A 144179-nucleotide genomic window follows, 5' to 3' on the forward strand; every position below is an offset into this window, starting at 1 on the left:
GAAGTTTCCTCTCTCAGCATTTTCTGTTGCTTGCTCTGAGCAACTGGAGTTTGTTCTGTGGGAGTAGACACAACCTGCTCATCTGCTTCTTGAAGAGTCCCATCAATCCATGTTTCTTGATTCATAAATTTTTCAATTTATAGCCTTGGAGTATAGTTATAAGGATTCATTTTGAAACTAAACCTTAAAGCAGAAATGATGCCAAAATGATCATAGGACCAAGTGAAACTAGGCCGAAAATTCATCTTCTTCAATAATGCATCTGCCTCAACACCAACTGATCTGGTGTTGCAAATAAGTAACCCAATCTATGATTTAAGCTTGAACTGAGACTTTCTTTTACCTGATACAAAATGTAGCTCATCCATGTGAATCATCTACCTGATATATTCTAGAGAAAATATCCTGAAAGGAACATATTTGGGCAGCTTGTATGGTGCAAGCTCACAACCATATATTCTTATCTCAGTGTATAAATACTAGTCACCAGTTTTGCTTTGTTCACTTAGGTGTAGGATCCTCTTAATTTCATTCCTAATCCTAGGTTTTGTTTGACTGTTAAGGAGTTGTACCACTTGATGTACAAATGCATCCATAAATGCTTCAAATGATGAGGTGGTATAAGTTTCCCTGACCATTTTTGTCCAGTGAATCATTGATTGATTCACTTCTTGTTCATCCTTCTTGCTAAGTTTGATTGGTAACAAATCACCTTGTTTAAAAAGAAGCATCTGGGCAATTACAGAGTTGTAATTAAACACTCCCTGCACAATGAAGTTTGTGAATTTCTCATGTATATTATCAACCAAGAATTGGCTGTAATTATACATGAATGTTGGTTGTTGGTCTTTATTAAAGATAGATAAGAAACCAAGGATAACCTCATCAACGGACTCGCCATCATGGTATCATACTAGATAGGAAAGTAAGGAAATGTAATGTCTAGAGGCTTCAAGAAATATGGCAGATGAATAAGGTGGATTTCTTTTGGGCAATTCTACATCTTCAAGAAAAAAGATTTCAAATATTTAGACTCTCTATGGGAAAGTTAACTTATGGTACAAATCCATAAGTGTTGTTGGTGAAAAATGAGTCAAGGAGTGAATTTGAGGAACTAAAAGCATTTCATTTATGGTTTGAGTAGAAATGGTTATCAGAATGTCTCCATTCTAAGCCATGGCTACCCTTTTCATAGGATCATACTTGGCTTGACACTAGGAAATAAGGTCAAGGAGTTCATGTGTCTTTGGGAAACTATAAAAAGGTAACATGGATCCCCAAAACCTAATGGGATATTGTTGGTCAAGATAGTTCTGTTTAAGCCACAAGTGTAGTTCATAAAAATCAAACTCACACTTGGCCTCTGCAACTTTGAACAGTGAATCTACAATCTGAATATGGTCAAGGTCATGCTGGGTCGGGGTGACAATACTTTCCTTTGTAGTTTGCTTCTTGGATTTTACTTTTGGGGCCATGGTGGTAGACATGAAGAAAAATGGTTATAAGTGACAGACTGAGCAGTAGACAAGAAGTTCTACGACATTGTAAACCTGCAAACAATTGAAAATGGTCAGAAGAAAGTGACAAAGAGGTTGGTTTTGTTTTATTTATAATATTCTGGAAGGGGTAGCGGTTTTGTTAATAACTGTAACAACTTTAAATACAAGGGAGAGGGACTGCAACGGATGGATACAACGAGTATGCCGAATGGGGGGATAAGTGTGTAAGGAGGTAATAGATGGAAGGAATAAGTGACAGATAAGTGACGTGTCAATTAGGGATTAGTGGAGAGATAACAGCTTTGGCAGGTTGAAAGAGTTGTTGGCAGAGAAAACCATGAGTGGTTTGTGAGGGGGGTTAGGGAGTTGTTTGTGGTTTTGTGTAAGGGTGCAGAGTGATGTGGGGTTGAAACGTAAGGTTGGGGAGTCCGCCATGGAAACCACTTTGCGGACCACCACCACCCCCCATCGTGTTAACGTGAAACAGTGGAGGAGGGTGTGAAATCTCTCCTCGCCGTTGATCTGGGCAGGGAGTGGATCAACCATCGAATCATGTGCCTTCATTATTCGAAACCGACAAGACTTTTTGTCATGTATTAATTTGTGTCAAATCAAAATTGTGCGTTATAATATAATTGAAATGCCAAAGTTTATAATCAAAGATTAATCTTGATTAAGTAATTAATCATACATTTACACAATTTGACATTTTTATGATGTGGCGCATTTGGACTAGCAGCCTTTGCATTTATAATAATATGAAATTGAAGCCTTTCTTTTCTTTTTTCTTCCCTAACATTTTATTTTTCTTTTGCCTTCTTTATTTAGGGTAGCTAACTCCTATCATTTTATTGATATGGATGCCTATAAAATATTAAATTGTCCTAACATTTTAATTTTTCTTTTTTTTGCATCCATTTCCTAGCTTATCATTTTAAAATTGTTTTTTTACTAATATACTAACTTATCAAAACCAAATTATGTTACAACATCGGCTCCAGCTGGGGACTGCTTCCCCGTGAGGGATGCAGAGAACAAGCAGGTCCAAGTGCCTTCTCCTCGGGCTATGGAGTCTTTGCTAAAACATATACTCACTTGCAAATTTTCAAAAATAAAATGAACTCTCGGGATATTTACAGATGATGAATGAATGGTTGAAAAATTAATACTGAATGTAATATTTCAAGTATTTCCCATTGACTGGCAATGAGGAATACTCTCCTTCCAAATTTTGTAGGATGAATGTATTGTTCCCTTTGACTCCTGGAATGCTAAATGGACCAAACTAAAGGTTTTCAAATTTTTCATGCTTGCCTTTATCTTCTCTCCTTATATCCCATCTAAGCACTAGGTCACCTTTCTTGAAATTCCTTTCTCTAGCCTTTCTGTCATACAGTTCCTTCATCTTATTCTGGTATTTCCTTAGCTTGTACTGAATTTCATCCATGTCTTCATTCAACTCAATGATTTGATTAATCCTTCTTGAGAAATCATCTTTTTCTTCATAGGATTCTTGAAGGAATCTCATAACAGGTAAAGCTAAATGAGTAAGAAAAACAGCTTCCTTGCCATAAACTAATTGGAAAGGAGACTTGCCTATCGATCTCTTAGGAGAAACTTTGTTTGCTCAAATTTCATGGATTAGGTGGTTGTCCCAACTCTTTTTATGGTCTTCAAGAGTCTTATTAATGACCTTAACTAATCTCTTGTTGGAGGACTCTACTAGCCCATTACCTATGGATATTATGGTGTAGAATGGTATAATATGATTAAATACTTTTGACAGAACTCAATCATTTTAACACCACTGAAAGCTGCTGCATTATCTGTAACAATCTGTTGAGGACATCCAAATATTGATAAAATATTTTGTTCTAGTAATTTAATCACAATAGTGTCAGTTGCATGTTTAACATGTACGACCTCTACCCATTTGGTGAAATAGTTTGTAGCAATTAAAATCCATCTATGTTGATTACTCGATTGTGGATGAATTTCCCCTATAAAGTTCAACCCCCATTGTAGAAAAGGAGCATGAACCAATACTGGAACCAAAGGAAGTGTTGACAGTTTATGTTTCCCTACAAATAATTGGCATGGTATGCAACTTCTTACTCTTGCTCCAACTTCTTTAAAAGGAGTGGGCCAGTAGAAACCTGCTTTTAAAATTTTGTAGGTTGTTGCTCTCCAGGCACAGTGTCCACCACAAAACACTGCATGGAACTGATCTATAGTTCCCTTTGTTTCATTTTCAGTTCAACAGAGAAGAAGGATATTAAGAGGGTCTTTCCAGTATAGATTAGCATTGATAATGCAGTATTTTACTGCTTTAAGATTCATGGCTTTGCACTGCTTCAAGTCAAGATCAGCTGGACATTGAAAATCCCTAAGAAACTGCACAATATCAGAGTACCAATTAGAGAGTAGATATTTCTGATCTATATGGACAAGAATGTCTTGATCTGAAGAAAGAGGTTCTTTTGGTTTCTCCCCTTCTGTAAGAGGAGGAGGTTCTTGTGGATTCTCCCCAGATGAAATTGAGGAAGGTTCTTGTGGATTCTCCCCAGATGAAATTTCAGAAACTAGATTTATCCCCAATACTTTGCAATTGGATTCAGCTAACAATTTGGCCAGGCCTTGGCCCTTTACTAGCTTTGTGGTCTTAATTTCAAGGTCAAATTCAAGGATTTTAGCAATCCATCTCCCTCTTCTTCCATAAGTACCAGGCCGGGTCAAAACAGTTTTAATAGAATGATTAGGGACATAAATTGTAATGTGTGAATGCAAGACATAGGTTCTAAAGGCTTTCAAGGCTTGGATTAAGGCACAAGATTGTTTTTCAATAATATCATACCTAATTTCAACATCCCTTATGACTTTAGAAAAGAAGTCTATACGCTGGTCATCACCATTTGTGTTCTTCTATAAAAGTACAGTAGCTAAGGTTGTCTCAGATGCAAAAGAAAATATGCTAAAAGGTGAAGAATAATCAGGACTGGCTAATGTAGGGGCCTCAGATATAGCCTTTTTGATCTGATCAAAAGCATATCTAGCAGAAACTGTCCATTTCACTTCGTTGTTTTTCTTTAGCATATCTGCTATATCCTTTACTATCTTTGCATAATTAGGGATGAACCTTCTAAGAAAAATTATTTTCCCAAGGAAAGTTTGTATCTCTTTCTTATTCCTTGGTAGAGATAGGGTCTGAATAGTTGAAACTCTCTTTGGGTCAATTATAAATCCCTCCTTGGAAATTATATGCCCTAGTAATTTCCCTTCCTTTACAACAAATAAAGATTTCTTTAGATTGATGGATATGCCAAATTTCCTACATCTGTCAAAAACCTTGCTCAAGTGTTTTAAATGATTTTCATCAAAATTAGAGAAAACAGTTAAATCATCTAAATAAATGATAGTAAATTCAGATGTTTTACCTACAAATGCTAGATCCGTGGTTCTTTGGAAAGTGGCTCCAGTATTTGTCAACCCAAATGGCATCCTAGCATACGTAAATGTACCCCAAGGAGTGGTGAAAGCAATTTTGTCTTGGTCAGCTTGACTTACCATGATCTCATTATAAACAGAAAATCCATCTAGCATAGAAATCCTATTTGCACTTGAAACTTTCTGAACTAGATGATCCATTTTGGGCAATGGATAGTTATCCTTTAAAGATGATTTGTTAAGATTTCAGAAATCTACACATAGCCTAATCTCACCATTTTTCTTTCTGACAGGAACTAGGTTGGCTACCCTGTCAGAATACCTTAAAGGTAATATGGTATGAGCATCAAGCAACTTTTTAAGCTCTTTCTCAATAGTTGGAAGTAGTATGGGATTGATTCTTCTTAGTTTTTGTTGAAAGGGTTTTGCTTCTAATTTCAAAGGAATCTTATGCTCAATCAAAGATGTATCATAAGTTTTTAACTCATTATAAGACAAGGCAAAAATATATTTGTAATTTTTAAGAAGATTCAAGTATTTGATTTTTACATCCAAAGGCAAGGTTTATTATAATTTAACATTTCTCACATGATTCAAAGTCCCAATATTGCATTCTTCGATTTCTTCTTCAGGTGAGTTAAACAAGGGGTTTTTAGATACATCATTGTTATCAAATAATTTTTCCAATGGAACTAATCCTTTAGGAATAAAATTATTAGATAATTGGATGATATCATGATCAAGAATTTTCAGATTGAATGAATTTTCCAGACTTTGGTGATTTGATTCCTAAACATATTTTTGATATGCTTCAATTTGCATATTTGAAAATTCATCAATGATTTGAAGGAAAGATTTCAATTATTCATCATCCTCAAAAATCTGCCAGTGTTTTAAGTGTTGCAATGTGGCAACAAGAATATTCCAATTTTAATGTCCTTGAATTAAAATAAAATTTAGTCTTAACAGCTACTTGGAAATAATTAATTAAGTTATTTTGACTTAATTAGTTGGAGAAATTCAAGTTAGAAGTCTTTCTGAATTCATGCAAGAGTTATCCCTTAAATTAAGGAGATAAGCCTTAAATTAAGGAGATAAGATTGAGTTATATTTGAGTTGTAATTAGTTAACTCAGTTTACTAAGTTAAGTCCAGTTAAATTAGTTCCAAATTGTTTGAGGAACTAATGGTGGGATAATAGTCAGTTGATGCATGCATGCACTCAACTGGTGTACTCCAGTTAACTGAAGATTCCCTCATCAAAAACTCATGCATGTCTATTCTGAGAAAGACCCAGTTGATCTAAAATAAAAGAACAATGTACTATCAGTTGCATGTGTTTTCTTATAAAGAAAACTCATGCATGCAGAAGGAATCATATTCCTTGAGGATTGCGCAGTTATGACGGTGTGTGAGATCAAGAGATCATCCATTCGGTAAATCAAGTTTTTCCACTTGGTTGAAGGAGATCATCCCAGAGGAATAGTGCAAGGAAATAGGAGCTTGGAGGGCAGAGAGGAAGGCTTGAGAGAAGCCAGGATTTCCTGTGAGCATCTGTGAGGATTGTACTGAGAGCTAGCTAGCTGTGAGAGTTAAGGCTTCATATAATTCCTATGTATTTCCACCTTTTATGATAATACAGATAGTGGGGTTTTTAGCTGAGGATTTCCCCAAAGTATTTTCATGTGTATTGTGTATCGATTATTTTACTTTTGGTTATATTGTTCAGCTCAATCTTTAAGCTTCTGCAAATTGATAGTAGAAGTAGGTTATAGTATTTTTCTTTGATTTATATTGCATTATCAAGTTAACCTACAACATATTTTCTACATGGTATCAGAGCTAGCTGATTTGTAGAGAATTTCAACATGGTATCGAAGCCAAGTTTATCAGAGTTGTGAATAGTATACTGGGAAGAGAATTCAAAGTTTGAAGTTTGGGGTTGCACGTGAAAATCGAATTCATATCATACTTCAAGGTTGGCCAATGGTGTTCTATGGCTTGAGACTTGAGTATCCCTTGGAAGGTAGCTCGAATTACATAGCATGGAAAGATAGAATGGAGGATGTATTAGAAGACAATGGCTTGAAGGAATTCATTGATCAAGAAATCCCAAAGCAAGCTTCAACTAATGCACAACAGTTGGCTGAGTGGAAGACGTGTGTGGTGAAGGCGAGACGGATCATCCTTGAGGGAGTTCAAGACCATATTTTCTTGAGTCTCCATGGGAAGGATACTCCATTTTCAATGTGGAAGACATTGAAGGACCTCTACCAGAACAGTAGTGACCAGAGGAAATTGGCGCTTAAGGATAAGCTTTGAAGAATCAAGATGGAAAAGGGTGATACTATTTCCACATATCTAAACATGCTCACCACCTACAGAGATGAGCTTAGAAATGTGGGAATAACTATTGTCGATGATGATATGGTGAGCCTCACTCTCCTTGGCCTTCCAAAGAGTTGGAATAGCTACCAAGACTCTGTGAATGGAAGAGAGAAACTGTTAGATTGGGAACGACCGTGGTCGGATCTTATGCAGGAGGAGCACATGAAATGGTTCTTCATCCAAGGATGATGATGAAGAAAATCTGGCCTTAGAATGTAAGGCAAGGAAAGGGAAGGGGAAGGCTTCCCATTCCAAATTGAATTATTCTCATGGAGGGAAGAAGGGTGACAAGTCTAAAGTGAGATGATTTAACTATCACGAGATGGGAAATTAAGCGACTAATTACCCATCAAAGAAGTCCAAGAAGGGATCCTCGGAAGGATCAGAAGGTGAGGCATTAGCCTCTTAGTTCGAAATGGAATTTACCCTCATCGCATGCATGGTGTCATCAATGATGGGTTGTGTCTGGTATATTGACAGTGGAGACTCATTCCACATGACCAGTGATAAAAGCTTATTCAGTGCCTTTGAGGAGAAAGACCTCAAGATGTGCATAGAGATGGGTGACAATGGAAATTATAGTGTTTTAGGAGTGGGCACGGTTACTTTTTAGAGGGAGCATGGAACTCCTGTCACCTTGACAGATGTGAATTATGTGTCTCGACTTAAGAAGAACTTGGTATCGGTCACGATGTTGGATGACAAAGGCTACAATGTTGTCTTTAGTAAAGGAAAGGTGTTCCTAAGACACATAGCCATAGGTCAGACTAAGAGGATAGGGATTTGGGTGAAGAATCTTTATAAACTAGAGGTAGATGATTGTGCAGCATTGAGTACGAAAGAAGAATTGGTGCAAAGCCAAGACATTGGCGAGTTGTGGCATAGGCGGTTGGGCCATTTTTATCATGGGGCTTTGAAGATAATGTAGAACATATCTACAGGACTTCCCAAAGGTAAACTTAAGCAAGTTGACATATGCAAAGGTTGTACCTTGGGAAAGTACACCAAGTCTTCGTTTCATGATCGAGACAGTCGAGCGAAGGCTATCTTAGAGTGAGTTCATACTGATGTGTGTGGACCATTATCGACGGAATCCATAATGAAGAAAAGGTATTATGTGAGTTTCATTGATGATTATTCTCATAAATGCTGGATTTATTTTATGCAGAAGAAGGACCAAACCTTCACAAAGTTTTGTGAGTTCAAAGCTTTGGTCGAGAAAGAGTCGGGGAAGAAGATCAAGGCCTTAAGAAGTGATAGCGATGGAGAATATGTCTCTCAATAGTTGAAGGACTTCTATGCAGTGGAAGGAATTAAACGAGAGTTGACAACACCTCATAACCCACAGCAGAATGGGGTGGCCGAGAGGAAGAACATAACTATTGTAGGGGAAGCACGGGCGATGTTGCATGACCAAGGCCTACCACTTCACTTGTGGGCTGAGGCATGCAACACAACGGTCTATTTTCATAATAGAATCCCGCATTGCATACTTGGGATGAAAACACCAAAGGAAGCTTTCTCCAGTAAGAGACCAGATGTGGGTCACTTCAGGATCTTTGGCTCATCGGTATATTGCCATGTGAAAAAGGATGCATAGAAGAAGCTTGAGCTGACAGCAGAGATGGGGATACTTGTGGGGTACACTAATACACCTCACAACTATCGGGTGTACTTGCCTACCAGTCGAAGGACAGTGGTTCGCAAAGATCTCAAGTTTGATGAGCAGAAGGCCATGCGAGTTTCCCTTGAGAGGGAGCTCCAACTATAGGTTGTGGAGGAACTATTGGTTCCTAAGGAGGAGGAGCCTCAGACTAATTCAGAGCAGCCACATTTAGAGGCTCCAGGAGTGGAGACATTCACTCAGGCAGAGTCTTCCAGAGATGGACAGAAGCACACAAGAGAAGCTGACTGATTGTTGTAGGATGCAAGAGAGAATGTGGGAGTACCATTTTCTCAGCGCAGATAGAGGAGGTCACCTAAGAGGTACACTGGATACATGGCCCTTGTTTGGGAATGTGTTGAGACTGAGCCATCTTTCTTTGAGGAAGCAGTGCAACAGTTGATTTGGGTTGATGCTATGGTGGAAGAGTATGACTCCATAGTTCGTAACAGTGTTTGGGATGTGGTTCCGAGACCGGAGAACAAGTTAGTTGTGAGTTTCTTTTAGCTTTACAAGGTAAAGAAAACTGTTGATGATGGGAGGATCATGTTGCTACAGTATATTTCGACAAAGGAGCAAGATGCTGACATTTTGACAAAGGCATTGTCAAAGTGTAAATTCAAGTTCCATGGAGACAAGACCAGGGTGGCAGATAATCCCTTTCTTGTTGAGAGGGAGTGTTGAAATGTGGCAACAAGAATATTCCAATTTTAATTTCTCCTTGAATCAAAATTGTGAATTTTGAAGTTAATCTTAACAACTACTTGGAAATAATTAATTAAGTTATTTTGACTTAATTAGTTGGAGAAATTCAAGTTAGAAGTCTTTCTAAAGTCATGCAAGAGTTATCCCTTAAATTAAGGAGATAAGATTGAGTTATATTTGAGTTGTAATTAGTTAACTTAGTTTACTGAGCTAAGTTCAATTAAATTAGTTCAAACTATTTGAGGAACTAATGGTGAGATAACAATTAGTTGATGCATGTGTGCACTCAACTAGGGTACTCCAGTTAACTGAAGATTCCTTCATCAGAAACTCATGCATGCCTATTCTGAGAAAGACCCAGTTGAGCTAAAAGACAAGGATAGTGTACTATCAGTTGCATGTGTTTTATTATAAAGAAAACTCATGTATGCAGAAGGAATCATATTCCTTGAGAATTGCACAGTTCTGACAATGTGTGAGATCAGGAGATCATCCACTTGGTAAATCGAGTTTTTTCACTTGGTTGAAGGAGATCATCCCAGAGGAACAACGTAAGGAAATGGGAGCTTGGAGGGCTGAGGAAGGCTTGAGAGAAGCCATGATTTCTTGTGAGCATCTGCGAGGATTGTACTAAGAGCTGGCTAGCTGTGAGAGCTAAGGCTTTGTATAATTCCTATGTATTTCCATCTAGTATGATAATACAAATAGTGGGGTTTTTAGCTGAGGCTTTCCCCAAAGTATTTTCATGTGTATTATGTATTGATTCTTCTGCTTCAGGTTATATTGTTCAGCTCGATCTTTAAGCTTCCGCAAATTGATAGTAGAAGTAGGTTATAGTATTTTTTATTTTATTTATATTGCATTATTGGGTTAACCTACAACAGATTTTCTACATTAGGTTATTAGGAATCGATGATCTATACTTGACTTGAATCTGGTACTCTAACAACACTGGCTCAGGGATTTTGAAAGAGCTTGCTGAGACAGCTAGTGAGTTAACATGCATATTTTCATCTCTAGGTATAGCAGTTATGTTAAATCCTTGGAAGAAATTTTCAATTGTATCCCAAGCCTCATTTCTATAGGACCTAAGTCTTGGGTGTTTTGTTTGACACAAATTTCTAACCTGCTTCACTATTAGCTCAGAATCAGAAAATACACTCAAGTTTTGAACCTTTAGACTCTTAGCTAGCTCAAGACCAAGAAGAAAAGCCTCATACTCAGCCACATTATTGGTGACCTCAAATTCAAGTTTACATGACTGAGTTATGTTTTCTTTATTTGGTGAAATTAGAACAATTCCTGCTCCTGCTCCTTCCTTTGAGAAAGATCCATCAAAATAAAGTTTCCATATATCTGATTCTACAATTTTAGGTTTGGAAACTATATTTTCAATAGCAAGTTGAGTGTTTTATGAATTTTGGAAAGATAACTGAAAGCAGCCAAAATCCTGATCTGTTGCATAGATAGGGTGATTTTTTGCTTGATCAGACCTAAAAACAATATGAAGGAATCTGACTTCCCTATATAACCTTAAATGTTCACCTCCATAGATTGGAATAGTAGCAAAAGACATGTCCATCTGAAGTGATCCTCAAAGTTTAGCACAACATGATCTGGATAGGAGCATGCCAAACTTTGTAGGAATATCAGTGACAACTATGTCTAAAACTATACTCTTGACAGGTATTTGGGCTAAGGTCACAACTAGGTCTTTGATCAATCCTAGGCATGGTACTTTCTTTGAATCAAAGGTGTAAAGATCATGATAAGAACGAGTAACTTGTAACTGAAGTTGGTCCATAATTACCTTTGGCATAAGGTTATGAGAAGCTCCAGAGTCCAGCATGCAGTTATACAAAATAAAGTCATGGACTTTTAGAGTTACATAAAATGGTGGAACAATTTCATCAATCATATCAGAACTAGGGCCAAACACTACTGAGGGATTTTCATCCTACAAACTAATAACATCTCCCTCAACATCTACACTAGAGGATTGTATCCATTTAGACACTTGATTTTTATAACCAGGGTTTTTGGAAAGTTCAGCTAAAGGGATAGGAATCTTGACCCTTTCCAATTCCTTTTCAATATTGAAAGTTGTCAAAATGGTCTTGTCAGATGAAAAGGTTTCAGTGGATGACTCTGTAGTCTGAGGTGTTGGAGTTTGTGTTTGAATAGATTTTATTGCAGGTTCAATTATAGTGGTAGATTTTGAAGGTCTACCTGGACCTGATCTAGGTCTTAGATCATACCTCTTATTTAATTTTGCAATCATAAATTTAGAGAATGCTTGGTATTTTGAAAGTTGAGCATCTCCTTGTTCTTGTTCAAAAGATTGAGGGGAAGATGAAGGAACTATTTCCATTTGTACTGTTGAAGAATCAATATTATTGATATCTTCAATGATTAAAGGCATGTATCTTGTGGTTGTTGATCATCAATCAAAAATGGTGGTTGAACGTTTTGATCAGAACCTGGTCTCTGAAGAATCTACATTTGAGTTCTTCGGAATTGAGTTTGAGCTTGAGGTCTCACAATAGTTTGCTAAGTAGTTCTAGGTTTTGTTTCAATTTTAGAAATCCTATTAGAAAGGTTTATAAGTAAATATGTAATTTCATCAATTTTCTTATCTTCAAGTTTAGATTTGGAAGAAGATGAGTCATCAATCCTAGCTTTTAATTTTATTTCTTCTCTCTGCCTTAGATTTAAGTTTGCCCGAAGCACACCTATTAGCTTCTACCTCTATAGCATTTGTCTGCACATGTTCCAATGTGTTAGATACCCTTTCTCTTAGCATGACTGCAAAGTCATCTTCAAATGATTTGAAAAATCTGACTTTTGTAGCTACTACTGGTGGTTTACAATCAGCAGGCATTTTATGATAGAGTTTATTAAATCTCTTGATGAATTTAGCAACTAGTTCACCAGGGTTTCTCTTCAATTCTTCAAATTCAGTGAGAAAGTAATCATGATCCTTCTTTACCCCCATTGATTTTTAAAGATAGTTATGAGCTCATTCCATGTTGTAATAGAGTCAGCTCTAAGTTGCTCGAACCATATCCTAACATTTCCTTCTAGTTTGCACAGATAATCTCATATAAACATCTTCCTGTTCTATGTTCATATTATCAACAAAATCTAGGAAAGCTGATACATGATCCTTTGTTGAGGAACATGTTTCTCCATTAAATATTGGTAAATGCTTTAGATATCCATCAGGAAAATTTTCCAAGTTTGCAGGGAGAACTAGAGCAGCATACCTTGCTTGCACAATGGGTCGAAAAGCCATATTGGGAGGAGGAGTCTGAGGCGAGTGAGTGGATGATGATGAGGAAGAGGAATATGATGAAGATGAAGGTGATGAAGAGGGATCGGTAGGGGTATTAGTATGTGCAGGAGAAAAAGAGGGAGGAGACCTCCTTGAGGATTTCAAAGGGGTTTTAATAACCAACTTCTGAAATCCTAGTGGAAAGTCTTCCTTATTATCAAACAAAGGATTTGAATAGACAAAGAATGTCTCTTCAAGATTAGTAGAAGTTGATGGAACAAAATAAGGAGTTGGAGAAATGAAGTCTATAGGTTTGAATTCAGGTAAATGTAAACCCAATTCTTCTTCAGATGAAGGTGACTTTATAGGAATGGATGGGACTTGATATGACTCAAGTGATTGTATTAAAAAGGCTAATGGAAGATCTACTCCTCTTGAATGGAGTTCAGAAACCCTAGGAGGTAGTTCAGTCCAATCAGGATTAGATGGCACAAATGAAAAAGGATCTATAGATGATATGTCTTCAGGGTGTAAAGCTGAAGAAGAAGAAGGGGTTCTATGTCTTCTCCTTGAAGAGGCTCCCCTAATAAATCTTTTTGGGTCTGGTAGAGGGTTAATAATCTCAGAATCAGAACATGATCTAGTATGCTTAAAAGGAGCCAGCTTGGACCAGTGGAATCGTTAGGTGAAATATTTTGACCTATATCTTATCCTTTATTCACCTTAAAGGAAAAGGAAAAATCGTTGCCCCAGGGAAAATTTAACTTTCAATCCTTCGCTCCTTGGCAACGACGCCAATCTAATGTTGTCCTTTGAGATAACCTAATGCCAAATAATCAATAGTGTTTTGTTTTTTTAAATGATTGGATGACTAGTGAACTATTTTATAAACAGGTGCTTTAAACTTAGACAAATTTTTGATAAAATGAAAGGTTGTTCTTTAACTACACATGGTTAGTTTAATTTAAATGGGATGGAAAAGTAGAGTGTGAAAAGGTATAATTGATTTAATATTCAAACTAAGTATTTAACCATTTACAAGAAGAAATTAAGAAAACAGTGTTTTCTTAATAACAAAATATAATCAAACTGTTACAGAGACCTAGTGCAATTTATGTTCAAAGAGGAATTTACAATAACAGATAGTTCTTTAAATTATTCTCTTATTTAAATTTAAACTTCACAGGGGGTTCAAAATGAAACTGATATTCAATTAAATTTTAAATCGGATAACTACAAAAGGATTAATTTATATGAAGAAAACATAATGAATAGACAAGATGAAATACAACTCACTGAGAGATAGGCCATATGAGGAAAATCCACAATAATTTATTATTTCAAAAATGCTCTAGCTTAGTACAATTCTGCTTGATAACTTGTTCAAGGGTTCAACCCATAATAACTCAAAGAAGGAGTTATTTATACAAAACTTTACAAAAGATCTACAATCGGTTTGGAATATAATACCAAAATAGTACAAAATTACAAAAATAGAACAATATAATAGGAACCGAAAAAATGCTGAAGAGGTGGCTCTAAGCTTTGGGAATCTGTTGATAATATGGCCTAAAAACACTGATGAGCTGTCCTAAAAACACTGATGAGTTGTTCTGCTGTCAAAATGAGGAATTATTCAATTGTTTCACACAATTGATCCCATCTATGTTCACTTGGGATTTCTACATTTACCATCTTCCTGAATGTTTCATCCACCTCTGTATATCTTTCGAAATTAGGCTTGGTGAGAAATAAGTGCTTGATTTCATGTAAGATGATTAAATAAAATTCCAAGGCTTCTAGAAAATCCCTCCCTATTATTTGTCCTTTAACTCCTGCAAATTTGGCTCTATCTATTGCAATAGCATATAACTCCTTGCAATAATCATCTAATCTAATCAACTTATCATTCAAACCTACTAACCTTGGCAATCCTTTCTAATTTAAAACATTAAATTTTGAATGAAATCTCTTGACAGAAATGTCCAGGGTTTGACACTTAGTTTCTAATTGATTGATCAAATTCCTTTTCTTTAAAACCTTTTTGATCTCCAAGATGGTAGTTGTTCTGTCAGAGATGTTAATTTCTTCTAATTCCTCTTTGGTCTTTGAATTTAAAACCTCGATCATATCTATGGCTTCTTCTAGCTTGGTCTTCAAGGCTGCTTTTTGTTCTTTAATCACTGCTCAGCACCTAGTAATGAGTTCCTGCTACTCAAAAATAATTTGTATGGATGGCCATACATTTGTCATGGATTAAGTGATTTTTGTCCAAATATTTTCCTTGGCATGAGCCAAAGTGTCTGCCATCAGAGACTAACTCTACAACTTCTAGATTTTAATTTCCAATTTGTGAGTCTTTCGCATTTCTTCTAGATACTTAGAATCATTTTTCACTTTCTGCAATTCTACACTTTGGAATTTATGAAGTAGTTTCTAGTTTTCATGCTTTTGAATTGATAGTTCTTGTGCTAATATGGTTGGGTCAACTGCTGTTGATGTAGACTCATTGGATGTAGATGATGAACTAGGTTCTGTACCTACAACTGCTATTGGGACTATTGTAATGGGTACCATGGCAAGTTGTGTTGTTTCCTTCTCCTTCAATAGCTCTTCAATATGCTCTTCCATTTTCTTCAACTGTATATTTTTCTCAATGGTAAGCTTGAGCATATCCTCCTTTTGTTGTTCACTTTCTACCATATCGTTGGTCAGAGGATCTTCTATTGAAGGTAACTTCAGTTGTTTCTTCAATGTAGCAATGTCTACATCTTTCTTCTTAAGAAGTAGTTCTACAGCTTTTACATCCTTGGGATCGTATCCCACTTTAATCACAAAATCCTCTAGTGATTTTATTATGTTGTCTTTATCTAGAGAGGAGATCTTTTATAACTTAAGTTGGGACTAAACATTTGATAGAGCAATCCTAAGTTTATAAAGAGACATGGATGTGGTTGTGATAGTAGAAAATAACATCTCGCTAGTTTGTCTGTGCATGTCCATCTGGTCAATTGGATGGATTTGAATAGTGTCAAATGAAAACACAGTCTTCTTGTAATCATATGGTGATTTAGGGAATGGAATCTAGGCTTGTAAGAAAGCCATTTGCATTCTGCCCTTCTCACTGTCAAAAGCAGAAAGGAGCCTATGTTGGGAGGTGGAAGTTTTCTTCCAAAACTAACTGTACACATTGGAATTTAAAACCTCATTTTTCTGCTTAATTTCCAGGAACCTTGAAAATATGTTTTGGTCATCCGAAGTGTTGGTTCCTGTTGACTGAATAATTTCTAGAGGCTCTCTAGAAGGTGAAGTTGTAGGAGGAGTAGTTGAAGCACTAATTGTGGGAGGAGTGGTTGAAGTACTAACTCCTGCTGATGTAGACACTTATGGATCTCCAAGATCAATGATCACTGGTGGAGTCTCTTCTGTTGATGTGACCAAGATGACTTTAGGATTCTTTTGCTGAAAAATGAACCCTTTCAGAACATCTTCAGTGGATGAAGTTTCCTCTCTCAGCCTTTTCTATTGCTTTCTCTGAGCAACTAGAGTTTGTTTTGTGGGAGTAGACACAACCTGCTCATCTACTTCTTGAAGAGTCCCATCAATCCATGTTTCTTGATTCATAAATTTTTCAATTTCTGGCCTTGGAGTATGGTTATAAGGAGTCATCTTGAAACTAACCCTTAAAGCAGAAATGATGCCAAAAGGATCATAGGACCAGGTGAAACTAGGTTGGAGATTCATCTTCTTCAATAATGCATCTGCCTCAACACCAGCTGATCTGGTGTTGCAAATAAATGACCCAATATGTGCTTTAAGCTTGAATTGAGACTTTCTTTTACCTGACACAAAATGTAGCTCATCCATGTGAATCATCTACCTAATATATTCTAGAGAAAATATCCTCAAAGGAACATATTTGGGCAACTTGTATGGTGCAAGCTCACAACCATATATTCTTATCTCAGTGTAGTTCTGGTATAAATACCAGTCACCAGTTTTGGTTTGTTCACTTAGGTGTAGGATCCTCTTAATTTCATTCCCAATCCTGGGCTCTGTTTGACTATTAAGGAGCTGTACCACTGGATGTATAAATGCATCCACAAATTCTACAAATGATGAGGTGGTAGAAGTTGCCATGACCATTTCTGTCCAGTGAATCATTGATTGATTCACTTCTTGTTCATCATGTTTGCTAAGTTTGATTGGTAACAGATCACCTTGTTGAAAAAGAAGCATGTGGACAATTACAGAGCTGTAATTGAACACTCCCTGCACAGTGAAGTTCATGAATTGTTCATGTATATTATCAGCCAAGAATTGGCTGTAATTATACATGAATGTTGGTTGTTGGTATTTATTAAAGATAGATAAGAAACCAAGGATAACCTCATCAATAGACTAGTCATCAGGGTATCCTAATAGATAGGAAAGTAAGGAAATGCAATGTCTAGAGGCTTCAGGAAACATGGCAGATGAGTAAGGTGGATTTCTTTTAGGCAATTTTGCATCCTCAAGTAAAAAGATTTCGAATATTTGGGCTCTTTGTGGGAAAGTTAACTTATGGTACAAATACATAAGTGTTGCTGGTGAAAATTGAGTCAAGGAGTCAATTTGAGGAACTAAAAGCATTTCATTTATGGTTTGAGTAGAAATGGTGATCAAAATGTCTCCATTCTGAGCCATGACTGCCCTTTTCATAGGATCATACTTGGCTTGACACTAAGAAATAAGGTTTGGGAATTCATGTGTCTTTGGGAAACTATAAAAAGGTAACAAGGATTCCCAAAACCTAATGGGATCTTGCTGGTCAAGATAGTTATGTTTAAGCCACAAGTGTAGTTCATAAAAATCAAACTCACACTTGGCCTCTACAACTTTGAATAGTGAATCTACAATAAGAATATGGTCAAGGTCAAGTTGGGTTGAGGTGACAATACTTTCCTCTGTAGTTTTCTTCTTGGATTTTACTTTTAGGGCCATGGTCACAGACATGAAGAAAAATGGTTATAAGTGATAGATTGAGTAGTAGACCAGAAGTTCTACGACACTGTAAACCTACAAACAATTGAAAATGGTCAAAAGAAAGTGACAAAGAGGCCGATTTCATTTTATTTATAAGATGCGGGAAGGGGTAACGGTTTTGTTAATAACTGTAATAGCTTTAAATGCAAGGGAGTGGGACTGCAACGGATGGATACAACTGGTATGCTGAACAAGGGGATAAGCATGTGAGGAGGTAACCAATGGGAGGAGTAAGCAATGGATAGGTGAGGTGTTAGTTAGGGATTAGTGGAGAGATAACGGCTTTGGCTGGAGTGAAAGCACCGTTGGCAGAGAAAACCACGAGTGGTTTGCAAGGGGGGGGTAGGGAGTTGTTTGTGGTTTTGTGCGGGGCGGGTGCGGAGTGATGTGGCAGCAACACGTAAGGTTGGGGAATCCGCCATGGAAACCACTTTGTAGAACCCCCCCCCCTCCACGGTCGCATTAACGTGAAACAATGGAGGGGGATATGAAATCTCTCCTCGTCATTGATCTGGGCGAGGAGTGGATCAATTGTCGGATCATGCACCTTCGTTATTCGAAACCAACAAGACTTTTTGTCATTTATTGATGTGGGTCAAATCAAACTTGTGTGTTATAATATAATTGAAATGTCAAAGTTTATAATCAAAGAATTAATCTCAATTAAGTAATTAATCATGAATTTACACAATTTGACATTTTTCTGATGTGGCGCATTTGGACTAGCAGCCTTTGCGTTTATAATAATATGAAATTGAAACCGTTCTTTTCTTTTTGCTTCCCTAACATTTTATTTTTTCTTTTCCTTCTTTATTTAGGGAAGCTAACTCCCATCATTTTATTGATATGGATGCCCATAAAATATCAAATTGTCCTAACATTTTAAATTTTTTTTCTTTTGCATCCATATCCAAGCTTATCATTTTTTTTTTTTTTTAACTAATATACTAACTTATCAAAACCAAATTATGTTACAACAGGTTTCATCATGCCCCACTTTGGAACAATGTTGGCATATAGTTTTCTCCCCTTCTTTCTTCACACTTGCATTCTTCTTTCCTTTCCATTTTCCACCCTTCTCTTTCTCCTTACCCTTGAATGGCTTCTTCTTACTACCCTCTTCCTAAATGTTCTTTCCTCTTGCTTCAAGGTGCGTGGCTTGCACACATACCTCATCTAAATTGCTTGGATTGAACATAAGGATAGTATGTTTTAAGTAGGAATGTAAACCCCCAATATATTTCAACAGTGTATCTTGGGAATTCAAGTTTACTCCTAACAACAAAGCCCTTTTCCTAAACTCCTGGGTATAGTCTTGAACTGTTTGGCCCTTGAGTTGCCTAAAATTTTTCCAACTCATAATGGATTTTTGCATATAGGCTAAAGGATAAAACTGTCTTTTAATTGCAGAAACAAATTCAACCCAAGAAATGGATATCTTACCATGAATTCACATTTCCTCTTGAGTCTTTGCTTCCCACCAAACTAGTGCTGCTCCTTCTAGCCTTAATGAAACAATTGGATCTTTATGTCATCTTCTTGAAAGTTCTGAATTCTGCAATAAACCCCCAAATTTCAAATCCAATTGTCTAACTTTTCTGCATTCACCTCACCATTGTACATGGGAAGTTCAAACTTAATGTTGAATTTGAGTAAGGGATTTTTTTCCTTTGGGGTTTTTGAATGATTATGAACAGTTTTTGTAGTGGAAGTGGATGATGTTGTTTGAGATGATGAGGATGATGAAGATGATGAGGAAGATGAATATGGTGGATATGGAGGAGGCTTTCCTCCATTTCCATTTGAATCCTTCTTCCCATATTTTTTTATCTCCTGAGCTTCCCTCTCCATGTGGGGACTTACAACTCTCTCTGGCCATTCTAGTATTCCTCTCTTCATAGAGGACTCTAACCATGTCAGTAAGTCATATAAAGCTTTCTTGGATGCTTCCTCTTCTGAAATACCTTCACTCTCTCCTACTCCAGACTTGATGGCTTTGGATTCAAGCTCAGCTTTTGGTACTACTTGTACCTCCTCAATCACAATTGAAGGTAAAAATTGAGGTGCTTCAGGTGCAGCTGGGATTGGAACTTTGGGTGGAGATTGTGGCCTTGTGTTAGTCTTTCTTCTAGGCATTACCTCAGGAGTTGCAACCAATAGTTTCCCTTCTCCTCTCTACAACTTTAACCTTGTAAGCATCACTAATTTGCAACCATTAAAACCCTACTTGCACAAAACTCAAGAAATCAAGAAAATAACCTTTCCTTTGATACCAAATTGATATGTTGTTGAGTTTTAGTTTTGTTGTGCTAATTTCAACTTCAGAATTAAAAACATATGCTTATCATTTGCTTCATGTGCACAGGTTTCCTTTATAGTGTTTGTGAATGAACAGGTAAATTTATCTCAAGATTTATGTTGAATTCATGAGAAAAATAGCATGAAAGTAAAGTGTTGAACAATAGAAAACAAACATATAGAAAACCATCAAAATAAACACTTAACACAATGTTTTGATGAAGGAGTTCACCCCTCTTGGGCTACATCTCCTTGGTCCAGCTTCCATGGCTTGGGCTTCTATATTAGCTAAAAAAGGAAAAAAAGTGTTGTTTACAATGCTCTATCTCTCCTGAAACCTACTTCAATGTGCTCAGAACATGAAAATAATCTAAGAATGCCTTTTCCTGATCCCAATTTGGTCGAATTTTGCAAAATTTATGGCCAAAACAGTTTCTCCTAGTAAAACTCCACTAAAACTAGAAGAACTCCAGTTAGTCCTGCTAATTTTGGAGAAAATTCCGAATTTGTTGGACCACCAGAAGTTTTGCCAAGATAATTGCGCATTAATTAAGTGATAATCTATGTTTAATTATGGTTAACTGTGATTAGTGCTAATTACGCAGTTCAACTAACTATTAGCCACTTGGGTTAGTATGGTGTGGTCACATATGAGGTTTAGGTTGGAAGTAATGCCAATAGTTTATGGTTTGCGCTGGTGGTTATATGTTACTGGTCACATGGGAGGGGGATGGCCCACGGGCTGGCTCCCTCCTCCCCCCAACCGCAAAGGGTTTACACACCAAATATGCATTGAAACCATATACTTGTAAGAACTACCAGTGTGGCCTAACAGTAAGACTTGGAGTTTGTTTGGGCGAGGTCGTGGGTTCGACTCCACCGACCTGCCCATAAATTTTCTTGCCACTGCGCACTGATATATGCCTGACCTTTGGGGAGGGACACGTGGCAGCATTTGGGCTTTCCACTTGTCCCCCTCTCATTGGTCCATCCTCCGACCAATAATATGAAGACAAATCACCACACCATTAACCAACCACAATGCACCACTTGGCGAGTCCTTACTGGAAATTGGCCATCCCTTTGACCTGCCCAATCTATTTCCACGTCAGTAGTACGAACTGCTTACTATGTAGTGACTGTACCTTTTTTTTCAAAAATTCCTTTGGTTGGCAAAGCAGTCAGAACATGATATCTTCCTCATACAAGATTTGTTTTGCATGAAACGAGTTGCATTGGGATCGTATCGCCGAGACGGACGAGGTTGTTCAATGTTTGAGAAATTCTTATCACTTTTATTTTTGAGCTAAATATTGATCACCTGATCAATGGCAAAGGACAATGAGCAATAAGAGGTAGCAATGCAAGTAGCAACAACAAGGCAAGGAGAAACAACAATGTAAGGAGCAACAAAAAGGCAAGGAGCAGTAGCAATGCAAGAAGCATCAAGGAAAGGAGAAGCAACAAAGCAAAGAAGGAAAGATATTTCTTAATGAAGACTTTTTTGAGATGTAAAATTGTTGATTGAGCTGAACTATTGTGATGCAAAGGAAAGACTCCAAGGCAAAGGCAAAGATTATTGTGATGCATTAATGAGAAAGAGACTGGTATTTGATGTTGGCATTAGGTTGATTCATTTAATGATTACGTGTGACTAAAATGAATATTGAATGAATTATTTATTTTTTGTTCTAATATTAAAGATATGAAGAGTTTGGAAATGAATGAGTGGAATGCAAAGAGTCAAGTCTATTCACTTCATATTCCTATGTGGGATAGGAACAACCAGAAAATTATATTTATAAAATATGTGATTTTGGAAGGAATAAGTGAGGTTAGATAATGGATGAATGTGGGGGAGCTGATTGAACTATTATGCATTAGTTACTTGGCACTTATGACGCTGATGTGAAGCACATTTGAAGGGAAGAAGATGTAGAAATGAAGATAGAGATATGTAAAGTTTATGATGAGGTAAACTAGTACATTGTTATTTCGTGTTTGCATAAGGGGATGATAATCTCCTTTCAAGTTGAAGCTTGAAAAATATATAGTTGGAGCTAGTTGAGGTAGGAGCCCACTTTGGCTTTTAGCCTACATAAAACATATGGGAGTTGGAGCTTCCTTGCATGTTGCAGCTTACAGAAAATGGAGGTAGCAGCTTCCTGTAGGTTGGGGCCTACAAAAAATCATATGTAATAAGGAGGAGGAACTTGCCTTTGCATCACAACAATAATAAAATCATGGTTTTCTCCCTTTATGGGTTTCCACGTATATCTAGTGTCAATGTGTGATGTTATTATGTGTTCATGTATCTGGTTTGGTTTTCTTATTACTTGTTGATCACATATTCATATGTTGGTTATTATTTGTTAAGCTGCTCATATTATGTATCAGTTAATGATATTAATGAAAAGAAAATGAATGTCCATGAATATACTAAACTGATTCACCCCCCTCTCAGTATACTCAAGTTTTCAACAGATCTTTACCGCTAAAATTAAATATTTAATTTACTTTTAATTGCGTTATTCATTAAAGGATGTTTAATCCTTTGAATTTGTTAAAAGAAAATTATGCCTTATATCCATTTTCTAATAGGATTAGTTGGAATATATATTTTAATTGTGAAATGTGTAAAATTAAATATTTAATGTACTTTTAATTGTGTTATTGATCAAGGGATGTTTAATCCTTTGAATTTGTTAAAAATAAATTATGTCTAATATCTATTTTCTAATAGGATTAGTTGGAATATATATTTGAATTGTGAAATGTGTATAATTTTATTGTGGTATGAATATTTTTTAATATTAAATTTATTTATGTATTGAAAATATATTTTAAATAATGAAAAAAAACTTATAAAATTTATAAAAAAAATATGAAAAGGTTAAATTTCTTTAGCAAGTTTTTTTCTAATCATAAATTCAAAATTAAAAGAGACAGTATACCATGATTAATCTGGATAAATTCAAAATCAAGAGAAATAGATTTGATAGAGTGTAGGTGATTATTAACACTAGCAATTGCACCAGATGTTGCAAAGGAAACCCCGTAAGGAAGAGCATAGATGAAGACAAATATGTAAGTGTAAACCAATTTGAGTAAAATAAAAATTGTTGATATGAATATATATAACATGGTTATGATATTTAAGACTATCGTTCTGATAGAATGCAAGCTGACTCATTACCATTATTCAAGGAAAACCATGCCACTTGGAATGACCTTGTTGGTCGTGTGTCATTCCAAGTGGCGTCTTCTAAATGCCTCTGAGTTTTGAGTTGTTAACTTATTTCCTTATGTTCAAGCTCTTAACCAAGAAGAAACAATTTTAGGACACACTCCAAACCCAATTTCATACATAAATTAATATTTAACTATAATGTTGAAAATTAAGTAGTTATTATTATTATAATATGTAGATAAATAGTTTCCATGCCTATTCCACATAGAACATTCTATCAACTTCTTCAATTGTTTTTCTAATGTAAGGCAGTGCATGCTAGCAGAGTTTGATTTTCTTTCACTCTTTGTATTCTATTCCAGATTTTGGGCTGCGAATGCTACCAAAGTTTGAGTTTATTTTCTTCTTTGTATTTTATTTCAAATTTTGGATGCATTTCTTCCAAATCTATTCTTAGTTATTAAAGTTAGCATTAGCTAAGAACAATACCTCATTTTCTCTGGATATCTACTAAAAACTTAATAGCAATAGCCAAAACAAGAATATGTGCATTATAACTTAACCATAGATTCATGCTTCTCAATTTTTGTTCCTTTGCATTAAAAGATAAAGTAAGCTACTACTGTACTAGATTGTACTAGACTTGACTATCTTTTTGTTATTACTAATTGCAAAACAATAACAATTAGAAAATTTAACTTAAAAAAATACAAAATTTTAAATTATTTTATTTAAGAAATCATACAATTAATCATTATTCTCTTTTTTAATTTTCATTATCCAATTTTAAACTCATACAAAAATTAACCATATTAATAATTCTATAACCACTTCCAATTGAGCTACCCCAAACAAACAATTCTTATAACTATATACATATTTACACTTTAATTTTATTTAAATTTATGTAAATAATTATATAAATTATAATGAAACATAATTTTTGTTAAATATATTTCTATGGAATATACCTTGGAAATTTTTGTTAAGTTGATAAACGATATCTTTGAAACTTTACAATAACACCAACAAAACAAATCGAATGCATAAGATTAGTCATTCACAATAACTCCAACAAATCGAATGGATGAGATTCGTCGTTTTTAAAGTCCCATAGAAAAATATTTGGAACTCCATAATAAGACGTTATTATGCATTCTAGCAAGGTGGGAAGGAAGAAAAAAATAACAAAAGTGGAAGTTATTATGCATTAGAATAATTAAAAAAAAAACATAAAAACAAAAGTCGAAAACTAAAGTGTAAGTGTATATGTGGAAAATTGCAAATTCCAAAAATACTTTTAAATATGAAAAAAAATTAAAAAATTCAGACCATTCTTCTAACCATCAAATTTAAAATTATAATTAAAATGTTTGAAAACTTGGTTTTTCTCATTTTGATTTCTTTTAATAATATTGGGATGAGTAACCCTGATTCATGCTATGAGATTCTCCCCGTTATTAATTTGACCATTTCAGTTCATTAAAAAAAATAATAAATTCAAAACAGAAGATGTAAATTTGTTATTTTCATGTATATACGTTTTCGTAAATTTAAAATTCTATAACAATTTAAGAAATGAAAACTTAGCCCTCTTGGTAGTGTTTGAGCGTTGGCTATAGGGGAGGCTCGTCCTAACTTTCATCATATGTCAACACATCTCTTTCACAAAATGCGCTTAACAAACCGTCATCAATTAAATTGAAATGTTTGGCCTTGGTATAAATGTTCACAAATTCTAAAATAAAATCTGAACATTCAGGGGAGACTTTTAAACAACAAACTATGCGACAAACTGACAACAAATATTAGCATGCAAGAGACGTTTATAAACTGAATATATACGGAGAGGGCATATGGAGTAGATCCATAAAAAAAAGTATATGGGCAACAAAGACTTCACTTTCTGGTATAGAAAAGGCACAATAGGGTCCTCCCATGGCTTTGTTATCTGGGAAAGTTTTCGTAAAATAGAGCCTTTTTTTCTACAAAATCTCTCATGGAGTTTACAGAATGGGAACTGTAAGTACATCGACTTAGACCTTATTTCTGGAACAGGGAAGGATTACTTTATTCCTCAACAAATTACTAATGCCTTTCATCGAACATGCATCTTCGTTTAGGGATAGGTCATTGCAGGCTGGCAGGGACCTTTGCCCATATGGAAAGAAGCTCAAGGGTTGGGTCTTCAAGGACATTTGGCTTTCTAATGGAACAAGACTCTGGTGATCTTAAAAAATATTGGTATTTGCAGCACAGAATCACATGACTTTCTCACTTGGAGGGGAAAAGGGGGAAGGAAAATATAAGTGTTGCTGAAACCTATTTAACCTTATCCAATAACCAACCTTCCCAAACAGGGCGTCAATTCCCTTCATCATTATGGAAAACAAGAATCCCAAGCAAAATCATTATTTTTTCCTGTCTAGTTTACCATAATAAAAATCTCACTTGGGACAATCTGCAAAAGAGACAATGGAAAGGGCCGGGTATATGCTTAATTTGCAACGTTGAAGCAGAAAATAATGATCATATCTTCCTTCATTGCAGTCTCACCTCTCAGATATGGAGAAAACTATCATTTTTTCTTGGCTTCAATTTTACTATGCACTCTTCATTAAAAGACTCACTTGAATGGTGGAGTTTTCAGAAAGCTCCTTGGAGATCCTTCCCACCAATTGTTATATGGACAATCTGGAAGTGGAGGAACAATGTTCTGTTCCAAAACAAATAGGGATATTTTCAACAAATATTCCACAAGGTCATCTCTCTCTACAACTACCACATGCCTCAGCTCAAACAATATAAAAATAAAATTAGTGGATAGTAAAACATTTTGTTGGAATACCCAAGGGGATTATTTGACGGGGTAGCACAAAACAAAATATGTGCCTGTGGTATCTACATCTCCATGAACGAACATCAAAAACTCAACATTAACTGGAATGGAGGAAAAGGCACCAATAACAAAGCAGAAGCAATGGCACTATCGAGTCTCTTATGTTTCAGTAAATTCCTAAACATTCATGATATGCATATTTATGGGGACTCTAAAATCATAATTGACCATGTCTTAGGGAAATTTTCCATAAAAAATCCCCTCCTTATCGGTTGGATGAAAAGAATTGAGTTTTTCTGGCATGCACAAAAGGATTACTCTATTCAACATGTGGATAGATCACAAAATGTACAAGCTGACAGTTTATCAAAGAAAGGGCTATCACTTGAGCCGGGTAAATGGCACATGGATATACTTCTGGGAAATATCACATATAACATGGAGGAATTTATCCTCCCAGGAACATAAATCTGAATCCTTTTTCCTATTTCTCCCTATTGTTTTTTTTTCTCTTTGCTTGGCCACTGGGCTTCTCACAGTGTCCTCTGTGAAGCGAGTTTTCTCCTTTATAGATGGTGTTTTTTCCTACAACAGGGATTGCTTCATTTTGTTAACTAGTATCGCACTGTATTACTATCTATAACGATAGTATCAAACACAATATCTACATCTGTTTCATACTTTTTATCATTGGGGGTGATGTCTCATGAAGAAACATTCTGCATATTTGTTACTGTCAATGTCTATCTCTGGCATGAGTTTTGCTAGACAATGTGTTGTTTTTGTAGTCTCATCTGATAGTAATATAAACTATGCTTTTTTGTGCTGGAAAAAACATTTAAGATGGAAAAACCACAAGAGCTCTGGCAGAGGAGAACAAAATGAGAGAAAAATAAGCAAATTATCTAGTTTTGAACCTCTACACGTCTTAGTTGAACCTGCAATCCATTGCAATTAAATTATTAATTCACTTACTTGATACATAATGTATGGGTTTATTTTGAAAAATCTTATCCACTTCTGAATCTTAAATCTTAGCCACATATATTAATTATACTGAACCAACCCCATTTTTAATGCATAATTCTTTTTAGTAATAAAAAATGCATAATTTTCCCTAGTAATGAAATTTATTAACAAAAAGAGAATGTACATATCCAGTTTTTTTAAGATTCCAAAATTTTCAAAATAGTTCAAAATCAACCATTAAAATGACTTAACACTTGGATAAAAATCCAAAATTTTTCTTAGTATTTGTATGCAATTTTTCCAAAAATCAATCTATACAAATGATGTAAATTCTAAACACAATTTTCATTTCCATTCTTAAGTCATAAATTCTGCTTAGTAATGAAATTTGTTATTAGAAAGAAAATATACATATCTAGTTTTTTAAAGACTCCAAAATTTCCAACGTCCACCATTTGATCCTGGCCATTCGAGTTTAAGAGCACCCAATGTCTCAACGTGTTCTTTATCACAAACTAACTTAGTCTACAAAATGTAGCAACTAACATATTTTAACTAACTAAACTCGCGTATGTTTTTTGGTTGGTAATTCTCGGTGGATTCTCTTCAAATTGATTCATAGAACAATGCAAACTTTGAAATGGGAATTGATACGATTACCTATTTAGTGGAACTACCAAAAAAGTCAATCGATTTTGAAAAGTGGTGATGCAAAATACATTTTTTTCTTCAAATTGACTCATAGAACAACCTAAACTTTGAAACAGGAACTGATACGATTACCCATTTAGTTGAAGTACCGAAAAAGTCAACCGATTTTGAAAAGTGGTTATTCAAAATACACTCTTTCTTTTCGGAGCATATTTTTTACACTTTAAATTTTCTTATGTATAATTTTTTTTAAATGTTACATTTTTTGACATTTTAAATTTTTATGTCCAGTTGTTTTTTAAATCATGATTACTTTTTCTAGTTGTCTTATTTCTCTTTTTTTAAATATTGGATACTTAAAAAAATAAATATAAAAACATATATAAAAAGACAAAAAAATATAAAAAATGTAAAAAAAAAAAATTATTTCGTAAATGATAAAAAAAAATGGTAAAAAGAAAAAAAAAAATTATAAAATATATATATATATATATATATATATAATTGGGTAAATAAAAATACAAAAATTAAAAAACCATTAAGGAAAAACTTATTAAAAAAAAATTAAAAACAAGCTATATTAAAAAAAAAAAAAAAAAAAACTAGAAAATTAACTTAAAAAACAAATTAAAACACCTAAAAAATTAAAAAACAAAATTAAAAATAGCTAATGGAAAATCTAAAAGATACTAAAATTAAATTAAAAACATTTAAAATACTATCTATATATATATAAACCTTTAAAAAAAAACCAGACTTAAATAAAAAAAAAATTAGGCAGAGTTGTTGCATCTTCACTGCCCATGGCCGTGAGCAGCTGAGGGCCTCTAGGGGGGCAATTTTTTTTTGTAAGTTTGAATTTTTTTTATTTTTTTTAATAATTATAATGGTTTTTTGTTTTTTTTTTTTAATTTGATTTTTTTTTAGGTTTATTATAATTTTTTTGTGTTTTTTTAAATGTTTTAATTTAAGTTTAGTAATTTTTGTTTGTTTGTTTTTCAATTTTGTTTTTAAATTATTTAAAAAGTTTTAATTTTTTTTGGTTAATTTTCTGTATTTTTTAAAATCTAGTTTGTTTTTAATTTTAATTTTTTTTTTGCTAATTGTTTTTTTATTGAATTTAGGCTTTTGTGATCCATATCAATTTTGAGAAGATTCTTCGGCGAAAATCACATAGAGGTACTTTTGTCGACGCTTTTCGAACCAACTAGTGTGGTTCATTGGACAAGTTGAATGAGCAGATCTTGCTTCGCATATTAAATAGATAGGGCAAAATGTCCAATGACCAACTTTCTAGACAAGGTAAGGGCTAAATTGACAACAACGAGATTTGACCGAGAAACAACTAGTTTAACTATGATGAGGGGTATAAACTTTATTAAATAAGTTAATTCGATTATTAATATTCTTATTAAAATAAACGTAAATGGACCATTTTATAATTATAAATATATAATAGAATAAGTAAGTTAATATATTATAATAAGTAAATCATAAAATAAATTAATTTCACATTGTTACATATCAAAGTTATTATATATAAATAGAGTATTCTATAAATAGTTAATTATATTTTAAATAAAATATAAGTCAAAGGGACATATATTTATAAATATATATTAAAATAAATTAATTTAAAATTGTTAGAATAAGTAAATAAATAAATTAATTAATTTAAAATCAAAGTTATTATATAAATATTAATTAGTTATAAAAGTTAAAAATAGAGTAATCTATAAATAGTTAATTATATTTTAAAATATAAGTTAAAGGGACATATATTTACAAATATATATTAAAATAATTAAATTAGTTTTCAAAGAGTTTTCAGATATATAAATATTAGAGAATTCAAGTGTTAGAAAAATATTACAATATTTGAAAATTGATTAATAGTTTATTAAGGGTAAAAAATAGTATATTAGTTTTAAATTAATTAATTTTAAATTAATTATATAAATTAATTATAAAATAAATTAATTTTAAATTAATAGTCAAAGAGTTTAAATATATAAATATTAGAGAATTCAAGTGTTAGAAAAATATTACAATATTTTAAAAATTAATTACTAGATTATTTAAGGGAGGGGAAGAAAGGAAGAAAACGACTAGGAGGAGAGGGCTGGGACCCAGCAACTACTGATCTTCCAACCATCCTCTCTATTGAGATTGTTCGGCCTTTTTTCAATCTCAAGGGCTTCCCTAAATTTCCGGTGATGGAATTGCCACACTCTAACAATCACACTAGCTTACCCCATTCATGTCCTTGCGGTCAATAGGATCCTTCACATATTTGAGGGACTTACGAATGGTGTTAAGAGGTCTAAAGGTTGCGGAGACATTATGCTTCTTAAGAATCCTCACAATCCTATCTATGGTCCCTTGAACAAATAGAAGATGGACGCTAGGAATCTGCTCTTTAGGTCCTCTTACTAATGGTGTTAAGAGGTCTAAAGGTTGCGGAGACATTATGCTTCTTAAGAATCCTCGCAATACTATCTATGGTCCCTTGAACAAATAGAAGATGGACAATAGGAATCTGCTCTTTAGGTCCTCTTTTGGTTAACGAATTCTTGGCTGCTTTGAGGAAAGCCTTTTGTCCCAAGTGTCTACTATAACCATTCTCAATAAAGACATTAAGGAGATGAGACTTCTCCTCCTTGAAGCTCTTTTCATCAAAGATCCTTAGGGCATGAGTCGCAAGGGTGTTGAGAACCCCCAACTATTTTCGCCGAAGAATCCTCTCAAAATTGTTTTTTTATCTTTGTATTTTTATTTACTTAATTTTATAGTTTTTTTTTCCAATTATTTGAATCATAATTTTTTTTTTTACATTTTTTTATTTTTATTTTTTTAAATATGTTTTTGTTATTATTTATTTCTTTATATATTTTTTTTTTTAGATTTTTGAAATTTATTAGTGAATTTTGTTTTTGCTTTTTTAAGGTTTTAATGATCGATTTTTTTTGTTAATTAATTAATTTATTTTTTTATGTTTAATTTTTTTTTTGTCTTTTTTATATTTTTGATTTTTTTTTGTCTTTTTTATTTTATTTTATGTTTTGTTTTTAATATATTTTTTTATTTACGACCTTTTTTTTTTTTTAACTTTTCTTTTTTCATTGTTATAATTTTTAAATTTATGTTTTTAGTATTTTTTTGAAATTTTAAATGTTTTTTGGAGTCGTGATAAAATCTTTTACGTCATTATTTCAAAATGTTGATTCCTAAAAAAAATGTCATTCCAACATCAACATTTTTCGTTTTTAGGGTGTTTTTCACAACTTTTGCATAAAAAATTGGTTTTCACTGCCATTTTTAAAACATGTTGAAAATTTACTCTAAAAAAAATAAATGTTATTTGAGCATCAACATTTTTCGTTTTTAACATTGTTTTTCATGTTTTTTGTTTTGGTTTTTTTGCTAAAGTTTCACTTTTGAGTTTATAGTTCCTATTTCAAAGTTTACATTGTTATAAGTTGTACATCATTACAAACTCTGATTATTTAGCTTGCTATGAAGCCATAAATACTAACGAACTTTGAAACCCAATTCACAAAATGCATACAAATCACACCACAAGAAAAACACAACTTGCCTAAAAAAAACCACAGATTCTCAATAACCACCAGTGAAGCCACCATCCCTCGAAGCGAGTCAAAAAGAAAAATCGCCCAAAATAAGTGAGAGCAAAGAAAGTGGTATACAATTTTTTCCATAAGTGGTTGTCTATATTTTCCAGTCTTAACTATTATTATTTTTAAGTTTTTTAACTATTAGTTTATTACTAATTATTAATCCAATAATGTACAAATTTTCAATAGTCTAACATTTAATCTGATAGTACAAACATGTACAAAATAAAAACTAAGAAAGTTATTTCTTAAAATATAAATATAATATATTATTTTAATATAATATAGTATATTATTTAATATATCTTTAATGCTACAATACAATATAATATATCATATCCTTTATAATAGATTTTATTTTTTTATTTATGTTTATGGTAGATTTGTGTCTCAAATGATGATGAGAGAGTAAAGTCATATTTATTAAATAGCAAATTTCTTACTTATAAACTTCTTTATATAAATTTCTTATTTATTTTTTAAAAATTATTAGTTTTACAATAATATAATTATTATTTTTATTTAATTCTAAAATGTTATTAAAATTGATGCTATTAATTATATCAATTAATTAATATCAATTATATTTACTAATACGATTTAGCATATAATTTATATTGACTTATATTGATTATCTCAATTACTTGATTTATTAAGTAATTCATATAGAGTTATAAAGTTTATATCAACTACATTTATTAAAAATGAAATTGTAAACACTCACCCATTTATGAAAAAGTTGAAGAGAGGCTGCTAGTCTTGCGTCCACGCACTTTCTCCCACTCATGATCTCAAGAACCACGATCCCATAACTATAAACGTCAGCTTTTTCAGTTAACTGGCCATGAAGAGCGTATTTTGGTGCAGTGTAGCCTCTGCCTTGTACCAAATCCGTGAAAAGCACACATTAATGTAATAGATGAATGATTGAACTTACATTGTTCCTCCGACTCTCGTAGAAACATTTTTCAGAAAGAAAAGCTTTTATATTATATTGAGGCCATATACACAGCAACTCTCGTAGAAATATGTGTTTGGCTTTCTGGGAAAAATCTGGGTAATCCAAAATCTGCAATTTTAGGATGAAGGGAAAAATCTCAATAATCCAAAATTGCAATTTTAGGATGAAGTATGTCATCGAGAAGTATATTTTTGCATTTGATGTCTTGTATAATGCGAACGTTGGATTCCCCGTGTAGATATGAAAGGCCTCAAGTTGTGCCCGCTATGATGTTTAAAATGATTTCCCTCTTTTGTGAGTATTAGTGGGCCATTAAAAGATCTTTACAGGGGAGAGTGAAATGGGCTAAGTGTTTTTTATCATTTTCAGTGACATAAAGAAATTGTGCAAACTTGAGGGGTAGTAGTTAATTTTTTTTCAAAACTGGGTTAGGAGTGTGTTTATTTAGGGTTATAATAATAATTGTGAAAATGAATCTCTAAAGTGAAAAATAAAATAAAATAAATGAAACGAAAGTAAAGTTATAATATTTAGAAATTTGTGAAATAAAATTATATAAATAATTTTAATTAGTTTAAAATAAATAATTATTTAATAAAATTTCATGATAAAGGTATAGTAGGATAATTTCAATATTTGGAGTATGCTTTAAAACTGCTTTTGATTGGCTAAGAGTTCATTTTCTTAAGGCATAAAGAAAAACATGTTAACCACCTAAAATAGACATCTCATAGGAGTAAATGTTATCCGTTATGGACCACCACCAACAAATAATTCCAAAACAATAATATATCAGCCTGCATTAGTGAATTGCAGCGAGAGATAACCCTCCACACTACCAGTTAATAACTAAATTATGATAAATTTTCATATTAATTTAATAACTAAATTATAATAAATTATTCTATTATCTAACATTAATAATAAGACAATTTAAAAAATAATCCTAGGAAATTTCGGTCAACAACATTGCCAAAGTCATTGACCTTGAGGGGAATAAGGCCAGAGATAAAATCTCATCCCTGGCCTTTCAAAATTTTTGGCAAGGGATAAGGTGGACGACTTCTAAAAAGTAAGGAATAAGCGCCTATCCCTAGCCTTTACATCATTTATCATGAAGAGATAATTATCAATATAGATGCTATATTTGATATAAAATATGGACGAATATATTGAAGATACATAGATTAATCCAAGTCATTTTTGACATTTTCCCTTGTCTAGTTAGCCGACATTAAATATTTTACAACATACTCCTTTAAGCAGATACAATGATATATAATTTCTCTATACTCTAGAAACCAAATGCAAATGATTTATATATCTTCTATATGATAGACCATTCATAATAAAACGTCCGTGGAAGGCAATCGACAAGACGATTTATTTATTGACCTTTTTCATATGGTTACATTTCAGCATAATTGCCAGGTGGGTCATAGTCGCACACAATGAAATTACAATAGTCGATACATTGAATTTCAGAGCAACCGAGCCTCCGTGTATTACTCCACACAACCTGAGTATAGTGCCCACACACTTTTCCTTCAACATAGGAAAGCAATGAAAGAAAAGAAGAAGGAAAGGAGGAAGGGCGATATACAGTTTTTTCCATAACTAATTGTATACAATTTTTTTCATAAGTGGTTATATACAGTTTTCAATCTTAACTATTATTAGTTTTAAGCCTTTTAATTATTAGTTTTTGTTTTAATTACTAATTAATAATCCAATGGTTTACAAAGTTTCAATCGTTTAACATTTGATCTAATGGTGTAGACATGTACAGAGTGGCAATTGGGGGAGTTGTTTTCAAAGGGAATGGCTTATGGAATAATTAATCCATTGTAATAAAGATTCCATTGAAATCTATTAGAAAATGAATTGTAATTTACGAGAGTACACATAAGAACTAGTGGATATGACAACAACTAATGGATATGGATATATTTTGATTCTTTGGCAAAGGTGTCCAACCTATGTAATCCCTCACACATTAAATTTGAACTCTACCATTTGGCTCTAGGGGACAGACAACATGTATAATGACATATTCAAGACGTTATTGGAAATTCATTACATAAAAAATTTACATGTGTAAATGTATACCTTATAAAAGATGTTATAACCAACTCAAATCATAGCTATGTCCTCTTTTCTTAGGAATCACGAGAGGTCAACATTCCTTCCTATAGGGAAATCCAAGATATTCAATTCAATTATTGCATCACCGCCCTGGCTCTGCTAGAAAGGGGTTGTACTGAGTATGTAAAAGATGAGGAAGAGAATGGCTTCCCATCCAACTGGAATCCAATAAGAGAAGATAATGATAATTGGAGAGTCCCATGATCAACAACTTCTCCTCTACTCACTCTTGACCAAGAGCATGCGATCCACTCTCAACTTGGGACACCAACCTCATTGTCTGCCCATCGGACTCTGTAGAGAAATTAACAAATGTAGACTTCACCTCTGCAATCTTCATCTCCACATCTTTTCCCCCATCCAAAAAGAGATTCCCTTTTTCATTCTCTCTCGTAGACTAGAATCCCAGTGGAAACACAATAATCAAAGTAAAAGGGGTCATCCTGACCGTCATAGTGATCCTCCCCCCTCTTTTCGTGGGCAGAATCATGCCCTCACATACATGAACATTAATGGTATCCATGGGAGACTTCCCACTCAATTTCACAACCATGGTCATATAATTGAGGTTATACCAGCTTTCCTTTGGGAAATAAGCATTCACCGATGTGATGTTGTTGAAGAGCACTGAGGAAATTAAAACCCTAGACCAAGAAGAAACTGCTTGCTTAGAGTGTAGGTTTCCGAGTTGTTATACAACCATCTGACATATAGATAGATCAACGACTTAAAAATTATCCTCTTCGAGGGGGAAATCTCCTTTACACTACATAAATGAACAATTCTTAGACGATACAAATGACAATACCTCCTTTGTATATATAGGAGTTTATGGGGTCCCAATATAATCAAAGCATATATAACAATAATAATGTAAGGGCACAACAATAATAATGATGGACTTCTATGGAACACAATAATAACAATATGGGGGCTACACGGGCACAACAATAACAATAAGAGGGCTACACTAGTATTATAGGAACCTAAAATGCCCCTCTCCTTCAAAAAGGTGTTGTCCTCAATGCTTGAGTAGTTTTGGATGCTCCTGTATAAAATTCTCATCCTCCATGTGGAATCTTCAGCATTCTTCCACTTAGTGAGATATTTTGAAATTGATCGATTCCGTAGCTGTCACGTTCTTGTTTCCGTGACTGCTTTAGGCTCAAATATGATTTTTCCTTCTTTGTCAAGTTCTGGAAACGTTATTTGAACTGGAATTTTGTCACTGATAACCTTCTTTAAGAATGAAACAAGGAAAACTGGGTGTACTCAAGAAGATGTAGGCAACTTCAATTTGTATGCCATAGTACCAATATTTTGCAACACCTTGTAAGGATTGTAGTACTTGGGTGATAATTTATTATTCTTCTTATTTTATTTGAGGGAAATTTGCTTGTATGGTTGTAGCCATAAAAATACCCAGTGGCCTACTTTCACTACGATGTTGATTTGCCTATTGTTTCATTTGATTTTGTGCCAAAGTGAGGTTATCTTTAAGAGTTGAAAAACTCTTTGTTGATGCTTGATGTGATATTCCACTCCTTTAACCTTAGAAGTTTCTCTTAAATATGATGTGATGGATGGTGGATGATATCCATAAAGTGCCATAAATGAGATATTTTTTGCTGCAGTATGGAAGGAAGTATTATATCCCCATTCTGCTAGAGGTAACCACTTGACCCACTGTGTTTTTCTATCAATTACAAAGTAATGAAGATATCATTCCAAACATTTTTTCACTATCTCAATTTTCGCGTAAGATTGAGGATAATAAAATGAGTTATGAACTAGTTGAGTACCAAGACAAGAAAATAATTCCGACCAAAAATTTATAGTGAAAATGGGATCTCTGTCACTTACAATCATCTTTGGTTTTCCATGTAGCTTTTGAATTGTTTCCATAAATGTAGTAGAAATTGTATAGGATTTAAAAGAATGAGATAATGCAAAAAAGTGTGCATACTTGGTACTTCTATCAAGTACCATCGTGATGACACTCTTTACTTCAGACTTTGGTAATCCTGTGATAAAATCCATTGAGACATCCTCCCAACACCGACTTTGAATGGCTAAAGGTTGTAACATACCCAGGGTCTTAATTTTCTCAATAGTATTTTGTTGGAAAACCAAACATTCTGTTACAAACCTCTGAATATCATATTTAAGGCCATCACAAAAAAATCCTTCTTGACCTTGGTGTAAGACTTTAAAAATCATGAGTGCCCTCCTAAAGGGGAGGTGTGAAATTTCAAAAGAATATTTTTCTTGAGTTGGGAATTCTTACAAAGATATAAGCAATATTTGTACAATAATGAATAATTTTTCCAGCTAAATGTATCAGATGTACTAGGATCTTGTTGCAACTTTTGAATGAGTTCCCACACCTCTTGATCATTCTCCATTAATCCCTTGCTTTATTTATCTAGTCTAGTTGGATAATAGAAATGACACAAAGCAATGCTTCCACATCCTCATTCTTTTTTGAGAGTGCACCTGCAACAACATTTTTCTTCCCTTTTTTGTAGATGATTTCAAGGTCATAACCCAACATATTTGTGACCCATTTTTGCTTCTCTTCTAAAGATAATCTTTGTTCCAATAAGTATTTAAGACTATCATTATCTATTTTTCACTTAAAGTGTCTTCCCATTAGGTAAGGTCTCCATTGCTTAGTGCATGTAGTATTTCCAACATTTCCTTCTCATAAATAGGTTTGTGTAAATACTTTCCTTTGGTTGGATGAATTTCAAAAGAAATGGGTCTTTATTCTTGCATTAAAACAACACCAATTCCATTTCCTAAGGCATCACATTCCATAATAAAGGTTTTTATGAAGTCGGGCGTAGCTAAGACTGGTGCTTGGCACATTACCTCTTTAAGATGTTCAAAGGCCTTAGTTGCTTCTAGAGTCCAAGAAAATGCATCCTTCTTCAGTAATGTTGTTAGAGGTGCTGTTATTCTCCCATATTTCTTAACAAACTTGCGATAATAACCTGTCAACCTGAGAAATCCTCGAATATGATTTATTGTTGTGGGGATTTTCCATTCCTTAATGACTTCAATTTTGTTAGGGTCTACCTTAAAACCCTCATGAGATACAATATGACCCAAATATTCCACCTCTTGTACTTTAAAGAAACATTTTGAGGTTTTTTCATATAATTTTTTTTCATCCAATAGTTTGAGCACCCTGTCAACATGTTGAACATGATCATTCCAAGACTTGTTGTAGATTAGTATATCATCAAAAAATACTAACACAAATTTTCTAAGGGAAGGTTTGAAAATAGAATTCATCAAACCTTGAAATGTCAAAGGCGCATTAGTAAGGCCAAAAGGAAAGACCAAAAATTCGTAATGACCTTTATGAGTTTTGAATGTTGTTTTTTGAATGTCTTCAGTCTTCATTCTAATTTGATGATATCCTGGATGAAGACCCAATCGTTGAAGTAAATTGCTCCATGTAATTCATCCAACAATTCATCAATGACAGGAATGGGAAATTTATATTTAACAGTGAGCTTGTTGAGCTCCCTATAATCTTGACACGTATGCCATGATACATCCTTCTTGTGCACCAATACTACTAGATCAAATAAATAACTTTGATCAGGTTGAATTATATCAGCCTCTAACATTTCTGCAACCATACATTCAATTTCACTCTTTTGGACATAAGGATATCTGTAAGGTCTAATGTTTAGAGGAACACTTCCTGGAATCAAATGAATAGCATTTTCATGATCATGGATAGGTGGGAGGCCTCTTGGAGTCTCAAATACCTTGGAATGATTGTCCAAGTCTTTTTGGAGGTCTAGAGAAATAAAGAATTTTGATGTTTGAACATCTAGTGAGCATGATCGTGCAATTACAACCCATTTTTCTTTCTTCAAAATCTTTGTCATGCCGTTAGACTTTATTATATTTCTTGGTTTCCCTGTGATACTCCTTAATTCAACTTCCTTTCCTTCCCAAAAAGGATTCAAGAAAAGTTATTAAAAATTAAAATATGTTGTCCCCAAAGACTGTAACCATTAGACTCCTAATACAACATCAACACAACCCATTGGAATGGAAAGAATTGGATTATTCATTAAATATTCCACCATGGTTAGCTTGATATTATGGCACTTTCCATAGCAAATTATAGTTCCTCCATTTTCAATGATCACTTGACACTATGGTGCTAGATATATGAAGAAATTCAATTCCTTGGCTATCTTACAATGAATAAAATTATGAGTACTACCTGAATCAATCAACACTTTTACCTTTTTCTTCTTGACATATTCTTCTATCTTAAGAGTTTGAGGAGTGGTAATTCTTTCCAATGCATTGTAAGATATGGCCAGATTCATTTCTTCTTTCTTTGGGTTGTTTCCTAGTGTATATCCTCCTCTTTTGATGGTTCTTCTTCTGTTTCTTCCTCCTCTTCACAATCTATGTAGAATAATTTATTCTCATCAAACTTATGACCTTTATTTTATTTTCTATCACAGTTGTAACAAAGTCCTTTTTCTCTTTTTTCCTCTGATTGTTGTGGCGTCAACCTTGTAGGTTGTGGAAGCCTAGGAGTAGAAACATTTCCATATTTATAGTTGTTAGTGGTAGACTTCCTTGCAACCATAATTTTTCTTTCAACTTTTTGTTCCACCCTCAATGCCTTCTCCAATGAATTAGGTTCCCAAAGGAAAACCTCATGTTGGGCACTATCCTTCAAAGTACCTACAAATACATGAATCTTATTCTCTTATATAATCTTAGTTACCATGATATTCATTTTTTGGAAGTCCTCAATGTGCTCTGCCATTGAACCCTTTTGTTTGAGATTTATCAATTGGCTAAAGAAGGTGTTTCTCTTTGCATCCTCATAATGTGTTATCATTTTCTCCATAAAAATTAACTAAGTGAAAAGTGGTTTATGAGAACAAAACCATTGATACCATACAAACTGATTGCATTCTAAATATAAAGATTCAATGCATACCTTTTGTGTGTGATGCACATCTTGGAGATCAAAATATTGCTCCATCTATAGTATCCATGTTACCAGATCCTTGTTGTTAAACTTCCTCATATCTATCTTTGGAATGTGGTGGTTCTTAAACCCAACATTGGAGTCTCTAAAATCACAATTCATATTCATTTTTTCCTCATCATGATTTTCATGGATTATCTTGTCACCATTGGGAAGCCTTTCTTCTAGCAATTTTGTCAAACCTTCCTTCAATCCCTCTATCTTAACATTCATCATTGCTTCCATGTATTTTTTTAAACCATCATTCAAAAATCCCATGTCCATTTTTATACCATCTATCTTAACATTCATCATGGCTTCCAATTCATTTTTTGTTACTCTTTTCGAGAGAAAAATTTGTTACACTTGGCCTTGTAAATTTGATATACTATGTTGCATTTGTTCCTCTTCTTCATGTGTCATATAAGATATTTATGGTTTCTTACTAGGTGTCTCCATTTCTTTTGTTTTGACACATTTTAGAATCAAACAATGATATCTATGTTTCACTATGATTTTTGAATAACTTCAAACTGATTTTTCAAACAAAAGTTATGCAAAATTTAAAACAATACACACCTTTTTTTTTTTAGGAGCTTGATATTGAAACTGTTGTATCTCTCTAGTTTCGGATCTCCAAGATGTTAAATTTTGTCATATGGTATCCCTCTGATTCTTCTTTGTGACCCCACAAGTCATACCAAGATTGAATTCTTCAAGAAAGAGTTATGCCCAATCTTGTACGATGACTTGATTATAGACTTGTTTGGTATAACGAACTTGTATGGAGTGGCACGTGTCAATGTTTCAACCTTCAGCCCTTAAAATAATACCCAAAAAACTAAATTTTGTGCACTTTCAATTGCTTTTTACAAAATTCAATTTTGATGCTCAGGGAGAAAGTTATGACTATTCCCAAGCTCACCTGTTTGATATGGAATTTTGGAGCCTGCAAAAACCCTAACTTCCTTGGATCATATCTCCAATAGTGAACTAAGATTTGAAATTCATACTAGAAGTTCACCAATATATTTTTGTCCACATGCTTGCAATTTTAGCTTCCAAATCCTCATAGAAAGAAAGTTATAGGGAAAATTCTAAGATGGCCATTTTGAAGAAGTGAAACCATAGAATCCAATGCTATGATACCAAATGTTATGAAACAAGCACACAAAACAGAAGAAAATATAGATCAACTACTTAAAAAGTATCCTCTTCGAGGTGGAAACCTCCTTTACATTACATAAATGAGAAATTATTGGATCATACAAATGATAATACCTCCTTGGTATATATAGGAGTCTAAGGGGTCATAATATAATCATAGGACACATAACAATAATAATGTAAGGGCACAACAATAAAAATAGTGGTATTCTATGGGGCACAACAATTAAACAACATGGTGGATATGTGGCACAACAATAACAATAGGGAGATACATTAACAATAAAAATAAGGGGAATACATTAGTATCAGAGGGACCTAACATCAAGTTTGGAAACCATTATCACTAAAGATACCTAGAAAGGATACCATTCTAGAAGTTGAGGACATGGAAAATCATGAGACTATTATTGTGGAAGTTACCTCGAAAGGATAACAGATCCATCGTATATGTGGAGGAAACTCTCATATAATGATGGAAAAGAAATCAGGGTCCTCAGTAGTAAAAGGAATAAACAATAAACCTTATAATATAGGTTATCTCCTACTAAATACACTCATGAATACTTGTCAATGTATACCATTACTTTGAATGCTCTTGAATTTTGAGTCTTGTGTAAATTCTTAAGAGAGTCTTGGGTAACATACTCTAGGGTGGACCCCAAGGATTTCTCAAAATAGTAGCATTCTCTAAATAAGCATATGCTTGTTGACATGAACACAAGCACAATCTAGAGTATGGCAAGGTTTCTCATTAAGATGTGAAATATTTTTCTTATTGATATATGTCACTAGTGAGTAGTAACAAAGGACTAGTACTAGTAAAATATCTATGAAATCATTGAGGTCACTATCCTAATCAGTAATGTGTACAAGTATGTTTTAAATTAGAGAACATATATTTAAACTCTTCATATGAAAAAATTATACTAACCCAGAAGTCGTTTATATATTTGGGACACAAGTTCATAAGATTCATGTATTTACATCCTCTCTCTTTCTCTCTCTTTGTGATCCATTTGATTTTATTATTATTTATCTTGTGGTTGTGGTTGTGTGTGTGAGTATCAATTCCCATCCTAGTATGTTCTACTGTGGAATGCTAGGATATATCTAACCACCTTAAAATTATTCAACTCTGACACCATTCTATATGTAGTACTATTTTTTCATTTTTTTGGATTGGTGAGTATGGCACATTTGAAAATCAATGATATTAATGTGTTTATTATCATTGAGAGGGCTTCCCTTAATCTTGCATATAAACATATGTATAAAATCCCTAAGAAGACCCCATGCTTGTTAGATATATTTGACCATGATTTGATTGGTTTATCATTGAAGTTACCTCTGGTAGTCAATGTGGTTGTATATTCCCTCCTCATGCACACAGTTGTAATAGACAAAGGAACCATAATACTAATCAATGTCCCTAGTGATTCAGTCAATGATTATATAGCCTTGTCAGATATAAAGTTAAAGCCTACCCTCAGGGCCTAGTTTCATATGAAGGATGAATTTGTTTTACCATTTAATGTAATCCCTATAATTAACACTCTAGAGTTTAGGGACAAGATAGCTAGAAAGGTGTGTATTGATTTGATGATCAAGATTCCAAATGAAAAAGAAAAACTTGCAAATACAAAGAGATTAACTTGTTTGGGAGATTTCACAAATGGAACAACGATAGTGGGGGAGTTCAAGGGTATGAAATTTCAATAATAAAAACCTCTAATCAGGAAAAAAATGTTTGGAGACAAGGGAGACAATCATGTATAGGGAATCTGCGAAAAAAGGTAACCTCTAGTTCAAGTGTTGAATGTGTAAAGCCCTTACCGACCAATGGTGCATAACTTATGGTGAACCTGAGTGGAAAGAAAAGGCAACAGAGTTTTTGACTAAGATGGAGTTGTATTATGATGAGGCTAGGCATGGATTTGAGCATATATTAAGTTGGCTTAATCAATGGGCTTGTTTTATATCATTTGGCCTTGGAACAAGAATTCAATGGGATGGACAACTTCTCATTGAGTCATTATTAAATTTGAAAATAGATATGGCCTATTACACAGTTTCCCACATTTTGAAAAACAGGGACATTATTGTAGGAATGTTTCTCTAATCAATCCATAGAAAATGATAGTTGAGGTTTGGTATTATATATTCCTTGAGGGACCCACAATTATAAATTCCCTTATATCTCTTGAAACATGTGAAGAAAGAGTTTGAATATTAGTATCCTTTTGATTTTCTAGTATCTAGGAAGGATTTAATTTTGAACTATTTAATATTTTGTATTTATAATCACACTGCCATATTCCCTAAGGATAAATGGCCCTGTTCATTTAGATGTAATGGAAACTTATTGTTGAATTCAGGAAAAAATGTTAGTCTATATGAAATTTCAAAACGTTACATGAGGAAATAGAAGACTTATCTTCAGATGCCACTCAGTTTTCTTTGGCTGATGTAGGAGATGGCATGGATGATGCCAATTTTTTTTTATGATAGTGCCAATGTTTTGATTCTTTGTTTAAAAAAATATATATTGCATGGATAGAGGATATTTTGGCTGCAAAGTCATCCTTAAGGCAAGGCCCCCTTCAACTTTTGCAGATCGGTATTTTCTAATGAAATAAAAATTTTTCTCAAGTTAAATAAATGAAACTACAATTCAATGATATTCATGGAGGCCTTGAAGATACATTTCTATGATCTTTAGGTAGTTCGAGACGAGTGCAGATTGTACTATGCTTTAACGGGCATAAATATAGACTTACTATGGAGATTCATGGATGTCCAAACAAGGTTAATCACTCCCATATGCCCTAATTATGCAGAACATGTTTAGAAAGAGGTTTTGAAGAAGGATGGATTTGTATTCAAATTAGGGTGGTCAACTATAGATCTCCCTGATCTTACCTTTCAATGAACCAATAAATATTTATAAGATACAATTATTTCCATGAGGAAGCTTGTTTAGAAGTAGACATTTTCTCCAAAGAAGTTCAAGAAAGGTTGAAAAAACACTGCAACAATAGTTGAAGAGTAAAATCCAACCATAAGATTACTCTATGTTGCAGAAAGTATGAAGTTTGGAAAGAAGAATCCTTGAATATTCATTAAACAAAGTATGATAACGGTACCTACTATGACCAAGGCATATCAGCTGCTTTGAAAGAAATTCCTATTGGATAACTTGTCAATGATTGTAAAATCATTATTAAACAATGCATGCCATTCTTTAGGCTCAAAAGGATGAAAAAATTGTTGTTGGGCCTGAAGGCCTAGATGTAAAGCTACCTTTTGATGAGATGCAAGTGTTGCAACAAATTTTTGACTTAATCAAAAGTAAAATACGACTTAAAAAGTTAGATATAATCAAATAATAAAATAAACAATAAAATGAATTAAAATTTTTTTTATCATTAAATAATAATTAAAAATACTTGAGTGCATGAGTACCTAAATGAGCTCCTCTTGGTTTCTAGAATAATTTCTTGGAGTAGTCTAATCTTGGAGAAAACCTATCTTGATTTGATGGAGAAACAACAAAGTCAACATTGACTTTGTTGTTGCTATGTTGGATCGGGGGAGGTTTGTTCGAAGGTTATCCGATGATGATGTGATGGATTGTGGATGATATCCATAAAGTGCCATAAATGGGGTCATTTTTTCTATAGTATGGAAGTGTTATACCACCATTCATACAGAGTAACCACTTGACCCATTGTGTTTGTGTATCAGATACAAATAAACGAAGATATCCTTCCAAACATTTGTTCATTATGTCAGTTTTCCCATCAGATTGAGAATGATAAGATGAGTTATGATCTAATTGAGTACCAAGATAAGAAAATAATTTTGTCCAAACATTTCCAGTGAAAATGAGATCTGTGTCACTTATAATAATCTTTGGGTTTCCATGAAGCTTTTGAATTGGTTCCCTACATGCAGTAGCAAATGTACTTGCTTTAAAAGGATGAGATAATGCACAAAAGTGTGTATACTTGGTATGTCTATCAACTACCACCATGATAACACTCTTTCCTTCAGACTTGGGTAAACATGTGATAAAATCCATTAAGACCTCCTCGCAACGCTAACTTGGAATGAATAAAGGTTGTAGTAGACTCGGGGCCTTAATTGTATCAACTTTATTTTGTTGGCAAACCAAACATTCTACCATAGACTTTTCAATATAAAGTTTAAGGCCATCCCAAAAAAAAAGCTTTTTGACCCTATGGTAAGTTTTTAAAAATCCTAAGTTCCCTCGTAAGCGATAGGGGTGCAATTCCAAAAGAATATTTTTTTTGAGTTGGGAATTGTTACAAAGATATAGGCGATATTTGTACCATAATGAATCATTTTTCAAGCTAAATGTATCAGATGTACTAGGATATTGGTGCAATTTTTGAACGAGTATCCATGCCTCTTCATCATTCTTCCATTCATCCCTTGCTCCTATTATCCACTCAATTTGGATAATAGAAATGGAACAAATAAATGCTTCCACATCCTCATCATTTCTTGAGAGTGCATCTGCAAAAACATTTTGCTTCCCTTTTTTGTAGCTGATTTCAAAGTCATAACCCAACATCTTTGTGACCCATTTTTTCTACTCTTCTTAAGATAATCTTTGTTCCAAAAAGTATTTAAGACTATGATGATCTGTTTTACCTTGAAGTGTTTTCCCATTAGGTAAGGTCGCCATTGCTTTAGTGCATGTAGTATTGCCAACATTTCCTTCTTATAAATATGTTTTTGTAAATACTTTCCTTTCATAGGACAAATTTCAAAAGAAATGGGTCTTCCTTCTTGCATTAAAATAACACAAATTCCATTTCTTGAGGCATCACATTCCACAATAAAGGTTTTTGTGAAGTCTGGTGTAGCTAAGACTAGTGCTTAGCACATTGCCTCTTTAAGATATTCAAAAGCCTTATTTATTTATGGAGTCCAAGAAAATGCATCTTTCTTTAATAATGATGTTAGAGGTGTTGTTATTGTCCCATAATTCTTAATAAACTTGTGATAATACCCTATCAACCTGAGAAATCCTCGAAGATGCTTTATGGTTGTGTGGATTATCCATTCCTTAATGGATTTAATTTTGTTAGGGTCTACATTAACACCCTCACGAGATACAATATAACCCCAATATTCTACCTCATGTACTTCAAAGAACCATTTGGAGGTTTTTTTCATATAATTGTTTCTCCACCGACAGTTTGAGCACCTAGTCAACACGTTGAACATGATCCTTCCAAGACTTGTTGTAGATTAGTGTATCATCAAAAAATACTAACAAAAATTTTCTAAGGAAGGGTTTGAAAATGGAATTCTTCAAACCTTGAAATGTTGAAGGTGCATTAGTAAGGCCAAAAGGCATGAACACAAATTCATAATGACCCTCATGAGTTTTGAATGTTGTTTTCAGAATGTATTCATTATTCATTCTAATTTGATGATATCCTGAACAAAGATCCAACTTGGTGAAGCAAATTGCTCCATGTAATTCATCCAACAATTCATCAACAACAGGAATGGGAAATTTATCTTTAATGGTAAGCTTTTTGAGATCCCTATAATTTGAACACATGTGCCATGATCCATCCTTCTTGTGCACCAATACTACTGGAGTAGAGAAAGAACTTTGACTAGGTTGAATTATACTAGCCTATAGCATTTCTACAACCATATGTTCAATTTCACTCTTTTGGGAATAGGGATATTTGTAAGGCCTGATGTTTGGAGGAACACTTCTTGGAATCAAATGAATAGCATGATCATGATCACAAATAAGTGGGAGACCTTTAGGAGTTTCGAATACCTTGGAATAATTGTCAAAGAACTTTTGGAGATATAGAGAAATAGATGATTTAGATGTTTGAACATCTAGTGAGCATAATTGTGAAATTATGCCTCATTGTTATTTCTTTACAAGAATTTTCATGCCATTAGAGTTGATTATCTTTCCTGGTTTCCATGCAATATCCCTTAATTCAACTTCCTTTCCTTCTCAGAATTTTTTTATAGGTTTTAACCCTATACAAAAATTACCTGTATACGAATACTAAAACCAGAAAATAAATACTGGTGAGAACATAAAACATAAAATAGATATACATAGAGGTTTTCCCCTGGATACCAAAACTGGGAATTCCAGATTGATTTTTCATTATATTCCTTTCAATGTTACAATATGTATATTTATACATTCCAAAGCATCCATAAACTCCAAACCATTAGCCCTGGATTAGAACATAACCATAGTTCCCTTGACAGGATCTACAAGATACCATGGGCAGAAAACCATCATGCCCAAAATCATGTGCAAAACTAATGCAAAAAACCATAAGTAGGTCTGCCCACCTAATGGGGCTAGTCACAACATTCTTCCACTTGTTGTTTTCTTTCCCACATAGGGTGTCATAGGAGAGCTTAGTCATTGTTCCAGACCTGTAATGCCCATTGTTTCTCTACACCAAGAAAACTTCTCAGTACTCACATACTTCGTCAATGCACCTGCAGTATTCTTCAAAGTGTCCAACTTTACCAGCAACACATTTTTTTCCTCAACCATGTCCCTCACAAAGTGATATTGAACATCAATTTGCTTTGTCTTTGAATGATAAGCAGGGTCCTTTTCCAAGAAAATTGCACTTTGGATGTCACAATCTATCCTTATAGCTTGTTGTACTAACCCCATACTTCAACACAATATCTATAACTAAGCTGATCCCTGCTTGCATGTGTGGATGCCATGTATTCTGCCTCTATAGTTGAAAGTGACACTACATATTGTCTCTTGCTCATCCAATTGAATGCAGCTACAAATAGATTAAACATATACCCACTTGTAGATCTTCTCTGATCCAAATCTCTAGCCTAATCTGCATCAACAAAGATGCATATGTCCAAAACTTTGTCCAATCTTGGTCTACCTTGGTAGCACAAACCATAATCATTAGTGCCATGCAAATACCTTAAAACCTGCTTCACTATTGTCCAATTCTCCTTTCCTAGTTTTGACATAAACCTGCTCAATACTCCCACTGCATGTGCAATTTTTGGTCTAGTAAAGACCATTGCATATATCAGGCTACCGGCTGCACTTATGTATGGAACATAGGAAATGTCCTCTTCCCCATCTTGTGTCTTGGGACATTGTTCAACAAATAAATTTACACCTACAGGAATAGGAACCTTCACCAGTTTACTATCTTGCATATTAAACCTCTGCAGTATTGTCTCGACATACTTCCTCTCAATTAACCATAGCTTCCTCTTTGCCCAATCTTGTTTAATTTCCATGCCCAATATATATTTTGCAGCACCGAGATCCTTCATGTCGAATTTGGAGGAAAATTAGGTCTTCAAATCCTCGATAATTTCTTTGTCATTTCCAATCAGCAAAATATCATCCACATACAAGACGAGACAAATAACACAGTCACCAATTAATTTAAAATACACACAGTGATCCGCTTTGCTTCTGGTGAAGCCAAGTCCCCATATAAATGTATCAAAATTCTGATACCACATCCTTGGTGACTATTTTAACCCATACATAGACTTTTTTAACTTGCATACCAATTCTTTCTTACCCTTCACCACAAAGCCTTCGGGTTGCTTCATATAGATCTCTTCTTCCAGATCCCCGTGAAGAAATTTTGTCTTCACATCCATTTTTTCTACCTCAAAATCAAAAGCATCAATAATAGATAAAAGTAATCTAATCAAAGCTACCTTGGCAACAGGAGAAAAAATATCACCAAAATCAATTCCCAGCACCTGGAAATAACCTTTTGCTACCAACCGAGATTTGTATTTCTCCACCTTGCCTTCTGCATTCATATTCTTCTTAAACACCCATTTTCTACCAATGGGTTTCCTTCCATCCATAAACTCCACTAGATCCCAAGCCTCATTTTTGTGCAAAGATGTCATTTCATCAACCATGGCCTCTTTCCAGAGTTTTCCATCCTTTGAATCTACTGCTTCCTTGACAGATCTGGGATCATCATCAATAATACATAAAGAAAAATTTGAACAAAAAATAAATGGACTATACCTTTCTAGTTTCCCTCTTTCTCGAACTAATCTTCTCACAACTAGAGTTTGTGGCTCTTCATCTCCTGATTCCTCTTCTACTGTAGAGTTTGATTCATCCTCCTTTAGCTCAAACTCCATCTTCCCAAGTTCCTTTGGTAGGACTTCATGTTTAATAACATATTTCACTTCAATAAACACCACACCTTGGTTGGACACAACCTTCCTTGTTCCTGGGTTCCAAAGCTTATAACCTTTTAAACTATCTATATACCCAATAAAGATGCACATTTCAAATTTACTATCCAACTTTGTTCTTTTCTCCTTTGGAACATGTACATATGCATCACATCCAAATACTCTCATATGTGAAAGAGAGGGTTTGTTACTAGTCCATACCTCTTGTGGAGACTTATCCCTCAATGCTAATGAGGTGATCTATTAACTAGGTAACAAGAAATCTCCATCGCCTTGACCAGAATTATTGACCTAACCTCGCACCACTGAGCATGCTTATTGCCCTTTCCATCAACGTCTTGTTCATTCTGTCTGCAACTCCTTTTTGCTGAGATGTGTATGGGTTAGTATTTTGTCGTTCCATACCACACTTCTTAAAAAATTCTTCAAAATACTTCTTGCATAACTCTACACCATTATTTTTCCTCGACACCTTTATCTTCTTCTCTATATAGTTTTCCACTAGAGCCTTAAATTCTTTAAACCTGTCAAAGAATTTAGATGTATTCCTAAGGAAATATATCCATGTATTCATTGATATTTCATCTATAAATGATACATAATACACAAAATTTCCTAGTGATGGAACAGACATAGGTCCAAACACATCTCTGTGCACAAGCTCTAATATCTCTTTCGCCCTCTTAGCACCAGAGGGGAAACTCACCTGATTCTGCTTCCCATATACACAATGTTCACAGAAATCGAAATACAGAGAGAAATTAGACATACCTTCCACCATACCATCACCATGAAGTATTCAAAGGCCCTTCTCTCCAATATGTCCAAGCCTTTGATGCCATAGAATGGTCTTTTCTTCAGAGACCACTAGATTTTCTACTCCAGTTTCAGGAACTACAGAACTGTTGCACCCATCAATAACAGTGATACCCATAAGTTTGTACAGAATTCCAATCCGAACTCCTTGCATCAATACCAGTGCTACCTAATCCATCTTGCTTACAAAAATCATATTTCTAGCCAATGCAAGAATATGCAGAACACCTGAAAGTGTTCTAATACTTCCACCTTGCAACTTCAGCTTCAATTTTTCATGTCCGATGATTCTAGCCTTCCTGTCATCCCCTAAGAAGACATCACCACCATCATATTTATCATACTCGCAGAACCAATCCCTATGGCGAGTGAAGTGAAAGGATGCACCTGATTTAATCAACCATGCCTCTTGATCTACATGTGTACTTGAAGAAGAATCCAAGTACACATCCCCACCTTCATCTGAGGTTGTTTTCGCCTCTGAAGAAGGAGAATAATCAGATCTCTTTCCTTTCTCAGGAGCTTTAGATTTACAAACCTTTTTTAAGTGCACTTCCTTTCCGCATTTCCAGTACACATTTATAGGTTTTCTTGGAGAATTAGATCTCCCTCTAGATTTAGATCTCCCACTCAAGGACTTATTTTTATTTCTATTCTGGGACTGTCCTCATATAGACAAGGCATCTCCATTATTTCCCTACATACTTTTCTGTCTCATCCCACGAATCTGGTAGAGAACACATTAAACTAATGCACTTATATTCATCTAAAATTTAATATATACAAATAACAAATAACTTACCATAGTATTAAAGGCGTTCAGATGCTTTGTCACCCAGTCTCCATCCTTCATCCTCATGTTATACATCTTTTTCTGTAGGAACAGTTTGTTCACTAGAGACTTATATTGGTACAAATTCCCTAATTTGTCCCACAAAGCCTTTGTCATAGCTTCCCCTATTACATTCAACAATACTGAATCTGAGATATACGATAGTATTGTGCTCTTTTCTTTCCAATCCAACTTTAGCCAGTATTCATTTGACGTTGACGTTGGTTTAGTACCTGGACCTACTACGATCCACTAATATTTATCCACCAGCAAATCCTGCATCTTCAGTTTCCACAACTCAAAACTCTGACCCCTAAGTTTCTTGATCTCTATATTTCCACTGCTCACCATCTTCTTTCACCATAAGAATGGATCCCATAGATCTCTCACTGAACAGGGTCTACCATTGGCCCGAGAAAAACCTCTCAACAGAAAAGGAATCCCCTTGAAGTCAAAACAACTCTAATACCATATGTAGGGTTTAACCCTGTACATAAATTACCTGCATACAAATTCTAAAAACAAAAGATAAACAATGGAGAGAGTATAAAACATAAAATAGATATACACAGAGATTTTCCCCTGGATCCCAAAACCGGGGCTACCAGATTGATTTTTCATTATATTCCTTTCAATGTTACAATACATATATATACATGTTGAAGGATCCATAAACCCCAATCCATTAACCATGGATTAGACCATAAATGTAATTCCCTTGACCGGATCTATAAGATACCATGGACAAAAAACCATCATACCCAAAACCATGTGAAAAACCCATGCACAAAACAATAGGTAGGTCCCCCACCTAATGGGGCTAGTCGTGGAAAGAATATAACACACACCCAACAAATTTCAAGAAAAGTTATTGAAAATTAAAAGTTATCGTCCCCATAGATTGTAACCATTGGACTCCTAGTACAACAACAACACCACCCATTGGAATGGAAAGCATTGGACTATTCAATATATATTCCCCCATGGATAGCTCGATATTATGATTCGTTCCAGAGAAATTTATAGTTTCTCCATTTGCAACCATTACTAGACACTTTGGTGTTGGATATAGAAAGAAATTCAATTCCTTGGCTATCTTACAATGAATAAAATTATGGGTACTGCCCAAATCAATAAGTGCTATTACCTTATTCTTCTTGATATGTCCTTCTATATTGAGAGTTTGAGGAGTGGTAATTCTAGCCAATACATTACAAGATCTGGTCAGATTCATTTCTTCTTTCTCCGAGGTTGCTTCTTGGTGTGTATCATCTTCTATTGACATTTCTTGATCCTTTTCTCCCTCCTCTTTATAATCTATGTAAAATAATTTCTTCTCATCCCACTTATGACCTTTAGTGTATTTACTATCACAACTGTAACAAATCTCTTTTTCTCTTTTTCCCTCCAATTGTTGCGGTGTCAACCTTATAGGTTGCAAAAAGCTAGGAGTAGCAACACTTCCATCTTTATATTTGTGAGTGGTAGACTTCCTTGTTGCCATAATTTTTCTTTCACTTTTCTTGCCACCCTGAATGCCTTCTCCAATGAATCAGGTTCCCAAAGGCAAACCTCATGTTGGATGTTATCCTTTAAAGTCCCTATGAATACATCAATCCTATGCTCCTCTGGAATATTATTTACTCTGATATTCAATTTTTGGAAGTCCTCAATGTGCTCCGCCATTGAACCCTTTTGTTTGAGATTTATCAATTGACTAAAGAAGGTGTTGCTCTTTGTATCCTCATAATGTGCTATAATTTCTTTTGTAAACATTGACCAAGTGACAAGAGGTTTATGATAACAAATCCATTGATACCATACAAACTGATTGTATTCTAAATATAAAGATGCAATGTGTACCTTTTGTGTGTGTTACGCATTATGGAGATCAAAATATTGCTCCATCTGTAGTATCCATGTTACCGGATCCTTGCCATCAAACTTCCTCAAATCGATATGTGGAATATGGTGGGTCTTAAATCCAAAGTTAGAGTCTATGAAATCATGATTAACATTATTTTTATTCTCATCACGAATTTCATCTAATACATTTTCGCCATTAGGAAGCATTTCTTGTAGCAACTTTGTCAAACCTTCCTCCAAACCTTCCATCTTTGCTTTTAAACCATTCTTCAAATCTTCCATGTTGCCTTTCATTTTTGCTTCTATGAAATCTTTAAAACCTTCCATGTCCGATTTTAAACCATTCTTCAAACCATCCATGTTAGCTTCCATTTCATTCTTGGTTACTTTTTGTGCGAGCGAAATTTGTTGCACTTGGTCTAGTAATTTTGATATATCATGTTGCATTTCTTCCTCTTCTTTATGTGTCATAGAATAGCTTTCGAGTTGCTTACTAGGTGTGTCCATTTTTTTGTTTCAAGGAATTTTGAAATCAACCAATGATATCTATGCTTCACTATGCCCTTTGAAACACTTCAAACTGATTTTTCAAGAAAAAGTTATGAAAATTTTAAAAAATACACACCTTTTTCTTCCTTTTCAGGAGCTAGATATTGCAATTGTTGTATCTCTATAATTGTAAATATATAAGAACTGAAATTTCGTCCTATAGTAGCCCTCTAAGTCTTCTTTCCAACCCAACAAGTCAGACCAAGATTGGATTCTTCATAAAGAGTTATGCCCAATATCCCACGATGACCTGATTATAGAATTGTTCAGTAGAGAGAACTTGTAAAGAGTGTCACATGTCATTGTTTCAACCTTCAGCCTTGAAAATGATACCCAAAAACTTACATTCTATCCTCTTTTTTTCTATTTTTACGAAATTCAAATCCGATGCTCAGAGAGAAATTTATGACAATTTTCCCTAGGTCACCTGTTTGAGATAGAATTATGAAGCTTGCAAAAACCCTAACTTCTTCGGATCATATCTCTGAAAATATAGTGAGATAAGATATGAAATTTGTACAAAAAGTTCACCATATTTCTTCTTCATGTGGTTACAATTTCAGCTTCTGAAACTTCGTAGAAAAAACTTTATAGCAACAATTCCACGATAGTCTGTTTGAAGTAGCGAAACCCTAGAATCCAAAGCTCTGATACAAAATTTTATGCAACTGGCTCACAAATAGATAGATCAACAACTTAAAAATTATCCTCTTTGAGGGGGAAACCTCATTTACATTAAATATATGAAAAAAATTGGATGATACAAGTGAAATTACCTCCTTTTTATATATAGGAGTCTAAGGGGTCACAATATAATTAGAGCCTACATAACAGTAATAATGTAAGGGCACAACAATAACAATAATGAATTTCTATGGGACACATCAATAACAATATGGGGGATAAATGGGCACAACAATAACAATAAGGGGCTACACTAACAATAACAATAAGGGGGTTACACTAGTATTATAGGACCTAACACAGGTCCTGTGGGAACGAGAAAAACAAAGGGCAGACAATGGGAGCTCCAATAGTATGGGCATCATAGTTCAATGTATAAATATAAGGAAAAAGGTGGTAACATAGCCCTAAATATTTTCTTGTTGATTTCAATGGAATCCCAGAGATAAAGCTCCCAACATGTGGTGGTAAAATCAGAATGGTTTCTGCTAAAGGGATAAAAGGTCCCCACTTGAATCCACCACCCGCAGAGCTCCTCCGTGGTGTCGAAACTGAAGTCGCAGATATTAGTGCCCACCGTGGGCATCCCAAACATGCCAAGGTTGAGTATGGTGGAGATAGAGTAGCCTAGATCCTCCCAGATGGCTTGTTTCCTCCTGCCTAGTGTGAAGCATATGACCCTGAGCCAATAAAGGGGAAGCATGTGAGAACAAATGGGCACTTGTTCAACACATTCTGGAGCACCTTATGCATGGTGATGGCTTGTGATAAGCCATAGAGGCTATGGGCGTCGTATTCGGTGATGATCTTGAGCCCCAATGAGACTTGGCCACCCAAGGCATTGATCTTTTATGGTGGCATGTCCCATCGGGTAGTAGTGATGTTTGTGCAGTCAAGGCCACACACTCACGACAAACTTGTGCCCAGGCAGCTCCTGTTTGTGGGGATGGAGCACGTTCCACTGCAGATGATCTGAATCGGATCCATAAACGATTGTCAAAGAACCGTGACTAAATCAAGTCGAACAAATCCTTGAAGAATCCAAAACAGCAATCGAAAACACCCTGAACCAGTGGCCATGGCAGCCGACATGGAGACGACGAGGACCTCTATCAAAGCGCGCTAACCGAAGCTCATGGAGACTGCGCAGGAGGTCAAAATAGCCCCTGGGAGCCTCGAAATGGGAAAAGGAGCTGATTTTCGATGCACGTTAGCGCTAACGCGCATCGTTGGGAAAACAGGGCTGAAATGGTAGAGCTTAAGCACTCGGTAACATTGGGAGCCAGAGGACTGTGGGCAGAAAAAGGGTAAAGCGCCATCGTACGAAGGTGGGACCCACAACCTGGAAACGGGCGATTTGATCGGGGCGCCCTTGAACGGTAAGCGGTTTTGGAGAAAGCGGAGCGATCACACTCAGCGATCGACGCATGGCAGTGGAGGTGAGAGAAAAACCGCTATGATCGCGCGTTATAGGTTGAGCAAGTCAACCGCGCTCGACGTGCGAATGATGTTGGATCTGGAGTAGCCCAGATCGGATGGCTAAGATTGCACCTGATAGACAGAGCGGAACTAACAGGGAATTAAGCCAAGTTCTAAAGAGATCTGGAGTCCGTTGACCGCCACGATGGAGAAAGAAACGAATCGACAAATAGGCTAGTGCTATTCCGATGGGGACACGTGGCTACTTCTCGAGCATTCATGCTGACGCGGAACAAGGAATTCCAAGCACGCAGGCAACAGGCGAATCGACGCAGGCGGGAGAGGAAACGAACAGGCATGGAGGTCGAGTGACTAAAGCCATGAACAGAGACAGTGAATGGGAATTCAGAGAGAGAGATCGAAGAGGCCAAGCGACCAAGAGAGACAGTGAACAGTGAACCCTGAGAGGAGGACTGAACACAGAGAGCAGTAAAGCCAAGCAGAGGAGACAGAGGGTCGAGTTGACCACTGGCAGCATCGAGCACCAGAGAGCTTGAGGAATCATGCCTTCCCATAGAGGAATCTGTCTGGATTGAGCATCAAAGTTGGATCTTTCCACTATAGACTGAGGGTCACAGAGCTGGTAGGAAGAACGAGAGTCTGTGTACTCCAAGTGGCTTGGGGAGTCCAAGAACCACCCTGCCAAGCAAAATCTGCTTCAGGAGAACTCATATTGAGTCCCTGTATTATAATTTCTCTGCTCAAAGACATAACAAAACAAGGCCACCACTGAAGCTGGACCAGAGACGTAGCCTTGGAGAATAGGGTGAACTCCTTATTAAAAAGTGTTTGTGTCTTTGTGTTGCTTACTGTATTTCTCTGTTGTCTTTCCATTTACTTTTGTGTATTGGCAATCTGATCGATCTGTTGTTTCAGTAACACAAAACACACAACATCACATGGGTCTGTAATACCTTTTTGTTTAATAAATCTTCAACTAAGGTCACTCATAGGGTGATTATCAGATCAGAAGAAATTGGAGACTTCGTTCACGTTGATCTGGAGACTATCCATGGGGACCATCTGGTAGAAGCCATAGATCTCATCCGCCCAGAAATTCAACATCTCTAGGTTCAGGAATTCCGAAAAGTATAAAACACCAGGCCACACCTACTCAGAAATGGGCTCGTGTCGTGCTTTATGAAAATTATGTCTCCCTAACTTGGAAAATATAATTCCTACTTGTCTTAGGTGTGATTCTTTCTATGTAAAGGAATTTGTTCCTATTCTCTAGGAGTTGTTTAAATCTAGTTGTTTCCTAGATTGGTGTGTGGTTGAGATATTCTCTCAACCAACTGATTGTGTGTCCAAGACAATTTCCCTATCTTGAGATAACACTTCATGTATATATGTAATATTATTTTATTAATGTAATAGGGTGTGCATTATCAAAATTTGTAGAAATTTATGTGTAGATTCTAAACTGCTCATCAAAATTTATAAATCACAACACTAGAAGCTACTCTACTGATATGCGGAAGGAAATTCACGATCAAGAACACAAATCATTAACATGCATCAAGATTCAGCACACATGTACAGATATTTATCTAGGGGAAAGAAACTGATCAAAATCTCTTACTATCTATATTACATTAGTCAAAGAATCTAGATGAATACAATATGCTCTGATCAAGCTTGAGATCAACCTATACTTGTATCTTCTATCCTCTGCCTGACTGATTGAGCTTAGCCAATACTTAGCCAAAATTTTGAGCCTCCAAGCTCCTATTTCCTTGCATTGTTCCCTTAAAAAATTCCCATATTATTTAGGAATTTCACACCAAGGAATTACACAATTACCATAGGGAAATCCTTTGACTACATGCACCACCTGTACAACTTGGATTAGTTTAAAATTGATATTACCCTGCCCTTGAACTCTGATCTCAATTGGGTAACTCAAATTATTTGCGTGCAACAATTATTTTGGGTTGATTGATCAGTTAACTAGATGATCAATCAGTGTGGAAAAAGTTACACATCCACAACTTGACCTCCACTAGTTCTTCTGACAGTGAGAACTAGTTAAACTGACAATAACTCAAAGTAACTTAAATAGATTGCTACAAATTAGCAATCAATCATGTAGAAATGAACTCAAATGTATCCATCTCGAATTTACTGAGTTCACTAAGTGAAAAGTTCCATGTCACCTCAGTTAACTACCTCCAAGTATTCTGCTAAAATTGAAATTGAAATTTTAATCTAGTTTGACCAAGGAAAAGTCAAAACTAGATTTTCTTGTCGTCTTTTCAACACTCCCTCTCTCAGTAATAAAGGGATAATCAGATACCAAAATATTTCTGTTATGGAACTCAATTTTCCTCTTCACAAGGTCTTTGTCAAAATATCTACATCTTGTTCCTCTGTCAAAATGTACTACAACAATATAATCTGCCTTTGCACACAATCTCGTAGATGGTGATACCTGTAACAACCTTGGTTAAAAATTCATGTAAAAAATATAAGACCATGGTCATGGGACACATATTCCAAGCTGAATGGTGGGAAAAAACATCATAGTGGGGTGTCACTTTGGTTTATTATGGCTAAGGAAATTGGCAAAGGCAAAGGCTTTGGAAAGGCATGATGCATTGATTAACATTTTATTTATGAAAATAATGGAAATTAGGAGAAAAGGAAGGTGAAAGGTTGCAGGTTGCATGTGAGAAGGAAAATGAAGGAAAATAATGGAAAATGAAGAAAATACAAGCCTCATTGATAAAAAGGTTTATGAGGATCAGTTGGCAAGATTTTTCTCAAGCTTGATCAGTGTATATTTTTGTCAGTTTAATTTTTGGAGCTCTCGTTCTATTCTCTCTCTCATACTCTTGGACACTTAGAGTTTTCTTGGAGCACTCTTGGGGAGTGTGGCATACTTGGATTCTTAGATCAAGAAGGAAAAGGAAGAGAAGGAAAGTGAAAGTGAAGTGGGTTCCATTCTCATTGGGCGATGTCTGGTTTCCATTATTTTTGGGTGATATATGATACCACATAGTGGTATCAAAGTGGGTTTTGTTCTCTTTGGGTGGTGTCTGGTTTCCATTATTTTTGGGTTATATATGATACCACAGAGTGGTATCAAAGCATGGTTCAACCCTTGGACTAGATGGGCAGTGTGTTGGTCATGCATTCATGTCAGTTGCATATGTGTTCCTTGTGCTTGTAGTCCATGTGCTTATTGCATTTGCATGGTGTTGATCACGGTTCTAGTGATGTTTCCATGTGAAGGTTGATGATGTTGTTGTTGAGATGCTTTAGTCATGAATGCATGTCAGTTGCATATGCATTTTTATGCATGTCACTGTCCGTATTTTATTACGCATGCATTGTCTATGCATGTATACTAGGCCAAACATGCATTGTAAGGTCATTGTATGCATTTTAGGTCATCATGATGCTATTGGTTATTATGATGTTGATGTGTTGGCCGAGATAGAGCAGGAGATGTATCACTAAAGTGAGAGTGCGGCACTAGACTTCAGGGTAAGAGCAGATAATCACACAGGTTAGTATGGTGTGGATGCAAGTATGTAGGTTAATAATTACTATATGCATTATGGTTATGTGTTTGCCTTTCATTCTCTTGATTTTATGGTTACATGCATGATAGATGCTAGTTGATTAGTGTCGTCATATGCACGTGTCAGATAGTCATGAATGATAGTAACCTATGGTTGTATGCATTGCTATTGTTGTTTTATGTTAGATAACTTGGTGATTATGTTATATGTTGTTGATGAATATGTTATAGGTTAACTTGTTATTGTTATATGATATTTCACTTGATGATTAGGTTATATGTTGTTGATGAGCATGATATATTTCTTCTTGTTGTTATATGCCAGTAACTTGATGATTAGGGTTATTACATTAAGATCTTGATGTTATATGTATCATACTAATTTGGATTGGTCTAAGCAAATGGTTAGGATTATGGCACTTAGGTATGATTCAATATGTTGTGATATTATGTCATACTAATCTAGACTGACGGTGCATATGTGATTGTTATGCATGAATGAAAATCGTTTATGACCTTATGAAGTGAGCATGTTAGCTAGTTACTGTTATGGATCTAATGACCTTACTTATGGTTGAGTTGATATGTTGTGAAGTTATATCGTGCTAATCTAGCTTGATTACGCAGAAAATACATCCTCCCCTGAGATACACTAAGGTATGAGTTTTCGTATGTCATCTATTTGGTGTTTGAATTTTTTATTATGTCATCTATCTGGTGTTTGAGTGTTTGGTGTTTATTAGGTTGTCTATAGTTTGTTTCAATGTTTGATTACTTGAATGATATGAGTATGTGTCTATAAATTTTCTTGCCAAAATGATCTTGTTTTAAGAAGGTTGTACTAATACAAATGTGTTGAGATAGCTGATATGTACTTGGGTGTAAGTAGGTGATAGTTGTAGCAATATGTATTATGACTGATGAATGTCAGTTGATTGTTGAGTATGACATGGTTGTTGGAGTTGGTAAAGGTTGATTTCAAATTAATATACATGATGTCTTCATATTTGGAACGTGAGACTGACATGTTGATCTAGGAGGATATCAAAGTGCAAGTGGCCTTAAAAATTTCTCAAAAATCAAAGTCATTAGATGGCAAAAAAAACTAGAACCAGATCGAAGTGCTTGTCACCTTGATTCCAATGGTGTGAATGGCACTCAAATCTGAGTTCATATGGATGTGTTATGGTTGGTCAATTTTTTGGTCGAAGTGGACAAGTGGCAGACTTAAAGAGGCATCAAATTAGCCCAAACCCAGCACATAGAATCCGGCCACTGGACGGGCGAATTTCTACGATGGTTAATTTGTCTATGAACCCTTAATTTTGGTAAAGTTAAAAATGTATGGGTTGGTATTAAAAACCAAAAAAAATACAATTACAGGGGGCAGGCTGCCACCCCCGCCAACCCCACTTCACATTATAAATATGGCATTAAAATGGTTGGGTCAGGGCCACATTATACAGACCTACCCATCGAACAACCCAAGTTAAATTCAAGGTTAGTGGAGCTCAAACCAGCCTGACCCACGTGGTCATCCCCCACGCGCAGACCCAAAACAAAAAAATGACAAGATACCATAAATATATCAACATTTAACAAAGTTCTGACGGTCAATATCACGAGAACCTTACGCTCTATTATTAACAATGGTCAAAAAAATATGCCAAGGATGGGGGGTTGTTAGGGTTGGAACCCCTGACCTCCCACCTCAATGCCTCCGTCATAACCATTACACCAACGGACTTCCATGGGTAAGTCTGCCAACCCACCAATATTTAAACTTTGAACTTTCATTCGCACGGGGAGCGCCAACAGACAGGGGAGCAAAACTGAGATGTAGAACCACACCGTGTAGAACCAGAAGTAGCCCAGGGGCCCAAACCCCTAAGCGAGGGTATCAGAAAGATTCTCTAAAGATTCCCTAGAGGGTCAGGAGTGACTTTGTCAGAATTTGACAAGTTTATAGTCATTTATGCATAGTGTTTTGCCAGTATTTTAGTGGCAATGTTAATTTCAACAATTGGGCTCTCCATTTTTAGGCCATTTTCTAGATTGGAGGTATAAGGGTCATTTATGTAATGTTGCTTGTACTTGATTTCTTTGATGCCACTTAATGAAATAAGGCCTCCCCACTATTGAGCAGGGCTCGAAGACGTATCCCACATTGGGTGAACTCTGTAATCAAATCATGTGTCTTTGATCTCATGCTTGCTTATGTTTTTCCACTTATTTCCATGTGGTTTATGTTTCATGGTTAATATGCTCTATAATATGTAACTCTAAATACATCCTTGAAGTTAAAATATTTGGATCACATGTGTGAGAAGTTGCAGGTAAACATGCTTGGTATTATCTTGACAAGGTAATAGTTGATGTGTTTATATAACTAACAGTTGGGTGATCTAAGAGTGCATAGTAAGACTAAATTGTAGCAAGGAAAATGTAAAAGAAAGTAATTGGGTGAAAATTCCTTTGGCTATGTTTGGAAACCGCAATTCCAAACGAATGAGTACTTTGCATATAGGAAATCTTCTAACCTTGAATTTGTCTGACATTATTAGGATATGTGTTATATTCACACATATGTATTTGACAAGGATAACAATTGGTTCTATTTGTGGCTAGATTCACCAAAGGATTGGAGTCCCTTGAGAGATGACATGGATTTGTTCAGTTGCAAGAAACATGATTGGCACAGCAAGGTAAGGTAATTGGTGTATTGTTATGTCTATTTATGCATCGATAGCTATGTGTTTATGTAAATATGATGCAAGGGATTGCATGACAAAGAGACTGCCATGAAATTCTAAAGAAGGTTCAGGTTGAGCTTTCCTTCGAAAGCACTGGGAACCATGGGGATTGAGTCATGGTGTCCGTTGAGAGTCTTGTGATTTCAATTCTTTGTGCTTTGTTTGCAGTTGATTTGCAACTTTGTTTATGTCTAGTGTATGGCCATACCACTTTGTTAGCGGTGTCATATTGTTATTAGTTTTCATGGTTTTCTTCTTGTTTGCATTTTTTATTCTTTCCATTTATGTCTTGATGGTCTTGGGAATTGGTTGGGAAAGAGGAAAGTTAATGAAACTTAGGGAGAGTTTAATGAAACCTAGTACGTAATGTAAGACCCGAATGAAGCTTGGTGCATGAGTAAAGGAAGTTGAAGGTAAGAATATGACAATCGGTTGGATTGGTTCGGTCCATTAATGTAAATGGACAGTAGCAGTACAATCATGAGAAAAGTAATAGGAAAGGTGAAGTAAATGGATATGAGGCATCAGATGGCTTGGCTATGTTGGGAATGATTGTTCTCAATGTTGTGCATGGTGTGCACATATAAAGGGAGTTATCTTAACCTTGACCTTATGCTATCTAGTAATTATGTTATGATCATGACTATGTTGATGTTTATACACATATGTATGTGTGTGTATGTTGTTGTCTGAAAGGATCATGGTTGTTTTATGCTCATGTTTATGTATATGTGTCTATGTATCTATGTCATTGTCCAACAAAGTTGTTAGGGATCACTCTTGTGGATGAATGATTGCTTATGCATGTGAGTGGCATGATGAGGTTCCTGGTCTTATGGGGAATCAAGTGGGGAGAGTAATCATGACAAATATACGAGGTCAATATCATGTGGATATGAATTGATATTGTATGCTTGTATTATGCCTATGTTTATGTTATGACAAGTAACTCTAAGGGATACATCATCTGAATGAAAGCAGTGAGATCCGCGACATGCTAGGATAAGCATGGATGGTGGAGAGACACTAGAAGCAAGGTTGCTTGGTAGAGACAGTGTGGTTTTGGATGTGTAGTACTATTGTTGTGTATATGTTGTGCATGTTGTATATTCAGTTATTGTACCTATGGTGATGTGTACATGTAATATATGTAGTATTGTGTATATATGATGTTGTGTGTATGTTGTATGTATGGTGTTGTGTGCATAATTTCATATGCAGTGCTGGGTATATATGGTGTTATCTACATGATGGATATGTGGTGTTGTGTACATATCGTACTGTGTGCATGATGGATATACAACGTTGTGTGCATATGGTGTTGTGCGCATGTTGGATATGCAGTGTTGTGTACATATGATGATATATACATGTTTTATATGCAGTGCTATGTACATATGGTGTTGTTTGCATGATTGCACATGTGGTGTTGTGTACATTTTTTACATTTGGTGTTGTGTGTAGGGGGTGTTGTGTACATGTTAGGCATATGATGTTGTGTACATGTGGTGTCATGTACATCTTATGCATGTGGTACTTTGTACATGTGGTATTGTATACACAATGTATAGGTGGTGCGGTGTACATGTGGCGATGTGTACGCGTTGTGCAAGTGGTGGCGTGTACATGTGATTATGTGCACATGTTGTGAAAGTGGTACTGTGTACATGCTATACATATGGTACTGGTGTACATGTGGTATTGTTTTCATGTCATACATGTTGTGTTGCGGCCATGCAGTACTATGTATGTGCACTGTGTAGTTGTGGTATCCTGACATATGTATTCATTGTGTTGTACTCTGTGTACATATTTGTGTTATGTTGTACACCGAGTGTAGGTGTATGCATTGTGTTGTGGTGTACACCGAATGTAAGATTATGTGTTGTGTTGTATTGTACACTAGGTGTAGGTGTATGTGTTGTATGTCAGGTGTAGGTGCATGTATTGCATGGTGTTGTATGTCATGTGTGGTTGTATGTGTGTGATGCATACTATGTGTATGTGCACATGGTTGAGGAGAAGGCACTGGGTGTTTGTCGGGTGTGGCAACCGATCTGGTGTGCGTACAGAATAAGGACAAAGGTAGAAGCTAAGGATTGATTAAAGGATAAGTATCAATATTTTATTTCAGTTTTATTATGCATGTGATTTATGATTCTGGTTTATGATGGTTACATGTGATTTATGATTTTGATCTATGATGGTTGTGTTTTAACCTAACCTGATGTGATATGTTTATACATAATGATTTGTTCAAAGATGCTAGTTTGACCTGTTGTGACATGAATTGAACAGAATTGTAAGTGTACCTTGTTGATGGGCCACCAATGAGGTATGATTTGAAGTTATTTCAATTTATTTTGAATCTAATGGAAATTATGTGCTTGGTACAAGAAAACATGAAATACACGGTTGGGTGGTCGAAATTGACGGCAAGAATTAGAAGCCATAGAAAATGGAATTGGAATAGATATTAGTATGGTAGTAAAGCACTTCAGGAGCAGGGCCATTGTGGTACACTGGTACCCAATAGTATCCATTGATTTCCATGAGGATCCTATGACCGGTATTATGGTTTTAAGGCAGGGATATGACTAGGTTTTTGTATCTTCCAATGCGAGGAAGCCTTGCCAAGGGATGGATTGCCCGGGATGGGGGTGTTAGTAGAACTTGGAAGGTGTGTGACTACACGGAAGAGGTGACAAGATTTTCGTAGGGACTATGTAGCAGAGAAAGGAAGGACAAGGATATATTTGTCTTAGTCATTAACATTGTAAGATGGAATCAGATGCACATTGGGAGTGCACCGTGGAACAATGAGGCGGTAACTATTCATTGAGAGGAAAATTGGTGCAGGAGTGTAGCGCTAGACATTAGATGTAAATCTGACCTTGCAGTGGATTCTAGACTTCCTCAGAAGGAGGTGAATCCTGGTATTACTTTGAGGGTGGAGGTGTAAGCCTCTCGGTTCCCTTGTTGGATGCAGACATTGTATCCATTTATTTAATGGTTGAAAAAATGTGCATAGGAGTATATGTGTATATCATTGTAAATACTATATCGAGCTGGATTTATAAAGCTCCATAGACAATATGGTTATTTTTTGATTGAAGCAAATGTGTATGTGTGTATATGTGGTTATTATTGTAAATATCGTAATGAGTTGTGTTATAAAGCTACAGTAAACTGTATCTTTGTCATGTTTTAGCAGATGATCATTGTAAATATTGTAAGGAGCTATGTTTTGATTGATGTGTTTTATGAGATCCCACATTCATGCTTGGAATATGGCATGGGGGTGATTGGATGAAGAGATATTTGGATCAACCATGGCTATGGTTAAGTGGTTCATGGAAGTCCTGAACCTGGTTGGCCTTTGCATCATTACTATGAGGTTGTTTAAGTGAAAATTCCTTAAACCCGGGAATTCCTACTACAACACTGATGATATTTATTACACTTGTTAGATTACATGAACAAGTTATTTGCAGGTTCCTATGAAAAACATTGAAATACATACATTGTAGCCTACACCATTTAAATAATATTTTGAAACAAGAAACTGAACAATAGAGAAAGATACACACAAATGACACAGTTATTTTTGGACAAACGTCCCCGGAAAAACCCAATGTGGGAAAGCCGATGCATCAAATCTGAGGGTTTTTATTATTGAGCTAAAGTATTTATGAATAAAACTATTGGATGCCCTCTCAGAAATCTAGTTATAGAGAAAATCACTTAGCAAAAGAAACTAGTGAGATTACCTCACTCTAGACTACAAGTCCCAGTTGATCCGGCAGATGAACTGTGAGTTCCCAGGTTACTTCTATGTTGCCCCTGCGTAGACCCTACATCAGCCTCTAAGTCACTGCGTCAGATCAATTGAGAATTGATCTACCTTCAGTAGCCTTTTCCAGCCCTCCTAGATTAGAAACGTCATCTCCCTTAGTAAATTCAGACCTCTGCGATCGAAGCTATTGTGTTGTTCTGCATGGGGATTGCGTGAGCCCTTCCTGACTATGTGTCACCCTCTCTTCCCTTTGTGATGCCTCCTCTGTGTGTCTCTCTGCCTCTCTGTTGAGTAGCCTTGGCTCTAGAGAAGATCCTCCAAAAAAATTCCCTTTGCCCCTCTCTAAAAAATTTCACTATCGAAATTCTTCTGGCAGCTGCTATGGTTTAGAAAATAAAACTTTTGAACTCTTTGTGTGTCTTTCCAAATGACCCTCAAGCCTCCTTAAATAACCTCCTCGTTAAAATTAAACAACCTAGATTAAAAGATAATCAATGGTTAAGTTCATTTATGCTTGATCCCTATTTTCTTCTAGAAGTTACACCCACTGTTAGATTAATACCCATTAATTATTTTATTTTCCTAATTTTAGACTTGGGTCCCATTAAAAAAAATTAATTATTTTAATAAAACTATTTCTGGGTGGAATTTCACAAAACACTTTATGTGTTCTTTTTAATACATGTGCCCAAGCCTCCTTACAAAATTTGAGACTTAGAGCACATTTGATGCTACCAAAAATCAACACTCCCTCTTACTAAGGAATTTTCTCTAATAATGAAACCTACTGAAGCATCACTTTGTTTTGTAACATCTCCCTTTACACTGCTATTGTCTGACATGTTGTCAACCAACCACTGCGCAAATGTTGCATTTGTACTAATGTTGACCTTGCCACTGTCAACATTGCATCTGTACTGCAACTCCCTTTGAATTTTTTGCATCTGTGGTGCTGCGGGCACTGCCACTTCCAACTTCCCTTGCACTACAACTACTGCTACTACTGCATCAACAATAGAAAAACATCCAAAATTACTAAACTAACTTTGTTTATTATGATACCATGTGAATGTTGGAGCCTGATTGCTGCTAGTATCTGTGCTAACCCTATGAATCATCTGTGCTACTGCTGACCTCTACTCTATGCCATTTGCACTACTGTCAACTCTAGCTCTGCGTTGCTCAATCTATGGTGCTCCTAGCCACTGCAACTGTCTTTATGAAACTCCTCAACACCATTTGATACTATTCTATCCTGCTACTTTTGATCTATGCTCTCGTAGCAATGAATTGATCCGAGAGGTGGGTTCCTCAAGGATCTGACCCATATGTAGCTATTTCAAAATACAACTCTAAATTATCCCACCTCCCTCCTGGAGGTATCTCGGCTTTCATGGTGAACTCCTCCTCCTCGATCTTCAAGGGTGCAGCCTTCAGATCATGCTTCTCATATTTGTTCGTCTTTCTGAGAGGATATTGTGTTGCGTAGTGACCCATTTCACCACACCTGAAGCATTTGATCTTCAAGACATCCTTCTTCCACCTTCACTGCTCCTATTTCCCCTTTGATACAAGGGCTACATTCTCATCCTCCTCCTTGAGCTTCAACCCACTTCTGATGCTTCCGTCAAGCTTGCACTTGATTAGATCTCTCCTCATCTCTTCCTACTTGAGAATTTCCCACATACTATCCCATTTTGGCAAAGCTGTCGTACCCAGGATGCTCTGGACAAGGACTTCCCACTCTTCTGAGACTTATTTTAGGGTTAGTATCACCAACTCGAAATCTTGAGGTGTATACCCCACAACTGATAACTCCTCTCGAATCTCCTGAAGCTTCATGAGGAACGGATCTACGTACTCCCCCTTCTGCATCTAATAATATATGAACTTCTTCTCTAAGTACATCTTATGTTGCTCAGAATATCCCTGATATAGCGTAGACAACACATCCCACATCTCCTTAGCAGTCCCTCTGCTAGCGATGTGGCAGACTACATTATACTTCACTCCGTTGAGGATCATTCTATTTTCCTTTCCATTTCTGCCTTGTACTTATTCAGCAGATTTGGATCTACAGCTTAGCAACCACGCTGTTGACATGTGTCTTGAGGGAATGCTCATCTAAAAGGAATGACATCCTTACCTTCTAGATGGCATAGTTGGATGCTTCGTCCAGTCTATCATGATCCCTCACACCATTGGTTTCCATCTTTGCCACGCAAACTGTTGAACTTCTCCTCTCTTCTTCTTACTGTTGTTGCTTAGCCATTAATAAAATAGACTTCTTAGCGGGAAGTCTGCTGAGGAAAAACTCCCTCACTATGCTTCTCCTCTCTCTTTTGATGTCTTTTTGCCCAGAAAAAGGGTATGTAGAAAAATTGTGTCCCACTAGCTCTTCCTCATGCCAAGGCTCAGTACTTCTCCCTCTACCATGATAAAATGTTGATCTGGAAGCCCTTCCTCTCTATCGACTCACTTAGAGAGAGACTACCTCAAAATTCATCCCTCCAGTTTGGACTGCGCAAACCCCTCTAGGGATTCGAACTACTGCCTCCTGCAGCTTGTTCAATCTCCTTTTCTGATCAGCTCTGGGTTTTCTGGCACTACTCTTCTTACTTCACCTACACTTCTCTGGTAGCATATGAAAATTCCTTAAACCCGGGAATTCCTACTGCGACATTGATGATAAATCTTCTACTTGTTCAATTTACATGAATAAGTTATTTGCAGTTTCCTACAGAAAACATAAAAATACATACACTACAACCTACACCATTTAAATAATATGTCGAAACAAGAAACTGAACAATAGAGAAAGATACACACAAATGACACAGTTTTTTTGGGACAAACATCCCCGGAAAAACCCAATGTGGGAAAACTGGTGTAGCAGATATGAGTGTTTTTATTATTAAGCTGAAGTATTTCTGAATACAACTACTAGATTCCCTCTCGGCAATCAAGTTACATAGAAAATAACTTAGCGGAAGAAACTAGTGAGATTACCTCACTCTACACTACAAGTCTTGGCTCACCCGACAGCTGAACTGTGAGTTCCCCAGCTACTTTTGCACTGCCCCTATGTGGGCCCTACATCAGCTTCTAAGTCATTGTGTCAACTCAATTGAGAATTGATCTACCTTCAGAAGCCTTTTCCAGACCTCCTGGCTCAGAAACGTCAGCTCCCTCAGCAAATTCAGACCTCTGCGCTTGAAGTTGTTACATTGTTTTGTGTGGGGCCTACATGAGCCCTTCCTGGCTCTGCGTCACCCTCTCTTCCATCTACATTTCCTCCTCTTTGTGTCTCTCTACTGAGTAACATTGGCTCTGGAGAAGATATTCCATCCAAAACTCTCTCTGCCCCTCTTTGCAAAAGTTCACTATCAAAATTCTTCTAGCAGTTTCTCTGCTTCAGAAAATCGAACTTCTGAACTCTCTGTGTGTCTTTCCAAATGACCCTCAAGCCTCATTAAATAATCTCCTCGTTGACATTAAATGGCCTGTATTAGAATCTAATCAATGGCTAAGATCATTTCTTCTTGATCCTTGTCTTCTTCTAGAAGTTACACCCATAGTTAAATTAATACCCATTAATTATTTTATTCTCCTAAGTTTAGACTTAGGGTCCCATTAAAAGAATTAATTATTTTAATAAAATTGTTTCTGGGTGGAATTTCCCAAAACTATTTCTGGGTTCTTTGGAATACATGTTCCCAAGCCTCCCTACAAAATTTGAGACTTAGAGAACATCCAATGCTACCATAAATCAACAATTTATCCTTGTTAATTCATGAGTACTATACTGGTTTATATGTGGATTATATGATTGTCGTTACCTTAGTATTTCTGTTGTTATTATGTTGGTTATCATCATGTATTATGACAGTTCCTATGTATGGCTTTCATCATGCTTTTACTTGTAAATGAATGAACAATGTATCTATGGCCTAATAGATGAAATTGTAGCTAGTGTGTTGAGGCAACAATGCTTCTTAGCAATTCTCAGATAAGTATGAGACCCCTATGCTCATTTTTTGTTAAGACCTATAGCTTTCATGTTTGTGACACGTTTGACGAAATGTATGTCATGGATAGTAGGGGTCCAGTCTATTCCTTGTCAATTTTTTTGCAAATGTATCATTTTTTGTTGTTTAAATTCATTTCTGAAGGTTTCATTGAGTTTTGGGTAGTGACTTGGGCTCTGGCCCTAAAAAGGTGGCACAAATCATGGAGTTGTAGGCACAAGTATGAGGATAAAATTCCTCGAATGCATGCATATCCATGTTGTGGGAATGTTTGGAGCCTCCTGGATGCATGCTTGTCCATATCAAGGCAGCGCCCGAGGGATTAATGGTTTAAAAACATAGTGGGACCTAGGAGTTGGTTACCTGAGTTGTTGGGATGGCTCCTAGGAGTTATGTTGCTGATGTGGAAGGTCTGTGTGATGTGTTCTATTAGTTCCACTTCCTTAACTAACACATAGGGAGTCGAATCATATCATAGTGACTTATTGTCACATGTTTACCCCAGTTAGTCGGTTACACGTGTAGATGTGGGAAGAGGGTGTTACAATACCAAATGTTAATATGCTTGGATCGATCATGAAATATTGGATTCTCAGAGAGTTTGATACAACTCTAATTGCCACAGTAAATAATTGTAGGTTCCATCTTCTGATCATATAACCCAACAAGAATCTTTCTCATCCAAATAACATCACATGTTTCTTGACATGCATCCATGTACACTGCTTCTGTTAAGTTGAGTGCCACAGATCTTTGCTTCCTGTTGTACCAAGAAACAGTTGTTGACCTAACACTAAAAATTCCTCCTGAAGTGCTCTTCTGTTTAATGGACTCCCCACCCAATCTACATCTGTGAAGACTTGCAGCTTCACTCCCTCTATCTATTTGTACCAAAGATCAAACTGAGTAGTGCCTCCAAGGTATCACAACACATGCTTTGCTACCTTCCAATATAGTTTGGTTAGCTTAACCATGGCTTGACTATGTTGGTTAATTGCATAACACATGTTTGGTCGTGTGTTCACCAAATACATGAGTGAACGAACATGATGCATGTAAATGGTAGCCTCCACTTCCTCACCTGAAGTGGCATCCTCTTTCGTCTAGTTACCTGGAAGAGGAGTGTCCATGGGTTTTCTACTCTCCACGTGGAACTTCTTCAGTATCTCGTTGGCATAATTTTTGTGAGACAAATAGTTCCCCATCTCCTTGTCATACTTCCAAACCAAGGAAGCAGTGCATGAGGCCCATGTCCTTCATCTCAAACTCTCTTACAAGGTCCTCCTTGCAAGATCTGATTAGTTGATTATCACTAGTAAGGGTTAATTCATCGCCATATAAAACAATAATCAATAATTTACTTTCTACTACGATGTGATAAAGGTTTGCATCCGCTTCACTCTTTGTGAAGTCCAAACCAGTGAGATAGTTATCGATCTTGGTATACCAAGCACAAGGTGTTTGCTTGAGTCCATATAACACTCGCTTGAGTTTGCACACATCCAACTCTCTGTTAGAGGTCTCAAACCCCTATGGCTACTCGATGTACACCTCTTCCTCAATAACTACATTAAGGAATTTTATCTTCACATCCATCTAAAGGATCTTCCACCTCATCTGCACTAATAATTCTAAAATTAACATGATGGATGAGTACCTTTCTAATGGAGCAAAAGTATACTCATAGTCAATTCCATCAACCTGAGATAACCCCTTGGCCACAAATCTAGCCTTGTGTTTCTATATGCTCCCATATGCTGCATGTTATACCTTGTAAAGCCATCTCGAACCAACCAATGATTTGTCTGTTGGTTTTGGGACCACTTCCCAAACACTGTTTCTAACAATGGAATCATATTCCTCTACCATAGCATCAACCCATATTGGTTGCTCTACATCTTCCTCGAATGAGGATGGCTTTGTCTCTACATGTTCACTCATCAGAGCCATGTAACCATTGTACACACCAAGTGACCTCCTCTTGCTATGTTGTGATGTGGGTTGTTATCACAAAAAATTGATCATCTAGCCTTAATTTACTAGATGGATCAAAGTACACCATGTAAGACCAATTTTACGATAGTAAAATTTCTTTCACTATAAGAAATTACTTAATAAACCACATTAGTTAAGAAAATTATAATTAAACCTATGAAGAATAATTAAATAAATCATTATTTATTTAATTATCTTCTAGGAATAATTAATTAAACCATTGTTTAATTTTCCTTGTCATATTTGACTCAGTAATGAAAAACGAATAGATAAATTATTGATTATCTTATTTTTCTCTACGAATAATTAATTAATCACTAATTAATTATTATTCCTTGTCAAGTTTGACTAAATCCCTTAGGAATAATTAAATAAATCATTATTTGTTTATTATTCCTTAACTATATTTCTTGATATGATAAATAAATCATTTATTTATTTGTTGTTTCTAAATAAAAGTTTAAATATTTTTTCCCTCCTAACCAAATGTAATAAAATATTTCAAATGGTTATTCCTGGAATGGGGTTAATAATGTTTTATTATTGCTCATTGTTCGAGGATAACTCAATATTTTGTTATAAATAGAAGAGTTTTCCATTCATTATTCACTTTCAATTATTTTCATTGTTGCACTCATTGTTGTAGCTCTGATTATTATCACTATCGCTCACCATTTTCTTTCCCATTTGAGTTCTCATTGAGCTCAAACATTTTATTTGCTAGGTTTTACACATTATAGAGGAGAGAGACTCTGTCGAAAAGCTGAAGACATTTTAGGATAGCCAAGAACCCATTCCATAAAGGGGGACTGGTAACATTTATTTTTTCCCTTCACAGGTGTTGTTTAATAAAATATATTCTTTATATATCTGGTTTCTATTGGATTATTGGAGTTACCTGCATTTATTACTATTTCATTTTATTGTTTAACTATGATTGTGGCATAGATCAAGGCTTTGGTAGGTTTTTTTCTATCATTTGTTGCAGATATACAATTTTTAGTAGCCATTTATATTGTTAAGACTATTTGTCATCCACAGTCTTAAGTGTTTCCTTTTCGTACACCTTCGAGGAGAAAACACTATAACAAAATTGGTGACTCTATTGGGTTTTTACTTTTGATCCAAAAAGATGTCTAACCTTCAGTTTTCATCTTAGAGTTTCTTCTTTTTTCAGTCTCTTAATGTTGTTTACTAGCTTTCTAACCGTAGATCTATAAAATTTCCAACTTCCATAAGTTTTTTGGTCTTTTTCGCATGTCACAGGAACTAGCCGCGACAGAGATGGAAAATTTTTCCGACACTTGCTGACCAGGGATCAAGGAGTAGAAATCGCATTTTTTTGCCCCAAAAGTGTGATCTAGAGGCCTAGAGTGCACCTTCTAGCCCAAAAAGTGCGATCTCTAAGGAATCAGGTCAATACTTGTGACTTTAGGGTTTCTAGGATTTTTTCAGATCTATTTCTGGGTTATGCCAAGAGTTGTTTGCTGGGTTAGTTGACCACTGTCCTATCCCACTTAGGCCTTCATCTACTCTATTTTTCTCGTCCAAGTGGAATTTATCCCCTTAGGGCTTCTAGTACGCTTGCACCTTTATAGGAGGAGTTTAGCTGAGTAAGAAGTCTGAGTTTCCACAACACTTTCAGCCATATTTTCTAAATATGTACTTTTTTGTTTCAGATCTCAAAGATAGGTTATTTCCATCCAAAGTTTCATCTTAAACCTTGTTTGGTCATTTTCCTTAGGGTCCCATTGGTTTCCCTAGGTTTCACACCCATCTCCCTATCTTTTTCCAGTGATTTTCCTCTCTGGTTTTTTGTTGTTACTGCACCACTTTTTAGCAACATAGTGTCATTTGATCCCAGTCACACCGAAGCTTAGATCTCTTGGCCTTTTTAGTGTGTTTTTAGTTGATTTTTCCACCAACCAGCAAAGTGTTTGCAAACCAAGTTTGGGTGTGGTTTAGTTAATTGATTTTCTATTGATTTTCTATTTTTAATTTTAGTTAATTTTAGCAAATTTCTTTTCTTTTCTCAAACATGATCTAGGCTTAATTAATAAACACACTTGCACACACAAGCACACCTTAAGCAAAGGGCGCTTGGTTTACACCACCAAGCCAAGACTTAACTTAATAAATTTATCTCCCCACACAGAGATAAAAACATCTGGTTGATCTCCCTTCACCATTTCTGTGTCATTTGTGTCTTACCACCATTACGCCACCAAGGCATTTTTGTGGAGACTCTTAGACCTTCATCCTCAGTTTCTGCTTGATCATATTACTCCTCCCTGCAGGGTTCGAGCTCGTAGTCCCCCGACTCCCCATACTGACTCTTCTCTTGGTTCATCTGATTCATCATCCGATTCCGAGCCTCCTTCATCACATACTGTCACCATGTCTGGACCCACTGCTAGTGCAGAAACCCAACCTAATGTTGGCTCCAATTCTACACCAGCAGTCACATCTAGCGGAACCGTCTCAAGGACCATTCCGGTAGCTCCCATGCTACCTTTCATGGTTGGGTTAAGTCTCCCATAGTTTAGCTAGTTTGTAAATGACCTTATACATCACGATGTTGATTGGACAGCTATGCTGACTAAGCTTCCCTCTGACATTCCTAAGTTTGTGAGTAATTCTAGAGAGGACCCCACCAATCATGTCCACTCCTTCCATATGTGGTGTTCATCCAATTCTATCATCGACGACTCCATTCGTCTTCGGTTGTTCCAATGCACGCTCACTGGAGATACTACAAAATGGTATGTAGACCAGCTCGCCACCTCTCATTCCATTTTTACGATGCTTGTTAAAACGTTCCTTTCATATTTTCAATTACCTCTATGATATGACACTACTATGGAGCTCTTGACTGCATTCTGTCAGTCCTCTGTCACTCGTCTCTCCGATCATGTTCAGGAATGACGTAGAAGGAGGAGCACATGCCATGCCCTGCCCTTTGAAGATCGTGTCTACCTTGATTGGTTTCTTAGGAGCCTTTTATCGCCCATTGCCAAAGATGTCACGTCTCATTTTCCTTAGACAAAGGAAGAGGCTCTCCAGACTACTTTGAGATATGACTTGATTTATGTGCAATCCAGTTATGTCTATACCATCATTCCAAACCTGCCCCATCATAGTGGTGCCAATGCACTGGGGGCATCTTGCGCTGCCGACGATATCATTGGATCCATTTCACATTCTTTTCCATATACTCCACAAAGTTATGGCTATCCATAGGGGGCACTAGTTCCTCCAACATCTATGCCCCTCCTTCTAGAAACATGTTTTCAGGGCTAGCTAATGCTCAACCTGTCTACCAAACCATTGCCCCTCCACCATCTTATCCCTATGCACAGCCCAGCGCTATAGCCCCTCAAGCATTAACGCCATAGGCTCCCATGCATCCTCGCCCCAGCAAACACCACCCCCCAGGGTCAAGTTTTTGTTTAGAAAAGCGTGACCGATGCCCCAAATTCGAAGAAAAAGAATAAGGGGAAAGGTAACAAGGGTAATTAGGGTAATCAAGGTAATCGACCTAGTGAACCCTAGGGGAACCATCCTAACACCAACAACCAACAACATGGCAGTCAACCCAAGCAGAAAAAGGTTATTTGTATGAGCAAGGCTTGTGCATGTTGTTTTGTACATGGCCATTATACACATGAGTGTCATCTCTTACCCCAGATATGCCAAATGTAGGAAGCTCAAGCAGCTTCTAGAGGTCAACCACCCATCTAGCAATCGCCTCAGAATCTTGCTCCTTCTCAACTAGCAGTGCTTATGAATCCCTTCCCCTAGCAAGGATTTGTCGTTGCTTAACCTCAGTCAGGTTAAGTAGCCCATCCCCCCCAACCTTCTGGTCCTGGTGACTACCAAATCCTCATGATAAATTCTAATGAGGTTAATCCTTGATATCAACCTGCAAAATCGGTCGCGTCAATATGACAAGCCATCAACTTCATCTACCACTGAGTCCAAAACCAAAACATCTACTGAGCCTCTTACGACACCAAATGGTCCACTACAGATCCCTCAACTTAGAGTTGAGTCAATTCCTAAGATCCCCAAGCTACCATTATGTCATAATGCGGCTTCTAACAGGATTCCCATACATACAGTATAATAGATGACTTGGGGAAATCACTTGCTGCCATGTTGACGCTGGAGGTACTCCAGTTGTACCCATCTCAAAAGAAAGCTCTACTAACTACTTTGGGCACAATAGATCCTTCTGACGATCATTTCCCCATTACCTTCATTCTTTGCTTTCCAGATACCAGTCTGAGTCCGCAACTCCATCATCTCTCGATGCATTATTGATGAAGGTGCATCCACCTGTGTGATGTATGTTGCCATTTGGAAACAACTTAAGTCACCTGAATTGTCCACGTCCACCATCAATTGCGTGCCTGGGACAGTCACTCCTCCCAGCCTCTCAGCATGTATCACAATTGTCCAGTGACTCTTGCGGGTAAGACTGTCCATGTATACATCGCGGTTATTGATGCCCCTCTAGATTACAACATTCTCTTGGGTCGTAGTTACACATATTCCATGTCATTCATTGCATCTGTGGTTTTTCGCAAGATGTGCTTCCCCCGTGAAGAGAATATAAACACTATCGATTAGTTGACATACTACGACCGACATCCATGACCTCCCCTAAGTCCATTATCTGGTCAATGTCTGGTAAGAAGTCTGCCACTCCTCCCACTGGTGTTTCACCCAGAGTCTACAAACATTCATCATAGTTGGGTGCTTTCCCTGGTCCTCCCCCTCTCATCTCAAAGCTTATCTCTTTGAGTGTTTTCATGTTACAAACATCACGGGCTACTCGCAAGCAGTCTGGTACATCTGAACAATAGCTCTTTCCTCAGCACCCTGTTGTTCCCACCTTAGCCGAGCCATCTAGGTCCACCCCTATAATACCTCCTCTATTTGTAGGTGCCTCTTCTATGTTCCCACCAGGAATTGTTCCTCCAGTTCTTAACCATCCAAGAGTTGTTCTGCCCGAACATTACTCTGCAGGGCAGATACCTTTCTTGTTTCCTCCTCTCGGAAATTTTTTTATCCCTGTCATGGCTTCGTTGGTCCTCCCTAACATGAATTTGGGGATCCTAGTCTAGTACATTGATCCCCCTACAAGCACTTCACATGGTCATCTAAGACCATATCATGCTTTGACCCCAGTTCAACCAGTCCCTGCAGCCCTTGTTGCTGCTCCAGTTCCACCCCAACCTCAACAAGAACCCACTCCTATTACGAAAGCATCTGGATAGGGGCACAAAGCCAAGAGGAAGGAACCTAAGGACAAGGCTCCCAAGCTCCTCTAGCCCATAAGGCCCCAAATCCCTCACCTCTGTGCACTTTTTGTAAAGTTTTTGGGCATGCCACCAATAACTTTCCTGAGCTTCCTTGTCTCAAACCTTTGGTTCATGAAACTTTCCCTGAGTCAAATATCCCTAGGGTCCAAATTACCTTACCAAGTCTAACGAAGAAACTCAAAACGTTATGCACAAATCACCCTCGTGCCTTGTGCGATCATCATGGTCATTATTCCCATTGTTTTCCTCATCTTGACAAATTTCACGATTACCTAGAGGCGCTTCACGAATATGAGACCACTAGTAGTGGATCACCTACTCCTCTACCTGTCGATTCTGGTACCACTAGTGCACCAAAACATGGGGACTTTGGTCCCACTATCGTGACCCCTCCCCTCGTTTTTGAGATGATGGACTCCACGAGCCATGTCCTTTACATGTCGTCATCATTGAGTTCCTCACAGACAAACCTTTTTGAGGTTTCTGCACGTGCTTCTATTGAACCTCCTTTGTCAGAAGCCTTGTTCTCAACATTGGTAGATTTTCCATCTACTAGCTCATCCTCTACCATTCTAGATGATGCGTATGTGAACCTCCTTTCTCAAGATGATGCACCAGGTACCTCCTTGCATCATGCAATCTGTCTTCCTCCTGTCTGCCCATCTTCCACTCTGATGAGGACATCATGGAAGCTATGTCTACCCCTGATTACGCTTGGGATGATATGCACCATCGTGCGTACTTCCTGCCACAACAGTCTCATGATCAATATGTTGTGGAATCAAAAGACTTCATCCATGGTGAAGTCAATTGGTTTCGAACTTCCATCCCTACCCCAGATGCTTTCGAAGAAGGGAACATGAAAAACATCTCTCCTACTATCAAAATCAACGTTTCAGATAAGCCAGGGGTCGAAAACAACATTACCTTGGGGCATAGTGCAGCCTGGAAGAAATTGAAGCTTACACCAAGCTCTTCAAAGAATTCCATGATGTTTTCGCCTGGCCTTACTTTGAGATGCCCGAACTTGATCTTGCCATTGTTGAACACCATATCGACACATGGCTCGACGCCACTCCTGTCTGTTAGAAGATGAGACCCGTCCACCCTTCTCGTCATGATGCCATAAAATCTGAGATTGACAAGCTCAAGCAGGCTAATTTCATCTATCCCATTGAGTATACCACATGGGCATCCAACTCGATTCCCGTTCTCAAGAATTAAGGAACCATTCATGTCTGCACGGATTTTCACAACCTGAACAAATATTTTCCCAAAGACAACTTTCCCACACCTTTATTGACCAGATCATTGATAAGTGTGCAGGGTTACAAGGTTCTATCCTTTATGGATGGATTCTTTAGGGTACAACCAAATCAGTATCCGTCATGTCGATTAGTTAAAGACAACGTTCATTAGTCCGTGGGGAACCTTTGCATATAGGGTCATGCCATTCAGCTTAAAAAATGTTGGAGCCACATTTCAGTGGGCCATGTCATACTATTTTCATGACTTGTCACACCTTATCCTTGCTTACCTTGACGATCTCACTGCTCGTTCTAGGTATTGAGTGCAACATCTTCATGATTTGCGCACCATTTTTCTTGATGTCGCAAGTATAACATTCATCTTAATCCATTGAAATGTGTCTATTTTGTTCTTGCTGGTCATCTGTTAGGCTTCATTGTGTCAAAAAATGGTATCACTCTTGACCCCCTGAAATTTCAAGCCATTCTTGAGCTTCCACCTCCCCGCACCTTGTGTTAGTTACAAATCTTTCAAGGCAAGGCCAACTTCCTTTGTAGATTTGTGCTTGACTATGTGACCGCTATGCATGGGTTTCTTAGATTCCTTCGCTCAACCATTCCATTTGTTTGGGATGATCATGCTCAATAGTCTTTTGATTCCCTGAAGCATGCTCTCACTTCAGCTCCCTTGATTAGTCCCCTGACTTTACCAAGGATTTCATCTTATATATCTCAGCTTCCACCCATTCAGTTTCTGGGGTCCTTATTCAGGAAGATGATGATCAAAATGAGCACGTTATCTACTATGTCAGTAAGAACCTCGTAGGTCCCCCTATGAACTAATCTCACGAAGAGAAGTTAGCGTTGGTTGTCATGTTCTCCATCCAAAAGCTCTGTCACTATATCCTTACATGTACCACCAGGGTCGTACCTAACTCCAACCCCATTACCTTCCTATTAAGTCGATGGATCATCAATGGGAAGTATGCACATTGGAGTGTCATCCTCCACCAATTCGATCTCAAGTTTTTTATGCCCAAGAGTAAGAAAGGTTTGACCCTCACCAAACTCATTTCTGAACTACCGACTGGTGCATGTGATCTGTCGATTAATGACGAGATCCCGGATGAACACTTGTTCGTCATCACTTTATACGATCCTTGGTACGAAGATATTCTCACATATTTGTGAACCCAAAAATTCTCCCCCATCTTACTCGTGATGATTGATGACGAATTTGATACCAAGCCCCTCGCTACCTTTTCATCAGTGGTGATCTTTATCATCTCAGTATCAATTCTATCCTTCGTCATTGTATCACCCATCCTAAAGCATAACAAGTGCTAAACACCTGTCACAGTGGTGCTTGAGGTGGTCACCTCTTCGGTATGGCTACTTCCCAGAAAGTCACGCGCGTTGGTTACTTTTGGTCTTTTCTCTTCAGCGATTGCATTAAGGCAGTCAAACACTACCCAATTGTCAACATTTTTCCCTAAAGGTGAGAGCCCCACCAGCTCCCCTTCATCCTTTCATCGTAGCTGGTTCTTTCTGTAAATGGGTCATTGATTTTATGGAGTGCTGACCACCATCCGTTAATAACCATAAGTATATTATCGTGGCAGTCGAGTATTTTACCAAATGGACTGAGGCCATGCCAATGTTCAATAATACGATGGTTACTGCGGCCCTTTTCTTTTTTAACCATGCTATCTCTCGATTCAGGGTTTCGAAATATTTGGTCTCGGACCATGGCCGACATTTTGAAGATGAGATATGGTGTGAGTTATCTTCACTATTGGGATTCCAACACCAGTATTCATCGTCTTATTACCCCCAAGGTAATGGATAGGTTGAAGCAGTCAATAAGATTCTCAAAACGATGCTTCAAAAGACGGTGAATAAGCACAAGACCAACTGGCACCTTATGCTCTTCCCAACTTTGTGGGCCTATAGAAATTCTATCAAAATCACCACTAGGTTCACTCCTTTCCATCTTGTTTTTGGTGAGGAGGTAGTCTTACCAATCGAGTGAGAGATCCCATCACTTCACCTAGCTGTTGAACTTCTCCCTGACACCCAACCATTAGAAAAAAGACTTGTCATGCTTGAACGCACCTTTAAATACCATCATGTTGCTTTGCAAACCATTGAAGCGGCCAAAAAGTGCACCAAAGCCCAGTATGACTGAAAAGTCAACCCTTGTGCCTTCCATGAAGGTGATCTTGTTTTTGTGTATGACCAAGCCCATGATACCCTCGGACATGGGAAGTTTGAATCATTATGGATAGCCCCTTACATCATCCATAAGGACTTACGCAAGGGGCATATCTCTTGGAGGATTTTGAGGGCCAACTCCTTCCTAATCCTCATAGTGCACTCTATCTTAAGAAATTTTACCCATAGCATATCAAATTGATTTACATGTATTTATTTATTTCATTCATTTGGGTAGGTTGCATCATTTCATTTGATGATTTGACACTTCACCCGAAAGCCATTTTTCCAAGAAGGGTCACTTCGTCGCCTCTAAAAATTGAATTTCTTCATAAAGAAACACTTGTACTTTGAGGCCCACCTCCTCTTAATACTTTTCATCTCACGTGTTGATTTTCGTCATGAGTAACTATCATGTACCCATGTCTTCACTGTCCCCATCGGGCCTATTCTGTGTAGCAATGTCATCGATTCACCTTTGTTCAGAGCATCCACGATAAGTCACCTTTGCATCCATGGAGTCTGTTTCACTTCCCATTATATCATGTCATAGTATTCCATCCATATTTTCATACCATTCATCTCGTGTTGCCCATTTTGGCCTCTAGTCATATTGTCCCCCATTCCCTTCAAAGTTGAGTCAATCACTACCAGGTCAACCATGCACTTTATACTCTGACAAGGGAAGTCATATGTTTGTCCCTCAGTGCCATTTTTTCCATTCTCCCTGGTGTTATTCCATCAGTCACATTACTATTTTCCTTCATGCCTTAGTTGAGGATCCTCATTGCCTCCCCTATGACGGGCCTTATTCTGTCGACATCAACACATTTATTCCAGAACAATGGCCTAGAGGGCGGTGTATCTTGATTCCATCTTCCATTCTTGTCCATTACCTCGGAACGAGTAGAGGGACTCATCATTGCCCTTTGACTTGGTTGTTTCATGTTCGTGATTCATACACTTGATGGTGCAGTGATGCAGCAGATTGCACTAGTGATTCCTGGGTGTGTGTGAGACGTTTCAAACCTCATGAGGGGGCAACCCTTCAGGTAACCCCCCACATGCCCAGATGCCTTCATATTATGTTACAACCTCAGATGTAGTTCCACAGATTTGATGGGTACGGTTGCTACCACTTGCAGTGTTCATAGCATGCACATCTCCTTCAGACGATCCATTTAGTTTTACAGATCCCTTCCCTGTTCAGTAGGGCTACTTTGGTTGTTCTACCCTCCCTCCCACCCATTCCTTGAGGGAAGGGCCATTATATCTCATGTAATCAGATATTATTGTATTCAGTGTTGGCTCATGTTTTACCAGGAACATTATGTATATGGGACACATTGTATTATTTTTTGGCTCAGTTATGCCAGCACGTCATGTACCATTCAACATGTACTTCATTGCTCTATTTTATGTTTATGGGTGCATCATTATTTTTGTACTAAGTTATCTCGACGGGTATAGGTATGCCTCCCTCGTGTCACTGAGATCTAGTACCACAACATAAAAGGAGACTTGCATTGGTCTCGCCCCCTCTATCCCTATCCTTTTTTTATTTAGCTCCATTGATCTCTCTCTCTCTCTCCTCTCTCTCTCTCTCTCTCTCTATATATATGACTCCACTTTTTTGTCTACTGATTGTGTCTTTACAACGTACTTCGGTCACACTTTTTTCTCCTAACACTCATACATTGGGGGGGCAATCTATTATCACAAAAAATTGATCATCTAGCCGTAATTTACTATATGGATCGAAGTACTCCATGTAAGGCCAGTTTTACCATAGTAAAATTTCTTTCACTATGAGAAATTACTTAATAAACCACATTTGTTAAGAAATTTATAATTAAAACCATGAAGAATAATTAAATAAATCATTATTTATTTAATATCTTCTAGGAATAATTAATTAAACCATTGTTTAATTAATATTCCTTGTCATATTTGACCCAGTTATGAAAAATAAAACCCTTAGGAATAATTAAATAAATCATTATTTGTTTATTATTCCTTAACCATATTTCTTGAGATGTGTTACATCTCTGAGATGATAATGGTTAGCTATCATGCTAGGGCAACTAAGATATTTGTTTTGGGGGTTTTGTTTTAATTTTGGAGGACCAATGTATGAAACAGATTTAAAACAATCATGCATAACCTTTTTGAATGGTATTAATATTTAAACAGAGGGCTGCTATTAAAATCCACATAGTGATATAGCTTGTCTGGTGATGAGAAGAAATTGAAAGATGATATGACTATTACAATTTTCAAATAGAAAATTAAATAACCATAAGTAAGAAAACCTTCAAACAATGTTAAGAAAGTTTGACAGAATATGCCTAAGATTACAAAAGATGCTGATGATTTTATGATTTAGAGGGAATTAGTTAAACAAACAGTTTATATAATTCATTCTCTTTAAAGATGATCACTTTAGAAGCTTATAGGAGTAAATTGAAACACAACTATTCCTACATGTTTATCTTTGTAAAACTTAAGAATATGAAGAAAGAACATAGTGAATGAAAACTGTAAAACTTACCGGGAACACAAAACTATATGAATCAAAACTCAGAATCCTTTGCGTTGCTATTAATGATTTAGAAAAAGCCAAGTAAATTTAATGCTTACAAATGTTTCTTCAAGGGTACAACCCTTAATAACTCATGGAAGGGAGTTATTTATACAATCTTAGACCTAAAAAAATATCTTAAAGAAATTTACAAAAATACATCAATACAAAATCAGGAATATAAACTAATAGTCGATCTGTCACTATTTTGGTGTTGAGTTGTTGATGATTGTTCCCAAAAAAGCTGAAAACTACTGAATTGTTGATGACTATTCCCTGAAATACTGAATGTTGTTTGATCCTCCTTTCAGTCAAGTAAATCAGTTAACTATTCCCAACGTTTCTTTTCTGGGATAGATAAATTAGTTACCCTTCGATAAACTTCATCCATTTCTGTATATTTAGTAAAAGTGGGTTTTACTGGAAATATATGTCTGATTTCATTTAGGATGAAAAAGGTATCTCTGAGTGCATTCAGCACAACCCTTGGTGTTTTTGCATGTCTTGTGTTTGAAACTGAAGCTGCATTGGTACCTACCTTTGTAAGATTTTGAACAAAATCTTCAATGGGCATTAATTTGTTTATCACAGGCATAGGGGTCAAACATCTGTTGGTCAAGGGTTATAACCTACTAAAAAATCATTGAACTATGACATTAACACTGTTGCATTTTTCCTTCGACTGAAGAATGAGATTTTTCTTTGTAATGATCTTCTTCACTTCCAGTATGGTTGTTGTCCTGTCATTTATACCTAGTTCTTCAAGCTCATAGTTGTCTTTAGAATTCAGAAACTTGATTATCTCAATGGCAACTTCTGGCATGTCCTCAAGTTCCTTAGAGATAGTTTCAATAGCTTCCTGAAATTTCACCAAAAAGTCTTTTTGATCAAAGATTATCTTGATATAAGGCTAGATATCCTTGATTGATTGAGTAATATCTTCCCATAAAATCTCCTTTGCCAAACCTGGTTTGTTTCCAAGGTAAGATTATTAGATTTCTTTCTACAATACTTCAATTTGACTTTTTTCCCTTTGCAACTTAGCTGCATGTGAACTATCTGCAACTAATTTCATATGTTGTAATTCCTTCAGTTCATCCTACAACTTCTTGATTTCTACTGTTTGAATAGACATGTTCTGAACAGCTTCAACAGATCGTTCAGCTCCTTCGGCTATACCTGTAGTTGTTGTTGTTCCTGAAGTAGAACTCTGGTTATAGAGACTACTGCAAGAGGAACTACATCCATTGGAATTTGAGCCCTTTTCACAGCTTCCTCTTTCTCTTTGACCAATTTCTCCATTTTCTCCTCCATCTGTTTTATTTGCAAATTTTGTTCCATGATGAGCTTCATCATGTCAAATTTCTGAGTCTCAGTTTCTTCAATCTCCTTAGTCATTGGGTCCTCAGAAGATGGTAGTTTGAGCTGCTTCCTTAATGCTGAGAGCTCAACATTTTTCTTCTTGACAAGTTATTCTATAACATTTATATTTGAGGGATCATATCCCATCTGCAGCACCAAATATTCCAAATATTTGATCTTGGTGTCCTTAGCCAGTGAGGAAACATTTTCCAACTTGAGCTATGACTGTGTATTGGCCAAGGTGGCCTGCAACTTTGAAAAACTCATGCCATTGTTAATTAAAGCGGAACAAATCATTTGCCCAGTCTGTTTTTCCATCTCAATTTGGTCAATTGGATGTACATCTTTCACATTAAACTCAAAGGAGGTTTTCTTTTGATAATGTGCAGGAGTCCCGGGCTATGGAATTTGTGCTTGTAAGAAAGCCATCTGCATCTTACCCTTTTCAAAGTCAAAGACTAAAATAAGTATAGCTTGGGAACTGGAAGAGTGTTTCCAGAATTGAGCATAAGTCTTCAATTTCAATTCCTCATTCTTCTTCTTAATTTCTTTGAAGATAAGAAATATATCATCTTCTTTGTCCTTCTGACTACTTGCACTGGTCTGAATCACCTGATGTTCCTGAGAAGTATTGGAATGAGTGGGGGACTAAGCAGACTATCCACCAAACTGTGTAAAAAGAAAAGTTTCACCAAGTCCATCAAATGTTGTTTTTTGTGACTCATTTGTTGCGCTAACCTTCACAGATATCCTAGGTCTCTTCTTTCTATGTACAATTCTAAAGCCCTGGTTTGATGCTTCAGTGGTAGGGGATGAATCTTCTTCCCTTCATATTTTAGCTGTCTTTTCCTGTGCAAGTGGAGTTTGTACATTTGAAGTAGAGACTACCTGTTCTTCAGCTTCTTGAAGGGTGTTCTCCTTCCATTCTAACTTATTTTTGTACTGCTCTATTTCAGGCCTAGTTGTGTGGTGGTATGCAGTAAACTTATTTTCAACCCTAAGTTTTGAAATTACTCCCATTGGGTCATAAGACCAAGTGAAGTTGAGACCAAACTTCATTTCCTTCAATAATTTGTCTGCTTCTTCTCCTGCTGCTCTAGTGTTATAGATGAATGGACCAACCTAAGCCTTTAGCTTGAATTGTGATTTCTTCTTTGTAACCACAAAATGTACTTCATCTGCATTTAACCTCTACCTAATATATTCCAATGCAAAAATTATGACAGCGAGGTACTTAGGAAGTTTGTAGGGTGGAATTTCACAGCCATAGACTCTGATTTCTATATAGTTTTGGTAAAGATACCAATCTCCTGTTGTGGCTTGATCAACTAGCTGCAATACTTTCACAATTTCATCACTGATTCTTGGTACTGGAGCGCTGCTCATAAGATTTATGGCTGGAGGAAAAAATAATTCTATGAACTGTTTATATGTAAATTATTCCTTCTCCTTCATTCCCATAGAAGTCCAAAATATCGCTGATTTTTTATTTCCTTCTTCATCTAACTTCTGCAAGGTGAATGGAAACTTGTCTCCCTGAAAATATATAAAAAGATATACAAGTACTGAAGCATACTTGAATACTTCTTCAGTATTAAACTGGACAAATTGTTCATGGATGGCCTCAGCTAGAAATTGGCTAAAATTATAGAGAACAATGGGTTTGGAATCAATAGAAAAGATAGACAAGAAACCTATGATGGCTTCATTTACATATTGATCAGAATTGTAACCAAGCAGATAAGAAAGAATAGTGGTAATTTGCTTGGTTCTGTCTGGGAACATGGATGAATCATAGGGAGGGTTTCTTTTAGGTAGAGGGCTATCTACAGCTAGGAAAAGTTCAAGAGTTTGAGATCTTTTAGTGAAATATAGCTTTTGATAGGCTTCTATCAGGATTTCATGAGAAAAAGGATGGGTTGGTGTAATAGTTGGGGCCTATAACATCTTTTCAATAGAGTGAGCATTAATGAAACAGAGAATTTATCCTGTAGGTGAAATAATATCTCTTTGACTCAGATCATAGGATTTATGGCATTTCCTAACACATTCAGGTGCTCTGTATATATGAGGGAAAATGTAATGAGCAAGGTGGGAGTCCCAAAGTCCTATTTCATCTGTTTGATCAACTAACTGATCCTCCATCTAGTAGTAGATTTCATATAAATCAAATTGAGAGGAAGACTCAATGATTTTACAGTCTCTGTCGACCAAGGGAGTATGATGGAAGTCAACTTGTGGATGAATGCGAGGATTTGGGATTTCTACAATTTCTTTTCCCTTAGGAGGCATTTTGTTAAATGAATTGCAAGCTAAACTTGACAGAAATGGGAAGAATTGGTCTGAAACACAGTGGTAACAGAAAAACAATATAACTGAAAATGGATTAGGTGGACTTGGATGTTGGCTTGGTTCTGAACATAATTGAAAATTCAGTTGATTGATGAATCTGTCGTTTTGGCTGCAAGCTTCAAGTATCCAGCAAATTATGGGAATGCATTGTGTAACGGTTTTTGTGAAAAATGGAGCTTATAATGAATAACATGGAGCAGTTTCATTAATCAACGGTCATTAATTCTCCAACGGGGCTGATAAATAGACCAATGGAATATTGATGTGTGAGTGGGAATGGGGAATTAAACGAATAACTGACAAATAGGCAAAAGTTGATTGGACAGAGGAAGTGACATGGGGAAAACGTGGATGATGACATAGGAGCGGCGGTAAACAGTCGAATGAAAACTACATTCAGGAGTAATTTCGCGTGGTAAGTTGTTTTGGGATTTTAAGTCTCGAAATACTAGGATGGAGGAAAAGCATTGTCAGAGGGTGGTTTCCAAAACTATCGACTTCGGACCCCCCCTTGCTTATAAAGTTCGGACAAAAAAGGAGGGCTGAGGAGTGATGTAGGCCGTCAGATCTTGGGGGAGTGTGTGGGATGAAAAATATGTGAATGAATTTTAATGTGATAGGGCAGAAAGGGATGGTGGGGTCCATAGTTATGGCGAGTGTTACATGCGTGGCGTATGGTGAATAAATGAATAAAGTTTGAATATCACAAATAACGTTGATATTTACAATTTATGGTTAATTAAAACCAATCACCATATACACATGTATCTTATGTTCTAACTTAGGATAAAAATCCTATCATGTTCCAATTTAGTTTCTCTACCTACCCTTACTTTTCTAACATTTTTTCAAAATTAGTCACCCGAGTGAATTTAGACTAGCAACTCAACATTTTCCTTTTAATGTTTAATCTATTTCCGTCCCTTATTGCTTCCATTAGCTCCGATTAAATTATTGAGCCACTTTTTTTCGCTACCTATTGACAAACAATTTAAATAAAATCCAATCATGATTAAATTGTACAATTGGATTGTATGAACTAGTGTGGCATTTAAACAATCTACACACAACTTTTATTTTCAAAACTAAACTTTGACTAAGAGTAGTGGCATTTGGATTTGCAACACTTTCAGAATTTATTATTTTTTCTTTTCTTTCTAATCTAACATTTTTTATTGTTGCCTTCCTTTCTTAGGGCATTTATTCTAACATTTTATTTGATATGGACTTATTCATCAAAATATCCCTAACATTTTTTGAAATGATTTTCATTTTTTGACTAATTGATGCTAACTTACCAAAACCCAAAAAATGCTACAACATCGGCTCCAATTGGGGACTTCTTTCTCCTATAGAATGTAGAGAACCTACAGATCCATGTGCCTTCTCCTCGGGCTATGGAGACTTTACTGTTAAAAACTCACATTGACAGTTTGAAGAATAAAATAGACCATACTTTTTACATTGATAGTAATGAAATCTACTTCAACTTCTTAGTACTGAATGTAATGTTTGAGAAACCTTCCATTAACAGGATAAGTGGAATAAAGTCCCTCAAAATTTTGTAGCACAAAAGTATTGTTTCCCTTTACTTCAACAATAGCTAATGGTCCAAACCACAGGTTGTCAAACTTGCCATGTTTTCCCTTGTCTTCTCTTCTAGAATCCCATCTTAGAACTATAATACCTTCCTTGAATTCCCTTTCCCTAGCTCTTGTGTCAAACAAGCTCTTCATCTTATTCTGATGCGTTTTTAATTTGTATTGAACTTCATCTTTGTTTTCATCTAGTTCAATAATTTGATTTATTCTCCTTGAAAAATCATCAGGTTCATTAGTTGAATCTTGTAGAAACTTTAAAATAGAGAAGGCCAAGTTGGTAGGGAAAATTGCATCTTTCCCATAGACTAACTGAAAAGGAGATTTTCCAGTAAATCTCTTTGGAGTAATCCTGTTTTCCCAGACTACATAAATTAGATGAGAGTCCCAACTCTTTTTATGATCTGCTAAAGTCTTTTTGATCACCTTTATCAGACTTTTATTTGATGATTCTCCAAGACCATTACCTTGAGGATAATATGGAGTTGAATGATGTAACAAAATCTGATATTTCTGGAAAAACTCAATCATTTTTACACTGGAAAATGTTGTGGCATTGTCAATAACAATCTGGGTTGGGCAACCAAATCTAGATAAAAAAATTTCTTCAATGAATTTGATTATTACTGAATCAGTAGCATTTCTTACTGGAATTTCTTCCACCCATTTGGTAAAGTAGTCTATTGCAGTGAGGATCCATCTATGTTGATTGCTTGAAGTGGGATGAATCTCTCCAATAAAATCTAATCCCCATTGGAGAAAAGGTGTTGAGACTATTGTTGGGATCAGTGGAAGAGCTGCTAGTTTTTGCTTACGAGCAAACATCTGCCAAGGGACACAACTTGTGACCTTTGCTCCTACTTCTAAGAACAATGGTGGCCAAATAAAATCCTGCTATTAATATCTTATATGTTGTTGCTATCCAAGCATAATGTCCTCCACAAAATCCTGTATGAAACTAATCAATGATTCCTTCAGTCTCTGATTTTGTTAAACATAATAACAAGATATTTAGTGGGTCCTTCCAGTATAGATTTGCATTTATGATACAATACTTGACTGCTTTCAATTTGAGAGTTTTACATTGACTTTTGGAGAATGATGCTGGACATTCAAAATGGATCAAGAAATTTACAATATCTTGATACCAATTTGACAAAATAAATTTCTCATCAATGTGTAGAGAGATGGTCTGATCTGAAGGTAAAGGTTCTTGTGGATTCTTTTCTTCAGGATGGTGGGAAGGTTCTTGTGGATTCTCCTCATTCAAATTTTGGGAAGGTTCTTGTGGATTCTCCCCTTCTGCATGAACATAAGGTTCTTGTGGATTCTTCTTATCTGAACTTTGAGAAGGTTCTTGTGGATTCTCCCCTCGTATTTCCAAAACAGAGTTGATGCCCAACACTTTACAGTTGGATTCAGCTAGAAGCTTAGCTAATCCTTGACCCGTTTTGATAGTTAGATCAAACTGCAGTATTTGAGTGATCCATCTACCTCTCTTCCCATCAGTATCTAGTTGGGTTAGAACAATTTTTACAGCACTATTATGAACATAAGAAGTAATAGGTGAATGTAGGACATACACCCTGAATGATTTCAAAGCTTGTATAAGGGTAGAGGCTTGCTTCTCAAATATGTCATACTTAAGCTCGACATTTGTCATAAACTTACTAAAAAAGGCTATAGTTTGGTCAGGGGAATCTTCATTCTTTTGTAATAAAACAACAGCAAGGGTTGTTTCAGAGGCAAAGGAAAATATACTTAATGGTTTGGTATAATCAAGACTGGCCAAGGTTGGGGCTTCAGAGATACCCTTCTTGATTTGATCAAATGCATACCTGGAAGAGACAATCCATTTAACTTCATGAACCTTTCAGAGCATATCGGTTATGTCTTTCACAATTTCAGCATAATTCAGGATGAAACTCCTTAAAAAATTAATCTTGCCTAGAAAAGCTTGAATCTCTTTCTTATTTCTAGGTAGTGACAATGTTTTTATAGCAGAAACATGTTTGGGATCAATCACCACTCCTTCATTTGAGATTATGTGGCCTAACAGCTTTCCTTCTTTGATAGCAAATAGATACTTTTTAGAATTCAAGGATATTCCGAATTTCCTACACCTTTCAAAAACTTTCATCAAGTGCTTTAGATGTTTCTAATAAGAATTAGAAAAAACAGTTATTTCATCAAGACAAATGACTACAAATTTGTTTACCTATCCCACAAAATCTATGTCCATATCTCTCTAAAAAGTTGCTCCAACATTGGATAAGCCAAAGGGAATTCTAGAATCCATAAATGTACCCCAGGGTGTAGTAAAAGTTGTCTTCTCTCTATCTACTAGATCAACATTTATCTGATTGTAACCTGAAAAACCATGAAGCATGGAAATCCTTTGTTCTCCTGAAATGTTAGGCCCCTATAATAGTAGTGATTCCCCCATTACTATTGCCATTGTATCCCTTATTGTTATTATTGTGCCCCTGTTGTCCCCATATTGTTATTAGTATACCCCATAGAAACCCACTATTGTTATTTCTGTGCCCTTATGTTATTACTATTATGTTGATTTGATTATATTATGACCCCTTAGACTCCTATATATACAAGGGAGGTTTAGTCATTTGTATCATCCAAGAATTGTTCATTTATGTAATGTAAAGGAGGTCTCCCCCTTGACGAGGCTGAATTCTAAGGCGTTGATCTATCTTTCTATCTTTTGTGAGCTGGTTTCCTAACATTTCGTATCAGAGCTTTGGATTCTAGGGTTTTGCTTCTCCAAATAGGTCATCGGGGCATTTTCGCTATAACTTTTTTTCTGTGATGTTTCAGAAGCTAAAAAACAAACCCATTTGAGCTGAAATCGTTTTGCACTTTGGGTCTGAATCGTAGAGCTTGTCTCGCTATATTTTCGAAGACATGATCTGAGTAAGTTAGGGTTTTTGCAGACTCCCGAATTACATTCCAAATGAGTGTTCTGGGGAAAATCATCATAACTCTTATTCTGAGCATTAAATTGAAATTTTGTCAGAAGTTTCAAAAAGAGGACATCCTTTAGTATTTTTTCTATCAGTTTCAGGTACCAAGGTTGAAACAATGACACGTGGCATGGCGTACAAGTTCGCCCTTCTGAACTACTCTATAATCAGGTCATTGTGGGAGATTTCACATAACTCTTCCTTGGAGAATCCAATCTTGCTCAGACTTGCGGGGTTAGAAAGAGGACTCAAAGGGATATGATGAGACGATATTTTAGATATTCAAGATCCGCAGCTACAAAGATATAACATATTCAATATCGAGCTCTTACAAAGTGAAAAAAAAGGTGTGTAGTTTTTTTAAAATTTTGCATAAGATTGGTTTGAAAAATTAGTTTGAAGAAATTCAAAGGGAATAGTGAAGAATTATTAGCATTAATTAATGCCCTGAAGAAAAAAAATGGAAACACCTAGTAAGCAACCTGAAAGCTCTAGCATGACTCGTGAAGAAGTGGAAGAAATGCAACATGATATATCAAAATTACAAGACCAAGTAGAACAAATTTCACTCTCACTAAAGGTAAATGAAGCCAAGATGAATGGCGTGGAAGCCAATATGAATGGAATGCAAGTTAAGATGGATGGCGTGGAAGTTAAGATGGATGGCATGGAATCTAAGATGAATGGCATGGATGATAAGATGGAAGAATTGAAGATAAATTTGAATAAGTTGCTACAAGAAATGGTCACTGATGGTGAAAGGGTAGTAAAGGAAACTCATGATGAGAAAAAAAAACGGCAATCATGGTTTCATAGACTCTAATGTTGGATTGAAGATCCACCATGTTCCAAAAATCAATATGAGGAAGTTTGATGGCAAGGATCCCAGAACATGGATACTATAGATGGAGCAATTTTTCGATCTCCATAATGTGCAAAACACACAAAAGGTACGTATTGTAACCTTATATTTGGAACCAAATCAGTTTGTATGCTATCGATGGCTTTGCTCTCGTAAACAAATTGTCACCTTGGAAATTTTTAGAGAAGAAATGATAGCACATTATGAGGATACAAAAAGCAACACCTTTTTTAGCCAATTGATAAATCTCAAACAAAAGGGTTCAATGATGGAGCACATTGAGGATTTCCAAAAATTGAACATAAGGGTAAAAGATATTCCAGAGGAGCATAGGATAGATTTGTTCATAGGTACTTTAAAGGATAATATCCAACATGAGGTTCACCTTTGTGAACCTAATTCATTGGAGAAGGCATTCAGGTTAGCAAGAAAAATGGAAAGCAAAATTATGGCAACCAAGAAGCCTACCACTCACAACTATAAATATGGAAGTGTTGTTGCCCCTAGACTTGCATAATCTACAAGGTTGACACCACAACAATTGGAAGAAAAAAGATCAAAAGGGCTTTGCTACAGTTGTGATAGCAAATACACTAAAGGTCATAAGTGTGTTGAGAAGAAATTATTGTACATAGATTGTGAAGAGGAGGAAGAAAAGGAAGAAGAAATGTCAAAGGAAGAGGATATACTCCAGGAACAAACCCTAGATAAAGAAGAAATGACTCCGACCATATATTGTAATGCATCGGTTGGAATTACCACTCCTCAAACTATCAAGATAGAAGGACATATCAAGAAGAAAAAGGTAATAGTGTTGATTAATTCGGGAAGTACCCATAATTTTATTCATTGTAAGATAGCAAAGGAATTGAATTGCTTCCTATATCTAGCGCCAGAGTGTCAAGTGATGGTTGCAAGTGGAGGAACCATAAATTTCTCTGGAAAGTGCCATAATATCAAGCTATCAATAGGAGAATATGTATTGAATAGCCCAATGCTTCCATTCCAATGGGTGGTGCTGATGTTGTACTAGGAGTCCAATGGCTACAATCGTTGGGTACAATAGCTTTTAATTTTCAAGAACTTCTCATGAAATTTTGTGCGAAAGGAAAGGAAGTTGAATTAAGGGGTATTGTAGGGAAACTAGGAAAGGTAATCAGCTCTAACGGTATGAAAAAGCTTCTAAAGAAGGAACAACGAGGTATAATTGCACAATTATGTTCGCTAGAGGTTCCCACATTGAAATCGTCTATTTCTCCAGATCTCCAAAAAGTCTTGGACAATCATTCCAAGGTATTTAAGACTCCCAAAGGTCTCCCACCTATTCGTGATCATGATCATGCTATTCATTTGATTCAAGGAAGTGTTCCTCAAAACATCAGTTCATACAGATATCCCTATGCCCAAAAGAGTGAAATTGAACGTATGGTTGCAGAAATGCTAGAGGCTGGTATAATTCAACCTAGTTGAAAATATTTCTCTGCTCTAGTAGTATTGGTGCACAAGAAGGATGGATCATGGTGCATGTGTCTAAATTATAGGGAACTCAACAAGCTCACTATTAAAGATAAATTTCCCATTCCTATCATTGATGATTATTGGATGAATTTCATGGATAGATTTACTTCACCAAGTTGGATCTTCGTTCAGGACATCATCAAATCAGAATTGAGACTGAAGACATTCTGAAAACATCATTTAGAACTCATGAGGACCATTATGAATTTTTGGTCATGCCTTTTGGTCTTACCAATGCACCTTCTACATTTCAAGGTTTGATGAATTCCATTTTCAAACCCTTAGAAAATTTGTGTTAGTATTTTTTGATGATATACTAATCTACAACAAGGCTTGGAAGGATCATGTTGAACATCTTGACAGGGTGCTCAAACTATTGGAGGAGAAACAATTATATGCAAAAAGCTCCAAATGTTTCTTTGGAGTACAAGAGGTGGAATATCTGGGTCATATTGTATCTCATGAAGGTGTTAAGGTAGACCCTAGCAAAATTAAAGCCATTAAGGAATGGAAAATCCCACATCCATAAAGCATATGTGAGGATTTCTCAGGTTGATAGGATATTATCGCAAGTTTGTTAAGAATTATGGGAGAATAACATCACCTCTAACAAAATTATTGAAGAAAGATGCATTTTCATGGACTCCAGAAGCAAGAAAGGCCTTCAAAAATCTTAAAGAGGCACTATGCCAAGCACCAGTCTTAGCTACGATGGACTTCACGAAAACCATTATTGTGGAATGTGATGCTTCATGAAATGGAATTGGTGTTGTTTTAATGCAAGATGAAAGACCCATTGCTTTCGAAAGTCATCCAATCAAGGGAAAGTATTTACAGAAAGCTATTTATGAAAAGGAAATGTTGGCAATACTACATGCACTTAAGAAATGGTGAACCTACCTAATGGGAAGACACTTTAAGGTAAAAACGGATCATGATAGTCTTAAATACTTTTTAGAACAAAGATTATCCTCTGAAGAGAAACAAAAATGGGTCACAAAGATGTTGGGTTATGACTTTGAAATCATCTACAAAAAAGGGAAGAAAAATGTTGTGGCAGATGCACTCTCAAGAAAGGATGAGGATGTGGAAGCATTGTTGTGCGCCATTTCTATTATCCAACTAGATTGGATAATGAAGCAAGAGAGGAATGCAAGAATGACGAAGAAGTGTGGGCACTCATTCGAAATTTACAACAAGATCCTAGTAATTTGATACATTTAGCTGGAAAAAATGATTCGTTATGGTACAAAGATCGCTTATACCTATGTAATAATTCCCAACTCAAACAAAAGATTCTTATGGAATTGCACACTTCTCCCTTAGGAGGGCACTCAGGATTTTTAAAAACTTACCATAGGGTTAAGAAGGAATTTTTTTGGGATGGCCTTAAATTGGATATTCAAAAGTTTGCGATGGAATGTTTGGTTTGCCAACAAAATAAAGTTGAAACAATTAAGACCCCAGGTCTATTACAACCGTTATCCATTCGAAGCCAACATTGGGAGGAGGTTTCAATAGATTTTATCACATGTTTACCCAAGTCCGAAGGAAAGAGTGTCATCATGGTGTTAGTTGACAGAATTACCAAGTATGCACACTTTTGTGCATTATTACATCCATTTAAATCCAGTACAGTTTCTACTACATTTATGGAAACAATTCAAAAGCTACATGGAAACCAAAAAATTATTGTAAGCGACAGAGATCCCATTTACACTGGAAATTTTTTGACAGAATTATTTTCTTGTCTCGATACTCAGTTAGCTCATAGCTCATCTTATCATCCTCAATATGATGGGAAAACTAAGATAGTAAACAAATGTTTGGAAGGATATCTTCGTTGCTTTGTATCTCATAAACAGACACAATGGATCAAATGGTTGCCTCTAGCTGAATGGTGGTATAACACTTCCTTCCATACTGCAGCGAAAATGACCCCATTTATGGCACTTTATGGATATCATCCACCATCCATCACATCATATTTAAGAGAAAATCCTAAGGTTCAAGCAGTGGAACATCACATCGAGCGTCAACAACAAGTTCTCCAACTCTTAAAGGATAACCTCACGTTGGCGCAAAACAGAATGAAACAACAGGCAGATCAACATCGCAGTGAAAGAAGTTTTAATGTAGGTGACTAGGTATTCTTACGGCTTCAACCGTATAAACAAATGTCCCTCAAGCAAGCTAAGAACGATAATAAATTATCACCAAAGTATTATGGTCTGTACAAGGTGTTGTAAAAGATTGGTACTATGGCATACAAATTGGAGCTTCCTATAGCTTCCCGAGTGCACCTAGCTTTCCATGTTTCATGTTTAAAGAAGGTTATAGGTGATAAGCTCCCAGTTCAAACAATATTGCCAGAACTGGATGAGGAAGGAAAAAATAATATTGGAACCGAAAGCAGTCACAAAAACAAGAACTTGACAACTACAAAATCGATCAATTTCAGAGTATCTCATCAAGTGAAAGAACGTATCCGCTGAATATTCCACATGGGAGGATGATAATTTTATACAGAAGCATCCAGAACTACTCAAGCGTTGAGGACAACATTTTTCGGAAGGAGAGGGTCATGTTAGGCCCCTATAGTACTAGTGATTCCCCCATTACTATTGTCATTGTATCCCTTATTGTTATTATTGTGCCCCTATTGTCCCCATATTGTTATTAGTATGCCCCATAGAAACCCACTATTGTTATTTTTGTGCCCTTATGTTATTACTGTTATGTCGACTTGATTATATTGTGACCCCTTAGACTCCTATATATACAAGGGAGGTTTAGTCATTTGTATCATCCAAGAATTGTTCATTTATGTAATGTAAAGGAGGTTGCCCCCTCGAAGAGGCTGAATTCTAAGGTGTTGATCTATCTTTCTATCTTTTTGTGCGCTGGTTTCCTAACATGAAACCATCTGAAGTAACTGATCCATTTCGGGTATAAGATAGTTAACTTTAATGATGCTTTATTCAAATTCCTAAAGTCCACACAAAGTCTGATTTCCCCATTCTTCTTTCTATCAAGAACTAAATTAGCAACTTAATTAGAGTATCTAAGAGGTATAATAATTTGGGCATCTAACATTTTCTTAATTTCTTCTTCTACAGTTGGTAGAAGATATGGATTAATCCTCCTAAGTTTCTGCTAATAAGGTTTTGCTTCTGGTTTTAAAGGAATCTTATGTTGCATCAGTGATGTATCATAAGTCTTTAGATCAGCATAGGTCCATGCAAAAACATCCTTGTATTTTTCAAATAACTTAAGGTATTGAGCTTTGATTTCAGGATCTAAGGATGCACATATTTTGATGTTCTTAATGTCATCATTTGTTAAAATATTTACTTCCTCTGTGTCATCTTGTGGAGAAATCGACTATGGATTTCTGAGGACATCATTTTGATCAAATAATTTCTCTAAAGGAATGAGACCTTTAGGAATAAAATTGTTAGACAATTGAATGATATCATGATTGGCAATTTTTGAATTGAAATTTGAATTATCATTTTCATTTGTGTTTTCATTTGTTTATGTTCTATCTTCATCAATTTGTAGAACTGAAAATTCATCTATAACCTGCAGAAAAGATTTTAACTATTCATCATCTTCAAATATCTACCAGTATTTTAGATTATCTGGGATGGATAGCCTGTATTTGACTTGTATTTGATAGAGCACATTATTTTGAACATGAATTTTAAATGAACTAGTAGAAACAACTAGGGAATCTGCATGAATATTTTGATCCCTTGGGATATAATTCAAATTAAAAGCATTAAATAAATTTTCAATTGAATCCCAAACCTCATTTCAATAACATCTAAGCCTAGGATGTTTTTTTTTGGAAAATATTTCTAACTTGTTTAACAATGAGCTCTAAGTTAGTGAAAACACTCAAGTTTTGTACTTTTAAGCTCTTGGCTAACCGCAGTCCTAAAATGAAAGCCTCATATTCGGCTACATTATTTGTAACTTCAAAATCATTTTAACATGATTGTGTAATGTTTTCTTTTTCTGGTGAGATTAATACTACCCCAACTCCTGCTCCATCCTTTGTACAAGAACCATCAAAGAATAGCTTCCATACATCAGTCTGATTTGGTACTGGACTTTCAATTACATCTTCAATTTTTACTTGAGTTTTATGTGTTTGGTTTGAAGAGAGTTGAAAACAACCAAAATCTTGATCAATTGCATAAATGGGATGGTTCCTTGGTTGATATGTTTTGCAAACAGTGTGCACAAATCTTACCTCTCTATACAACCTTAGTTGTTCTCCCCCATAAACTGGAATAGTGGCGTAAAACATGTCCATTTGAAGAGTTCCCCCTAATTTGGCACAACAATACCTTGAAAGGAGCATTCCAAATTTGGGAGGGATATCTGTGACAACTATATCTAACACTACACTTTTTACTGGGATTTGGGCGAGAGTGGCTACTAAATCCTTAATCAGTCCTAGACAAGGCACCCTTTTGGAATCAAATGTGTACAAATCATGATAGGATCTAGTTATGTCAAGATTTAAATGATCCATGATGGTTTTTGGCTTGAGATTATGTGATGCTCCATATTCAAGCATACAATTGTATAACATGGAATCATTTGTTTTAAGAGTCACATAGAAAGGGGGTACTATTTCATCTATCATAACTGAGCTAGGACCAAAGACAATTGTTGGTTTTTCATCTTGAAGACTAATAATATCACTTTCATCATCAACCGAGGAGTTTTGTATCCATTTGGAGACTTGATTTTTATATCCAGGGTTTTTATAAAGTTCTAAAAGTGGTATAGGAATTTTAACTTTTTCTAACTCCTTTTCAACATTAAATGCAGTTAAGACAATTTTTTCAATTTGAGTTGTGTCAGTTGAGTGATTTAATTATCGAATAATAGTTGTCTGAGTTTCAACATTTTGGTACGAGGTTCAATTGTTGGAGGTTCCTTAGGATTTCTTCCAAGGCCAGGTCTAGGTCTAAGATCATATCTTTTGTTCAACTCTGCAATTAGGAATTCAGAGAAGGCATGATATTTGGAAGCCTATGAGGAGTCTTGGTCTTCTTGAACCTACTTTTGTTGGGAGAGAGGAATAATATCGATCTGACCAGAAGAGGTATCCATATTGTTAATGTCTTCAATGATAGTCATAGTATTATCATTAGGTTGTTTATCATCTATCAGTAAAGGAGTTGGAACCTGATGATGATTACTAGGCCTTTGAAGAATTTGTAATGGTGGATTTCTTTTGTATTGACCTTGATTTTGATTTTGGGGTCGAGTGACCATTTGTTGAACTCTTCTAGGTTGAGTCTCAATCTTGGAAATTCTATTAGATAGATTTCTATGAAGTGAAGTTATCTCATCTATTTTAGAATCTTCAGTTCTAGTCTTAGAGGAAGTAGAGGCCTCTTGACTCGATTAAGTTTTTCTTGGGCCTTTTCTTCTTTAGCTTTTAAAGTGGCTGAGGAAGCCCTATTTTCTTCCACCTCTATAGCATTAGTTTTCATATCTTCAAGAGTCCTTGAAGTTCTTTCTCTTAACATCACAACAAAATCATCTTTAAAATCTTTTGAAAACCTAGACTTGGCTGCTGCTACAGGGGGTTTTCAATCAGGGGGCATCTTATGATAAAGTTTGTTGAACCTTTTGATAAAATCAGAGACAAGTTCACCAAAGTTTCTTTTAAGTTCTTCAAACTCAGTCAAAAAGTAAAGAGCATATTTCTTCACTCTCCATTGATTTTTGAATATATTTGTTAGCTCTTCCCAGTTTCTATTGGAATTTGCAAGTAACTACCTAAACCAAGTTCTCACATTTCCCTCAAGAGACTGAACAAACAACCTCATGTAAACATTTTCTTGTTCTATGTTCATGTTATCTGCAAAGTCTAGAAATTCTTGAAGATGGTCCTCAGCTGAGGGACCAGTTTCTCCATTATATCTAGGAAGGTGTTTCAAATATCCATTAGGGAAAGCATTAAGGACTAGAGGTAAAACTAGAGCTGCATATCTTGCCTATACAATGGGTTGGGATGCCATAGTAGAAGATGATGTATGAGATCTTTGTGAAAATGATGATAAAGAAGAGGAAGACGATGATAGAGAGGGTGAATTACTATGTGGGGGTGAAGAAGGAGGAGATAAAGAAGGTGGAGATGTCTTGAATGATTTCAAAGGAGTCTTAATAACCAACTTGTGGACCAGAGAATGAATATCCTCTTTTGTTTCAAAGAGTGTATTTGAATATATAGCAAAGTTCCCTTCATGTTGTTTAGAAGTAGAAGATTCAGGTTGTTTAGAAGTGGAATGAAATGAATAAGTAGTGGGGGATATAAAGTCTATAGGTTTGTATTCAGGTAAATGAACACCGAGGTCAAAATCAAATTTAGGTGATCCCAGTGGAAGTGGGGGTTCTACATGAGATTCAAGTGAATGAATAAGGAAATATGATTTGAAATCAACTCCCCTATCTAAGAGTTCAGCAACCCTAGGTGATAAGTGAGTGTACTCTCGATTGGATGGAATGTTACTATAGGAATCAAATTGTAATATATCTTCAGAATGCAACGCTGAAGTATAAGAAGATGGTTGATGCCTCCTTCTATAACTGGCCTTTCTTACAAGTCTTTCTGGATCTGACAAAGGACTAACTATGTCAGATTCAGAATGGGATCTAGTGTGCTTAAAAGGTGCCAGTTTGGCATAGTGGAGTCGCCAGGTGAAGGATTTTTACCTATCTAGACCTTTAGTCACCTTAAAGGAATAGTAATTATATCATTGACCCAGGAAACCTTAATGAAATTCGAGTCCCCAACAATGGCGCCAAATTGATGTTGTATCTCTAAGATGATAATGGTCAGCTATCATGCCAGGGCATCTAAGATATTTGTTTTGGGAGTTTTGTTTTAATTTTGGAGGACCAGCGTATGAAACATATTTAAAACATTCATGCATAACCTTTTTGAATAGTATTAATATTTAAACAGAGGGCTGCTATTAAAATCCACACAGTGATTTAGCTTGTCTGGCAATGAGCAGAAATTGAAAGATGATATGGCTATTACAATTTTCAAATAGAAAATTGAATAACCATAAGTAAGAAAACCTTCAAACAATGTTTAGAAAGTTTGACAGAATATGCCTAAGATTACAAAAGATGCTGATGATTTTATGATTTAGAGGGGATTAGTTAAACAAATGGTTTACATAATTCATTCTCTTTAAAGATGATCACTTCAAAAGCTTATAGGAGTAAATTGAAACACAACTATTCCTACATGTTTATCTTTATAAAACTTAAGAATATGAAGAAAGAACACAGTGAATGAAAATTGGAAAACTTATAGGGAACACAAAATTATATGAATCAAAACTCAGAATCCTTTGCTTTGTTATTAATGATTCAGAAAAAGCCAAGTACATTTAATGCTTGCAAATGTTTCTTCAAGGGAGCAACCCTTAATAACTCGTGGAAGGGAGGGTCTCAAAAACCATGTGACGATCTTAGGTGAAGAAAGAGAATGAACCAAAGGTTCGCCTTTAGCTAGGATGGATCAACTCTAGAGAATTTCTCTGCCGAGGTATTCGAAATATCCGTCGTACTTGCCATTTATACAATCTTAGAGCTAAGAAAATATCTTAAAGAAATTTACAAAAATACATCAATACAAAATCAGGAATATAAACTGATAGTCGATCTGTCACTATTTTGGTGTTCAGCTGTTGATGACTATTCCTGGAAAAATTGAAAACTGTTGAACTCTTGATGTATGTTCCCTGAAATACTGAACATTGTTTGATCCTCCATTCAGTCAAGTAAATTAGTTAATTGTTCCCAACATTTCTTATCTGAGATAGATAACTTAGTTACCCATTGATAAAATTTTCTGTATATTTAGTAAAAGTGGGTTTTACTAGAAATATATGTCTAATTTCATTTAGGATGAAAAAGGTATCTCTGAGTGCATTCAGCACAACCCTTGGTGTTTTTGCACCTCTTATGTTTGAAACTGAAGCTGCATTGGTACCTACCTCTGTAAGCTTTCAAAAATAATCTTCAATGGGCATTAATTTGTCGTTTATCACAAGCATAGAGGGAAAACCCTTACTGGTCAAGGGTTCTAACCTACTAAAAAATCATTGAACTATGAATTAATGTTGTTGCATTTTTCCTCCAACTGAAGAATGAGATTTTTCTTTGTAATGATCTTCTTCACTTCCAATATGGTTGTTTTCCTGTCATTTGTACCTAATTCTTCAAGCTCATAGACGTCTTTAGAATTCAGAAACTTGATTATCTCAGTGGTAACTTTTGGCATGTCCTTAAGTTCCTTGGAGATAGTTTCAATAGCTTCCTAAGATTTCTCCAACAAGTCTTTTTGATCAAAGATTATCTTGATATAAGGCCAAATATCCTTGATTGATTCAGTAATATCTTCTCATAAAATCTCCTTTGCCAAACCCAATTTGTTTCCAAGGTAAGACTATTTGATTTCTTTCTGAAATACTTCAATTTGACTTTTTTCCCTCTGCAACTCAATTGCATGTGAACTGTTTGCACCTGCTTTCATATGTTGTAATTCCTTCGGTTCATCTTGCAACTTCTTGATTTCTACTGTTTGAATAGACAGGTATTGAATATCTTCAACAAGTTGTTCAGCTCCTTCTGTTGTACCTATAGTTGTTGTTGTGCCTAAAGTAGAAACTCTAGTTATAGAGACTGCTGCAAGAGGAACTACATCCATTGGAATTTGATCCATTTTCACAACTTCTTCTTTCTCTTTGACAAATTTCTCCATTTTCTCCTCCATCTGTTTTATCTGTAGACTTTGTTCCATGATGAGCTTCATCATGTTAGATTTCTGAGTCTCAGTTTCTTCAATCTCCTTAGTCATCGGGTCCTTAGAAGCTGGCAGTGTGAGTTGCTTCCTTAATGTTGAGAGCTCAGCGTTTTTCTTCCTGACAAGTTCTTCTACATCATTCATATTTGAGGGATCATATCCCATCTTCAGCACCAGATCTTCCAAAGATTTGATCTTGGTGTCCTTTGTCAGTGAGGAAACTTTTTCCAACTTGAGCTATGACTGTGTATTAGCCAAGGTGACCTGCAACTTTGACAAATTCATGGCAGTGTTAGTTAAAGTGGAAGAAATCATTTGGCAAGTCTGTTTGTGCATCTCAATTTGGTCAATTGGATGTACATCTTTCACATTAAACTCAGAGGAGGTTTGCTTTTGATAATGTGCACAAGTCCTGGGTTGTGGAATTTGAGCTTGTAAGAAAGCCATCTGCATCTTACCCTTTTAAGAGTCAAAGACTGAAAGAAATCTAGCTTGGGAACTAAAAGAGTGTTTCCGGAATTGAGTGTAAGTGTTCAACTTCAATTCCTCATTCTTCTTCTTAATTTCACTGAAGACATAAAAGATATCACCTTATTTTTCCTTCTAACTACTTCCACTAGTCTGAATCACCTGTTGTTCCTTAGAAGTAGTGGAATGAGTGGGGAACTGAGTAGAATGTCCACCAGACTATGTAAAAAGAAAAGTATCTCCAAGTCCATCAAATGTTGTTTTCTGTGACTCATTTTTTGCACTAACCTTCACAAATATTCTAGGTCTCTTCTTTCTATGTACAATTCTAAAGCCCTGGCTTAATGCTTCAATTGTAGGGGATGATTTTTCTTCCCTTCCTCATTTAGTTGTCTTTTCCTTTGCAAGTGGAAATTGTACAGTTGAAGTATAGACTGCCTGTTCTTCAGCTTCTTGAAGGGTGTTCTCCTTCCATTCTAACCGATTTTTGTACTGCTCTATTTCAGGCTTAGCTGTGTGGTGGTATGCATTAAACTTATTTTCAACCATGAGTTTTGAAATTACTCCCATTGAGTCATAAGACCAAGTGAAGCTGAGACCAAACTTCATTTCCTTCAATAACATGTTTTCTTCTTCTCCTGTTGCTCTAGTGTTACATATGAATGGACAAACCTGAGCCTTTAGCTTGAATTTTGATTTCTTTTTTGCAGCCACAAAATGTACTTCATTTGCATTTAACCTCTGGCTAATATATTCCAATGCAAAAATTCTAATAGGGAGGTAGGAAGTTTGTAGGGTGGAATCTTGTTGGGTTGTGTTATATTCTATCCACGACTAGCCAAAATAGTTAACCGGGGTTGCATTGATTGTGTAGTGGGGGGTCACAAGGGGGTAGCAGCCCCCCTATCTGGGGGGTTTGAGGGGGGTGGTTTGGCCCCCTTTACAAGGTCCAAGGCAGTGCCCCAGAGAAAAAAAATTTGGACCCTATAGTAGGTTGGGCAGACCTACCTATGATTTTGTGCATGGTTTTTGCACATGGTTTTGGACATGATGGTTTTTGTTCCATGGTTTTGGATGTGATGTTTTTCATTCCATGGTATTGGATGCTTCGGAATGTATAAATATGTATTGTAACATTGAAAGAAACATAATGAAAAATTAATCTGGTAGTCCCAATTTTGGGATCCAGAGGAAAATATTTGTGTATATGTGTTATGCTCTCGCATTGTTTATTTTCTGTGTTTTAGAATTCATATGCAGGTAATTTCAGTATGGGGTTAAAACCTACATTTTGTACCAAAGTTGTTTTGGCTTCAAGGGGATGCCTTTGTTGTTGAGGGGTTTCAATCGGGCCTGTGGTAGACCCTCTTCAATGGGAGATCTACGGGATCAATTATGGTGGTAAAAGAAGATGACGAGCAGTCTAAAGATAGAGATCGAGAAATTTAATGGTCAGAGTTTTGAGTTGTGAAAACTCAAGATGGAGGATCTATTGGTGGATAAAGATCAGTGGATCGCAGTAGATCCAGGTACTAAACCAATGAGAGTGTCTGATGAAGAATGGAAGAAGTTGGATCAGAAGGCAAAGAGCACAATATAATTGTGTGTCCTAGATTCAGTATTGTTGAATGTATCAAGGGAAGCTATGACTAAGGCTTTGTGGGACAAGTTAGGGACTTTGTACCAATCTAAGTCTCTAGTGAATAAATTGTTCCTATGGAAAAAGCTGTATAACCTGAGGATGAAAGATGGAGACTCGGTGATAAAGCATCTGAACGCATTTAATACTATGGTAAGTCAGTTATTATTTGTTGATATTAAAATTTCAGATGAATATAAGTGCATCAATTTGTTGCATTCTCTACCAAATTCGTGGAATAGTCTGGTTATTGCAATAGGTAGCAATGCAACTACATTGTAGTTTGATGAAATAGTCTCATCCTTGTTGACGGAGGAGATGAGATGGAAAAATATGGAGATTTAGAATGTTGATGCCTTGTCTGTACGAGGACAGTCCCAGAATAGAAACAAAAATAAGGCATCGAGTGGGAGATCTAAATCTAGAGGGAGATCTAAATCTCCAGGAAAGCCTATAAAGGTAGTTTGCTCGAAATGCGGAAAGGAAGGGCACTACAAAAGGGACTGTAAATCTAAAGCTCCTGACAAAGGAAAGGGATCTGATGATGCTCCTTCTACAGAGGCGAAAACCACATCAGATGAAGGTCGGGATGTGTACTTGGCTTCTTCAAGTACACATGTAGATCATGAGGCATGGTTGATTGACTCAAGTGCATCCTTTCACTTCACTCCCCATAGAGAGTGGTTCTGCAAGTATGAAAAATACGATGGTGGTGATGTCTTCTTAGGGGATGATAGGAAGGCTAGAATCGTTAGTCGTGGAAAAGTAAAGTTGAAGCTGCAAGGTGGAAGGGTTAGAACACTTTCGGGTGTTCTTCATATTCTTGCATTGGCCAAAAATCTCATTTCTGTAAGCAAGTTGAATGATGCAGGTGTAAAAGAAATGTTCGAGAAGGATACCTGCAAGATGGTTCAGGGAGCACTAGTATTGATGCGGGGAGTTCGGATTTGGAACTTTGTACAAGCTAAAAGGTAGCACTATTGTTGATGGGTGCAATAGTTCTATGGTTCCTGAAAGTGGAGCAGAAAATCTAGTGGTCTCTGGAGAGAAGACCATGTTGTGGCATCATAGGCTTGGACATATTAGAGAGAAGGGCCTTCAAATACTTCATGGTAAAGGTATGATCGAAGGTTTGAGTAATAGCTCTCTAGATTTTGATTTAAGTGAAAATTGTGTATATGGGAAGCAGAATCAGGTGAGTTTTCCCTCTGGTGGTAAGAGGGTGAAACATATATTAGAGCTTGTGCACAGTGATGTGTTTGGACCTATGAAGGTTCCATCACTGGGTAAGTTTGTGTACTATGTATCATTTATAGATGACTTCTCAAGGAATACATGGATATATTTCCTTAAGAAGAAATCTAAAGTCTTTGAGAGGTTTAAAGAATTTAAGACTCTGGTGGAAAACCAAACAGAGAAGAAGATAAAGGTGTTGAAGTCAAATAACAGTGGAGAGTTTTACAGCAAGGAATTTGAAGAATTCTGTAAGAAGTGTGGTATAGCACAGCAGAAGACTACTCCATACACACCTGAGCAAAATGGAGTTACAGAAAGAATGAACAAGATGTTGATGGAAAGGGAAAGAAGCATGCTCAGTGGTGCCGGTTTAGGACATGAATTTTGGGTAGAGGCGGTGGAGACATCATGTTACCTGGTCAACAGATCACCTCCATCAGTGTTGGAGGATAAGACTCCACAAGAGGTATGGACTGGTAAGGAACCCTCTCTTTCACATTTGAGGGTATTTGGATGTGATGCATATGTACATGTTCCAAAGGAGAATAGAACCAAGTTGGATAGTAAATCTGAAAAGTGCATCTTTATTGGGTATAAGGATGGTTTAAATGGTTATAAGATTTGGAACCTTGTAACAAGGAAGGTTGTGTACAGCTGAGATGTGGTGTTCAGAGAGGTGAATGATGTTATTAAACATGAAGTCCAACCAAAGGAACCTCAAAAGATAGAGTTTCATCTTAAGGAGGATGAATCATACTCTACAGCAGAGGAGGAATCAGAAGATGAAGAGCCACAAACTATGAGTGTGAGAAGATCTGTTCGAGAAAGAAGGAAGCAAGAATTGTATAGTCCATATGCTTTCTATTCAAATTTTTCTTTATCTATTACTGGTGATGATCCAAAAATGTGAAGGAAGCAGTAGATTCAGAGGATGGCAAACTCTGGAAAGAGGCCATGGTTGATGAAATGACATCTTTGCACAAAAATGAAGCTTGGTATCTGGTGGAGTTTTTGACTGGAAGGAAACCCATTGGCAGCAAATGGGTGTTCAAGAAGAAGACAAATGCAGAAGGAAAGGTGGAGAAATACAAAGCTTGATTGGTAGCAAAAGGTTATACCCAGGTGCCAAGAATTGATTTTGGTGATATTTTTTCTCCTGTTGCTAAGGTAGCTTTTATTATATTACTTTTATGTGTTGCTGCTGCTTTTGATTTTGAGGTAGAACAGATGGATGTGAAGACAACGTTTCTTCATAGGGATCTGGAAGAGGAGATCTACATGAAGCAACCTGAAGGCTTTGTGGTGAAGGGTAAGAAAGAACTGGTATGAAAGTTAAAGAAGTCTTTGTATGGGTTAAAACAGTCACCAAGGATGTGGTATCATAAATTTGATACATTTATACGGGGACTTGGCTTCACCAAAAGCAAAGCAAATCACTGTGTATTTTAAATTAATTGGTGACTGTGTTATTTATCTGGTCTTGTATGTGGATGATATGTTGCTGGTTGGAAATGACAAAGAAATTATCCAGGATTTGAAGACCCAATTGTCCTCCAAATTCGACATGAAAGATCTTGGAGCTGCAAACTATATTTTGGTCATGGAAATTAAAAGAGATCGGGCAAAGAGGAAGCTCTGGTTAAACCAGAAGATGTATGTCGAGACAATACTGCAAAGGTTTAATATGCAGGATAGTAAACCGGTGAAGGTTCCTATTCATGTAGGTGTGAAGTTATCTGCTAAACAGTGCCCAAGACATAAGAAGAGGAAGAGGACATGTCCTGTGTTCCATATGCAAGTGTAGTCGATATCCTGATGTATGCAATGGTCTGTACTAGACCAGACATTACACATGCAATGGGAGTATTGAGCAGGTCTATGTCAAAACTAAGAAAGGAGCATTGGACAGCAGTGAAGTGGGTTTTCAGTTATTTGTGTGGCACTAGTGATTATGGTTTGTGCTACCAAGGAAGACTAGGATTAGACAGAGTGTTGGATATTCGTGGCTTTGTTGATTCAGACTGGGCTAGAGATCTGGATCAGAGAAGATATACAAGTGGGTATATGTTTAACCTATTTGGAGGTGCAGTCAGTTGGATGAGTAAGAAACAATGTGTAGTGGCACTATCAACTACAAAGGTAGAATAAATGGCAACCACTCATGCAAGCAAGGAAGCAGTTTGATTACAAAGATTGTGGTCAAGTATGGGGTTAGTACAGGGAGCTATAAGGATATACTATGACAGCCAAAGTGCAATTTTCTTGGCAAAGAACCCTGCTTATCATTCAAAGACAAAGCACATTGATGTTCAATATCACTTGTGAGGGATATGATAGAAGACAAAAAGGTGTTGTTGGTAAAGGTGGACACTTTGAATAATATTGTAGATGCATTGAAAAAATCTGTGAGCTCTAAGAAGTTCTCTTGGTGTAGAGAAACAATGGGCATTGTAGGTTTGGATAAATGACTAAGCTCTCCTGTGGCCCCCTATGGAAAGAAAAAAGCAAGTGGAGAATGTTGGGTTGTGTTATATTCTTTCCACGACTAGCCTATGTAGTTAACCAGGGAGTTAGAGGGGGGGAAAAGCCCCCCCTTTGCTGCACTGATTGTGCAGCCAGGGGTTCACAGGGGGGTTTAAGGGGGCGCATAGCCCCCCTCTACAGGGTCTGGGGTAGCGCCTCGGGGAAATTTTTTTTGCACCCTATATTAGGTTAGGCGGACCTACCTATGGTTTTGTGCATGGTTTTCGGTCCATGGTTTTGGACACGATGGTTTTCGGTCCATGGTATTGGATGCTTCGGCATGTATAAATATGTATTGTAACATTGAAGGAACATAATGAAAAATCAATCTGGTAGTACCGGTTTTTGGATCTAGGGGAAAATATCTGTGTATATGTGTTTTATGTGTTATGCTTTCGCATTGTTTATTTTCTGTGTTTTAGAATTTGTATGCCGGTAATTTTTGTATCGGGTCAAAACCTACAAATATCACAGCCATAGACTCTGATTTTTGTATAGTTTTGGTAAAGATACCAATCTCCTGTTGTGGCTTGATCAACCAGCTGCAATACTTTCACAATTTCATCACTGATTCTTGATACTGGAGTGTTGATCATAAGATTCATAGCTGGATGAACAAATAATTCTATGAACTGTTTATATGTAAATTATTCCTTCTCCTTGATTCCCATAGATGTCCAAAATATCACTAATTGTTGATTGCCTTCTTCATCTAACTTTTGCAAGGTGAATGGAAGCTTGTCTCCCTGAAAATATGTAAAACGATATACAAGTACTGAAGCATACTTGAATACTTATTCAGTATTAAACTAGACAATGTTTTCATGGATGGTGGTCATACTATCGGGCAAGCGCGGTGCTTCAATTTCAGAGCCCATATTTACAACGATACGAACATATACACTCAGTACTCCACTTCATTGCGCTCAAAATGTCCTCCCACCAACGGCTCTGGAGACAACAACCTGTCGCCATTGGATTACGGGAGTCCCACAGTTTTTGACAAAAACTATTACAGCGATCTGAAAATCAAGAAAGGGCTTCTTCACTCTGATCAGCAACTTTTCAACGGAGGTTCCACAGATTCGCAGGTGACTACCTACGCCTCCAACCAGAACCTCTTCTTTTCGGACTTTGCTGCAGCCATGGTTAAGATGGGAAATATCAAACCTCTTACGGGCACCAGTGGACAGATCCGAAAAAATTGCCGCAAACCTAACTAACTACGCAAATGATAATCACCTTTGTTTCATTAAAGTGCCATGGAGTTTGGCATAAGCTCATGAGGTATTAAAGCAGAGTGACCCTAATTTAAATAATGTATGCTTTTAGGTTTAATAAAATGTTTTTGATACTTTGAAACATTCGTAATGGAACGGAAGTTTACACGAGAGATTGAGCGACTCTTTTATTTCACAAGCACCAGTACGGAAAACATTAAGAAAGCACTATTTTCGTACGGAAATCTCAAATTAAGTTATTCATTAAAGTTTGACTGATATTTTCCAAAGAAATATTTAGCTTTCTGGTTTACCTGCAGTGTTCACTCCTCCATGTGCTTGAATGGTATGATACTCGTATTCAAAATTCATAACTTAATTGGTGAGTCCAGTTGGTGAGTCATTGGGACTTTGTCAGGAAACATAAATTCGTTTTTCTTTTGGTTTATCACAATCAAACTCCCAATAATAAAATTAGCTTAACAAGTATTATTATATTCAACTTTGAGAAAAAAAACAAAAACTAAATTTAACCTAACCATAAACGAACTTGACCAGAAAGATTCGGAATCAAGCCTCGAATTTAAAATTTACTTGGAATATATAAATTTGGTGACAGTTGTTTTTAATAACTAGTTTAGTGTGTGAATTATTTATTTATTTATTATATATAATAAAAAAAATATGGGTTAAATGTGGGTGGGAAAATAAGTCTCCGTTAATAATATTATAAGGTTTTTTTATGTCAATTTAAGTGGATGAAGATTTGACAAAGAAATTATCCAGGATTTGAAGACCCAATTGTCCTCCAAATTCGACATGAAAGATCTTGGAGCTGCAAACTATATTTTGGTCATGGAAATTAAAAGAGATCGGGCAAAGAGGAAGCTCTGGTTAAACCAGAAGATGTATGTCGAGACAATACTGCAAAGGTTTAATATGCAGGATAGTAAACCGGTGAAGGTTCCTATTCATGTAGGTGTGAAGTTATCTGCTAAACAGTGCCCAAGACATAAGAAGAGGAAGAGGACATGTCCTGTGTTCCATATGCAAGTGTAGTCGATATCCTGATGTATGCAATGGTCTGCACTAGACCAGACATTACACATGCAATGGGAGTATTGAGCAGGTCTATGTCAAAACTAAGAAAGGAGCATTGGACAGCAGTGAAGTGGGTTTTCAGTTATTTGTGTGGCACTAGTGATTATGGTTTGTGCTACCAAGGAAGACTAGGATTAGACAGAGTGTTGGATATTCGTGGCTTTGTTGATTCAGACTGGGCTAGAGATCTGGATCAGAGAAGATATACAAGTGGGTATATGTTTAACCTATTTGGAGGTGCAGTCAGTTGGATGAGTAAGAAACAATGTGTAGTGGCACTATCAACTACAAAGGTAGAATAAATGGCAACCACTCATGCAAGCAAGGAAGCAGTTTGATTACAAAGATTGTGGTCAAGTATGGGGTTAGTACAGGGAGCTATAAGGATATACTATGACAGCCAAAGTGCAATTTTCTTGGCAAAGAACCCTGCTTATCATTCAAAGACAAAGCACATTGATGTTCAATATCACTTGTGAGGGATATGATAGAAGACAAAAAGGTGTTGTTGGTAAAGGTGGACACTTTGAATAATATTGTAGATGCATTGAAAAAATCTGTGAGCTCTAAGAAGTTCTCTTGGTGTAGAGAAACAATGGGCATTGTAGGTTTGGATAAATGACTAAGCTCTCCTGTGGCCCCCTATGGAAAGAAAAATGCAAGTGGAGAATGTTGGGTTGTGTTATATTCTTTCCACGACTAGCCTATGTAGTTAACCAGGGAGTTAGAGGGGGGGAAAAGCCCCCCCTTTGCTGCACTGATTGTGCAGCCAGGGGTTCACAGGGGGGTTTAAGGGGGCGCATAGCCCCCCTCTACAGGGTCTGGGGTAGCGCCTCGGGGAAATTTTTTTTGCACCCTATATTAGGTTAGGCGGACCTACCTATGGTTTTGTGCATGGTTTTCGGTCCATGGTTTTGGACACGATGGTTTTCGGTCCATGGTATTGGATGCTTCGGCATGTATAAATATGTATTGTAACATTGAAGGAACATAATGAAAAATCAATCTGGTAGTACCGGTTTTTGGATCTAGGGGAAAATATCTGTGTATATGTGTTTTATGTGTTATGCTCTCGCATTGTTTATTTTCTGTGTTTTAGAATTTGTATGCCGGTAATTTTTGTATCGGGTCAAAACCTACAAATATCACAGCCATAGACTCTGATTTTTGTATAGTTTTGGTAAAGATACCAATCTCCTGTTGTGGCTTGATCAACCAGCTGCAATACTTTCACAATTTCATCACTGATTCTTGATACTGGAGTGTTGATCATAAGATTCATAGCTGGATGAACAAATAATTCTATGAACTGTTTATATGTAAATTATTCCTTCTCCTTGATTCCCATAGATGTCCAAAATATCACTAATTGTTGATTGCCTTCTTCATCTAACTTTTGCAAGGTGAATGGAAGCTTGTCTCCCTGAAAATATGTAAAACGATATACAAGTACTGAAGCATACTTGAATACTTATTCAGTATTAAACTAGACAATGTTTTCATGGATGGCCACAGCTAGAAATTGGCTAAAATTATAGAGAATAGTGGGTTTGGAATCAATAGAAAAGATAGATAAGAAACCTATGATGTGTTCATTTACATATTGACTAGAATTGTAACAAAGCAGATAAGAAAGAATAGTGGTAATTTTCTTGGTTCTGTCTGGGAACATGGATGAATCATAGGGAGGGTTTCTTTTAGGTGGAGGGTTATCTACAGCTAGGAAAAGTTCAAGAGTTTGAGATCGTGTTTGAGATCTTTTAGTGAAATCTAGCTTTTGATAGGCTTTTATCGGCTTTCATGAGAAAAAGGATGGATTGGTGCAATAGTTGGGGCCTGCAACATCTGTTCAATAGACTGAGCATTGATGAAACAGAGGATTTCTCCTGTAGGTGAAATGATAGCTCTTTGACTGGGATCATAGGATTCATGGCATTTCCTAACAAATTCAGGTGCTCTATGTATCTGAGGGAAAATGTAATGAGGAAGGTGGGAGTCCCAAAGTCTTGTTTCATTTGTTTGATCAACTAACTGATCCTCCATCCAGCAGTATATTTCATATAAATCAAATTGAGAGGAAGACTCAATGATTTTACAGTCTCTGTCGACCAGGGGAGTATGATGGAAGTCAACTTGTGGATGAATGAGAGGATTTGGGATTTCTGCAATTTCCTTTCCCTTAGGAGGCATTTTTTTAAATGAGTTGCAAGCTGAACTTGACGGAAATGGGAAGAATTGGTCTGAAACACAATGGTAATAGAAAAATAGTATAACTGAAAATGGATTAGGTGGACCTGGATGTCAGCTTGGTTCTGAACAAAATTGAAAATTCAGTTGACTGATGAATCTGTCGTTTTGGCTACAAGCTTCAAGTATCCAACAAATTATGGGAATGCACTGTGTAACAATTTTTGCGAAAAAGAGGGCTTATAATGAATAACATGGAGCAGATCTGTTGTTCAACAATTAAATTGTCATTAATTCTCCAATGGGGCTGATAAACAGATCAATGAATATTGATTTGTGAGCGGGAATGGGGAATTAAATGAATAACAAACAAATAGGTGATAGCTGATTGGACGGAGGAAGTGACATGGGGCAAACGTGGATGATGACGTAGGAGCGGCGGTAAACGGTTGAATGAAAACCACGTTCAGGAGTAAGTTTCAGGTGGTAAGTTGTTTCATGATTTTAAGTCTTGAAAGATTAGGATGGAGGAAACATAGTTTCGGAGGGCGATTTCCAAACCTACCAACTTCGGACCGCCCCCTCGCTGATAAAGTTCAGATGGCAAAGGAGGGTCGAGGAGTGATGTAGGCCGTCGGATCTCGAGGGAGTGTACAGGATGAAAAATATGTGAATGAGTTTTAATGTGACAGGGCGAAAGCGATGTTGGGGTCTAGAGTTATGGCTTATGTGACATGCGTGGGGTATGGGGTATGTCGAATGAATGAATAAAGTTTGAATATCACAAATAACATTGATATTTACAATTTATTGTTAATTAAAACCAATCAACATATACACAAGTATCTTTTGTTCTGACTTAGGATAAAAATCCTATCATGTTCCAATTTCATTTCTCTACCTACCCTTACTTTCCTAACATTTTTTCAAAATTAGTCATCCAAGTGCATTTAGACTAGCAACTCAACATTTTCCTTTTAATGTTTATACTTCTATCCCTTATTTCTTCCATTGGCTCAGATTAAACTGTTGAGCCAATTTTATTTGCTACCTATTGACAAACAATTTAAATCAAATCCAATCATGATTAAACTGTACAATTGGATTGTATGAACTAGTGTGGCATTTAAATAATCTGCACACAACTTTTGTTTGCAAAAATAAACTTTGACTAAGAGTAGTGGCATTTGGATTTGCAACACTTTCAAAATTTATTATTTTTTCTTTTCTTTCTAATTTAACATTTTTTATTTTTGTCTTCCTTTTTTAGGTCATTTATTCTAACATTTTATTTGATATGGACTTATTCATCAAAATATCTCTAACATTTTTTGAAATGATTTTCATTTTTTTGACTAATTGATGCTAACTTACCAAAACCCAAAAAATGATAAATAAAGCATTTATTTATTTATTGTTTCTAAATAAAAGTTAAATATTTTTTCTCTCCTAACCAAATATAATAAAATATTCCAAATGGTTACTCCTAGGATGGGGTTAATAATATTTTATTATTGCTCATTATTTAGGGATAACTTAATATTTTGTTATAAATAGAAGGGTTTTCCATTCATTATTCACTTTCGATTATTTTCATTGTTGCACACATTGTTGTAGCTCTGATTATTATCATTGTCGCTCACCATTTTCTTTTCCATTTGAGTTCTCATTGAACTCAAACATTTTATTTGCTAGGTTTTACACATTATAGAGGAGAGAAACTCTATCAAAAAGCTGAAGACATTTGATGATAGTCAAGAACCCATCCCATAGAGGGGGACTGGTAATATTTATTTGTTCCCTTCATAGGTGTTGTTTAATAAAATATATTATTTATATATTTGGTTTCCATTGGATTATTGGAGTTAACTGAATTTATTACTATTTCATTTTGCTGTATAACTATGATTGTGGCATAGATTAGGGCTTTGGCAGGTTTTGTTTCTACCATTTGTTGCAAATCTAACATGTTTGGCAGCCATTTATATTGTTAAGATTGTTTGTCATCCACAGTCTTAAGTGTTTCCTTTTCATACACCTTCAAAGAGAAAACACTATAACATGGGTGCTCCCACATTCTCTCTAGCATCTTTTAATAATTTTTCAGCTTTTGTGGTCCGCTTCCTTCCTTCTTTGGATGTCTCTTCTTGAGTGGACGCCTCCACTATCCCCTCCTCTGCTTGTGGTTGCTCCACAACTTCCTGAGGTTCTTCCTTTGGAGCCAAAAGCTCTTGATCAGGCTGTAAAAGAAGCTCCCTCTCAAGAGAACACCTCATTTCCTTCTCCTCATCAAATTTCTCATCTCTTTTGACCACTGTCATCTTGAGAGATGGTGAGTACACCTAATAGTTGTGAAATGTATCTGTGTACCCCATAAATATGTCAAACTCTATTGTCGGCTCTATATTTTTCCTTTCTTCCTTGGAAACATGGCAGTAAATTAATGATCCAAAAATCCTGAAGTGTGACACATCTAGTTTTCTTCCTAAAAAAGCTTCCTCTTATGTACTCATGCAAAGAATCCTATGAGGACCCATGTTTTGCAAATAGATCATTGTGTTGCATGCTTTAGCCCATAAGTGTAGAGGTGGGTTTTGGTCATGCAACATTGCCCGTGTTTCTCCCATAATACTTGTATTCTTCTTCTCAGTCACCCCATTCTGTTGTCGATTATGAGGTGTTTTCAAGTCCCGTCAAACACCTTTCTTTGCACAAAAAATTTTAAACTCATTCAACACATGCTCACCACCGTTATCACTCCTGAGAGCCTTCACTTTCCTACCAGTCTCTTTCTCAACAAGTGCCTTGAACTCAAAAAATTTAGAGAATGTCTAGTCTTTCTTCTACATGAAGTAGATCCAACATTTCCGTGAGAAATTGTCTACAAATATAACATAATACTTGTGCTTGGAAGTGGAGGCTGTCGAGAAAGGTCCACAGACATAAAAGTGGATCATTCCAAGGACTGCATGTGCTCTGTTGTCAAAATCATTGAAGGTGGATTTTATGTACTTCCCTAAGGTACGCCCTTTGCATGCATCTCACTGCTCTAGTGATCCATTGGGGAGACCTATAGAAATCTACTGCATGATCTTCAAAGCGACATGATGCAAATGGCCAAGTCTTCTATGCCATAATTCGTCGACATCTCGGCTCTGCGTCTTCTCTGCTTTTTTGCTCAATGCTGCACAATCTTCCACATCTAATTTATATATGTTCTTCACTCAAATTCCAATTTGTTTCACTTTTCCTGTGGCAATGTGTCTCAAAAAAGCCTTCCTTTTGTTGAATATCACATTATAACCACAATCCTCCAACACAGCTATGGAAACTAAATTCTTCTTCAAACTTGGTACATACATCACATCCTCAAGACTAAGAGGGGAGTCAAACTCCCTCTAAAAATTAATTGTATCAATTTCAGTTGCACTATACCTTCCATCGTCTCCCAGCTCGTTGTGCATCTGGAGATCCTTTTCCTCCAAGTCACTGAAAAATACTTTGTTGCCTGTCATGTGGAATGAGGCACTGTTGTCGAGATAATACACACTACCCATCATTGTGCTTGTCATGCTTGCAATGAGGTAAAATAAATTTTGAATTTTGAAGCCAAGGATTCACCCGCTACTCCTCCTTCAATCTTCTTGTTTATCTTCTTGTGTGGACATGTCTTGGCATAGTGTCTGAGTTCATGACAATGAAAGCACTTGATTTTAGACAAGTCTTTCTGCTTGCCCCCTTGACCAGATTCTTCTTTGGATTGAGACTTCTTCCCTTTCCCTTTCTTTGTCTTTCCATCCAAGGAACAATTCTCTTCATCCTCACCCTTGGATGAAGTCATGTCTATGTTGCTCTGCCCTATTTATTCTTGCATTAGATCGGACCATAACCACTCCCAGCTTGGTAGTTTCTCTCTACCATTTACCAAATCTTGATAACTATGTCAACTCTTGGAAAGACCCAAGAGGGATAGAGCTACCAAATCCTCTTCAGAGACAATAACAACAACCCCACCAAGTTCATCATGACACTATGTAAACTTGCTCAATTACTATGGAATTGTTTCATTATTTTGCATCTTAATACTTCGAAGCTTGTCCTTGAGTGCCAGCTTCTTGTGGTCACTATTGTTCTCAAACAAATCTGTTAGTGTTTTCCACATCACGAACAAAGTTTCTTTCCCATGGATATTCGAGATAATATGATCCCAAACTCCATCCAATATGATCCTCCTTGCTTTGGCTATGTCCTTCTTCCACTAAGCAAGAACCTGGGCATCAAATGTTGGGGGTTTTGCTACATCTATCTTGATGTATTCTAGCAGCCTATTATCATCAAATATTGCCTCCATGTAGATCTTCCATGCCACAAAATTTGTCGTTCCTTACAAAGCATACGCGGGCCTGAGTTCATTGAAAGCGATCTTCTCAGTCCTAGAGAAAACTTGTAACACTGATCTTCAAATTCGAACCTCCTACAATGACAACTTTGAAATCTCTTCTCTATTATGAATATAGCTCTGATACTATGTAGAAATTAATGTGTATATTCTACACTGCTCATGAAATTTTATAAACTAGAAGCTACTTTACTGATCTGTGGAAGTTAATTCATGATCGAGAACAAAAATCATTAACATGCATCAAGATTCAACATACATATACAAAGATTTATCTAGGGGAAAACAACTGTTGAAAACCCTTTAGTATCTGTATTACATTAATCAAATAATCTTGATGAATACAATATGCTCTGCTCAAGCTTGAGTTCAACCTGCACCTGTATCCTTTATCCTCTGCCTGACTGACTGACCTTGGCCAATACTTAGCCAAATTTCGAGCCTCCAAGCTCCTATTTCCTTGCGTTGTTCCCTTGGGAAATTTCCCCTATTATTTAGAAATTTCACACTAAGGAATTGCGTAATTACCATAGGGAAATCCTTTGATTCCATGCACCAATTGTACAACTTGCATTAGTTTACAACTGATAGTACACTACCCTTGAACTCAAATCTCAACTAGGTAACTCGAATTCTCTGCATGCAACAATTATTTTGGATTGAGTCATTAGTTAACTAGATGATCACTCAGTATGGAAAAAGTTGCACACCCACAACTTGACCTCCACTACTTCTTCTGAGAGTGAGAACTAGTTAAATTGACAATAACTCAAACTAACTGAAATAGATGGCTACAAATTAGCAATCAATTATGTAGAATTGAACTCAAGTGTTTCCAACTAGAATTAACTGAGTGACAAGAGCCATGTTAACTACCTCAATTAACTACTTTCAATAGGTTGAAATTAAAATTCGAATTTTAATCTACTCACAACTAAATTTTCTTATTACATTTTCAACCAACAAAAAAAAATTATCCACCTTACAAGAACCACGTAACGTGGTGTCATAGTTCATGTTAACCGCAATCCCTGCATAAATACAATACATATAAATTAGTGGAATCACAATAATCAATTAATAAATACTAAACATTCACGTGAAAAATATCTCACTTCCCATACATATAAATGCCGTAGTCTTTAACGCGACTTTTTGAAAGCCTTTCCGGCGATTTTTTCCGGTGAAAATCCGGCAGTGATTTATGGAAATCCAAGTTTGATAACTAATTTCTGCACAATGAAACTGTCCCAGGGGTTTTTCAGGGTGCTGAATCCGAATATGCAGTTAAAAAACCATTTTAACTGCAACAAATCATGATTTCAGCTCAATTTCTTCCGCCGGATTCCGTCACCGGAATCTCAAAAAGTCGCATTATAGACAACTCCCATATAAATTAGTGGAATCACAATAATCAATTAATAAACACTAAACATTCACGTGAAAAATATCCCACTTCCGATTATTTGTATATAACTAGTCATTTTTCCTCGATATTGTGCTCATCATACTGCTTTTTATAGCCACGGTTATATCTAAAAACCTATGAACATTAAATAATTCGTAATTCAACCGGGCGAAGACTATTGTGTTTCGGAGAAGGAATGTAGGTTCACAAATTTTTTTATTGTACTTTGAGAGAAAGAATGTAGTTAACAAATTTTTCATGGGAAACTAAGGAAAAAACTTTAAAAAATAATTATTTAATAAATATTATAAAATTTAACACATTATTTTATTGTTATGATTTAAATTATTATTATTTATTATTATATTAAATAAATATGTTAGTTTGAGAGTTAAATTATGGATTCAATTTTCTTAATATTTTAAGAATCACAACTAGTTTATTAATTTAATTGAAAAGGGAAAAAAAATATTGAACAAATATATTTACAAGAATAAGTTATTTTGGAATAATTTAAATTTAGCAATCTAATGCATAAAATCTAAAGTTTCCAAACTATTTTTTTATTTTAAAATTCATATGATTTGTTTGGAACCTATATTCTATCTTAACATTACATAAATCATTAATAATCATTTAATTTATAAAATTATATTAATTCAAAATATAATAAAAAAATTATAATTATTAAATATATTTATTTAATAAAAAATTATAATTTTAATAAATTTTATAATAATTTTTATTATATTAATTCAAAATATAATAAAAAAATTATAATTATTAAATATATTTATTTAATAAAAAATTATAATTTTAGTAAATTTATAATAATTTTAAAAAAAATTAAATTAAAAAAATTCGTTATCCTTTATTTTTATAATTATTATGCACAAACCAAATGATTTTTATTTACTTTTTCGCAGTAAATTTTCTTATCAATTCCATGTAAAATCTAATCATAAATTGATAAAATTGTTAGAGTTTATGCAAAGAGAGTATGACAAAGGTGCGTTTCCACCGTCTCTAAAGTCATTTTTCTATGTAATCTAAGTAAAATGGAAAGTAGGATTTGAACCAAAATTGTGGAGAAAAAAATCTAGGCCCAACATTATTTTCTGTGGCCTGTGTAAAAGAAAATAAATTATTATTGAGCTAAGATGTGTATCTCGTGAAGAGGCTCATTCTCTAATCCAAGATGTACAATTCCATCGTTGATACGTTTATCTTATAAAACATTAAATTTTAATTGGATTAGGTTAAAGAATATAATTTTAAATAATATTTTTAATAGAACTATGTTAAATAATATGATTTTAAATAATTTTATAGAATTAAAAAAAAAAATTAATATTTGTTTTATAAAACATTTCAATATTTAAAGATAAAATAATTAATACTAAAATTATTTAGTAAAATATGTAATTTATTCAATTTTTAATATAAATATTAATAATAATAAATTATTCAAAAATATATTCTGAAAGATAAAAAAAATTATACCAACTATTATAGATTTATTTTAATAAAATTTTTATAAGTGTAAATTTTTTTTTCAATTTTTACATTTTAACTATTCTAATTTATTTTTTTACATACAATAAAATTTGATTCCGCTAACTTCTTATTAAATTTATGATTAAAATGAATTACACAATATTGATGAATAGCAAAATCATAACAACCCTGTGATTGGAGCCGGCCACACAAAACACTTTGAGGCACATGTCCCTTCTAGCATCATCAATTTGCCACGCTTGAAGAGTATCACCCTGTCAAATCAGAGGGTGATCAGACCATGAATCCTATGTGACGATAAAAGACATAATTGGCACTTGTCAAAGGAAATAAACTATTGAACAGAAAAGTCAAAAAGAGATTCGGGAGGTGGGAAACACAGCAGATGAAGATGAGAGTGTCACGATTTAATTTGTAAATTTCAAGAATGGTGCACTTGTGGCGATAAGCTTAGCCAAGTTTGCCACGATCAAACCTTCAATTTTGATTTTAGCGTTTACTTTAAGCCCAACAATGCGCCAAAATAAAAATATCAACTGGGAATGAAGTAAGAAAGATGTGAGAATCAAATCGGAATAGAAGCAGAAAATGTGATCACCAGAAATGGGAGGCCATGATTACGTACCTGGATCGATAAGGACGACATATCTCATTCCATTAGAATGAATTCGGTTAAGGAAGGGGTGCAACTTACCTTGAGGATAATTGAGAGGGTCAAGAGTAAAGTCCTTGGCTCATCATCGTTCCATACGACATCCAGAGGTATCTGAGATTTGTTATAGTTTTCTACTAGATTGGTTATGTCCGATACGTTCTTGTATCCAAACTTGCATTCATGAAACCCTGCACCACATCACATCATCCCAATATTAGCTTCAACCATCTCATACCATTTAATGGTGTTTCCAAAAATATATTAGTTTCAACTTTACACCTACGTCTAAGCAATGTTTACAAAGTACACGGTAAGGAATATAGAACATATGTATAGTTCTATCAAGATTATTTATTTTCAACAATAAGATTTGATTTAGGTTTAAAGTTATTAGATCAAAACTTATTAGGTTATTTACCCAATATAACATTGGTAAAATATTTCAATCATTCCTCTTAACCACAACAAACCCAAATCACAAATTTCCTATTCACACCTTAAAATATAGTAAGTAGATTCCAGTTGAATTTATTTCTTCATGTGTTGTATACAAGTTAAAAACAAGTGCAGATGTCTTATAACCGAAACCGCCCAATGAATAAAATTTCATCAACATTTGCTACTTTAGACCTTATAAACACCAAACTCAAAACCTAGAGTTTAGCATTTTTGTGCATTTCTTGAATGAAGTCGGATCCCAACAAAAAGAACCAGACAAACGACGAATCCAACGAACAGAAGCTTTCATATATTATTAATTACTACACCGTGCAAGCAGGACATGACCCAAAAACGCAGTAGACTGTAATAACAGTTTCAGTGATAGTTCTGGTATTCCGTGGAATAATCTTGTCTCAGCATATGCTCCTGAAGTTGCATAGCAGTTACATTTTTAGTTATGAAAGTGGGGGGAGTTTTATTAGAAGCTATATAGAGTCCATTCATTTTACAATTATTCATATTTATTTATATTATCGATATGTACAGATGTGCGATTTGACATGATATGATTTAACATGATATGATAAGGGAACAGAGTCTATTCATTTCAGAATTATTCAGATTTATTTACATTATCGATATGTACAGATGCGCAATTTCACATGATATGCTGCCAGAACAGCGAAACAAAATGGCGAACATATGCTGCAGAGCAGCCAGCATGCAACGGGAGTTGATCCCAAGTGAGGCAGCGGCAAGCCGACCGTCCAACAACCCGGGCTACACGACCGCGTGCGAGTTACATTCTTAGTTACTCAGTCCGCTTACAATGTTATAACAATTTTAGTTTTAAGTATTGTCCATCCACCCATGTTATAACAATGTTATTTAGATTTTAGGTATTGTCGATCCACCCATCCAACAAATATTGTCACCGTAATAGATTATATGGCGAAGTTTTAAGTGAAGTATTTGGGGACAATGTATATATGTAATTTTTCTTCACTTGCACATCTGACAATGTCAGCATAATATCTCTAATCTTCGCTCCGTCTACGTAGGTGATACGTCTGCTTTGTGAAAGGTTGGAGTTTTAGTTTTCTTTAGTTTTGCTATTCTATAGTTTTGTTCAAAATGCAAGAGATTTTGTGGAGGATCGGGTCAAAATGGAGCGCGTACTTAGCGCATGTGTTCACCTTCAACCTTTTTATAAGATATAAGATTTTACTGGTGAATGCCGATTCAACGCCTTATTAAACTTATGGCACGTTCTGTGTAACTTCGTAGTTTCAACAAAGTCCTTTCATCCAATTTTTTTTTTAAATAAATAAAATATATTAAAAAGCCAAAGCATATCCATCCAAAGGACCTTTTTAAATTAAAAAAAATAAATAATAAATAAAATATATTAAAAAAACCAAAACCTGGAAACACTATACAATAAGTCACCTCAAAATATCTTCTGATTATTAAAAGAATTGTATTATAAGGTAAATTAATTTTATAAATACATAAAATTGATCCCAAAAGGAGTCAAAACCTGAAAAGAGAATCATATAAAATAGATTAACCCAAACTACCTTTTAATATTAATATTATTATTTAAACCCAAAAATCAAATGAATTGTATTATAATATACAATTAATTTTATAATATCTATATTTTTATTTTTATAAATAATTTACCGTTATGTTACCTTTTAATATTAATATTATTATTTAAACCCAAAAATCAAATGAATTGTATTATAATATAAAATAAAGGATTTTTTTTAATTTAAAAAAAAAAAAAAAATTATTAATAAAAATATTATTATTATCTAATTTTAAGGTCACATATAAGCCAAATACTAAATTGGTGTATGAGACTTTTTTATTTGGTGATTTGACTACTAACTCTCGGGGTTACCTGTGACCTTCTAGGAGGAAACACATGCTTTTAACCATTTGGCCCATCCAAATTATATAAATCTAATGTAAATAAGTTAAAAACTATAAAGTACCAAACTCCTCTCTCATAAAATTTGAGTATAGAATTTTGATTTTAAATGTTTTGGTTATATATATATATATATATATATATATATATATATATATATATAACATAATTGATTTATCTAAAAAGTCAATTTCATATGCATATTAACTAACTTTATTTACATAAACATATAAAAAAAATTATGTTGTAAAGTTCCTTATTTAAATAATGGTATCATTATTTAGATAAATGTAGGTTACAAAGTCCAAAACATTTGATAGTTTCTCTATTTTCATGGTTGGTATAATGAGTAAATCTTAAAATCTTGGAAAGAGGATGATAATGATTTCTTCAAAGCACTTGAGCTATATAACGATAATAAAAATAACTCAATAAGAGAGGACCATAATATAATAAGATAAATGAGCATAGACTAATCTTACCAACTTTTAAATATTTGAAATTACATGTGCACTTCTCTTGATCCATATGGTTCTTTACTTGGGTTTTTACTAGATCAAAGGTTAAGATGGATATGTGTAAATGTACTTTTGTTTGTAGGGTGAATTTTATTGTCTACAGAAACTAGAATTTAGAAAGTGGGGTTGTGAATAGGTGGATTAGTCTATCATTAGGGACATCTGACCATATTGAAAAATAAACTCTCCCTAAGGAGGAGAGAGACAGTTGTATACTAAAACATATAAAATTAACCAATCCAGGATTGAAATAATGGCCTAAGTGTCCTTGTACATAAACAGTTAGAAACAAAAGGTCATAAACAATAAAGGTTCCACAACTAAGATAAGGGAGTTGAATCTAAGACTACAAACTAGATGGGTTCTTTTGGGTCCTCTATTTTTTTCTCTATTCTTGGAGGAATGCCAAGATGTCATTCAATATTCTCCATTCCCCAAATTAGATCGCTCAAATGTCAATGCAAGTGTTTAAGGGAGTGGAGGATATCCATGTGCTACTTATGTCAATCCAAGAGAGTCCACCCTATTAAAAAACTTCATGTGCGAGTAAACATCCATAATTTGCATCTATTAATTGAACCATCATTATGTTCCCTATGCCCAAGATCCAACTAGTCCATCCTATAAGAACATTGTATCCAAAAGTGGAATCCTTTGAGAGGACGGTTATCCCTAAGCCTTCGTGAGTTCTCCCTATATGTGATTTGGTGTGAAATCTCGATATCATGAGGTGAAGTCCTCTAGCCAATGGTGCATATGGGTATGTCCCTGTGGGCCCACTCTTGGTAGTAAGCATCCCCCTTTCTAACATGTATCCATTGATGTAGCATGGTGGAAAAAGAAACTAGATGAAAGGATTATAGCCAAGGCTAAACAAGATCGAGGGGAGCAATGGAGTAGAGGGGTGCCACATTATACAAATTCCAAGAAGAAATAATTCACAGATAAAGGGGGTGGCTAGGAACGACTTCAAGATAACTATAAGCAATAGAGAGGGAGGTGCATCTAAAATTATCCCTAGCCACCAATTCCCCACTTGATGCCAAATAGAGGACTTGTAGAGATACCAAAAGAAAATAAAATCTGCAAAACAATAAGGCCAAGAGGAAGGAAAAGAAACAAAACTGCTAGGGGAAGATGAAGGGTGGAGCCACTAAACAAAGAGAGGTACTAGGGATAAGAGAAAGGACCATCGAGAAGGAAAAAGGGGAAGACTCATCAAAAATAAAAAAGAGAGGAAAGAAAAAGAGGAAATAATTGAGATTCCAATTGTTGGACAAACATTGCACTGGCCACCCTACAAATTAACCAAGATAATTGATTCAAATCAATTCTAGGAAGAAACACATTATTACCAATTTATAGATGGTGTCACAAAGTCTTGAGGGAAATAACACCCACAACATGATGAAAATCTAGTTGGGGGTTAGCTTAACTACTCCGAAAATCTTTCCATGGTTACTCCATGTGCTTAAGCCCTCTTTCTATGTCCCTTGTGCTTCAAATGTTTTGCCCATTATTTGTTGTTCGCTTCTTTCCATGAGAATATCTTAGATACATATCCATAGATTTAACAACATGGGAAGAGAAATAAGTTCACTCCCATCACACTAGTGAACAACTAGATTAGAGATCTAGAATTTAGAAAGTGGGTTGTGAACAGTTGGGTCAGTCTCTCACTAGGAAGACCTGGCCATATTGAAAAATAAACTTTCCATAAAGAGGAGAGAGACAATTTTTTACTAAAACATATAAAATTAACTAAACTAGGACTGAAACAATGGCCTAAGTGGCCTTGTACATTAATAGTTATAAATAAAAAGTCATAAACCATAAAGATTCCACAACTAAGAAAAGGAATTTGAATCTAAGACTACAACCTAGATGGGTTCTTTTGGGTCCTCTAATGTTTCCCCCATTGTTGGAGGAATGCCGAGATGTCATTCAATATTCTCCAATCTCCAATCTAGATCCCTTAGGTGTCAATGAAACTGATCAAGGGAGTGGTGGATACCCATGTGATTCTCATGCCAACCCAAGAGAGTCCACCTAATAAAAACTTCATATGCCAGTAAACATCCACAATATACATCTATTAATTGAACCATTCCCTTGGGTGTGCTATGCTCAAGATACGATCAGTCCATCCTACTTTGTATCCTAAAGTGGAATCCTTTGAGAGGGTGGTTATCCCTAAGGCTTGGTGATTTCTCCCTATATGTGAGTTGTTGTGAAATATTGATATCATGAGGTGAAATCCTCTAGAAAATGGTGCATATGGGTATGTCCCATGTGGGCTGACTCTTGGTATTAAGCATCCCCCTTTCTAACATGTAACCATTGATGTGGCATGGGGGACAAAGAAACTGGATGTAAATATTCTAGCCAAGGCTAAGCCGGACTGAGGGGAGCAATGGAGTAGGGGAGTGCCACATTATACAAATTCCAAGAAGAAATATTTCACAGACAAACGGGGAGGCAAGGAAGGGGTTCAGGACAACTAGAAGAAATAGAGAGGGAGGTGCAACCAAAAATCCCCCTAGCCACCAATTCCCCACTCGATGTCAAATAGAGGACTTGTAGAGATATCGAAAGAAAATAAAATCCCCAAAACAGTAAGGCCAAGAGGAAGGAAAAGAAACAAAACTATTAGGGGGAGATGAAGGGTGGGGCCAGTAAACATAGAGAGGTGATAGGGATAAGAGCAAGAACCATCAAGAAGGAAAAAGGGGAAGACTCATCAAAAAGCAAAAAGAGAGGAAATAATTAAGACTCCAATTTCCGGCCAAACACTGCTCTAACCACTTTGAAAATTAACCAAGATAATTGATTCAACTCACTTCTAGGAAGAAACACATTATTACCAATTTCTAATTTGTGTCGCAAAGCCTTGAGGGAAATATCACCCACAACCTTATGGAAATCTAGTTGGGGGTGAGCTTAACTACTCTGAAAATATTTTCATGGTTGCTCCATGCACTTAAGCTATCTGTATAAGTCCCCTGTGCTTCGAATGTTTTCCGCACCATCTATTATTCACTTATTTCCATGAGAATATCTTCGATACATATCCATTGGTTTAACACCATCGGAAGAGAATTAATATTCACTCCCATCACGATAGCGAACAAATAGATTAGAGATCTAGAATTTAGAAAGTGGGTTGTGAACAGTTGGGTCAGTCACTCACTAGAGAGATATGACCCTAATCTTAAGGTGATTAACAACCGAGATTAGATCTTGCCTCACTTGAGATCAACAACTAAGATTAAAACAAAATCTCTAAAGTAAATTACTAAATAATTTTCCTAAGTTTCTTTTATCTAAATAGGTTACCATAATAATATGTGATTTTTCCTAGGTTAGACTTAGGCTAAGTTATGTTAGCAACTTACTCACGCTTGATCAAGTGTTCTAAGGAGAATGTAGGAAACTTTTGCATGCCTAGACACAAGGCCTCGGAAAAGGTACCTACTCGAGCTATAAAAAATCGACGCACTCTAGTAGTAGTGTGAACTAAGAGAGAGAGAGAGCACAAGTTTCCTTTATGTGCATGACTAAGGGATACAAGTAGTATTCAAAAAACAAAATCTCTAAAGTAAATTACTAAATAATTTTCCTAAGTTTCTTTTATCTAAATAGGTTACCATACTAATATGTGATTTTTCCTAGGTTAGACTTAGGCTAAGTTATGTTAGCAACTTACTCACGCTTGATCAAGTGTTCTAAGGAGAATGTAGGAAACTTTTGCATGCCTAGACACAAGGCCTCGGAAAATGTACCTACTCGAGCTATAAAAAATCGACGCACTCTAGTAGTAGTGTGAACTAAGAGAGAGAGAGAACAAGTTTCCTTTATGTGCATGACTAAGGGATACAAGTAGTATTCAAATAGAGGCACCTCGAGGCCAAAGGAGAGGATGGTTAGCCACATTGTTCTCATGTAGAGGAGAAAATTTATGGATTGGAAGAAAAGGATGGAAAGATAAGAGGATGCCTTGGTACATCACTTTAATATCTTAATGACATTGATAAATATATTTTTGGAGGATGTTCCAAAGTAGTGACCTAGGGTAGATGAGGAGACAAGGACGTCTGATCATTTCACAAATCAAATAGATGACCTTCCCATGATCCAAGAGAGCAAATAGGAGACTTCACAACCTTAGTATATGATCCAGGTGGATATTGGTGGCCACCTGCCAAGTCCACCTGGACTCCCACCATTGTTTCTCTCAGCATTTTCAGTTTCCTTAATTGTAGCACAACTTACTATTTTTAGCAGTTTTTCGGGTCCTGAACTTCTGGAGCCGTTTTGAGGCCCTAAACGACGTTTTTTGGGAAATCTAGGGGCAACATCGGTCCATGGACCCATGTGTTAGTGCTCGGATAGATCTTTCTAACGAGATATTGTACGCATCAAACGGAGATCGTATGCCAAAGTTACGACCTCGGGAAGTTGATGTACCAATTTACCCAAACGGGGCCCACAGTTTGGCGTTTCATTCCTAGGGTTAGGTTTTGGAATGTTAAGGGTTTTCCATTGTTTCTCAACAATAAATAGGCCTTCGAGCCTCATTGTAACACAGTTCAGAGGCATGTAGCCACCACATCTCTTCTCAGAGATAAGCTACCATCGCCCTAGCTGGTTTATTTCCATTTCTGGTTGTAAGCATATTTCAGTATTTTCCATTAATGAAATGAAGTATTATTTCTGCTGCATCTTTGTGTGTATGGTTATCTCTATAATTTGTTGTGTTCCTGTTTAAATCTGGATCAGTATAGGTGTGCTAAGGAGGAGATTAGATTACTACAGAGACCCTTAGAGGTAATGAGCAGCCATGCGGTTCGTAGTTGGAGTAACTTGTGGAGGAGGCATAAGGAAGAATTATATCCCATGTATCTGTATTAATGTATGTGATGCAAAAGTATGGGGGGACCTTACTAGCTATAGCAAGATAGACTTCAGATGGAGATGGAAGTAATATTTGAGGTGACTTCATTGTTTCACCTTCACATTGAGTCATGGTAGCATGGCACATTGCCACAAAAGGAGAGTGAGTCCTTCTTCGATGCCTTGGAGGTACCTTGATTGAGTTGAGGTTTGGTGATTGAGGAGTTGCATGGATGAGTCAGCGAGATTGAAACGAGTGAACTTGCATGAGGAAGTGAGTTCTTGTGAGCTCTAGTGTAATGATTTGATTAGTTACCCAACCAGCAAGAGGCACAAGGGGATCCAACACATAGAGGCGTCTAGATGTAGTTCAAACTAGAGGCACAACAATAGATCATGAGGAAACACTTCAACAATCAAGAAATGATAAGACGATTGGTGAATTGGTGGTTTGGGTTTATTGATTAGAGGGTTATCGAGGAAAAAAATATTTTGTAGTTGGGGGGGGGGGGATTTGAGGCCCCTAGCCTAGTGGACATGTGTGACCATGCTCAAGCCTTTGCTGGAACTGAAGTTGGGGTTGTCAGGACATTCACTAGGGTGACAAACCACTTAACGCAAGGCATTCGACACTTACATAAGTTGAGATCATGATTGGTTGGATGAGACAAGTGCACATGGATAAGTGACACACTATCTCATGGGTTATCTTTGGTGCATGACAAATAGTCAATCTATTTCTTGGCTTTGGAACGCACATGGAAAGATATCATTTGAGAAAACTCGTACGAAATTTGGGGTTTCCTCACCTAGGTGCATGGGGTGGCATGATGGCATAACGAGTTATTTCAAGTACACGACATGGGCGCATAGTGGGTATACATTGCCAAGTTGAATGTGTTAGCTTAGGAAAGTTAGAGCGCATACTAGCAATTTAGCAAGTTGATAAGAGGGTGATGTAGGACATGTATGCATCGATCAGATCAAAACTTGAGGTTTTCAACCAGGCTTGTGTCAAGGAGACATGTCGATGCATGGCATACCAAAAAGTGCATGATGACGAGACACGTCAACGCATAGCATACCAAAGGGCACGACCTTTCAGTTGGAAGGGGGAATGCATGGTATATAGATTCAACACAAGTGGGTGAAGGATCAACCCATAACAAAAGCATGCCAAACATACATTACAAAACACACGACAAGGTGATGATGAAACAAACACCACAAATTTGAATTATGTATCACTTTAATTTGTTGCAAGTCATCCAACAACACCAAATTATATCTTACACACTTCTTTATATTACCTTCCAAATCTGCTTGAAATATGTATAATACTATGTTTTTCAAAATATATCAATTCACCTCTATTATTCGTGGAAATTTTTATTTAACTTTATTTTATATTTAATATTTAAATATTATATACATAATAAAAAATTAAAAAATAAAATATTAATATTAAAAAAATTGATTATAAAAAATATTTTAATTTTAATTTAATAATATTTAATATTTAATAAATACAAAATACAAATAATATCTATAAGTATAAATGAAAATTCAAGCCTTTTATAATTTATTATTCTATTGTTGATAATAAAGAAGGATGGTTATTCTCTTGAGATACTTCAGTATCTTCACGATGAAAAGGTGATTGGTTTAAAATTCAACCGACACAGATTCAACTATAATTGGAAATTGGTTGATGTGGATTAGTGATATTTTATAGATGGTTTTATTTAGCACTTTACCATGGTTATTCTGTTATGCATGCAGAGTATTTTTGTGGATGTTTATCTATTTTTTTTGCCGCAGTATGAATTTAGATAGATTTTTTTGAATGCATTCCCAAAGTGCATGTAAAAATTGTAATTTTCTTAAATACATTTTTAAAATGCATATACACAATATAATTTTGTTTATTTTGAGAAACAAAATTATAGTTTTCTTAATATTGAGAAATGAAACATCTAATTTTATTTTTAAATAAGTTAGAAGAACATAAATAAGTTAAAAAAGCATACACCAACTTAATACTTGGATGGGACATCATTGTTTTTAAACATAATGATGATTCTTCATAGAGTTCATTTCTGTAAATCAAACATGACATGTAAATTGAATAGGACCAAGGTTTAAGGCAACCTTTTTTCCGTACTGTTAAAATTATGGCCTAACTTTTTCTTTCTTTTCACAAATCTTCAAACAACTTTTTTTCTTTTCATTAAAAAAATTACATTTTTTTGTTATTCTTAGGAATAAAAAGAGAGTACATTTTATATAATATAAATCATTAACACCTGGTGTGCCCTGACAATCTAAAGAAAAATGACTATATAAAAGACTACAACAAATATTAATGAGTTGTAGACTATAATGCTGTTGAAAAACAGAAAAAATAGTGCTATAGATTATATGTTGTAATCTACTTTCTGCAGAAGCTTTATGACTATTGGGAGATTTCCTTGGTCTGGAAACTGTTTCTACCCAGTTGGAACGTTGAGATGTGGTTGAGGTGTTCTAGAATTGCGTGGAAATAGATTTTCAATTAGAATGTGCTCCAGATCCAATGATAAAACATTTTTTTGATAATCTGTCAACACATTTGTTGAATTCTTTAAAGATAGGTTGGAAATTCCAGCAAAATTATGTCAATCTTATGCATTCCAGCAACAAATTATGCAAATATACTTACGTATTCAACTCCCTAAATGGCATATTAAACATCTCGTGTACATCACAAAGGTTTCATATGATGGTCTTTGATAACTTCAAGGAGCCACATGGACCCAATTCTCTGGGATACGAGTTAGGGAGGTTTAAGTAGAAAAGGCGAGATATAAAGTTGCGTTTAATCTATAAAGCATATTTGAAAAATCATCATTTTTTTTAGATGTGTTAAGGAAATGGTTTTTGTGATCCAATTAAATTATAAGAAAAATCATCACTTTGTTTATAGATGGGTTAAGGAAATGTTTTTGTTTGATCCACACTGAATAAGAGTGCGTGACCTTCTCTTTCCAAATGTACGAGTCTCTTGGTGACAATTTGAAGTCTCTTTGTTACAAATTGGAAGACGTATAGAAAGGCTAATGTCCATGTAACAATCATTTCACATTATTTCTTCAACTAACTTTTCCAAAATTAACATTACTTCAATTGTGTTTCACAGTGCACACCATCATTTTCCCTTCTCATTTAAATAATCCCCGTGCCCAATTATATATATATATATATATATATATATAATAACTCCTCTCCAAAGAACATTACCGGGTTGTGTTTGACATCGTAAACAATCATTTTTTCTCCATGGTTTCAAATAATCCTATCACAAATGACAACACCTATCACAAATGACAACACCTAGTGAAATTGCTAATTTAAAATATATTTAATTTTAATTTTTTTTATAAAATTAAAATAAAATCTATAATAATTTAGTTGTTAAATTAATAGTGGCTACTATCTACTAATATAGGTTGACTCATCATGTTATTTGTTTTAGATGGGTTAATCTGTTTCTTTATGTCAGAAATACACGAGCTCTTAGCCAAGCAAAAGCAATTTGAAGACATATCATTACTGTTTCAATTATTGAATAAAATAATTTTAAATTAAAAAATGAAAAAAATAAATATAATCATCTTATAATTAATTAATTATATTGATAAAAGATATTATTAGCATTAAAAACATATCTTAAAATACATTTATTTTTCAAACTATTTTATAAAATAAATTTAACATTTTAGTTCTTAGAGTTAGCTTAATTGGTCAAGTCCATATGGTTAAAGCAACTTTGCTATTGAAAAGTAGTACTTCAATTCTATAGACACTCTACCCAGCCAGAAAAAAGTGATAACTGATCTAATTACAAATATTATGTGGACCTTACAAATATTCTTTGGACATATTATGTGGACCTTACAAATATTATGTGGACATATTATGCGGACCTTACAAATATTTCCACTACAAATATTTCATGGATGATCTCTCAGATTGTTGAACTAGTTATCTTGGTTGATCTTGTAAGTAGTAAGATATCATTTTAAACCATATAATATAATAATTTTTAATATAAAAAATCTTGTAATAAAAACTATTTTAAAATATATAATTTAATGAATTTAATTTATTTCTGGATAATATCCTAATAAAATAATGCTAAAAAAATATTAGTATTTTAGTCATTTCTAGTTTTTCATAATGGATGGAGTTTTTGAATTCAAGTTTTTTTGATCCATATGATATTAAGAAAAACCCTTTTTTTTGGTAGAAATCACATAGGAAAACAAAATTAAAACTAACTAGTGTAATTCATCATCAAAATCACATTAGTGTGGCTCATAATAAGTGGAATGTTTGCTCATAATGTTAGACGAATTAATCTTCTACATAGTATTATTCTGTAAAATATTATTAATGAAAATTTCCAAACACAAACAATATAACTAACCTATTATTATTTATAAAAAAGTTTATTTTATTGAATTGTAAATTGTTAAATAATAATATATTTATAAATTAATAAAAATAAAATATAGTTTATTATTAAAATAATAAAACCAAAAACAATAATTTCTAAATTTAATTTTACATAATCTTTACCTTGAAAATTAAATATCTAATTTATTTTTAATTGTTTTATGGATGAAAGGAGGTTAATCCATTGAATTTCGTAAAAACAAATTACGACTTGTATCCATTTCTAATATGATTCTAACACTATGATTATTTGGAATATACATTTGAATTATGAAATGTATATAATTTTATTGTTTTATGATTTTTTTAATATTAAATTTATTTATATATTTAAAATAACAAAATATTTCTTATAAAATATTTTAAAAAATTATGAAAAATTTAAACTGACTGTGTAAAAAAAATCATATATTCAAAATCAAAGAGGCAAAGTGTACATAATTAACCTCGATAAATTCAAAATCAAGTGAATCAGGAGAGATTCACTTGATAGAGTGTGGACGATCATTAATATTAATCCATCGTAATAAAGATTCCATTAATATTAATTTACCAGAGGACAGACAATAACTCGTGGATATGGATATATTTTGATTCCTAGCAAGCTTTGCCAGAGGTGTCGAACCTATGTAATCCTTCACACATTAAATTTGAACTCGACCATTCGCCTCTAGGGGACAGACAGCATGTATAACGACATATTCAAGATGTTATTAGAATTATTTTTACGTAACAGATTTGCCTGCGGAAATGTATAACTTATAAAAGCTGTTATGACCAATCAAGATATCAAAGTCCATGAGAAGTCAATGTTCCTTCCTATAGGGAGAGCCAAGCCATTCAATTCCAATATTGCATCGCTGCCCTGGCTCTGCTCAGCACTGCTGGAAAGGGGTTGTACTGAGTATGTAAAAGATGAGGAAGAGAATGGCTTCCCATCCAACTGGAATGCAATCTGAGATATATGAGATGAGGAGAGTCCCGGGATCAACAACTTCTCCACTACCCACCCTTGACCAAGAGCATACGATCCACTCTCAACTTCAGACACCAGTCTCACTTTCTTCCCATCTGACTCCGCAGAGAAATCAACGTATGTGGACTTCCCCTCTGCAATCTTCATCTCCACATCTTCGCCGGAATCCAAAAAGAGGTGCCCTTTGGCCTTCCCTCCCGTAGACTGGAACCCCAGTGGGAACGCAATAATCAAAGTAAAAGGGGTCATCCTGGCCGCCGTAGTGGTCATCCCCCCTCTTTGCATGGGCAGAATCATGCCCTCGCACACATGAACATTAATGGTATCCATGGGAGCTTGGAGGGTAACATACTGCCCACTGGAATTCACGTTCATGGTCATATCGTTGAGGTTATACCAGGTCCCCTTTGGGAAATAAGCATTCACCGATGTGGTGTTGTTGTAGAGCACGGGGGAAATTAGAACCCCTGGGCCGAGAAGAAACTGCTTGCTGAGAGCGTAGGTTTCCGGGTCCTGTGGGAACGAGAAAAACAGAGGGCGGGCAATGGGAGCTCCAGTGGTATGGGCGTCGTAGTTCAACGTATAAAGATAAGGCAGAAGGCGGTAACGCAGCCCTAAAGCTTTTCTTGCTGATTTGGCAACTGAATCCCAGAGATAAAGCTCGCGGCGTGTGGCGAAAAAATCAGAATGGTCTCTGCTGAAGGGATAGAAGGCCCCCAGTTGAATCCACCGCCCGCAGAGCTCCTCCGTGGTGTCGGAACCGAAGCCGCAGATGTCAGCGCCCACCATGGGCATACCGAACATGCCGAAGTTGAGTATGGTGGAGATAGAGTAGCCCATGTCCTCCCACACGGCTTTGTTGTCTCCCGTCCAGTGCGCAGCATATGACCCCGAGCCAACAAAGGTGGAGCGCGTGAGCAGAAAGGGGCGCTTGTTCAACACATTCTGGAGCGCCCTGTGCGTGGCGATGGCCTCCGATAGGCCGTAGAGGCTGTGGGCGTCGTACTCGAGGACGCCGTTGTAGTGGACGGAGCTGGTGGCGATGGTCTTGAACCCGGGCGCGGCCTCCGCACCGGAGGCGTTGATCTTGTAGGGTGGCACGTCCCATCGGGTGGCGGTGATGTTTGTGCAGTCGAGGCAGCACACCCACGGCAAACCCGTGCCCGGGCAGCTCCGGTTTGTGGGGATGGAGCACTTGCCAGTGCAGAAATTGGAGACCTCATTCATGTCGATCCAGAGACCGTCCACGGGGACCCTCTGGTAGAAGCGAGAGATCTCGTCCGCCCAGAAATTCAGCGTCTTTGGGTTCAGGAAGTCCGGGAAGTACACAGCGCCGGGCCACACCTGCCCCATGAATGGGCTCCCGTCGTGCTTTATGAAAACGTCGTCCGCCATTCCCCGCTGGAACGTGCCGTAGCTCGTGTTGACCGCGATCCCTGCACAGATACGGGATAAATTGGTGGAATAACACTAATCAATCAACAAATACTAAATATTCACCTAGAAATGCCATTTTCGCTCAGATATTGGTTTTCATCATAAGTATTATCGTATCATCATAAACATATAATACACGCCAAAAATTTGTCAGCAAAAATGTAAACTCGTCGCAGGATGTTCACAAAAAAGAGAGATCTGCTCAGGGTTAGAATATTCCCACGATATCGTCATGGGAAACTTTAATTAGTTTGTGCTGTCTAATCTTTCTTTTCTTGACTAAGATTGAGGTTGCTCCGTTTGTTTGCACACTCCTCTCTAGTCCCTAAGAAATGCATTAGTCATTTAGTAGCATGAAAATAGGTTTTTTAACACAGGCAAATATCATTAATAATTTGTAAGTTATTATATTTTTAAATTAAAATATTATTAATAATAAATTATTTAAAAATATAATTTAAATAATAAAAAAATTATACATAATTTATAAATCTATTTTAAATATAAATTTATTAAATATTAAAAAATTTAAATTTATCGACAAATAAATATTGTTCCAATCTGATTTAATATCTCTAAACTATAATTAAAATAAATCTATATTGATATTAATGAAACAAAATCATGACAACCTTATAACTTGAGCGGGCCACACAAACCACTTAGTGGATGTTGAGGCACATGTCCCTTCTGGCGTTATCAATTTGGCGCGCTTGGAGAGTATCATGCTGTCAGAGGGTGATCAGACGATGAATCGCATGTGGTGGCAAAGACGATAAAAGACATAATTGAAACTTGTCAAGGAACTATTGAACAGAAAAGTCGAAAAGAGATTCGGTCCAGCCTTTCAGAGGTGGGAAACACAGGAGTGTCGCAATCTAATTTGTAAATTTCCAGAATGGTGCAATTGTGGCGATAAGCTTAGCCTAGTTTGCCACGATCAAACCTTCAATTTCGATTTTAGCTTTTACTTTACGCCCAACAAGGCGCCAAAATACCAACCGGGAATGAAGTAGCAAAGATGCGATAATCAAATCGGAAAAGAAGCAGAAAATATGATCACCAGAAATGGGAGGCCATGATTACATACCTGGGTCGATAAGGACCACATATCTCATTCCATTGGCATGAATTCGGTCAAGGAAGGGTCGCAGCTTATCTTCAGGATAGTTGACAGGGTCAAGAGTAAAGTCCTTGGCTCCATCCATGTGATCGTCATCGTTCCATATAACATCCAGAGGTATCTGAGATCTGTTATAGTTTTCCACCACATTGGTTATGTCTGATACGTTCTTGTATCCAAATTTGCATTGATGAAACCCTGCACCACACCACATCATCCAAAAATTAGCTTCAACCATCTCAGGCCGCCATGAATAAAATTTTATCATCATTTTCTACGGTAAAACTTTATAGTTTTTTTTCGACGGAAAAAAAGAAAGTGTTGAGAAAAACTCCCAGGTATACATAGTCTTGCTGGCTTGGAATTGAACTACTATGGACATCAAACCTCCCCAGCTAACCCTGAAACTATATCCCAAGACTCTTTTGAAATCTTATAAAAACCAACCCTAAAACTTGAAATTTAGCTTTTTCCATGCATTTCCCAAATTAAGTAGTATCCCAATAACAAAAACCAGACAAAGGAAGAATCCGAAGTTGCTGATATATTATTGATTATTACACCTATGCAAGCTATAACAATTATAGGGAAGAGAAAGAACATTGGTCCTGACATAGGGAAGAGAAAGGTTGAATGTGACCCAACAATATAAAGGTCTTGTATAGCGAGGCTTACCGAGACCACAACCAAATTCTTTTTCGTCTAAATTTTTTATCAAAAAATTTAATAGAGGGACTGATTGAATTATTTTTTTGATGCTGGAAATAAATTTAGCATCTTAAAAAATTTCTAAGCATTTAAAATTTGAAGTATAACTAGATTTTCAAAAATTTCTACTAATATTTTTCAAAATATCTTTAAATTTCTGTGATTTTTTTTGGCATCTACAATTTGAAAATATAACTAGATTTCCAAAAATTCCTACCAAATATTTTTAAAATACTCTTTGAATTTCTGCGATTTTCCCAGAAAAATAATGAGCTCTTTAAACTAATCTAAATCCCGACAATATTACAACTCTATACCTGATGACAACAATAGACAAACTCGTAACTCTATTTTCTGTCTGAACCCTACCATAACCAATGACAACAATGTACAAAATCTGAACTCTGATTGTCTATCTGAACCCAGCATAAAAATATAGGAAGCACATATTGGGGATAAGGCATATTCTCGACTCTAGGTCTCACTAGAGAAGATCTCAAGATACATTACATTAATTTGCTTTTAAATTTTTTTTGACCAAAGAGGGTAAATCACCTAGCTACTCCTAATGCAAATTGAATCGGCACTAAACATTAATGTGTAGCATCGTACTTTACTAAAATTCAAATCAGGTTTTGAAGTTGCAGGAGATAAATTTATAGCATCGTACTTTACTAAAATTGAAAATCAGTCATAGAAGGTGCAGGAGATAAACCATTTTCACATGAAGGTCTTTCTCCAAGATAATTATAAATATATATATATATATATATATATATAGCAACAATATGTTTACGAAAATTGAAAATCAGGCTTAGAAGGTGCAGGAGATAAACCATTTTCACATGAAGGTCTTTCTCCAAGATAAAAAAAAATATAGCAACAATGTGCTTACGAAAATTGAAAATCAGGCTTAGAAGGTGCAGCAGATAAACCATTTTCACATGAAGGTCTTTCTCCAAGATAAAAAAAATATAGCAACAATGTGCTTACGAAAATTGAAAATCAGGCTTAGAAGGTGCAGGAGATAAACCATTTTCACATGAAGGTCTTTTTCCAAGATTAAAAATATATATATATATATATATATATATATAATGTGTTTACGAGCATGAGAACCCAACTCGCAAATCTCAGTTTTGGATTCGCTTGAGGTTTAGAGTTCAGCGTGCCCATATTGTATTGATCCAACACAGCAAAGAGATTTGAACTCTATTAAACTCCAACAAACACACCCTTAAACCTTTGTGAAAGTTTCTGCTGTAAATCCAATATGCCAAAAAGCCCAAAACCCTACCCTTTGCCCTTGTGTCATATTCTAAAATGTGTAGGTAATTGGCCAGACATCAATGTGAGAACAGGAACTGAAACCTCCCACTATGAGCTAGATGTGATTATGCATGGTAAGATAGAGAAGAATGCAGTAAAGAACTTACCAAAGGCCCAGTAGGGCATAGCAGCTGGGCGGCCAATGAGGGCAGTGTACTGCTGAACAACATCCAAGGGAGAAGTACCTGCAAAGAAGTAAAAGTCGAGCACGCCCCCAATGACCTTATAGGTCAATGTAGTACCAATGTAGAAAACGTCCATCCCATTGCTGTTCATGAGCAGAACTCCATGAGAGATCCCTCCGTTTCTTACATCCATGTAAAAAGGATGGGATCCATACAAATCTGTATTCAGGTTTGCTGGAGAAAAGTCAGTTGCATACAGAGTATAAGGTTCTTTGGGAACAATTTTGATCCCGTTGGGCTGCGTGTTCTCGCCCAATCCATACAGGGAAGCTGTTGCAGGAAGCACAGTGGTGAGCTCCAGATACTGATCTTTGAAGACCAGGTTCCCATAGGAAGAGTTAAAGAGCACATCCCCATTGGATTTGCGCTTTATTGCAAACCCAAATGGATTGGCAATGAGGGAGACGATCAACTCGCCTCCAGGAAACTTTGAGAACTCGAAAGCTGACTTGGCTGGTTTGGCCTTCCTGCTGCTTATCTGCAGATCGGCAGGCGCTTGTTCCCTGGACAGCAACTCCTGCGGAACTTCCCATCTCTTGCTCTGTGCATCAGTTATATGAACTCTCACCCGATCCTCTGTTTCATGTCTGCATTACAATTTCAAATTTGTCAACCCCTGTAACTCAAAAGCCACCAAACCCAAAACACAGATAGTAGTCTAGAAACTGGAACGACAAATCACACAGTGCAGAAACTGGAACGACAAATTAATAGCAACCCAATGGGGAAAAAGAAATAGAGCCGAAACGGTACTTGACATAGAGTCTAAGGTGTGTAATATCAGGACCATAAGTATTAGTCTGCTGGATGAGTTCCAGGCTCCCAATCAAGCTCCCATCAGAACCTTGATCATAAGAGACTAGACGATAGCCATAGCCAACTTGCTGGCCCTGTCCCAAAGATCACAAAGCACAGACTACACAAACGAAAGTTAGTACTGTTAGAGAACCCATAGTCAACATGTCAAGGTTGGGAGTAATCCATGGATGTATATATAGCATCAGAATGGCCTAGGGGGTTAGGATAGTGATTAGACCATGTGGTAAAATCCAGACCACTTCACTCCGCCCCCGCTAGTGACAAAACGTCAGGTGGAGAGAAAGTTAGCCAGAAAATTTCTCAAACGACAATTAAGTATCTCTCAGGATCATCTCGAAACCTCCTCATTTTCAACAGAAATTCCAATTCCACGTGTATGCTGGGCGAGGCATGTCAGTTCAACCGTCCTGCACATGGTAGGAATTTAAACACCCTTGGACTCTAATTCTATACTCTTTAGTGAGTAAAAATTTAACAGCAATTTACAATTTTGCTGGGACCATTTTCACAAACAAATATGGAATTTTCCCGGGACCAGGAATGGAATCAACTGTATATAGAATTTTCAGAAACAAAGGTGGAATTTTCGCGGGACCAGGGATGAAATCAATTGTATATAAAATTTTCACAAATGGAATTTTGGTGCATTTTCGCAGGACCGAGATGGAATCAAATTGCATATAAAAATTATGTTTTCAGGAATATGTAGTAAATTTGATTTAATAATGTTTTAAAGTCATTTACAGTTTTAAGTTGTTTTAGTATTTAATAGCAAATAAAAAACAAATTTATATGTATTCTAAATTTTTATAGTAGTATTTTTTAAGGTCAAAAGAACTCAAATATTTAAATGAAAAATATCAAAGTGTTAAAAAAAGTTAATATATAATAGGATATATAAAGGAACATGTGAAATAAAATTTAAATTTTTTATTTATTTTATATAAAAAAATATATGTATAAATAAAAGGAAAAAAACTTAATTTATATGTATATAGTTTTAAAATGCAGTAATTAAATTTATCTTTTATTAATAAATATATTATCATATAAAATATAATTTTACTTATTTATTACTTTTATAAAAAGTATATTATTATTCATGATTGTTTTCTCAAATATGTTATTATCTCATAATTGAGTAGAATTTATATGTAAATTTTATTTAATGATTAAACAAAATCATTCAACTTTGCAATTTTTGAAAATCTGAAATTATATCTCAAATTGATAAACATTATAATAAATTCAAATTTTAATTAAAAACTAATATAAATTATTAGTTAATCTAAACTAATAAAAACTAAGTCAATCCATCACCATGATATACCTGTTTTTGTCAAAAACCAACAATAAAATCAATTATATATAAAATTTTCACAAACCAAGGATAGAATCAAATTGCATATAAAATTTTCACAAACAAATATCTTCATGAATAGGTTGTAAGTATTTTAACAATAACAATATCATTATAATTCCATTTATATATATTAAAATATTTATCCATGTATAAAACAAAAATAACTATTATATAACTTATTCATTATGTTGTCACTCTTAGGGACAACCTCTGGGTTGATAGGAGACTAGTGCCTAGGACATCTTAATTAGTGTTGTCAAATTTGTCTTAAGGACTTGTAGCACCATAGGTTTTTACATTGACTCAGAACCATTCATAGAGATACAATATATGAACCAACACACACATAGGTATACATAGGAAAATATCCTCGATTAGTGGTGGCCAAATCAGATTGAAAGTTTGCAGCAAATCAGTTTTTAAGATAGATATAATTGTAGAACACAGTAGATGAAAAATCTATCATAGAGAGCTAAAATATTAAAAAATCGGTGTATCTAGATTTAGAGACAAACAAGAGTAAGGAAATTTTTATGGAATGCTAAGATACATGGAGCGATTTTTAAAGACTTTATTTCCACATCAATAACTTGATCTAAATGAATCTGCATCTAATGAGAATATGTCTAGCAGCTACGTGACATGAAATTTGAGAAGAATATTTAACATATATGAAAACATAAGAGGAAATGAACATATTGCAATCCAATAAGTTGGAATCGCCAGATATCTCACATTAATTTTTTGAGAAATGTGTATACATCAATATTCATAACACTGCCTTCATGAAATCAGGAAATGGCTCTTTCCAAGAGTTCTTTCCAAAAATTCTAAACCTTTTTTAAGTGTTTCTTCCCTCTTTTTATAAGGAGACGAAGTGCTTGAACAAAATTTACAAAATATCTTAGTCGATCTCCAGTTGTCTGATCAATTGCCTGTCTCGTCGTGCGAAGGCTCATCCACCCAAATCATTGCAATAGATTTGATTCATTTCTTTAAAATACACAAAATAAAAAAATAACAAAACGGAACCACTGAATGGTGACCGAGAAAAATATCTTAGCAGAGCTCCAATTGTCTGATTGACTAGCCGTCTCGATGTCCGAAGCCTCATCCCCCGAAATCATTGCAACAGATTTGATTCCTTTCTTTAAAATACACAAAATCACAAAAATATCGAAACAGAACAACCGAATGATGGTCAAGAAAATATCTCCACGTCGTGCCTGTGATTGCCTCTGATCTGGCCATGTCTTTGCCATGATGTTCTTCTTCAGCTACTTGGCAGATTCACCCGTCATTTTCACCTTAACTGCTTGATTTATCCACTTTATAGAGCTGGGAGCAATCACCTGTGATGGCCTTCGTGGTGTTCTGTAACATAGTTGTTGAATCATCTATTTTTTAACACTTTTGCACTACACTATCAAAGCCCAATATGTCGAAGTTACAACTCATCAGAACTTCATTTGCAAAAGCCTTCTTAAATCGTAAATTTCTGATGCCACCAAGCTCCTTTTGTTTAGCCCCTTTCTACATTTCTCATCATAGGACCAAGGGTTGTGGCCTGCCACATAGCCTTAAGGTGCTAGGGCGTTTTGCTCCTGTCGGGGGCCATTTGTCTTTGTTAAGTGCTTAACACCCTTAGTTCTTTAAGTCTTAACGACCATGCACTAGCCCAATATCAGAGCCCCCTTATCAAAAGGTTCCAATTACAAACTATTATAAAGTGCCCACATCCTCAACCTCCGATATGATGTTAGCACTCCATATGGGACCTTGTGAGTGGTGACATGTGTCACTTAGATTTGTCCACTTAGGCCCCTAAAAATGCCAAAATTTCCTGCCACGTGTCAAGTCGTACCGCCGTGTCATGCTGACATCGAATGCCAATTTAGCTTTATCGAAACCAATCATGTGATGCCATGTGTGTCGCTAGAGGAGAGAGAAAAGGGTCTACCCACCTTTGTTTTTGCAATGAAATCATTTTTTAATCCTTTATCGACGTTTTTGACAGTTTTTAACACTATTGGTGCTTCACCCATATCACAACTTTTTAAAAGGTTATCATGTTCAGAAGTTTCGATTATCTTATCGCTAATATACCTGACTGTGATGTTGAGATGCGTCAATATCTCTGGACCTTCGATATGCGATCGTCGAGATCTCTGGACCTCCAATATGTGATCGTCGATATCTTTGGACCTCTCATATGCGATGCGTTGATATACCTAATGCTCTCATGTTGCGATCATCGATATGGATGATGCTATGATGTTGCGATCGACGATATCTCTAGACCTCTGATATGTGATCTCCTATATATCGAACCTCTGATATTCATTCCTAAGGCTTCAATCCTTGAACTTCAGTAAACTATATCTTTTGATCCAGGAGTCCATTGTTGGACATATATATATGGTTAGAAGTCTTGTTTATAGCACTTTTCAATGGACAGGGTCCGATTTAAGATTTGAGTCCTTCTGCTACTTGAAAAATGACTTTAAACTTCTTTGGTCAGTTACTCTTTGGACAGATGAAAACACAGTTTGCAGTAAGTGACAACATTGGCTCCAATTGGAAACAGTGCCTTGCTGGCAAGGTACTGAGAACCTGCAAACTAGTATCCTTCACCATTAGGTATGGAGTTGAAAATATAATGAACCTATAAAACCAAAATGTAGAACTACAAACTCTAAAAATTGGAAATTAAACACTCACATAGTGAGCTTATTTATATACAACTCATGCTTATGCATAGGGCTCAATTCACCTAAGTGAGGTCAACCTTCCAATGATACTAGCCCAACATCTGAGTACTACACCTTATGCCATTGTTCTCTTGAAAGTCAACAACTAAAACAGGCATGCACCATTTTAAATCTCGAGGTAAAACATTTAATACATACCCTAGAATTGACATTGGTTGTTGACTAAAGAAAGATGCCATATAGCCATCTACTGGATCATAGAACTGATGAGAGAATTTATGGTTGTCTCCCTTTCTTGAATAATTTCCAAGGAGGAATCTTTCTGTAACAGGTAGCCACCGACATTGTTGGGCTCTTCAACTTTGGGCTCCTCTTGAAGGAGTTGTTGTTGGTAATCTTCTCCCCACTTGTTTGTAAGTAGATCCCTTTGACAGTCTACAACAATCTCATCCTCCTCTGAATCATCTGAATCATAGATTGGAGAATCTTTATCGACTTTAATACTAGCTTCTTGAACTTGTTCTCCATTTGAAGGATGTGAATC

General features: G+C 35.9%; 3 pseudogenes across 1 annotated transcript; 1 reads left to right on the forward strand and 2 right to left on the reverse strand.

Moving 5' to 3' along the window:
• Positions 1-34706: 34706 nt before the first annotated feature.
• On the reverse strand, positions 34707-121024 carry LOC149179019 (alpha-xylosidase 1-like; annotated as a pseudogene).
• Positions 41348-44261, forward strand: LOC149179020 (leucine--tRNA ligase, cytoplasmic pseudogene; annotated as a pseudogene).
• A 12649-nt stretch (positions 121025-133673) lies between the features above and the next one.
• On the reverse strand, positions 133674-139819 carry LOC149179021 (alpha-xylosidase 1-like; annotated as a pseudogene). Its single transcript, XR_016258244.1, has 4 exons — positions 139496-139819; positions 138665-139329; positions 136488-136718; positions 133674-135396 (listed from the first exon to the last, which is right to left on the reverse strand). The product of XR_016258244.1 is annotated as an alpha-xylosidase 1-like (transcript).
• Positions 139820-144179: the final 4360 nt, after the last annotated feature.

The sequence above is a fragment of the Pinus tabuliformis genome, chromosome 4_1, assembly GCF_031772625.1.
Source record: "Pinus tabuliformis cultivar Carrire ecotype Pingquan chromosome 4_1, CPIR1, whole genome shotgun sequence".
Taxonomy (NCBI): Eukaryota; Viridiplantae; Streptophyta; class Pinopsida; order Pinales; family Pinaceae; genus Pinus; species Pinus tabuliformis.